This window comes from Vitis vinifera, chromosome 15, assembly GCF_030704535.1.
Source record: "Vitis vinifera cultivar Pinot Noir 40024 chromosome 15, ASM3070453v1".
Classification (NCBI taxonomy): domain Eukaryota; kingdom Viridiplantae; phylum Streptophyta; class Magnoliopsida; order Vitales; family Vitaceae; genus Vitis; species Vitis vinifera.
The window spans coordinates 22511134-22646916 of record NC_081819.1 but is presented as its reverse complement, the minus strand read 5'-3'; the positions used below and the strand labels follow the sequence as shown (position 1 = coordinate 22646916).

Here is a 135783-nt window from a genome sequence, read left to right as displayed (position 1 = left end):
GTTTTTAAAAATCACTTCCACCCTAAAAAATATTTTTTAAAAAAAAACCAAACAAAACAAAAGAAGTTTTACAAAGTTAAAGTCTCTTGAAAAAAACACCCCGAGCTACTCTTAAAAAAAACGCTATAAAAAAAATTTCAAATAAAAATACTGTCAAACATACTTTAACCGATCATGTTTAATTCGGATTAAGGTTTCAAAATTTTAATAAATAATTTATTCTTTTTCAAATCTATATCAACATATACTCATTAATATATTAATTTTGTAATTAATTATACTTCAAAATGAATTAAATTGACACCATAATAATTTTATACTATTTTAAGAAATTATACGATGAATATTTAAAAATAAATAAATAAATAAAAACTTCATAACTTTTTGAAAATGGGGGATTTGGGTCATATATGGATTAACTTATAACATATCGAAAGTTTTTTACTTATGTTCATATTTTAATAATTCTATTAAAAAGATAAAATATTTAAAAAGTAAAATAATGTTTTTATTTTAACTTGTATAAAAATCTATTTAATAATTAATAATTAATAAAAAATTTATAATATCGATATCATTTTTTAAATTATAATCCCACCTTAATTTGGAACCAAAGTCATAAGAGAGGGAAAAGAAAAAAAAAACGTGAGTGGAATTTTTTTTTAAAACATGCAAAATTTATTTTTAATTGTTAAAAAGATTTTCAACATGTTTGAGTACATATCACTTTAAATATCTGTAAATGCTTAAAAACTTCTAAATTTAAAGGTCAAATATGAATATTGAGAATGTTTGAATATAACTTTGGAACTTCCATTATACACTTCTCCATGCTATTTGTTTTGATTTTCGAAAAGCAATTTACATAAATCAATAAATATTTTGGACCAAAATCACAATATATATATATATTGAAAATTATAAATATAATATCAATTAATTTGAAAAAAAATATGTTTTTTTTTATAAAAACAAAGTGTTTTAATATGAGACAGGTTTTAAAAATTAATAAATGATGATTTTATCAAAACAATTTATATTTTATGTTTTTTTAATTGACGATTACTTTTAGTTTAGAATATATTTTTTTCCCTTTTAATTAAATATATTCTCCTTAAATTTTCTATTAAAAAATAAAATCCTTATTTATCTAAAATTTTTAAAATTATCCAATTTATTTTTATTTTTAAGAAAAACATTCTCAAAATACATTTTCCAACTAAGAATGATAATGAAGTGATTTTTTTAAGGTACATGTCATACCCGTCCATAATCGAACAAGTTTGAAATTTAAATAAATATGTTAAGAACGAGTTTGAATTTTTTTTTTAAATGCGAGATGGGTTCGGGTAGATTTGGGTATTATCTTATTCTGTCTAATTATATATAAAATTAAATTAATTTAAATTTAAATATATTGTTTTTAATATAATAAATTTCAACTAAATAAGTTATAAAAAATGATAGTATTTTAATTATTTACAAAATATATTTATTTAAAAATGATTAAAAAAATTTTAAAACTTTTCAAACAAAAGTTAAAAGGATATGGAAAATTTACATCCTATCTGCCTCACCTTTTTTAATAAAACAGATATAAATATTATTTTGAATAAATGAGATAGGATTAAGATAAGGGTGATCTGTCCAAAACTCACCTTATTCCCATCCTATTTTCAACCAAACCCTTAATAGTAAAGTCTTAAAATATATGCAAATAAAAAAAAATTATTCAATGATAAATTATTTTATTTTATTTTTATTTAAAATGATGATATCTCTCAATTAATATAATAGTTTATTTTATATGCTCATTATAAATAAATAAAATAATTTTTTTTGGAATTATAGTCACATTGAATATGTTATTTTTAGTTATGTTTTATTTAATTCAATGGTTTATATACATTTTCAACGGTTATATAATTTAAAATTTATATTAAAAATAAAATTAAACATTTTACACATGGCATTCACTATTATACAATTTTGAATTTTATATAAAAAAAGGGTATTTTACACGTAATATTTAAACACGTTTTAAAATAAAAGAAAAAAATTAAGTCAAAAATTAATATTTAAATTTATCAAAGAAAAAAAGGGTTAAAAAAGGGCAAATATTCACTCCATGAAGATATAAAAAAGGACAAATATTCATTCCATTAATAAAGGGGTTGGACCCAGACCGAAATTACGGAAATGCCATCGGAACATGATTATTTTTCTAGAATCAAGCACAAAACCCAGTAGATTCTTCAGACACAACAGGGGAAATGGGGTTGACCAGTAGGTATGTCCACTCCTCAATTCTCCATTTTCCTCGTTCAATCTACTCCTCCACCTTCCACCTTCCACCTTTATATATATATATCAATGGTTATTTATATGCCTTTCATTCTCATCTCATTTTCTTCTTTTTTCTTTTTTTTTTTTCTTTTTTTTTCTTTTTTGTCATCTGTTTCATCCAAATTTATATTCAAAAGTAGCCAGCAATCAGACCTACTTTCCCAATTCCACCAAATCCCCCCTTGTTGGATGCTGAACTTGTTCACCTTTTAATCAAATTGTTTAATCCAGAAGTTGTTTTCTTTCCTATTTTAATTCTTTGAATTTTGGTTTGTTGCTTTCTTTGGGTTCCTAATGAGCACATGTGATCATGGATGTCTGTAGACTTTTACCTTACGAGCTCTGGTATCCTGGTTTGTAGAAAGTTTAGGAGTATAAACCCCAGTTCTGTTGCTCTTTCCGAATTCCAAAACCTGGGTGTTGTTCAATTGGAAAACCTGTTGGGTTTGATCCAAATTAATTGAACCTTGGCCAAAACTCCAAAAATAGAATGAAAAAAAAAGGTTCTTACTTAAGATTTGAGAACTGGGTGTCCTTCAATAGAAGCTGTTTTATTATTTGTTTAATCAGTGTAGATTGAATTGATTGGAAGTAGTTTGTTTCACCTCTATGTGGGTGTATGAATACTTGTTGGTATTTGTTCAACCCCTTATTCCCACCTTATATTCTATTTTCCTGTAATATCAGCCTCCAGGATTTCACTTCATCTGATTTTGAAGTCTTCATTGTTATCAAATTCAGTTTATTTAGCCTCACTTTTCTAGAGTTATTGAGCTATATATTTCTATGTTTCGTATGCTTATTTGTTGTTGTTCAGTTGATAATTTAAGATATAGTTTGTATTAATTCCATATCTTCTCAATTCGAGCAGTAGATACTTCTCTTCTATTCAGCATTCAGCTTTTGTTCAAATGTCGGATTGATAATTCCTTATTCAATCTTTGTTCTTGCGTGTGTCATGTTTCTCAATATCTGTTAGCATGCTTATTTGATAGGAGTCAATGTCAATTGTATGCGGTGTTCCCCTTCTTGAATGTGTGTACTGTCTGGCATGTGCTCGTTGGGTGTGGAAGAAGTGCCTGTACACTGCAGGCCATGAAAGTGAGAACTGGGGTCTTGCAACTGCTGAAGAATTTCAACCCATCCCCCACCTATGTCGATTAATCCTAGCTGTCTATGAGGAAGACCTTCGAAACCCACTTTGGGCTCCCCCTGGAGGGTATGGTATTAATCCTGATTGGGTTATCTTACGCAAGAACTATGAAGAAACCCAAGGGAGGGTTCCTCCTTACATGATCTACCTTGATCATGATAATGCTGATATAGTCCTAGCAGTCAGGGGACTTAATTTGGCAAAGGAAAGTGATTATGCAGTCTTGCTCGATAACAAACTTGGGCAGACAAAATTTGATGGTGGTTATGTTCACAATGGTTTGTTGAAGGCAGCTGAATTGCTTTTGGATGCAGAGTGTGAGGTTCTGAGGGAACTGATTGAGAGGAATCCCAATTATACCTTAACCTTTGCGGGGCATTCCCTAGGGGCAGGGGTAGTAACATTGTTGGCTATGGTGGCAGTTCAGAACAAAGATAAGTTGCACAACATTGAGAGGAAGAGGATCAGATGCTATGCAACTGCTCCTGCTAGGTGTATATCCCTGAATTTGGCTGTGAGATATGCAGATATCATCAATTCTGTTGTCCTTCAGGTAAGATAATCTCTTTGACTCTGCACCCGTGTGTTCTTTTCCTTACCATATCACTGTAGACTATAAGTTTTCTTTGGTACTGAACGATGAAATATTTAGTTAAGATGATATATGGTGAAGAGATAACTATATTTTAGCACCTAAACAATGCTCTGGTGTATTTGTCCATTGAAGACAACTTCTAAAAAAATCATGATGGTGCTGAATCTGCTGATGATGTTAGCATCTGTAATGGCAATGTGGTGGCAATGATGGGGATGGTGATTAAAAGCTGGTAACAATTACTAAACAATTATCCAAATGCCAGTTTAGGGCAATCAGACTTTCCTCGATGATTTGTAGAAATAAGGAGCTTATTGGTTGAAATTGTATAATGTGATATCTTGTCTTGTCCTTGGTTTTAGAAGTAATCTGTTGCTGTTTAAAGTTATGATGAGGAGAACAGAACATCTTGTTGGGTCTTTGAGGCCTGGCTCAAGTGGTAAAGGGCGGGGAAGGGTTTGTGGGAGGTTCTAGGTTCAAGCTCTGTTGGGGACAAATATTTACCTATCAAAAAAAAAAAAAAAGAAATCTTTGATGGATAGCTATAACCAGTGTAATTCCAAGGATGAAAAAAGGGTTGTTCTGCACAAAGAAGGTGGTGTGCATAGTTTAAAAATGATTAAGTATCCAGTATCCTAGATCCCAGATCCCAGATATTAGCCTATTATCTTGCTTGAGTGTTGTGCTATATTGTGTTTACATATGAATATTTGTATGTGCTTCTCTTCTGATATAATTTCTTATCATGAACCAGGACGATTTCTTACCTCGGACAACCACTGCTCTGGAAGATGTTTTCAAGTCACTTTTCTGGTAAAAAGATAGTATGTCTTACTCATCTTTTCATTACCAATGTACTTTGCATCTCATCACACCTAATACATACCATGTCTAGTCATAATTAAAACAGAATTCCTTCGATTACAAAGTGACTAAATGCTATGTTGTGTTGGTATTGTCAACCCTGTTATTTTGTGTAAATGAGTTACTAATATGGACTACCATGCCGTGCAAAGGATGTAGAAGAAACTTATGGATGGAATGACTTATGTTGCTATTGGAATGATAAGTGGCATACTTTAGAATACCTTCAAAGACTTATCAAAAATAAAAAAATAAAATTTAGAATACCTTCAAAGGGAAAAATTTAATGGTGAAAATCAAGTGCTTGGGTATGTTATAATTTAGCAGAATATCTTATCATATCTTTTCTGCTTGTCCAACCAACAAGCATGGTGTGATAGTTAATTTGGAGAATGCATGTTTTATATTTTAATACAATAAAGTTGCATCATGAGCATTTGGTTAGATACTAAGCTGATTTTTGTCATTTTGGACAGTTTGCCATGTTTACTATGCCTAATGTGCTTGAAGGATACATGTACATTGGAGGAGAAGATGCTTAAAGATCCTAGGCGACTATATGCGCCCGGTCGTCTCTATCACATTGTTGAGCGGAAGCCATTCAGGTATGCAAGAGGGAAACCGAGAGGGAGAGAATGGTGAGGCCTGACTTTTGGGGTTCAAGGGGAGTAGATCTCATCCCTTTAGTTGATGCCCCAGGGGGCATATATGTAGTTCTTTTTTGTATAGAATAATATTGGTCATTTTGGCACATATAGATCTTGCATCGAGCGGTTTGACCTTCCTAGCGGAAGACAAGTATGGAGAAATTGGGGGTTGCAGCTGCTGTGCCTTATGATGACAGGTGCCATCCTTGGAGACAACAAAGAACTCCCCACCATTCTGGTTTAACCCACTAGGTGCACTAGGCTTTGCTAAGGAGGGCTTGTGTGGCTCTGATATTTGGGGCATGCAACTGCCTCAACAAGTCTCTAATCATATAACTAAAACCCTTTGATACATTCCATCACATGATGATAGCTCCTGTGGGATACAGCAGTGCTAAGTGCTGAACTAAAAATGCCCGAGGACCTACTCTTGATGTGCACATGCGATGTGTATCTAGGGTTGTAGCACACTTAATCAGTGTGATGCGAGACATTAGTGTTCAGCCTTGTGCTGGTGAGATACCCTGTGCTGATGGAGCAGCATGCAATGCTCTCCTAGTTTGTGTCAAATTTATGCAAAACCACAGTCCAAGCTGATGGGCTCTATCTACCTTGTTTCTAAGGAAAAACTATTAGTTCTATCTGAAAAGACCTGCTTCATTAGTGCAATGCTGAAATATAAACAAGGGAAAAAAAACAAATGGGGATATCAGAACTGGAAAAATCAAGATAAATTTTGAAATAATTTAGATTTGGTTGGCAGATCCTTTTCATAGTCAAGAAATTGTATGGGGAAGGCAGATATTTGTTACTGCAAGTACCCTCTTTGCAATTATGTGCTATGTTTGTAACTACACTTCTTGAGACCTCTTTTCCCATTTTAATATTTAAATTCTTAATGTAAATTTATCAGTCAGCTGGAATACTATGTCATGGTAGGAGGGATTAATATAACCATTGGATGGGTGCTTCATGTAGTTTATTTTTCCTATTGCAGGTTTGGAAGATTTCCCCCAGTTGTGAGGACAGCAGTACCTGTGGATGGGAGGTTTGAGCACATAGTACTTTCTTGCAATGTGACTTCGGACCATGCCATCATTTGGATAGAGAAAGAATCCCAAAAGGCTTTTGATGTAAGTTTTCAACTTTTCTTGATTGAGTTTTGAGTTTCAGGTAGTAATTAGTGAAAACAATGTTCAAATGATTGTTCTTATACCTCTGCATGTATATTTTGAATCTTGTCGTTCATTGCAGTAGAAGTCGATGATCCATTTTGACCCTAGGTTTTAGTAATACTCTTTGTGCCACTTGCACTCACTTCCAAGCTTCAAGGAACCGCTAAGTGAAATAAATGATCTTTAGGGCAATTCAAAATTTATAAATCTTTCTTCTTCTGGTGTTAATCCTGATTGTTGTTTTAAGAGTAGCTTTTTTTAAATACTACTTTCCTATGAAACCATTTTTGTCAACTTTGTTATGAAAACATATTATTTTTTAAAACAAATTTAAGATGTTTAGGTTGTTTTTTGTCGACCATTCTGACCCAAAATTGAAAATATGAAGAATATTTTGAAAACTTTTGTATTATACATAAATGCATAATACTTTCATGGACAGTAAGCCAAGAAAACTACCTTTTATATTTAAGTTTCCAAACAGAATTTTATTCTTGAAGACAATTGAGAACTAATTTTAAAAACCATTCTCAAATATTGTTTTCTAAGAACTGTTTTTTGAAAACATTTCCGCACATATTCCTATGTTCTATTCAGAAAACCAGAGAACCATTCAGTTCCCAAATAGTCCTAGAAGATTGAGAGCACAATTGTTATCCTTGTAGTGAAACTGAAACCCTAATCCCTCGTTTCATTCAGTTAATGCTGGAGAAAGATCAGATCATGGAGATCCCAGCAAAGCAGAGGATGGAGCGGCTGGAGTCTGTGGCCAGAGAACACACGGAGGAGTACAAGGCGGCACTCAAGAGGGCTGCCGCCCTCGACGTTCCTCAAGCTTACTCACCTTCTGCTTATGGAACATTCAGTGAAATGGGTGAAGGGGAGGGCGGAGGGGAGAATTCCGGCAGATTGAGTGAAGAACAAGTTCCCATTCTTTCCTCAAGGAGGAGGAGGGAAAGCTGGAATGAACTGGTTGGGAGGCTCTTCCACAGAGATGATTCTGGCCAAATGGTGCTCAGGCCCTAGAGGATGGAGAAATTGGTGGTAGTGTAGCTTTAGCCAAAGAAGAAAGAAGAATTCATTCATTTATTCATTCATACCATTCCCAATTTACAATGGGGGAAGATTATGATTGCATTAGGATTGATAACCAAACAGTACAGGAGGAGAAGAAGGTTGGTTTCATCATTTGTATTCAAATGTAAGTACACTTGAATGGTCAAGGGTTATCAATATGTTTTTGAGAAGGAAGGTTGCATCATTTGTATCCAAATGTAAACATACTTGAATTGGTCAAGGGTCATCTATACGTTTTGGATTTTTGAGAAAATTACAAGAATTTTGATAAATACACCACTTTTAAAACTATTTTCAAATCTACGGTATTTTTTTTATAACATTTTCAATTTAAATTCGATAATAATGTACTTTAAAAAAATAAGTTTCAATGTGGATTCCTTGAAAGTGTTATGGATTTCACAATAGTTTTAAAAATATCATATTTTGATAAATGTTTTTTAAATTACCACCCTTTCTTTTAAAACCTCATGTTTTTGAAAGGAAGGTTGGGAAAGTTGGTTGCATCATTTGTATCCAAATGTAAGTATACTTAATGGTCAAGGGTTATCAAGATGCCTTTGAGAAGAAGGTTGGTTGCATCCATTGCATCCAAATGCAAATACACTTGAATGAACAAGGGTTATTGAATTGGCAACATTCTCAAAAAATAATTTTTTAAAGTAGAGTTTTTAAAAACAATATCCATTGCTTTTATGAACAAAATTACAGTTAAAATATCTCCATATGTTTTCAAAAACAAAATCGTTTGAAAACTCAAACATGAAAAACCAATTAAACTTTTTGAAATTACCTGTGAAGATTTAATCAAATATCTGAAATGTAAATATCAAGATTTACAAATGTAACCTCATTCAAAGACACTGTTATTCTACCATATTATTATCTCATGCTTCAAAGCAAGTGAATGATCAAAACTCAAAATCATATTTCAAGCTTCAAAGCTTTTCCCTTCATTTATATTCTCATTGATGAACCATTCTATGAATTGTGCAAAAGCGCGGTCAGAGATTCGACCATACAACAATCAACCTAACTTACCAGGCAGGCCGGCTAAAAGCCCGGGACTCAGGGGACTCACTGCCTTCCTTGTGATTTCATTTACAGGCATGTGTCTGAGATTTTAAAGTTTAAACTATATCTGGAAAAAAAAGGAAGCACCCACCAGCCTTTTACTGGGGAGCATAAATAATACACAAGCTGGGGATCCTTCTTCCTTCCCGCTATAACTGGAGATCGAGAACTGCTTCCCCTGCAATGGAATAGAAATAAAATCAATCATAATTTCCTTCCAACTAATCACTATCTTCAAAATGTCATAAAAATGGCTAGAACAATGTGAATCAGTTCCAGTTAAACTTATTCATAAGAAAAGGTTGGCTTCGGTTCTATTTATATAAATCTACAGACCGTAATGTGAGAATTTTCTCATCGTTTTTTTGACATAGCTGCTGAAACAAATCAATTTTGTCTTATGTTAGTCGTTTGTTATTTGTCCTTTTAGTTTGGATGTATGATCCAGAACCACTGTTAGGGGATGTTTGGCTCTTGAAAAGCATAAGGAAAAAAAATTGTTAAGCAAAATTATTTTTTTATGCTTGGATGTATGGAAAAAGATAAAGAAAAAAAAAATTATCTTCCTTATATAAAGGCAAGGAAAATTTAGGGAAAGTGCATTTCTCAATAATTAAATTTTTTTCCTTCAACTTTTCCATGGACCACCACAAAAGAAAATTTTATAAGGTTTCTTTACTTCTAGCTTTTCTTATAATTTTCCTCTTTATTTTTTTTTCTTTCCAAGAACCAAACATAACCTTAAGATTTCATAAAATTTATGCAGACTTCTCTATTTAGGATTGGAGAATATAGACCTTGAGTCTTATAGGTCGTTAAGGAGGGTGTGTTCCTACAAGGCCACATGGTGTCCCTTTTCAATGGTCTTGCGATGGAGCCAATATGCAAATTTAAGAGTTTATGATATCTAATGTCAGGGAGACAAACAGGGCAGTCTACTAATCATAGGCAAGGATTTTGCCTCCTAGGATTAGGAAAATCAATTGACTGAGTAATTAGTTCCCTTCTTACTAAACAGGCACACAAACAACATCTAAGAAAATCCATAGACATGTAATGATTAGTAAAAAATTTAAATGGGAATAAAATGAACAATGTATTGAGTGTTTTACCATGCATTCTCTTGACGAATCGTTCAAATTCAAGAAAATTGTGTCTTTCCATGAGAAGTGGGCTGAGTCTAAGGTAGGTGAACGATGAAAAATGCCTCCCATCTGGATCGTTTAGAGGCTTGGCATTCTCTAATATCTTGTTATAGCTTTCTCTATCATGGGTAAGAAGAGCATTCTCACTGACAACTGGTATGCAGACATCCCATGCAGCATTCAATACCTGCAAATGACCGATGTATTTTTCTTAACAAAAGTCTTCTAATAATGAAAATGTATCTGGATCTAAAGAGTTATTTTGCATAATGACTCCAGATTTGCTAAGGGACTAATAAACAAATTCTGTTTAGGACATGTATTTCTCAACGAAAGTTTTGTTATTTGCTTAATGCTTACTTGCCAGGCTAACCCCTCAGGATCTGCCATTGCCTCTGGGAAGTCCTCATGCCGGTTTAACATGTGTAATTCAGCGCATGTGAAGTTTAATGCAGCACCGTGCTTCTTCAACATTGCCATTACTGCAGCATAGCCATCACGATTGCATGGATTGTAAAACCCTGCCATCAATTCCGCTGCATGACTAGTTGTCTTGTACCACCAGTGAACACCTGCTAGCTGCTCAGCAATTAAAATATAGCAAAGAGGCTGAATCAAGTTGTCACTAGAAAAATAGCGCAAGGTCAATGTTTCCATAGCTATCCAGAAATCAGGATTAAATTGATTTATTGCAGCAAAAAGATTTTTTTTTTTCTTTTTATAATTTGAAAATAGTGAAGATGCATGTGCATTGCAAGGCACATATACATGCAAACAAGAAAACATTAGGTTCATATTCTTCTGTAATCCTAGTAAATTGCTACTGTCATTTTCTCTGTTGAAAAATAAAAGAAGATTTATATTTAGTTGTGATCAGGTGAAACCTGAGGATGATAATTACGCCAGAGAGCTGAAATGCACAATTTCACCACAAATTTTATATTGTAATGTACCATAAGACTGGCCTTTAACAAATGATTCTGCATTTGATGTACAACTTTATTTGCATTAGGTTAGATAAAGCATGTAAGAAAATTGGTTTCCAATTTCTTTCCCAGAGAGGTAACTCCTTTTTCTCTAGCTTAGCTAAGGGTGTAAGGATGTGAATTGAGGACCTGCCTAGGGCTGCTTGGTTGAACAGCTTAGTCACACATTTTAAACTCAGCTAATGCTAGATTTCAAGCCTAAAGTTGAGTTTAGCTTAGCCTAATGCATGTTCAGTATTATATTACATCATATAAGACGCATTACACATTATAAATATACCAGCTTAATTGGAGAAAAACATTTGTTCCAACTTTAAGACCCTAGATTTGAGTACCCTATCATTATACTGAGCATAAATTTAATTGGCTAATGAATTTGGACTAGCCTGACCTCTTCTACGTAAAAGAAGTTACTTGAAAAGAAAAAGTTGATTCTACCTTTTCTGGTCTGAATAACATCACATGTTTTTCCATGTCTAAGCAACAAAGATTCTCATGTGTAAACTGAATATGAAGACACTGCAAAGCATGTCATACTATATTATCATATTTGAAAGAGTACTTTATAGCAATAAATAAAACTAACCATAGTCTAGGTGAATGAAACTATGAAAAAAGGATAGGAAGGACAATGTAGGGAGTGGAAATGGACAAACATTGCAACCGTATGTTCTCTTTTAACAAGTATAGATCGAGACAAGCAGATATGCTTCAGGATCAATTTTAGAATTCAAACACCATTTGCACATGAAATGATAAAACACCTTCTGCTTCATATACTCAATAGCACAGGCAGATGCACTGTCGAAAATGTTCACATAATCCACATACTCTGGTAACTAGTAAAACAGAGGAAGAGACATTCTTTGTTCACAACCTTAATATCAAGATTAGAAGATTCATCTTTGAAAAACCTGACTCACCTTTGCAGCAATTGAAGTGCCTTCAAAAGCTAGCTTGGCTAGAGAAAGTACCCGATCGCCATGATCAACTAAAACTTGAGAGTACCAATTAAGGAAGAATCTAGCGTAATAGCCATCATAATCACCCCCATCACAAAAAAATCCAGTTTCATGGGGCTGGGAATTATAGGAACCTACATTATCTGGGCCTCTAGCCCAAAAAGCATGCCCCCTTGCTTCGGCTGCCTTCCTCAAATTCTTCAACAAATACTGATCATAACACTGCAAAAAAAAAAAAGGAAATCAAGTACTGGAAAGTCATTAATGCTTTCTTTTACATTGAAAATTGAAAGAACATACGACACACTTAACTACTATGTTTTATTTGACAAATCTCATTAGCCAGACTTAGAGAGTATTGTTACACAAGCAACAGAGGCACTAGTAATGATTCTCAAAAATGTAACAACAGAGACACTTTCAGACAAAAGTGACAATTGTGCGGATACAAGCAAAGAAGATCATGAAGGACCAACAAAGGGTCTTGAGCAACCCCACCATAATTTCCGTAGTGACTCTAAGCTCCCTGGTTAAGTAATTTTTGGGCATCAATATCAACAATAGGAGTTCAAAAAACCCCCCTTACACGAGCAACAGAGGCACTAGTAACGATTCTCAAAAAAGTAACAAGAGAAACACTTTCAGACAAAAATGACAATTGTGCTGATACAAGCAAAGAAGATCCTGAAGGACTAACACAGGTTCTAGAGCAACCCCACCATAATTTCCATAGTGACTCTAAGTTCCCTGGTTTAATTTTTGGGCATCAATTTCACAATAGGAGTTCAAAAAATCACCCCCTTTCATCCACAGCCCAGTAGAATCCCAATATTTTTGGGCATCAGAGTACATATCCATTTTCTTTTGAAGCAAATCCCAATATTTAGCTGGAACTTCTTCCTGGAATCAAGTTAGATAAAGGAAAACAGAAAAAATTGAATTAGGAAAAGGGAACGCTGGCATACAATTTTGGAAAATATGATTCCTTACGTATTTGCAACTTTGCAAGCAATTATGTGCTCACACTTACCATACCAAAATATTTAATGCCTCGCTAGTCCATAACATGTATATCTGCAAGAATTAATTGGTTAAAAGGGATAAAATAATCCCTAAATTTGTGAATCTAACCCTCCCCATGTTTTTACTTGAAAAGTAACCCTTTTTTTTTTTACATAAATGCCCTTTACAGCTTTACCATTTCAAATATTTACATGTAGCCATGTATGTAGGTTTCAAAAGAAAGGATTATTTTTACAAGAACAGAGCAAGGACATTTTTATCAAAATGAGACCAAAAAATGATGGAGGGTTAAATTTCAAATTTTGGGTTTTCAATGACCCTTTTAATCAAATAACCCCATCTGCAATGCTTTATCTCCTACTTAATTGGTTTTTGTGTTACTTTAAACTTAACAGGGATTACGTACTCAAACCTAAAAGGTACTACTGCATACTCAAACCCCAAAAAAGCCACTTCTCACAGTCAAAATGTCCCCACCAATTATGAGGCACAACAGAGCATTACATTATTTGGAATAAAAGAAAACAATGTCCAGCAAGTTACCTGGAATTCACCAATGCCAGGATATCTCCAACCATGCTTTACAGGATAAGATGGGTACCGTAGCTCCCCGCATGGACCAAGTCCAACTTCAATCATTGAGATGATACCATCCTCAAAGAAGTCATCAAATTCGACACGGAAGCTTCTCATGAAGTCAAAGTAAACCTACATCAGTTAACAGAAAATATCAACTCAACCTAAGCTCCAACTGCTTGGAGTGGGCTAGTTTATCACAGAATGAAACACTTATTTAAACATAATCACTCTTTTCATGGCATAATGAGAAAGAAAAAATAATAACAATGAATAGATTGACATTACCCAGTCAATTAGAACCAATTTTGTTTGAATTACCCTTAGGAAAAGAATCAAGATCACGAGTTACAGCAGTTTGGTTCTAGACAATAATGTATATATCTGTTCAAAACATGGTTCAATAAAATTTCAGTATTACTGGCAGCTATAAAGCTCATCACTAAGTCCCAAAGTAATTCTGTGACATGTTGCATGTGTGGGTGCAGAATAGGAAAGGGTGAAACATATATTTTGAACCATCTAAATTTAGGAAAATTAGAACAAACCAAAATAAATATTGTCCAACTAAATATTTGTGGAAGTTGGATGTATATTATTTATTATTTTTTAATTTAAGACACGATGAAGAGGATATAAAATATGACAAGGTTATAAGATGTACCATCACAGAATTCCAATCCCAATCATACACAGATGTAGACTTTATGCACTTGATAATTATATCAAAATGTTATACCTCAACGGCAGTCCGGCCCCTTAAGTTCCGTTCTTTATCAATTCCCCAAGAAAGACATTCAGGGTTGCGTCTTCCCTCTCTATCGGTGAAAAAGATGTCAGGATTGCTTCGACCGATTTCTGCCACCCAATGGGGCAGTGGAATGCAAACATCATCACCAACATTGCCACCACATTCATGAAATGACAATACAACCTGGGCCAAGATCAGAGATTGTCTACCATCAAAAACAGAATCAGCCTTGAAAATTAACAAAAGCAACAACATTCCAACAAAATAAACACATTCCTGCTTTGCATCTTTCATTACCAAGCTGTGGATAACTTTACCAAATAATGGTAAGCATCAGGCCTCCCTACCCTTCATTTCTCAAAATTTTCCAGGTTATGTAGCCTTTTGTTGTAAGTCCATAACTCAACAATGACTAAAACTGTTTATGAAAATTAGGCTGTAAAGTCTTATTGTGTATTCCTAGTTTAAGCTTGCCAACTATGAACATTTTTGTAGTAACTGTCATTTCCTGGGTTCTCTACACGGTTGTAAGTTTGAAACCTGAGACAATTGTGCTATCCCCTCTCAAGTACGAGATACCTTGCCACCCTAGCACACTCTTATATCTTTTTCTTTTCTTCTTTTTGTTTAAATAGATAGGGAGAATCATTCACTCTTTATCTTGCTCAGCACAGATTTCAGGTTTCAATAAATCCAATTATCTATTTTCCCAGTGCAAACAAATATATCATTCCCAAATTAAATTTTCAATTTCTTTTGCAGCAAGTCACTTGCTCAAGACTTCTCCAAATCAACATCCAGATTTAGCGAAGTGATGTTGAGGTCCAAATCAGCTTACAAAACTGTCAGTGGTGCACAAAAGTACATGCACTAGAAACAAGAAACAACTGAGAGATATAATACTATTGTGGGTCTCAGCAAGGGTGGCAAGTTAGTTCGTTTCCACACTGTAAGATTCATGGTCTCACAACTTCATCAGAGCATCATAACCCAGCAAATAATTTGACAAAGAATAGAGGGACAATGGGGCCTTAACTAATTAATTATTAGGATTAAACACACCTCTAGAGAGAAGAAAACTAAATATTACCACAAGCATAAGGACATAGAACACTTAAGTAGAACTTACTTGTAGCTTAAGTTTAAGCTCACGCACAATCTGAAACAGCCTCTTGTAACCATTCCAGTTATACTCTTGTGGAGCATGTGCCTCTACTATTCCCCACCAGCAATCAACCATAACACCATCAACATTGACTGATTTCAATATCCTTAGCTGCTTCAATAAACCGTCTGGATCAACCAGCTCACACTTCATACTGATGACACCCAGCTGTCACCAATGAAGTGAGACGTGATAATAAACTTACAGAAGGAAAATGATGTCACATTTAGCGGTTAGGTTAGCCCAAAAAACATAGGTAGTTTTTTTTTCTATACACAAAACAACTAATCAACCAAAGTATAAACTCCTTTTTCATAGGCCATGGCCAAAGTAGGAAAACAAGAAAAGGAAGAAGGATGCATGTCTGCTAAGTTAGTCCACATTGAAAAAATGTAGGCTGTGCACAAATAAGACATTTCTCCTTTCTAAAACATAGATAAAGAATGCAAGTAAAATAGAGACAGAGTAGGAATAAATTAGAATACTCACAGGTAGCATCACATAAACAGGAATGTAAGGGGTGCCCGCAAAATCACGCTCTTGTAACTTCGGCGGCATGTCAACCACCTACAAAAAGACCCAACAAAACACATAAAATTAGGGAACCACCTCTGAAGCTACCAAAACGTTAGAAACAAATATTTTTCACTTATTGAAAAAGTTACGTAATAATGAAATCATACTCCTTTTAAGATACTAGTGTGGCCCAAGCTATCATTATAAGTAGAGATCGAACACAAAATGACCCCAAAAGTTGTTGTAGGCTCATGGTGGAAAGAAGCATAACCAAGAAACTTAATGGTGGAGACGGAAATCCATGTCCATGAATAAGTATAATCTATAGAGACTAAGTCCATTTTTGTGCTATCATCAGCTGGCCCCAATCATATTTGATACATGATATGCAATCCATATGAAAGAAATTACAAAACGTGATCAATCATAAAAGAACTTTTCTCCTTAAAGAGCCAATAGGGATAGCTTAGACTTTCAACTCCAAGAAGAAAATGAAACTAATTGTTCCCAAGAAAAAACAGAAATTAGCAAAAAACCAAGAGATGGAAAACAAAATCATTATAATCACCAAACTAGTCAGCTTTACCTGCTTATCATCAACAGCATCCATGGAGCCACCAATAAGAGGATGATTCTCTGCTTGCCCTCCTCTATCTCCCATCACAACTGCAGAGTGAGACCTAGAGCTTGGGGATACATCATAAGGAGATGAAGCAGGCACAAAAACACCTTTCATGCGAGATGCATTGTATTCCACTGAGCTCCGATAACCAGAAGAGACTCCTCTAAGGGAAGTAGGTGGAGTCTGTTGCTGCACCAAGTGTGAAGATGATGAAGTCACCACTGCAGTAGAGGTGCCACCAGCAGGCCTAGGGACCTGAAAAGGTTACAGGTAGTAAAGAAAATGGCTCCATTTAGGCTTTGAGTACGATATTAACTTTTATTCAAATAGGACCTTGGGGTTGTTGAACTAAAATGAAGAGAAGGTTTTATTTTATTTGCAAAGTTGTTAAAGATGTTCATGTCAATGATCTTCAATGAATTGTTTTGTTATTATAAAAATAAAACCTAAAACTTAGTGAACTAATATTTAATGCTGATATTGATGGAGAAATCAATCAATTTGACTTCCAGAAAATTACAGTGTTTTCATATGGGAATAGCATTTGGCTTATGCATAGTGAATCATAAAACTTATGGTTTATATTATTTAATTGAGAAACATAGTGAATCATAAACCTTAAGTTTTGGATCCCAATTTGGGTCCAATTTACTGCCCATATACCTCCCAACCACATAGTAAAGGCACCACCAGCACTAACTGGACAGTCTGGACCATCAACTACCTGCCTTAAGACCTAAGCAGGGTTGTTTGCAAGCAATGGTCAAAGGCACTCCAGCAACAAATCAATAGATGCATACATTCACCCAGGTATGTGTAGATCTATAAAATAATGTGTAGATCTACAAAATACAGTTTGGTTGGACATGAACAAATTAGATAGCCATATTCCAACTCTCTACCTCATAAACCTCTTACATTGAACCAATTGACTTCAGTTTTGAACCAGTATTTCAACCAAATATCCAAGATAAAAAGTTTATGTCAACATGAATAAGAACAGCCTAAGGAAAAATTAATGCACTAGAAGCACAATTAGAAGCTGAACCAGAAATTGCAAACCTTATCCTGATTATCCTGATTATTTGGGATTCGCTTCTAAACTAATTTTTTTTTTTTTTTTTTTTTAGTTAAGTGCTTCTAAACTAATAATTTATGTCACATCTTTTCTCCCACCAGAAAGTAGAGTGGTAGTCTTCTGCCTTGTTGGCAAAACAAGGACAAGTTAGTATCTGCATTTCAGTAAAATGAGTATTATGATTCATGAATCATGTGTTCACAGATCTTTTTCCCCCTTCTCTCAATGCATTCTATTTCATGTTTACTTTTAGTGTATAATGAAAATTTGGTGATACATGCAAAAAATCCACACTTTTCTTTGATAGGAAAAGGTATGTCAAAAAAAGATATGAAATGGGGGCAGAACAGAGGTACAGAAGTTTATCCTGTGTACTTTGGGGTGCTTTTTTGGAGTGTCTTGTTTTAATATATTGTTTTTTTTATCAAAATCAGAGGTATACAAGTTTACATACCCAAAAGAAAATAGAGAAATGAACATGAGAAAAAAAAGGAAAATACAAACAAGAACCAAAAAAAGCCCAAAACCAAAAATACAATCCTACAGACTGGCCACTTTATCAATAAAACCAGGAAGGAGCACCTTGTGGTACAAGATGAAAAAATCTCTATTGTCCCGATATACAAATATCTCAGATATTTGAAGAATCTTCTATCATGCTCTCTCTAAATAGTGCAATTGACACGAGGGAAGCCAGCCATCATGCCTTTTATTTTGTTTATATATAAGTCTACTTGTATTGGTAATCAGCATGGATGTATTAAATCTCCATTGATGCAAATATAAACTTATATTTTTCAATTTGCAACCCCAAGAATCACCAACACAAAATCCTGGAATATGGAGGACCAATCACCAAACAAAAGTCACACAAGATTGGCTCTCTTCTATTTTAATTGACAATTCTCAAACTCATTATCAAAAACTGAAGCCATCTGCACATGTTAGGAAATACTGTTTGTATATTACCAATTAGATGATATGAATTAACCCACACACCAATATATGGGATGTAAATAAAGGTGATAATCAACTTAAAAAAGAAACATTTATCTTGGGAGACAAGTACCTGAGTTCTTGAAGGAAAGGTGGTTCCATCAGGAAGAACAACCCAGCCAGCTTCCCTCGCCAAAGCTGAAATCACATCATTAATATCAGCTCTAACCCTTAGGTTATAGTTTCCATGCCTTCGAAGGCCTGCCAAGATCCTTGCAGTGATAGCTCTCCGGTGCCGCTCTCTCAGCTTTGTTCTCTCCTTTTCTTCTACTGGTCTACACCTTCGCCCTCCACTTTGGTTGCCTCCTTGTTCTTGAATTTGCTGGTGATGTTGAAAACGGTTATTGCCACTGCTTGATACAAATGCTCCATCAACAGATACCATCCCTGTCACAGGTATGTGCTTCTCTTCATCTTCGTCATCATCATCATCCTCTTCTTTCACATCCATCTCCATTTCTTCTTCTTCATCTTCACTTGTCCCAATCAATTTCTGCATATCTGTCGCCATAAGGCCTGTTCTCTGTTTCCTCCTCTATCCTAATCTCCTACTCTAGATGTATGACCTATACAATCTTTCTTCTAGTGCAAATATCATCATTAAAGCACAATTATGCACATAATGGATGAAAATGACAACATACTTGAGACTTCTCTACACCAACTCGGCACTTGGGTTATCTGTCAGCAATTTGAACTTCAAATGAACCACACTTCTCCTTAACCACACTCTCTAAAAAATAGGTAAAGGTGGCTCTGTTTGCAAGGATGGAAAGTCGTTCCCTGTAAGGAAAGCCAGAAAATCATATTTAAAGCTTGCTCCGAGAAAATGTAGGAAAATAAAAGAATGAAAACTTCTAGCGTATCTTTTTGTTTGAAAAATACAAAAATAAAAACAAAAACAAAAAGGAAATTTCATTAAATTGAGTCTAATAGAATTCACTCTATGAAATTAAAAACAACAAAAAACGGGCCTCTTTTCCTCTCCTCTCAGGAACCAAACAATATGCCAAAGTCATCTCCATGTATAATTTTACACTGAAGCTCGGGAAAATTCTCATGTATCTACAGCTAGCTTGGAAAGAAATAGCTATCTTTACACCTGAATTTTCTTCTGTTTTCATGAAAAATGCTTTCGGCAGAAAATTTTTCCTCCAATAAACGAAGCCATAGTAAAATTTTAACTATCTAAATACCTTGTTGTGTCAGCTTGCACTCCCAACGTCAATTTGCCGCGTAATTCTTACAAGAAACCTTGGCTTTTTCAATTATGAGCCTGCAAAAACCAATGATTCGCCATTTTCTCTACAAATTTCAACTCTCTTCTTCAGTCAGAGCTCAAAAGGAGACATCTCTAACATCAAATCTTCATGGAAGCTTCGGAGAACGGATCTATGTTTTCTCCTAAAACGTCTAACGGTAACACCGAAACTGGCCGGAAAAGGATATTTTCCGGTGACCGGAGAGGAGGCCCTGCATAGATTCGAGAAGATGAAGAAGGTTCAGGAGAATTGACGGGCGAGCAGCGTGCCGGAGCTCCGGCGGGAGTTGGGTTCCGGCCGATGAGGGTTGGGGTTTGTGTGAGCATGTGAGGTTAGGGTTTCACGCGTGTGAGAGGCGAGCGTGCTTGAGTTTATGGGTTGGCACGATCGGCATGAGACTGGATCTACGGACGTGCGAGTGACACGTGTTACACGTGCTGAGGCCCGTTGATGGCGGGCACGGCACGAGATTGGGGTGCGTCCGCTTGGCCACAATCACGTGACCCCAATTGACGCCCAACAGTTATTTCTCCAAATAAGAGTTGGTTTGGTAATCAACAATTTCAAACTCCACCAACAGACAAAAACTCCCCGCAAAGTATGCATTCTTTATTTTTCACTTTTGTTACATGTCATTTTAGAATTAAAAACCTTGTTCACTAATACGAAAAAATCCATAGGAAATTTCCAAATTATTCTTAAAAAGATTTTTTTTATTTTTTCAAAACAAATTTCTTTTAATTTTAAAAACGATTTGACAATCATTTTTAGGGAAATAGCTTTTTAAAACCAAATTATTTTTTATAGCAAAAATACTTTTAAGAATTTCTCTATTATACCCAAATTTATAATTTATTTATTTATTTTAACACAATTTCACTCTCATTATTTTATTTTTTCAAATTGAAATACAATCATTGTTAACTTCTTCTAAAGATAAAATGAAATATATTATTACATTGTTTGTGATGTGCAAATATTTGAAAAGCATGAAAATCAGAGACGGAGTTGTTAGGGAAAACATCTCATATGCATGTCATGCCAGTCAACATGTTAATGTACTGTTAACTTTTCACGAGAATTAACTGCAACGATTTGACTTTTAGGGAGACTTTTAAAGATGAAAATAGTTAAATTTAATACTCTCTCCTTCTATTTTATTTTATTTTTCTTTTAAAAATATTATTCCACATGTTTACACATTTTTCAAACTTCATTACTTGTAATATCATTTTTTATATATATATATGATTTTGATCTTAGATTACTTATATTCTTCGCATAACCTATTTATCAGAAAGAATCATTGGAAATATTCATCCCAGACTTTTGATTTAAAATTTATTAAAACACGAAAGAAAAATGGCTTAAGTAGGAAAACTCGATTTTAGAAATAGAAGCCCATCCCAAGAACAAGTCGTTTTGATATTATTGTTGATTCTCCCGACAAGGGCCTGTTTGGTACCTAGGAAATTCTTTCTCCACTAACAGACGAAAATCCCCCAAAATAGGCCCTTTTTAGTCTTTTCTGTTTTTTTTAAAATGTCATTTCATATTAAAAGCCCGTGTCCACTGATATAAAAAGTTCGTCAAATCACTCACCAAATCCTTGTTTTCATTTTACATACCTACATTAGGATATAACTCCTTTTTTTTTTCAACTTTTTTCTAAATTTTGTGGTGTTGTAGTATGTGGCTCATACATTTAGGTTTGTACTTTTTTTTATTGCGGATGAATGATAGATTAAGGGGTGCAGGACGCCCTTGGGCAATATAATTTAAGGGTATTTTTAGGAATTTCATTACCTAAGACTTATTATAAATATTATTTTATATAATCATAATTTGATACATAGTAAATATCTTCTTCTTTGTTCCCGTGGACATAGTCAATTAGTCGAATTACATTAAATCTACGTGTTTTTTTTCTCATTTTTTAATTTTTATCATTAATCGTTGCACGGATTCCAACAAGTGCAATCCATTTACACATTGATTTGACCATGAGAATAAAAAATTATTTCAATTTTCATTTACTATCACGCTAAATTATTTATTATGAATAAAATAAAATTTGCATTTATGAAAATAAAAACTCAAATTTTTATTAGAATTTTGATTTTCTTATATGATGGCATGATTTGATTATATTTCCATTTCTTCAGCCGGGAACGGCACATTTCATATCAGTTTTAGGAACGCCATACAGAGGAGTTTTGTAATATGATATAGTGTGTGATCATCAATTCGACTTTCTATTCCGAAAATGACCACTAGACTTGCCTGAAATGCAACTGCAAGTATGCGAGCCGTAATAGACTTCGTTAGACGTGTCTTCCATGCTTATATCAGCAGCTTCTTTTTTTTTTTTAAGTAGTGGGCTGTGTCACACATGCCAGATCAGGAACCGCTTCCCCTGCAAATGAAAAGGAGAATAGTGTCAGTCCTGATTATCAATATATCACCATATTAAAACTCAGGAAAAATACATGGTATCATTCCATTACATTAGCAGACACATGGCATGGATATAGTAAAAGTTGGACAATTGAATAGGGTTACAAGCACTAAAAAAAATACTATGCCTAACAGAGTGTTTGGTAAATGAAACCTTCATATGAGTTAATAACCTAAATTATTTCATTAAATACCACATCATATCAAATAAAAAAAAATACTATGCCTAACAGGGGATTTGGTAAATGAAAAACTTAAAAATTAAAAATAATTTTAAACATTAAATTAAAATAATTAATTTATTTTTAATCTTCCATCATTCTACCTACAATATATTGATTATGGATATTTAACAAATAAATTTATTATTTAAAATTAATGAAAATAAATATTAATTAAAATTAATGAAGGTAAATATGAAAATTTAATGATGATGAATAAATTTTAAGTTATCTTTACTTAACAACCTTAATATTTACAATAAAAGTTAAGTAATAAGTTTTAAGTTAACAATTTAGAAATATTTTAACTTAAAATCAACTTAAATAAATAATTAAGTAATAAATATTAAATTTAACCAAACATCCTAGTAATAAAAAAACATGAATTATAACCAATATAACTATTAGTTGATGGTATTTTGTAATTTGTGACTATCTTTTGATATGGTAATGAAAAATGATAATCTTTGATAACCAAAAAAAAAAAAATCATGATTTTTGATAGTGTTTTTTATATTGGATTATATATATATATATATAAAAGGTTTTTGAAAGAATCATTGCAAACGTTTAAAAGTGATTTTCAAAATTTATCAAACACATGAAAAAGTGCTTCCAATTCATTAGGAAGTACTTCAAAATTTCTCAAAATCACTGACTCTTAAAATAACCCACAAAAGCAACCAATTTCAAGATTAGTGGATGTCCCTCTTACTCGCAAAAGGTATTACTAAAAGAGAAGGGTTGTGTTTTTACCGTGCATCCTCTTAACAAATCGTTCAAACTCCGTGAAGTTGTGCGTCTCCATGAGAACCGGGCTGAGTCTGAGGTAGGTAAACGCAGATAAATGCCTCCCATCAGGATCATTGAAGGGCTTGGCATTTTCTAGTATCTTGTTATAGCCTTCTCTATCATGGCAAGTTAGAGCATTTTCACTAGCAACTGGAATGCTGACATCCCATGCAGCATTCAGCACCTGAATAAAAGCAAATCTTCAATAAACAAAACAAAAGTTTATAATGACCCGCTTTCATATAGATATTGTCTTTTCAAAGCCCATAGGGCATCATGACTTTGAAACACATCATGTCAAATATAGTCTCCTTTGAGCTTAGTTAAACACATTTACATGATTAAAGAAGTCTACTATATATATAGTGTATACAGCCATAACGTCCCATGGGATTATGGGACCACTCAAACAAAATGTATCTATATGGTTAAGAGAAGTCCACTATATATACATGTAGACACAATGTCTCAAGGGATTGAGCCAAATAGACAGTTTCATACAGGGATTGGGGTTAGGTCTAATACCATTTGTAATGGTCCGTTGCCTCCTATGTGAATATTGTCCACTCATGGCTTTAAAATACATTTATATAGTTAACAAAAGTCTACGACATATATCGTATTAAGAACTTATTCCCCTATGCGATATGACATATCACATTCACTCCAATTGGATGGAGAAAGAAGTTCCTAACACTACATATGTGGTGGATTATGTATTTTAACGTTGTTGGGGTCCATTAGGCCCAAAGCTTACAATATCTTGATAGGAGGAAACAGACTATTACATAGAGAGTTAGGAGGAGTCTGATATATATGTAGTGTTAGGAGCTCTTTTCTCATCCTACATGATATTGCAGAAGAAAAATGCATTGAAAAAATATGGTAAAATAAAAAATTTTCACCTGCCAAACTAGACCCTCTGGGTCTGCCAGTGCCTCTGGGAAGCCCTCTTCCTGGTCCAGTGTGCGTAATTCAACACAGGTGAAGTTCAGAGCAGCCCCATGCTTCTGTAACATTTCTGAAATTGGAGCATAGCCATCACGATTACATGGGTTATAGAACCCAGCAGTCAATTCAGAAGCATGGCTGGCTGTCTTGTACCACCAATGAATACCTGATAGCTGCTCATCAATCAAAATATAGAAAAGACTGTTTATAGCAGAGACAAGAAAATGTAATGTCCAGTTTGCAATTAGAATATTCATCTATCTTATAAAGAACAAAACTCCTGCCAGGTTGACTCACCTTTACAGCAATGCAAGTGCCTTCAAAAGCTAAATTGGCTAGAGCAAGTACACGATCACCATGATCAACCAAAACCCGTGAGTACCAATTGAGGAAGAATCTACCATAGTAGCTATCATACTTGCCTCCATCACAAAAGAAGACCGTCTCATGTGGACGGGAATTATAGTGACCTGCATTATCTGGTCCTTTAGCCCAAAATAGATGACCCCTTGCCTCTGCTGCCTTTGTCAGACTCTTTGATAAGTACTGGTCATAACACTACAAAAGGAACTAGTCGCATCAATGCATAGAAGAATTGCAAGGCTATAATGAAAAATGACAAGCGAAAAGATGATAATGGATGAAAGTCATGATTTCTAAGTATATTGGAGGACTATCATATAATAGGTATGCTGCTTAAGCAATACAACGGTTGTTTGATAATGACGATATATGCTCTCAGCCATCTATGATATTTTTATTCAATGCTAGATCAAAATATCACCTGGAATTCACCAATACCAGGATATTTCCAACCATGGTTTGCAGGATAAGACGGATATCGTAACTCCCCACATGGACCAAGTCCAATTTCAATCTCAGATATGATTCCATTTGCAAAGAACTCATCAAATTCAACCCGGAAGCTTCTCATGTAGTCAAAGTAAACCTACATAGGATGTATAACAAATAAAACACTGGAAGGTTAATTACAATGAAAAACAGTAGAATATTTGAAATTATAAAGAGCAATATCAAATAGAACAAGCTTTTAACTCGGTTGTTCAGCCACATGTGATGTCATCTTTCATGAGGGAAAAAAGAAAAAGGAAAGAAGAAGAAAAAGGTGAGAGTGTCTAAAATAGGACAATTTTAGTAAAGGTACAATCACAGACATTTCCAAATTTATTGCCTACATAGAAAAGGACAAATACAACTGAACAATCATATAAGAATGTAATACCTCAACTGCAGTTCGGCCTTTTAAAACCCGCTCCTTGTCAATTCCCCAAGAGAGGCATTCAGGGTTACGCCTTCCTTCCTTATCAGTGAAAAAAATATCTGGATTGCTTCGACCAATTTCTCTAACCCATTCTGGGAGTGGAATATGTACATCATCACCGACATTGCCTCCACATTCATGAAATGACATAACAACCTATGCCAATTCCAGGTGTTAAAAAAAAAAACTGGCAATTGTATTTCAAATAATTAACGAAGCAACATATCCAAATAATGAACAGTTTAATTATTCACGTTGATGTTAAGCTATTACTGTTCTTACATAACAGTGCTCTCTATAATCCATCTCCAAATCCACTCAATTCAAGAACACTAATTCAGCTAGCCAATGACAAGTTCTAGACCTTCACAGTTACTAAAGGAGATTAAATTGCTGATGACATGACTGTAAAAAATTATTTAATTATATTTCTAATCTTATAAACTCCTAAGATTTCAAAAGTTGACATCCAGGCCATTGACCTGCTGGGTGGTAAACAGAAGGCTGGGGATGTGTTTTGATCTCAAGCTTCCCTTTCTTCTCTAATAAAAACACTCTTGTTCCAAACTTTTTGCTGATCCTACAGTCCAATTCAACCCTTTGGGACTTCTGCAAGCATAAAAATCCCATACTCTTGAGCTCTTTGAGAGAGCACTCATCAATATACAAACTGATGTATTCTATTCTCACCATATCCATTGCCAAGAAATCTCCTGCTGCTGCTTCTGCTCCTTTGGGTTTTAACCTCCTTTTTCTGGTTTTGGCCAAGCAACAAACAACAAAGATGACCAAAAGCCCCTACAGTCATGTCTCAGAAGGCTTTCTAATATCAGAACGCTACACAGGCAACAAAGAAAGGCATTGTTCCAGACCCTCAGAGTGGATTGCCAAACGGGTGCACAGTTGGTAGCTTCTCTATGTAAACACTTTAATCTGCAATTCCATTCCCAGTGAGATTTCAAAAGGGAACCACAGCAGTCCACTGACAGGTTTTTCCAAATGGTTAATGACTAGTAGCAATCTGTTTCTACTAAGATTTTTTGATACCTGGACCTCTAAGTGATCTTAAATCACATCACAAGGACCAAAAAGATATGCCTGTATCATTGTGCAGATACCCAGATTGGAAATGAATCTATTTACCCATTGTCCATTTTCATCTCTTAGAAGACTGTCTGCATCAGAATAAAATGGATTCCTTTGGAGCTATCATTTGTACTTGAGTTTTACCAACCTAGGAGCGGGTATTGGAGCCAAATATAACATTTGGAGAAATGTTCTTGGTTTGCTAAAATGCTTAACATAAATCAATTCCCTAATGCACGTTTTACATTGTGTTATCAATACAGGTTGAAAGCAGGGAAACATCAATAGGCAGAGATATTGAATGCTGAAACAAGAATCACAGCATTGGTGAAATTCTACTCACCTGTAACTTAAGCTGAATGTCATGCACAATCTGAAAGAGCCTCTTGTAGCCACTCCAATTGTAAACCTGTGGAGTGTGTGCTTCTACTATTCCCCACCAGCAGTCAACCATAACACCATCAACATTAATGGACTTCAAGATCCTTAGCTGATGTACCAGACCATCTGGATCAACCAACTCACAGTTGATATTGATAACGCTCAGCTGCTCCCCACAAACAACAGAAATGAGAATATATTTAAAAAACATACATCTTCATGGTGGAATAAATTATGTACTAACAGAAAAATGCCACAAATGAAAATTTAAACAACTCAGCCCATGATCCCAGATTACAAAAAGGAAGTTCTGAAGAGTGATTTACACACTGAGTTAGAAAACAGGCAAAAATTAGAAATTATTGAAATAAATACAGCCTATTTAAGATGAAAAAGAAAAAAGTCTAAATGTGAATAGTGACAAAACATGAGTAGAATTAGAGTAACGCACGGGTAGCATCACATATACAGGAACATATGGGGTACCAGCAAAATCACGCTCCTGCAACTTTAAGGGCCCATCTGCAATCTGTAAAAACAGAGAGAAAGTGTTTTTTTTTTTTATAAAAAAACGGCCACATGAGAATCATCTTAAGAAACTTTTCAAAACAATGATGCAATTAAGAAATAAACATCGGCTATAGATCCGTGGAGCTATGGATCCTTGTAAAAATTACTGCAATTATAATCAGACTGATATTTCAATTATGTCATTAGTTTTTATAATCATGTTGAATAAATCAGTCAACATCATCTCTAATAAACATTCAACTTCAATTGGAATAGCACCAAGCCAAGCCCTATCACTTCCATTTTCTTCAAAAATTTCTCGAACTTCAAACACCTTAATCTACAAGAATACCAAAAATCACTAATTTTGCACACTTCATTGCATTTTTCTAATAACATGATTTCTATGTAATAATTTCTAAAAATAACTACTCTTTCTTTTGTTGATATCATCATCCTTTGCTCAAACTCTCACACCCTAGCTCTTCTACCAATTAACATCATTCGCATCAATTTCTTTCCATTTAACCTTGTCCTAACAAGTTTACATACCTCTCTCTAACCACCAATTTTACCTGAATTATAAATAAAAGTTATGATACACTTTAGTTTACTGTTACTATAGTTTTACTTTCATTTCTAGGACATTTCTACTCTTTTTTGAATTATTCTTTTTCTTTGCAAGGCGTTGTATCAAGACCTCTTTGGCATTACATGTGAGTATTATGGTTTTAAAACCAACGAGGCATACAGATTGAGGACACCTCAACCGAAGGCCCAAGGAAATCACCTCGAGCTTGGGGCACAGACTTGAGGCTTAAGTTACCAAATGCTCCTACACCTAGGTCTGAGGCTCTCATTAGACATTCTCCACAGATCTCAAAGACTCTGCTCAAACTCTGAAATAGAGGTTGAATAAAAGCTTCTTTGTAGATTTTTTACTCTGAAAATCTTTAAAATTCACATATTCACAGTTTTACCTCGCCTCATCGTAGGACAAATACCTTCAGGCTCTTTCAGAACTATGAAATATTACTATATAATCACCATAGATACCTTCTGCCACCTCAAATTGAAAAGACCGGGAGTTCAAATTGCAATTGCTCAAAAAAGATTATTTAAAAAAAAAAAAAAAAGAATCTCAAAGAAATTAATATTTAAATGTTAAAAACAAATCTAGAAAATGAAAGAGAGAAAAGTATAACTTCACCTTATTATCATCAACAGTATCCATAGGATGATCCTCAGTTTTCTCTCCTCCGTTTGTCACCTTAGTTGAAATCGGAGAACGAACAGTAGATGATACGAAATCTCCGTTTAAGCGACGCGAATTGTACTGTGCAGAGATCAAGAATGGAGAAGAGAGTCTCCGAGAAGCTGATAGGGTATGTGATACCACGGGTGGCGATAACCAAGCCCTCGCAACATTAGAATGAGCATTTAGAGTCCACACACTCTGGAAAAAATGAGCGGGAGAAAACGCCATAAAAAAGAGGACCAGTCCTCCGTTTGGCTAGTAGGAAAATGAAATAAATTGAGAGTTTCAATCACTCGAGCTCCAAGAAAACTTAAACCTCCAAAAGCTGGAGCTAAATGTAACTAATTTCCCCAGTTGACTCTCATTTTCTTTCGTTTTCTCACGCTTTCTCGCCAGCCAAGCAGGAGAGAAAGTGGCGGGGAAAGGTACTCGTCACAGGGGTTACGGGATCCAAGATAGTTATTTCTGGTGAGTATAATAGGCCTACGAAAAATCCTAAAATACCCTCTCTTTTCACTAAAATTACAGATATGACACTCACTTTCCAACTATGGGCTAGGCTCTTGTTGACACAGGTCAGCACTGTTTTGTAAATTGTGGGCCCAAACCTGTCCAGCCCATTAAATTTGGATCAGGATCAGGCCATGGGTGAACACACCATGAATTTTTGGATACCTAAAAATTGAAATTATAACCCACATAAGTTGTTTTGTTCAAAACATCAAAACAAATAGAAAAAAAAAATATCAAAATGGTTCAAGATCGCAAAATAGGCAAAAATTTATCTTTTTTGGAAAATAGGTCTAGTAAACTTTCCATAAAAATAGCTATTTGAGAATTTATTCTAAAAGCACATTATTTTTCAAAATTAATTTTAGGTACTTTTATTTATTTTGTAAGATATTTTGAGCAAAAATTCAAAATATGAAGAATACTTTGCAATTTTTTGTATTATAAATAAGAAAATAATATATATATATATATATATATATATATATATATATATATATATACTCATTTGGATATGATGATTTAATTAATTTTATTATTGGGACAATATTTTTAATGCAATCCCATTAAGAAAGTAAATAAATAAATTTGTCTCTTAGTTGTACTAAAAAAAGGTAATTAAAAAAATATATTTTTTAAACTTTGAAAGAAACTTAAAAAAAAAAAATATTAATAGTAGATTTTTTTTTTTTTAAGCTACAAGAAGAAAATATAAGACTTATTTTAATAGATTTTTTTTTTAATTTTATGTTTAAACTTCATATATGGTGCACAAAATCATCCATTCATTTTTCAAAAAATGCTTACCCTCTTGCCACAAGCGGATATTATGATTTAATTAATTCTACTATTGGAAAAATATTTTCAATTCAATCTCTCATGATATTTATACCTGTTTAACATTTTTCTAATCAAGCAAGTAAATAAACAAATTTGCACTCATTTGGGTATTATGATTTAATTAATTCTATTATTGGAACAATATTTTCAATAATTTCATTCATGTACTAAAAAAGGTAATTTCAAATAATTTTTTTTAAATGTTGAAAAACACTTTGAAAAAAAAAAAAACATTTGTGATGGTTTTTTTTTTTTTTTAACTAGTAGAAGATGTTATGAAAACTATTTTGATGAAAATATTTTAAATTTATATTAGATATAAGGAGCAAAAAATTATCCATTCATATTATCTTCAATAAATGATTGCCAACATGGGTACAATATTGTTTTCTATAAGGAGCACAATATTTTAAATGATTTTTTTTATAGATAAAATCAAATTATTATATTCTCTCTCTCTCTCTCTCTATATATATATATATATATATATATATATATATATATACTACATGCAAGAGTAAACACTTGACAAAGATGGCTCTCAAAAAGATGATGAGTTGTTATGGTATGTTAGTTCTTTTTATTGTTATTAATGGAGTTTGGAGCATTTCAAGAGAAGAAGATCTGGAGCTTGAAAGACAACTCAAGATTTTAAATAAGCCTGGTGTTAAGACCATTAAAGTAAGTATAAATTTTTTTTTCTTAGGTTGTGTTTGTTTTTTGGCTTAATAGAAAAAATCAAATATTTTAGCTTTTTCTATTCAGCTAAAAGTAACTCATTGACATCGACCAACATTATTAAACTAAACTTATTGATAATAAATTCACTTTAATTATATTGGTTAGTATCAATAAGATACTTTTAGCTGAATAGAAAAGTTAAAATATTTGACTTTTTCTATTCAGCCAAAAAACAAACACCACCTTATTGTTACTTTTAATCACTTTGTTTAGAGTTGGTGTTAGCGATTCTCAAATGGGTAATTTTTCTATTTGTAGACGGACAATGGTGAAATTTTTAATTGCGTGGACATTCACAAACAGCCATCGTTGGATCATCCTTTGCTTAAAAATCATAAAGTTCAGGTAGTTATTACGTTGATATTCAAGTGAATCATACCTTACGAATACTTTTCCATCAAAGTTTTAAGCACTAACTATTGTGTTTAATTTTCAAACAGATGAAATTTAATCATCCTCCGAAATCTGTGAAAGAAAAGGAGTCACCATCGGTACTGGGCAAAGGGATAGGGTGCCCAATTGGAACAGTTCCAATTCGAAGAACACAGAAGGAAGATCTTATACGAGCCCAAGCTTTTTCGAAACTCCGTACCAGAAGATACGCTCAAAATAGTCATCCACTTGCCGAAGAATCAAACATTTTTCGAGTAATCTGGGGTTTAAATTTTTGCCACTGAGTTAGATTATAAGCCCTTAACTTTGAATCAATTACTAACGTGGTATTTTGCTGCATCAGTCTGCAAAGCTATATACAAATGCATTGTCCCTTTCAAAGTACTATGGAATCCAAAGCGACTTTAATGTATACAATCCTACACTTTCGTCACCGGAACAATCTACTACTGCTTTAATTTATGTGGCTGGTGGACTTGATGAAGCCAAGTGCGACATATCTGTGGGATGGACAGTGAGTATCTTGAATCTTAACCTCTTAATCTCAACTACTTTATTTTATATATATATCTAAAAACACTCTTTTGAAATTGCAGGTGTATGAGCCAAGATATGGTGACAACAAGACTCACTTATTTACATATTGGACCGTAAGCTTTTAAAACTTGTGAGGTTACATTTGGTTTTTAGAAAATATCAATGAGGGAAAAGAAAATATTAAAACTCCGTTTAATATTGCTTCTAAGAAGTTATTCTATTACTTCTAATATTTAAATTTTTTTTAATTTTCGAGTGTTAGAAGGAGTAAAAATATTTCCTAAAATCACTGTCAAATAGGTTTTAAAATTTATCTGATAGTAATTTTAGAAAACACTTTTAATATTTATAAGATTTGAAAAGTATGTGTATTAAGAGGTTTTCATTTTCATTTATTGATAGATTAAGGTTGTGTTTGTTTTTTGGCTGAATAGAAAAAGTTAAAATATTTTCTTTTTTCTATTAAGCTAAAAGTGACTTGTTGACATCATCCAACATAATTAAAGTGAACTTATTATCAATAAGTTCACTTTACTTATGTTGGATGATGTTAACAAGTCACTTTTAGCTGAATAAAAAAAATCAAATATTTTAGTTTTTTTTATTCAACCAAAAAATAAACACCACCTAAAAGTTTGTTTGACAATTGTTTTCAAAAATTGTTTTTTTTTTTTTGAAACAAAAAAATATGTTTGACAATAAGAAAATATATTTGACAACTAAAAATTATTTTTTGTCCTTAAAGAATAGAAAATATGGTATTATAGAAAACATATTTTTTTATCATTTTGACTTGTTTTTTGAAGACTATTTTAGAAAATAATTATATAAGCATATAAAATAATTAAAAAAATAAAGCATTGAATATAAAAATTATTTTTAAAATATATTTAAAAATATTAAAAACATGTTAAAAATATTTCAGATTCTCAAACAAACCTTTATTTTATAAAACAATTCAAAATTTATTTTTTAAAACTGTTTTCGAAAACAATTACCAAACATAACCTAAATTTTCTTTTGTTGGAAGCAAGTGTAGTTTAAATTAGGACTTTGGTTTAAAATTAAAATAATCTTTATTAACCAGATTTGGTTTTGATATTATTATTGCAGGCAGATAATGGTGCGACAACCGGTTGCTATGATCTTCTTTGCCCAGGGTTTATCATAACCCACCCTCACCGTACACTGGGCCTTACACTTCCCACTTCTACCTACCATGGCGCCCAGGCTGGGATTCAACTGTCTATATCCAAGGTTGGTATATCCTCATGATTTGTTAATCTCTCTTGAAGTAATGTTTACTTATCGGAAAATTAATAAGAAAAAAAAAACGTTACAGGAATATCATTTTTTGTTTTAATTTTTGATGCCATGAAAAAGTTAAGAAAAAAATTATCCTAAGGAAAATGGGAGAGAAATTGCCAAAACAATTTTTTTTAAGAGGGTGATTAGTAAATTAATTTAATGACTTAATAACTTAATAATTTAATTTTAATTATTATATAAATTAATCATATTTGATAAAAAAAAATCCTAATATTATAATTTAAAATTAAAATTGATTTTAAGTATTAAATCAAAATAATTAATTTATTCTTATTTAAATCTAAAATTATGCTTATAAAAAAATTAAGATTGATATATATTAATAATTTTTGTTTTTTGACTTAATAGAAAAAATCAAAATATTTTATTTTTTCAATTAAACTATAAGTAACATATTAATTTCAATCAGCATAATTAAATTGAACTTAGATAATTTAATTAAATAGAAAAATTCAAATATTTTGACTTTTTATATTTAATAAAATATCAGACACCAAGTGAAGTTAATTTACCAAATCTTTTAAGACTTTTAACTTATTTTCATTTTTAGGAAAAATAATATATTTGGAAACTCAAATATGAAAAATAGTTTTAATTTTAATTTTAATTTTAATTTTAATTTTTTTGTTTTTTGTTTTTGTTTTGAGGAATATGCATTTATAAGTAAATTCTTTATTTCTTACCATACTATAAAAAAACATCTCAAATTTATCCCAAAAAAATTACTTAATTTCATGACATTCTAAAAACCTATCTTCAGTTAAAAGTTTGCCAGACATTTTCTTGACTTAAACAATGTTTTTCTCTTCTATACAGCAAAAACTACTTTCAGCAACAGTTCCCAAACATGTTGACATAACTTTTTTTTTTTCTTTTTTTCTTTTTTTTTTCTGTGTGTTTCTTAGGATCAATTCACAGATCATTGGTGGTTACTTGTAGATGGTCAGGAGTTGGGGTACTGGCCTAAACAACTGTTTGGTATCTTTCGGGTTGCCAGGGAGCTATATTGGGGAGGAGAAGTATTCAGTCCAAGCCAACCTTTACCCCCCATGGGCAGTGGCCATTTTCCAGAGGAAGGAGAGGGTGCCGCATGCTATATGAGGAAGCTTAAGTATCAATACGAGGATGGAGGGATATTTGTGGATGTTGAAAGACACGGCATTTCGAGACTTGCGGACAATCCTAAGTGTTATGAAGCTGGTCCTCTCACTGATAGTGGTTTGGGTCAGACATTTTTTTTTGGAGGGCCTGGTGGACAATGTTAGAATGAATTTGGCTCCTCTATATCTTTATCTTCAACTTCCAATTCAATTAAAATAATGAAGCTATTTTTTTTAATATATTTTAATCCTATTGTTTATTATACTCTTTTATTTTATGTACTATAAAACTTCAATAAATGAATATTAAATAATTTAATAACCTAACTTAAATAATAAAATCTTTTGGTTCCCTCGAGGGTGATGTAATAAGTTAATAAATAAAATAATAATATTTTCATGAATCATTTGTAAGGTTATAAAATAAATTTATAACACATACAACGGAAAATTGATCTATTTTGCATTCAAAAATATACTGCAGCTATCAAAAACTTTAAAATAATAACCTGGATATCAGTTCTTCAAGCATAAAATTTTTCTCCAATTGTATGAAGAATCTACGTGTATCCACACCGAAATTAATCTTTGCTATCAACCCTTTGATACGCGGAACTTAATAAAATAGAACAACACTTTGTATTTCTTTGGCGTAATAACAAGGAGGATAAAGATAGATCGATCCTTATTCAGATTGTGTATGTATGCTATATAGCATATCCGATACAAATTCTGTTTTAAGTGATAAGATAACTCAACTAATTTGATTTTTGATTTTATCACTTAATCTATCTCTATCGTGTCCTCCTTCTTTTTTGGGCTACTAAGAGATTCTATTGGTCCATTTGTTTTTCTTTTGCTATTTTCAATAGCATTTGAAAAACACTTTGACCAAGTCTTGTAAGTTAAAAACAAAACCCACATCCCTCCTGTAAGTTGCTGCATGTACCCATATGTTTGCAAATGTTTAGCAAACATTCTCGTGGACTAACTTCCACGTCCAAAGAAAAATATTTTATTTTATTTTATTTTATTTTTATATTAATTATATTCTTGGTGCTAGCAAAGAATATAATAATATTCCACATAGAACATATTTATTTATTTGATTAAAATTAAATTCTCTAATTTAATTATCAAATAATAATAAATAGCTCTTTGCAAAGATTAAAACACTCGTTTGTGTGTGACCCCGTAGGTTCATTACTAAGCTGGTAGTAAATTAATCAAATCAATTTACTAATTAAGGTAGGCGTCTAGCAACACTCCTTAACGTCCAGATAGTATGAAGTAATATCTTTTACTTTCAAGAACCGGTAGAAGAATAATGTAATATTTCCTTCCATCATTTACAGCTCTGGACTAACTCTAGAGTATGGTATTACTGTCAAACTCTAATAAGTCAACACATTATTTATTTAGTGAATGACTTAAGAAACTCATTTCTTCATTCATTCAATTGCCCTTGGCCAAGGTCTTATTTTTATCATAGAGCTCAAACTCATTACCACGAGTTGATGGATTCCTTCTTGATTAATCATTAATTCTACAAGTATTTAATTATATCCAATATCCATTCAACTAGTGCCCTAAGGCATTAGGTGTCCGGGATTAAAATATAATAAATAACTTGTTAATTACTTTGATAATCTCAGGTCAAAGAAAATTATTATATTTCTTCTTGAGAAATTCCTATTGACAATTTAAGGTAAAGATAACCATTAGAAATTCTCAGTTGAGTCAGTTCAATGATCACATCTACATGTGCATCATCTATATATGTAATTTAACAAATGAGATATATCAATCTTTATCCAATAAAGACCATCACATATATATTGATCTATCTGAATTATTGATATCCTGTTGACAATAATCCTATGATCAAGAACAGTTTAGATTAAAATTATTAAAAGAATTGCTTCTCATTATCATAATCTCTATCATGATAACAATTTTCAAATTTTAATCAAGGACCTTATCATATAAACTATTTTAAACATATATGATAATGAAATAAAGAATTAATACCTTATTAAAACTAAAGTTGATTACATGATAGATTGGATCTTGGGCATACGTTTATCCCCAACATCATTAAAAGGCCTTTGTATGAAATGTATTAAAAAAAAGTTCATTTTCTTAATTCATTCTCGTAAAAACGTCTTTTACAAATAAAGAATTTTTCTTATTTTTTTTTAAAATAAACTAAAATAAGTGGCGATTTCAACTTTTTCAAAAATTATTTTTTCACAAATAAAAATGAGTTTCACCTTCAAGTATGAACGCATCTAAAAAATTCAGATCCAGAACCACACCTCTTATTTTTAGAAGTCTTTTTATCATTTATAATTAATAATAATAATTTTTTTTAAATAGTCTCTAAGGCTTCTATGTAAAGTAGAAACATATTATTCTTTATAAATGAATAAATATTCATTTATCATTAAATTAATAAATTTTTCATTTATTGATAAATCAATAACCTCCTTAATATAATAATTTCTCTTAATTCCGAGAGTATTATTTTATAAGGGTTTTACTATATTATATGAGAAACATATTGGAATAAAGAAAAAAAAATTATAAAGTTTTTGTTTTTTATTTACCAAAATTCTCTTCGGTTTTAGGAGTCAATTTTTATCATGTTTTTAATGATTTATATATACTGTTTTTAATGGTACTTTCATTAGAAATGTATTTAAGAAGGCCATCATTCCCTTTTCATATTTGGATAAATTAAAAAAAAAAATCGATTCTTTTAGGAAATTTTGGATTTCTTTTAGAATGCGTTTTGAGAGTGAAATGAACTCCATTTTCAAGGGTCTCGTTTTTTGGAATAAATCATATTGAATTTTTCTATAAAAGGTTTTTTGGAATAAAAAAGATCTAGTTTTTATAATCATGTTGAATAAATCAGTCAACGTCATCTCTAATAAACATTCAACTTCAATTGGAATAGCACCAAGTCAAGCCCTATCACTTCCATTTTCTTCAAAAATTTCTCGAACTCCAAACACCTTAATCTACAAGAATACCAAAAATCACTAATTTTGCACACTTCATTGCATTTTTCTAATAACATGATTTCTATGTAATAATTTCTAAAAATAACCACTCTTTCTTTTGTTGATATCATCATCCTTTGCTCAAACTCTTCTACCAATTAACATCATTCACATCAATTTCTTTCTGTCCTAACAAGTTTACACACCTCTCTCTAACTACCAATTTTACTGTAGTTTTACTTTCATTTCTAGGACATTTCTACTCTTTTTTGAATTATTCTTTTTCTTTGCAAGGATTTGTATCGAGACCTCGTTGGCATTACATGTGAGTATTATGGTTTTAAAACCAATGAGGCATATAGATTGAGGGTCACGACCTAAATTCTGAGCGACTCAAAATTTGGCCTAAGACCCAAAATCAAAGATTTAACTCAAAAGGTTCCTCCTATTCCACGCTGGCAGTCAACCAAAACATTTTTGAATTTTTTTTTTTTACATATACATCACAATAGAGTTCTCACCAACTAACAATATCCCAAACACTACTAAAAAACAACAAAATATATTAATTATCATTACAGTCTAAAAATAAAAGTTTATAGTTAAACAACTTAATCAAATTAGGTTCATACTTCACAGTTTACTAAAACAAGTCCTAATACCACAAACACAATAAATACCATATGTTCCACTAGGCTACTCCAGGAGCATCCTGAGGATCCACAACACCTCAACGAAAGGCCTAAGGAAATCACCTCGAGCTTGGGGCACAGACTTGAGGCTTAAGTTACCAAATGCTCCTACACCTAGGTCTGAGGCTCTCATCAGACATTCTCCATAGATCTCAAAGACTCTGCTCAAACTCTAAAATAGAGGTTGAATAAAAGTTTTTTTGTAGATTTTTTACTCTGAAAATCTTTAAAATTCACATATTCACAATTTTACCTCGCCTCATCATAGGACAAATACCTTCAGGCTCTTTCAGAACTATGAAATATTACTATATAATCACCATAGATACCTTCTGCCATCTCAAATTGAAAAGACCGGGAGTTCAAATTGCAATTGCTCAAAAAAGATTAGCACATATCAATTAAATCATTATTTAAAAAAAAAAGAATCTCAAAGAAATTAATATTTAAATGTTAAAAACAAATCTAGAAAATGAAAGAGAGAAAAGTATAACTTCACCTTATTATCATCAACAGTATCCATAGGATGATCCTTAGTTTTCTTTCCTTCGTTTGTCACCTTAGTTGAAATCGGAGAACGAACAGAAGATGATACGAAATCTCCGTTTAAGCGACGCGAATTGTACTGTGCTGAGATCAAGAATGGAGAAGAGAGTCTCCGAGAAGCTGATAGGGTATGTGATACCACGGGTGGCAATAACCAAGCCCTCGCAACATTAGAATGAGCATTTAGAGGCCACACACTCTGGAAAAAATGAGCGGAAGAAAACGCCATAAAAAAAAGGATCAGTCCTCCGTTTGGCTACTAGGAAAATGAAAGAAATCGAGAGTTTCAATCACTCGAACTCCAAGAAAACTTAAACCTCCAAAAGCTGGAGCTAAATGCAACTAATTTTGGATACCTAAAAATTAGGATCATGTTGAAGCTTCGCGTCACCGGGCCACCGTAGTTGCCAGATGGATGCGCCTTTTCAATTGAAGATGATACCCGCTTCAATCAACCTGCAAAAGACGTCCGGACGGGGGGTCCGGACACACCCTCTGATGGTTTTGTTAGCCTCCTTTATGATACTCAATTTCTCATTTTTTACTAAGCAAGAAAGCTTATCTTCTCTCCTCGCATGAGGGCCCTTTTATAGTGTTAGAAGCTCTATCCCCTTTAATGGTGGGAAGACTTTTTGGCTTGTCATGATGACGCTGAGGTAGTGGCAGAGCCATCATTGTTCTGCAAGCGGCTGTCAGAAATCGTGGGGATGATGACTTACCGTCATTCCTGTCTTTTCGCTCTGCAGGCGGCGGAATGTAGGCTGTGACATGTTATCTGAAGTGACTCAGTATGGTCCCATCAAAAGTGCTTCTGGCAGTGTAGACTAGGATGGCTCGCGTTTCGCGGCCAAAGCTTTTGGCTAAGTTGCTAGCGTTGGGTTCGGACAATATGTTCGGACAAGAGAGAGGGTGGTCCGGATGGCGGGTTTGAGAGTGCCGTATGCCCCCCTGAGGGAATCCGGATAGAGAGTTGATGTGCCACGTATCCCATGGAGGGGTGCTATGCGGAGTTGCCACATGGGCGTTTGGGGGTAGTCCCTACAGATTAGGCCATGGGTGAACACACCATGAATTTTTAGATACCTAAAAATTGAAATTATAACCCACACAAGTTGTTTTATTCAAAACATCAAAACAAATAGAAAAAATATCAAAATGGTTCAAGATCGCAAAATAGGCAAAAACTTATCTTGTTTGGAAAATAGGTCTAGTAAACTTTCCATAAAAATAGTTATTTGAGAATTTATTCTAAAAACACATTATTTTTCAAAATTAATTTTAGGTACTTTTATTTATTTAGTAAGATATTTTAAGCAAAATTTCAAATATGAAGAATACTTTGCAAGTTTTTTGTATTATAAATAAGAAAATAATATATATACTTATTTGGATATTATGATTTAATTAATTTTATTATTGGGACAATATTTTCAATGCAATCCCATTAAGAAAGTAAATAAATAAATTTGTCTCTCATTAGTTGTACTAAAAAAAAAAGGTAATTAAAAAATATAATTTTTAAATTTTGAAAGAAACTTAAAAAAAAATTAATAGTAGATTGATTTATTTATTTTTAGTTACAAGAAGAAAATATAAGATTTATTTTAATAAAAAATATTTTTATTTTATGTTTAAATTCCATATATGGTGCACAAAATCATCCATTCATTTTTCAAAAAATGCTTACCCACTTGCCACAAGCTCTCTCATGATTGGAAAAATATTTTCAATTCAATTTTATACTTGTTTAACATTTTTCTAATCAAGTAAATAAACAAAATTTCACTCTTTTGGGTATTATGATTTAATAATTCTATTATTGGAGCAATATTTTTAGTAAAACAATCCCTCATTATTTATGTACTAATCAAGCTAGTAAATCAACAAATTTGTCGTACTAAAAAAGGTAATTTCAAAAAAATATTTTTTAAATGTTGAAAAACACTTCAAAAAAAAAAAACATTTGTGATGGTTTTTTTTTTCTTTTTTTAACTTGTAGAAGATGTTATGGAAACCTATTTTGATGAAAATATTTTAAATTTATATTCTATATAAGGAGCACAAAATTATCCATTCATATTATCTTCAAATGATTGCCAAAAGAGTAAATCAAATTATTATATTATCACTCTATATATATACTACATGCAAACATGGGTAAACACTTGACAAAGATGGCTCTCAAAAAGATGATGAGTTGTTATGGTGTGTTAGTTCTTTTGATTGTTGTTGATATTAATGGAGTTTGGAGCATTTCAAGAGAAGAAGATCTGGAGCTTGAAAGACAACTCAAGATTTTAAATAAGCCTGGTGTTAAGACCATTAAAGTAAGTATAAATTTTTTTTCTTAGTGTTCCTTTTAATTACTTTGTCTAGAGTTGGTGTTAGCGATTCTTAAATGGGTAATTTTTCTATTTGTAGACAGACAATGGTGAAATTTTTAATTGCGTGGACATTCACAAACAGCCATCATTGGATCATCCTTTGCTTAAAAATCATGAAGTTCAGGTAGTTATTACGTTGATATTCAAGTGAATCATACCTTACGAATACTTTTCCATCAGATTTTAAGCACTGACTATTGTGTTTAATTTTCAAACAGATAACATTTGATCCGAGATCTGTGAAAGAAAAGGAGTCACCATCGGTACTGGGCAAAGGGATAGGGTGCCCAATTGGAACAGTTCCAATTCGAAGAACACAGAAGGAAGATCTTATACGAGCCCAAGCTTTTTCGAAACTGCGTACCAGAAGATATGCTGACAATAGTCATCCACTTGCCCCAGAATCAAACGTTTTTCGAGTAATCTGGGATTTAAATTTTTACCATTGGTGGTGTTTATTTTTTGGCTGAATAGAAAAAACCAAATATTTTAGCTTTTTCTATTTAGCTAAAAGTAACTTATTGACATCAACCAACATCATTAAACTAAACTTATTGATAATAAGCTCACTTTAGCTATGTTGGATAGTATCAATAAGTTATTTTTAGCTGAATAGAAAAAGCCAAAATATTTAACTTTTTCTATTAAGTCAAAAAACAAACACCTCCTAAGTTAGATTATAAGTTCTTAACCTCGAATCAATTACTAACGTGGTATTTTGCTGCATCAGTCTGCAAAGATACATACAAATAAGGACTTGTTAGTTCCAGAGTACTATGGAATCGAAAGCTACTTGAATATATACAATCCTACACTTTCGTCACCGGACCAAGCTAGTACTACTTTAATTTATCTCGCTGGTGGAGTTGATGTCTCTGACATATCTGTGGGGTGGACAGTAAGTATCTTGAATCTTAGCCTCTTAATCTCAACTGCTTTATTTTATATATCTAAAACACTCTTTTGAAATTGCAGGTGTATGAGCCAAGATATGGTGACAACAAGACTCACTTGTTTACATATTGGACCGTAAGCTTTTGAAATTTGTGAGCTTACATTTAGTTTTTAGAAAATATTAAAGTTTGTTTGATGGTAATTTTAGAAAACGCTTTCAATATTTATAAGATTTAAAAAAATTTAATTTTCATTTTTTTATAGACTAAAAGTCATAACTGTTTTCAAGAACAGTTTTTTATTTAAAAAAATATATTTGATAAAAAAAACATATTTAACAACTAGAAAATATGATATTATAGAAAACATATTTTTTTATTATTTTAACTTATTTTTTGAAGACTATTTAAAAAAATAATTATATAAGTATATAAAATAGTTAAAAATAAAGCATTGAATATAAAAATTATTTTTAAAAATATTAAAAACATGTTAAAAATATTTCAGACTCTCAAATAAATTTTTATTTTATAAAACAAGTCAAAATTTATTTTTCAAAACTGTTTTCGAAAACAGTTATCAAACATAACCTAAATTTTCTTTTCTTCATGGGAAGCAAGTGTAGTTTAAATTAGGACTTTGGTTTAAAATTAAAATCATCTTTATTAACCAGATTTGGTTTTGATATTATTATTGCAGGCAGATAATGGTGCGACAACCGGTTGCTATGATCTTCTTTGTCCAGGGTTTATCCTAACTAACCCTGACTTTCCACTGGGCCTTACACTTCCCTCTTCTACCTACCGTGGCGCCCAGTATGATCTTAAAATGAGGGTATCCAAGGTTGGTAAATCCTCATGATTTGTTAATCTCTCTTGAAGTAATGTTTTTACTTTTCGGAAAACTAATAAATAAATAAAAAATAAAAACATTAAAGGAATATCATTTTTTGTTTTGAACTTTGATGCCATGAAAAAGTTAAGAAAAAAATATCCTAAGGAAAATAGGAGAGAAATTGCCAAAAGAATTTTTTTAAGGGGGTGCTTTCTAAATTAATTTAATGACTTAATAATTTAATTTTAATTATTATATAAATTAATTATATTTGATAAAATAACCTAACATTATAATTTAAAATTAGAATTGATTTTAAGTATTAAATCAAAATAATTAATTTATTCTTATTTAAATCTCAAATTAAGCTAATAAAAAAATTGAGATTGATATAAATTAGTAGTTTTTGTTTTTTGATTGAATAAAAAAAATTAAAATATTTGAAACAATATATTAATATCAATCAACATAATTAAATTGAACTTAGGTAATTTAGTTAAATAGAAAAAACCAAATATTTCAACCTTTTATATTCAATAAAAAAACAAACGCCAAGTCATTAACTTATTAAGTCGTTTTAAGTCATGAAAGTTAATTTATCAAACACCCTTTAAGACTCTTAACTTATTTTCATTTTTTAGGAAAAATAATCTATTTGGAAACTCAAATATGAAAAACAATTTTAATTTTAATTTTTTTTTTTTGGTTTTGTTTTGTATTTTGTATTTTGTTTTTTTTAGGAATATGCATTTATAAGTAAATTCTTTATTTCTTACCATGCTATAAAAAAAAACACCTCAAATTTATCCCAAAAAAATTACTTAATTTCATGACATTCTAAAAACCTATTTTCAGTTAAAAGTTTGCCAGACATTTTCTTGACTTAAAAAATGTTTTTCTCTTCTAAACAACAAAAACTACTTTCAGCAACAGTTCCCAAACATGTTGACAAACTTTTTTTTCTTTCTTTTTTCTGTGTGTGTTTCTTAGGATCCAAAAACAGGTCATTGGTGGTTATTTGTAGCTGACATAGAGTTCGGATACTGGCCTAAACAACTGTTTAGTTTCTTTGGGGCTGCCAGAGAGCTATATTGGGGAGGAGAAGTATTCAGCCCAAGCCAGCCTTTCCCCCCCATGGGCAGTGGCCATTTTCCAGAGGAAGGAGCGGGTGCCGCGTGCTTTATGAGGGCGCTTAAGTATCAATACGAGGATGGAGGGGCTTTTGAAGATATTCTAGATAAGGGCATGTCTGTTCTTGCGGACAGTCCTGGGTGTTATAAAGTTGGTCCTCTCATTAATCGTGGTGGTTTTTGGGGTATTACATTTTTGTTTGGAGGGCCTGGTGGACAGTGTTAGAATGAATTTGGCTCCTCTATATCTTTATTTTCAGCTTCCAAAATAATTAAAATAATGAAGCTATTCTGTGGACCTGTGTTTTTCACATGCGTTCGTACTCGACAACGTAACTCATTTTTTATTTATTTGTGAAAAATTATGATTTTTAGAAAAAGACTTGAAGCTGTCACTTATTTTTGTTTTATTTTTTAAGGAAAAAACAAAATAAGAAATAAAAATTCTAAATGTGACTTCCGAAGGAAAAAAAACAGGTCTGCGAAAAACCGAGTCTGGTCTGGGGGTCAGGTTACCTATTAGGAAGGTACGGTGGTGAGTCGTAGCACCCCTCTAAGTCCCTAAAAACGGGTTTATACTAAATAAGGTGAAGCAAGTGTGACAATTGATAAAGAAATCAATGGATACCAACGAAATGATCAAATAATAGAACGAATCATGCATAAAAATAATCAAAGTGGGAATGAAATCGTACCTTAACAGTAAGTAATAGTGCGCTATCATGGAAACAAGGTTAGTTCAAATATAAAATAATCATATGCATATCAAAGAGCAAGACAAAGATCGAGCAATATTAATTAAATATAACAGTTGGCAATTAGAAGAGAAAACTCATATATAGGGCCCCCACCAAAGCCCAATTGATTTTGCATGAATTAATCTCATAAATTCCATTGTTTCTAGAGTTACGAAAATTCATTCATGCTTATTAAAAATCAAGGAAAATGAAAAAAATATTTGAAAATCAAAGAAAATTTGTACAAGTGCATGCCAAAATAAGAATGACAACAAATTTATTAAAATCGGGATTTTTGGTAACCTAAAACCCAAATAAATGATGAAAAATTGTAGAATTAAAAAATATTTGAAAAACTGAAGTGGAATTAAAACTATTCGAAAGAAGACTAGAGTTTTGAAAATTAATTGAAAATTGGAGTTTTGAATATTAAATTTAAGAATTGGAATTTTGGAAATTAATATTTAAAAGAAATTGGAATTTTGAAATTTAAATTTGAAATAAACTGGACTTTCGAAATTTTTTTGAGAATTGGAGTTTTGAAAATTAAATTTAGGAATTGAGATTTTGGAAATTAATATTTGAAAGAAATTTGAATTTTGAAAATTAAATTTAAGAAATGGAGTTTTTGAAATTAAATTTAAGAATTGGAATTTTGGAAATTAAATTTGAAAGAAATTGAAATTTTGAAAATTATTTGAAAATTGGAGTTTTGAGAATTAAGTCAAATTGAAGTTTTGAAAATTAAATTTAAAAATCAAAGTTTTTGAAAATTATTTGAAAATTTGAGTTTTAAAAATTATTTGAAAACAGACTTTTTTTTAAAAAAAAAAAATTGGAATTATGACACCAAAAGATGAATAATTAAGATATCAACATGTGGTCGTTGGATTGTGCACTAGAAGGGTGGTCATGCATGGCCATGCAGAAGTGGGGGCTCGGGGTGCAAAATGGCTACTTGGGGACCGTGTGGGCTGTGACAGGCTAGGGAGGCTTCTTAGTAATTGTGTGGGCTACGACAGGCTAGGAAGGCTGCTTGGTGGTTGTGTGGGTTGTGTTAGGCTAGAAAGGACGATAAGTGATGGGTGACTATGTGGGCTGTGACAGGTGCATGAGGGTAAGCTAGTGAAGGATAGGGGTATGATGGGTTTGGTGACGTAGGGTTGATGGTGGTAAGCTGGTCCCAAGGTATGACTTATTCAACTAAGCAGGTAATACCAGTTTCTTCCACTATAAAAGCTTCTTAATAAGATGAATGGACTGAGCAGGCAATATGATTCTTCCGGTTGCTTTCATTTTCATCAAGAATTGGCTACCGATTCAACAAATACTCCTTTAACTGTAAAATCCTTATGGGGTTGAAGGTCTTGCAGCCACCTGAGGACCAAACTACATAACCCATCACAATCGCCTAAAAACTCTGGAGCATCAGGTTTCCATCTGATTACTACTCAAAAACCACACATTTTAGATACTAACTTTCATGAGTTTCACACCTTTTGAGTAGTAATTATGCCTAATATGCCCAAGTAATACATTGCTACCCTTGCAAGAGATACTAATGGTTCTTTGTTGAGTTTTGGAGGTATTTTAAGGTGATTTTTGAAGCATGGAGAGACAAATGGAAAATGGAATGGAGGAAGGTACATAATGTGGATGAAGAAGAAGAGGAAATGCACTTGGACCAAGCTTTGGAGCTTAATTGAAGGTGGTGGAGATGGATTAAAAATGAAGAAATGGGAAAAATTGCAAGGAGGAGTCGGAAAAGCATGTTTTTCGATTTCGCATGACCATGCGAAATTTTCGCATAGTCATGCGAAATGAAATATAATGAGTGTTGGCTGCAGCATACTAAGGGAAAAGTGAAAAGCAATTTCGCACAGTCATGTGAAACGCTCCAGAAAGATGAAAATGAAGCTGATGGACTTTCCACTTCGCACCATCATGCGAGATTGCTAGGGACTCGTGCGAAAATGCATTTTCTCTAGATTCCTTGATGAAGAAGCCTCTGGAAGACCTCTTAGATGATGCCAAGTGTCCACTTGACCTTGGCCTATAAATAGAAACATGATCGACTCATTTAAAGACTTTTGATACATTTTCTAATTGTAGAACTTTTCATACTTCTTCTCTCTATATAATTCTTCACTTTCCTTCAATTTCTCTTACTTTCTCGATAGCCAAACATGTCTTGTGAGATCAAATCTCCAAGCATGAGTGGCTAAATCTCGTTTTTCTTAGAGGAGGGAGGATCTAGAGGCAAGATCTATGGTGAATTAGAGAATTGAGCTTGAATTGCAAAGGTAATTTGATCCAATTGATTGATTAATTGAAATTTGGGGATTTTTCTCTTCAAATTGTCTTGGATGATTACTACAATGCAAGCTAGGTGGATTCATCAAATTCTTAATGCTAGATTTGATGAGATTGAATAGTTGCATTGTGTGAATTATCGGAAGATAATTTAAGATGAATTGAATATATAATTCAAATTGATCTCTTGGATTAGTTATTTAATTTGAAGAGAAATTAGATCTAGACCTAAAGCTAAATCAAAAATCAGTTTAGATGAAAATTTAGGTTTTCAATCTAACTTGATGAAAATTAGATCTCAACACCTATTCACCATGGAAATTGCTCTCTAGAAAATCCTAACCTCGAGAATCTCACATCTTATTAATTTTCTTCTCTTTTACACTTCATTTTCCTCTCAATTTGAATACATTGTTATTTTGGAATTTTATCATGCATTTTCAAATCAATTTCATTTGATCACAATCATTTCTTATCATCTCATTCAAGCCTTAATTACCAAGAATAATCCATCCTTGTGGACGATACCTAAAAACCACTATACTATAGTAGTTTGCACTAAAACCACTTTTTGATCGGGTACAAATTGCTATAAAAGAGTGAATTAGGTTATAAATTTTGTTTTGATCCAATAAACGACAAAAATCCGAGCGATCACCATCCATCCTTATGCATTGACCCAGAAAGCCTAGGAATCTGCTGGTTTCACTCACCCAACTCAAAAGAGAGCTTCACACCGACATTCAACAATTTCATATACTCCATCTCAAACCCCATACGACCCAATAGGAGACTCACAGGAAGGTAAATGAAGGAATAGAGCAAAGACGAGCAGAGTAAAAGAAAAAGAAAAAAAAATAGAAAAAAACCAAATAGAAAATCAAACAAAAATTAAATGCATGAAGCCTCATTTCATATGTCTTTCATGAGCTCGAAGCAAGTGGGGAAAACCTAGAGAAGATTCAAAACATGAATAAAAATATTTCCAGATTGCTACACAATGTATATAGAACAGAGCCACAACAACCCGAAATTAACCCACGAGAATAGCAGATGAATCAACAACAACGAAGTATATAAAAAGAAATATCCGAAAATCAATAAAGTTCAGCATGTATTCCATATTATCCATACTTAAATCAACAAAGCGATACCAGGCAAACAAGAGGAATGAGAGAAGAAAAGTATTTAATTCAAAATAGGTTTCATGAAAAACTTACCTGGAGTTGCTTCCTATCTATGTTATGCTCATTCCCCTCTCGCTGCTCATTTATTTTCTTTTCTCCTCAGCTCGCTCTCCCCGAGGGAGGCCATACTGGTGTGGATGAGAGTGGTGGTTGTGATAATCGATCGTAGGGATGTGTCTTGCTTTTAAACGAATACCTAGAAAAGAAGAAGTTGTTGTGGTGGCCAGGAAACCTGTAAAAAATAATTCAAAGACTGGAAAAGAAAATGATGGATTTGATCGGAACCCCAGCTGCAGTCTCCATGCTGTTTTAAAATGGCTGTGGGTATCAGTGATGGGTCGTGTATGGGTGTGGTGGTGAGACTGTTATAGGTGGGATGGTGAGGCTGTTATGGGCAAGGTGGTGAGGCTGTGAGTACTAGAGAGTCAATCCATGGAAATGAAGTTGAGGGTTGTGGGTGCATACGTGTTGGGTGTTAAGATGGAGTCGCCTGCTAGTGTGGGTTGGGTTTTGGCGTTGTGTTTGGGAGCTTGGTGGTTCTCCAGGTCGAAAGCAAAAAAAAAAAAATGGTGATATGAGTGAGGTGGTGAGGCTGTTAGTGCATGGAGATGATGGCTACCCTCGTCTTCTTAGGTTTCTTGGGTGAGAAAAAAAAAGGCGATCCCCCTACTTAAAGCCCCTGAACCAAATCCTATTTCAAAAGCAATAATATAATAGTAAAACCAAAAAAACCATTCTCCAAAAAATAGGGGTCTACAAATATGTCTCTCTTCGATAGAGTTCACGAGTATAAGGAATATGAACACTAGAGTGAAAAGAAAGCGTGAATAGTGAGTGGAATGAAGTGAACTCTATTGAAGAAAAAAAAACCCCCCAAAAGCATACAAGTAGAACACAAACTCACTCAAACCAAACAAATAAACAAAAAGACTCTACATGTGCTCTATATGAGGACACAAGGGGTAGGACATCTAACAATACAATTAAGACCCATGCTATAAGCTCAAAGATCTATATCACACACAATGGAGGAGAACAAATCCTAGAAAATCACAACTTTGAACTCCTGAAATGTGGCTCTGAACGCCAAAACTAAGATGAACAATTTTGAATAACTAAACTATGATTATGAATGCTTAAAACTTTGGCTTTGAACGCCAATGGGAGAAATGGTTCTAAAGGCCTACGATTCTAAACACCTATAAAAGAAAATGGTGGTTGTGATGCGGGTGACGTCTAAAGGGTAGAAGTGAGTGGCTCTGAACGCCTAAAACTGGAAGAGATGGCTCTGAACGTCTATACTGAAGACATGAGTCTAAACGCCTAACTAAAAACATGGCTCTAAACACCAAACTATGAACGATGACTTTGAATGCCAAAATAAAGATATGATGACTCTGAAGGCCAACTTGATCAATGGCTTTAAATACCAAACTGAGGGAATATGATGATGGCTTTGAACGCCTAAAACTGATGAAAGAAATGACTTTAAACGCCTAAAATTGGAAAAGATGGCTCTAAATGCCTATGAAGGAAAACGGTGGCTCTGAACGCCCAAATTGTAAGAAAATGTTGGCTCTGAATGCTAAACTGAGAAAGAAGACTTTGAACGCCGTAACTGGGAGGAAGTGGTGGCTCTAAACGCCAGACTGAGAACTGACATCCCTAAATGTCAAACTGAGGAGGACGGTTTTGAATGTCATAACTGAGAAGATATGATAGCTCTGAACGTCAAGCTGTAAAGAGATGGCGGCTTTGAACACCATAACTAAGAAGGGATGGTGGCTCTGAATGCTAAACTGAAAAGAAATGGTGGCTTTAAACGCCCAAGTTGAGAAGAGATAATGGCTTTGAACACCAAACTGTGAAGGACAACTCTGAACATCGTAACTGAGAAGATATGGCGGCTCTGAACACCAAACTGAAAAGGAATGATGTCTCTAAACGCCAAACTGAAAAGAGGTGGTGGCTTTGAACACCTAAACTGAGAAGAGATGGTGGCTCTGAATGTCGAAACTAAGAAGAGATTGTGGCTCTGAATGCCAAAACTGAGAAGAGATAGTGGCTCTAAACGCCAAACTGTAATGAGAATGGTGGCTTTGAATGCCAAACTGAAAACGAGATGGTGGCTCTAAACGCCAAACTGACACAACAACTATGAACGCTAAGATGAAACAACGACACTGAACACCAAACTAAGAAAATACGATGGCTTTGAACGCCAAACTAAGGAAATGAAGTGGCTCTAAATGCTAAACTAAAAACAAACTACAACTCTGAATGCCAAACTGCAGATACAACTCTGAACGTCGTAACTGAGAATAGACGGTGGCTCTGAACGCTGAGCTACAAGGAAATGGTGGCTATGAATGTCGGACTGTAAGAAGATGGTGGCTTTGAACGCCATAGCTACAAGGAAATTATGAGGGGGAAATATGTCCCAGTGTAGCGTGCCGCCATAACTCTCAATCCACTGGAATAGTCTGAAAGAGACTCCCTAAGTCTCAAAAGATGCTCCGCTAGCGAGTCGAAATGATCAAATCAACTATAAGTACGACCTTACAGCCCATCTGACTAAATCGCGAGGCCTGACAAAGTGTCATAATAAGTCAAAAGTCTCTAACTCAAAATGTTCTACTGGAGGAATCCATCGTCATCTTAAATGAATGATCCAATGGGGATTCTTAAGAGAATAGTCCGCCAGGGTAACTACTGCGACCTTAACACAACAATATACAAAAAAAGTCATGGATAGTAGGACATCGAAAACCCGAAGGTTGTGCTCCTTTGGAGGCTCATCTTAGCTAAAATCACCGAAACTGTGATCAATAATGCAAAGAAATATCCCTCGTTCGAGTAATGAAGTCTGTAACAAGTCTGTGAGAAAACAATCATCTCCACAACTAAAAGAATGAGATATGTCCCAGTATAGCAACTAGTGCATCTGGTTTGTCCTGATAACTTGAGAATAACTCCATGGGGATGTATAAGAGATCTGACATGTACTCCACTGAAATGATGATATAGGAGTCTAGGCACTTGAGATGACTCCATCCAAGAATCATGACAATATCAGAAAGTATGAGGTTGACTAAATGACTCAAGAAAGGCTCCATTGGAGAATCAGAACAAAATGAAAGCAAATCATCAATCTAGCGTGTATCTCGTAATTAAGGATGATCATGCAAAATCAATGAAGATCTATAAATCTCAACCGAAGAGAAAATATGCCCCAGTATGGAATCAAATGTGGAATAGGTCGAAAAATCGGATGACCTCAAATCATCCATCATCAAATGGGTAATCCTAGTCATCCATGTCCATAACTGAATCAGACCTAATAGATTAAGGAGACATATTCTAAAAGGAGAAGCATGATGACATCCAGATGCCGAAAAGTGTGGGTCTGATTGAATGGCTCAAGAGAGGCTCTACTGGGATATCATGATAAGATAACAAATAGGTCATTGTCTCGGCGCGTATCTTGTAAGTGGGGATAAGCATGCAACTCCATGAAGACCTGTAAATCTCAATCGGAACGGAAATATGCCCCAGTATGACATCGGACGTATGGTAGATCAAAAAATCGGACAACATCGGATCATCCATCATCAAATGTGCAATCTCAGTCATCCATATCTACAACTGAATCGGGTCCAAACATCAAAGAGGTGTCTCCCAGAAGAAGAAGCAAGATGATATCTAAATATCAACCAAATTTCAAATACCTGTCCAAGTAGGGGCTATCGAAGACGACATCTGATCCCATGGCCTCAGGGTGATCTTAAGACACGAAACGTAACGTAGACTAGGGTGATAAGGTAATAGAAATGAAGGGAAACTATGTCCAAATACCCAATGATAAAAATCTCATACCCTCATGTATAAAATGCAATATATATAGAAAAGCTCGTGAACCATGGATCTAAGGGTGCCCAATGTGAACATAATATCAATAATGAGACAATGAGGCAAATCAAACTGATAATGAGATATGCAAGAATGATGCAAGGGAAATATCAAACCTGGAATATGAAATATCAGCTTCCAATTTAATTAAAATAATGAAGCTATTCTTTTATATATGTATATATATTTTAATCGTATTGTTTATTATACTCTTTTATTTTATGTACTATAAAACTTCAATAAATGAATGTTAAATAATTTAACAACCTAGTTTAAATAATAAAATCTTTTGATTCCAACTCCAAGGTGGTGTACTAAATTAATAACCTGGTTAAATAAATAAATTAGTAATATTTTCATGAATCCTTAAAGGTCTTTATATAATATATATTTAGAAAGTTCATTTTCTTAATTCACTCTTATAAAAAGGTTTTTTTTTTTATACAAATAAAGAGTCTTTCTTATTTTGTTTTCTCTTTTTAAAAATAAACTAAAAATGTATTTAAGAAGGTCATGTATTGTGCGCAAGAATGGACATTTCATTCCCTTTTCATTCCTTGCATATTTGGATAAATTCAAAAAAGAAAATATCGATTCTTTTAGGAAATTTTCATTTCACGGATTTCATTTGATATTAATAAGGTAATCATTCCATTCTATTTTACTTTCAAACGACCTCTAAGTTATTATTTAAAATTCTACATTTTTCTTAAAATTTTAATTATATTAATTTGGAAATTAATTTATACTTTTTCTAACAACCTATCTTCCACATATTCTCACCTTCCTTTATTTTTCCTCCTTTAATACCATTTTTCATTGGATGAACTCTCGGCATGAGAACTTTTTAAAGGTATACAAAGATAGTCACTTATCAATTTTGGATATTATGATTTGATTAATTTTATTATTGGAATAATATTTTCACTGCAATTTCTATAATCTATCTATAGTACCTTCTAGTTAAGCAAATAAAGAAAAAAGAATTGTCCAAAAAAAAACAAATTTTAACTATACAAATATATTTTGAAGATAATTAAATTATTGTAGCTTTTAAGGAAAAATTAAAAATTTATTTTAATGAGAATAATCGAAATCTAAGTTTAGATTCTATATAAGTTGCACAAAATTCATCAATTCCAATCAATTTCCATATATGATAGTCCGTTTGACAATAATATTAAAAAACGCTTTTAATTTAAAAAAATATTTTTTAAAAAAATTGAATGTTTGGTAAATTTTAGAAATCATTTTTAAAAATTAATTTTAGTGTTAACAAATAATTAAATTAAATTATTATACAGACCTTATATAATATATATGCAACATGATAAGTAAATATTTGCAAAACATGGATATCAAAGCGATCACCAGTGTGTTATTTCTTTTGATTATTGTTGATGTTGATGGAGCTTGGAGCATTTCCAAAGAAGAAGACATGGAATTGGAAAAACAATTGAAGATCCTGAATAAGCCTGCTATTAAAACCATTAGAGTAATCCAACCACTCTTACACCTTTTTACAATCTAGTTTTCTTTAAATTACTTTGCCTATTATCATACTAAAATGACTGAAGGATGAACTTTCCAGACAGATTCTGGTCAAATCTTCGATTGTGTGGACATTCACAAACAACCGTCTTTGGATCATCCTTTGCTTAAAAATCATAAAGTTCAGGTAACATCATATGTAATTTACCAATTAATTCTTCGTCATATTTTAAAAATTCTTTTTAAGTTCTAATGGTTGCATCTAATTTCCAAACAGATACTTTTGATGGTTTTCCGGAATCTATGAAAGATAGACCCTTGAAAGGAAAAGGGCTATCAGGGTTTGGTGTAGGGTGCCCGATTGGAACAGTTCCGATTCGAAGAGTAGAAAAGGAAGATCTTATCCGGGCGAAAGCTTTTTCAAAGTTACATACGAAAGCATACGCAGAAAATTGTCACCCACTTGCGGACGGTCCTATACATCTTGTAACCTTTGCCTTCAAATGTTTAACTTAAAGTTAGATTATATTTTCTTAATTTTGAATCACTTACACAATATTTGGCTACATTAGTCTGCAAAGCTTGCTGCAAATGACAAGCAAATATATGGAGTGGCGAGCATATTGAATGTATATAAACCTACACTTCTATCTCCAGACCAAGTTAGTGGCTCTATGATTTATCTCTCCACTGGCTTTGGTGATGACTCCAAGAGTGTTGTAAGTGTAGGATGGGCGGTAAGTATATTATAAACATTCGATCTTTAGTCTTTTACTCTGACAAAGTCTTTTTATGACTAATATATTTATAAAATTTTGAAATTTCAGGTGATGCCTCCGGTCTATCGCGACAATTTCACTCATTTATTTGCATATTGGACTGTGAGTTTCAAAGCCTATAAGAATTTTGTTTGATTATTGGAAATTCCGGAGAAAAAGAAAGAAATGACGAAAATTTATTTTCTTATATTTTTATACAGTAAAAATAAGAATAATGAAACAAATAGTAAGAAAAAAATGAGAATTTTGTTTGATTATTGGAAATTCCGGAGAAAAAGAAAGAAATGACGGAAATTTATTTTCTTATATTTTTATACAGTAAAATAAGAATGATGAAACAAAAAGTAAGAAAAAAATGAAAAAATTTGTTAAAAGATTTTTCTTAGATAAAAGGTGGGAAACCATCTGAAAAATGTATAAATTTTTACCAAATAAGAAAAAAAGTTATAAATTTTTCTCTTAAAGGAGTATTATATTTTTAAAAAAACCTAAAAAATAAAATATAATCATAAAATTATTGTAGTTTTTTAATTTTGAGTGGAATTCTTCTTTTGAAAAGAAGAGTTAAATGTAAAGGTTGATTTTTATTTTTAAAAGATGAGTGTAGTATAAAAGGTTTTAGAACAAAAAAGAACTCGTTTTTTGAAAAGATGAATTTAATATAAAAAGTGAATTCATATTTTAAAAAAACGAGTTTAGTGCAAAAAAAAAATGAATTTAATATAAAAAGTGAACCCATTTTTTAAAAGACAAATTCAGGATAAAAAGTGAATTGATTATTTGAAAAAAAAAAACGAGTTTAGTACAAAAATAAAAATAAAAATGATAACAAGTGTCTTATTTTTGTATAGTTTTTAAACAACTATATTTAATAATATATATATTTTTTTTAAAAATCCTATTCCCTCCCCATTTTCTTTCCTTAATTTTTTTAAGAACCAACCTAACCTTAAGTTAGGACTTTGGTAAAAGGTATATCCTTTGTTATTAACTAGATTTGATTTTGATATTATTATTACAGGCAGATAATAGTAAGACCACGGGTTGTTATGATATTCTTTGCCCAGGATTTGTACAACAAAGCCATGAATTTGCCTTGGGTCGAACATTTCCCGGCTCTAACTACAATGGCTCACAAATAGACATTAAAGTTCTTGTATCCAAGGTTGGTAAATCCATATTTGTTATTAATATTGTTTTTAGGCTATGTTTTGGTATCTAAAAATAGAATGTTAAAAAGCTAAGTCCAGTTGGTTGACCAATTGTTTTTAAAATAGTTTCCTATTTTCTAAAACAACAAAAATAAAAAAAATGTTTAATAATCAAAAAATAAAAAATAATAATTTTTTTCTTAAAAACAAAAATAAAGTGTTTACAAAATATCTTTCAACTAAGATTGTTTTAAAAATTAATTATAAAAATATAAAAAATGATTAAAAATAAAATATTAGAGATAAAAATTATTTTTTAAAATATATAAAATAAGTTAACAACATTTTAAATTCTTAAACATATTTTTATTTCACTTCACATCAAATAACAATAGAAAAAAAAAACATTATCAAACACTATTTTTCATAATTATTTTAAAAAACACTTCCAAAATAGAATCCTAAGACAAGGGTATTATTTTTGTTTTTTGGTTTTTATCTCTAGGATTCCAAATCAGGTGATTGGTATCTAAGGGTAAATGGCGCAAGTGTTGGGTACTGGCCTAAAGAGCTCTTCAGAGGAGCATTTGAGGTTGCCAAAGAGGTAAACTGGGGGGGAGAAATATTCAGCCCAAGGCAGCCTTGTCCGCCCATGGGGAGTGGCCATTTTGAGTCGGAAGGTATCGGTGGGGCATGCTACATAAGTGGTATGCGGTATCAAACTGCCGCTGGAGGGTATTTTGAAGACATTGACCCTGAACTTCAGGCTCTTGTGGACAGTCCTCACTGCTATAACGTTTCCATGCCCAGTTATCTTAGTGAAATCACTGGTTATACATTTTTATTTGGGGGTCCTGGTGGCCAATGTTGAATCAACTTAGCTCATGATCTTTCTTTATTCAGTTTCTAACTCAATTCCAATAATAAAGCAATGCTTTTTCACTATTTCGGTTTAGTCTATCGCAAGTTACCATACTTCATAGCTAGGTGTTATTTCAATGGTTATCATAACGTCTCTTGAGGTCAGGGATGCAACTCAGTTGGTGAGTTTGAGTTTACACCTAACCCAGGTCTAACTCGAATTAACAAATATCTAATTTGAACCTTAATCTCTAACAGACCCCTTGAGTTGAGTTTGGGTCATGCTCGGTTTGAACGGGTGATTGTATTAGTCAAAGTTGAGTTTGACCAACATATTATTGATATTAGGAATGTTTTCCTTATATCATTCAGTGTTGAAATATTAGGAATGTTTAGATATTAGGAAAATTGAGATATTAGGAAAATTAATATATTAGGATATTACTTGTTCTTTTCTTATATCATTTTTTTTCCATTCTTAGAATGGTGATTACCAAGTTAAATAATAAATATTACGTCATTTTTAAATAATAACAAAAAGTTATTTATCTTTTTAGATAATAACAAAAAAAAATCTATTTATCTTTAGGAACAAATAAAATAATACCTAATATAATTAAATTATATATATTTTTTAAATTATTTGAAATGATATTAATTGAATATTAGTATATAAAATAATACAAATTATAAATATTATAAAATATTAAATTGGTTAGAGGTGATAAAATTTGATACAATTTTACAACATGACACGAACTCAATATACTTTTTACAGGTTTAAGTCGAGTATCATAGGGTTTGGATCAAATTAGTGTCAACCTACCTAACCCATTTAATAAAGATGTAATTTTTGGGTGTATGATATGAATTTAATCCAAATTAACTCATTTAATAATCTTGTTGATTAAATTGATTAAAACTTTAAATTATTTAACTCATATTTAATTCATTTTAAATTTATTTTTAAATAAATATATTAATTGAGAAATAAACATTTATGATTGAGAAATAATATAAATTTGTATAAAACCTGATTCAATTTGATTATTAAACAAGAAGACCTGATTGAGTTAATATTTTTTAAATAATTATTATTTATATTTGATTTGAGTTGACCTATGTGGTAGAATATTTAAGCTTTAACGACATGAATACCATGCACCAATATAAATTGACACCCATAAAATTGGCTACAAGTTAAATTAAATTTGTCCAACCCTTTGATTAACCCTAACTTGAATTGAGTTCAAGTTGAGTAAGTCTAATCCAAGTATAAAAAATGCTTGCACAAACAATCATAGAATTGGATAAAATTAACAGGCTAAGTTGCATTATTAGTCGAGCTGACATGTACTAATTGAAAAAAAAAGTTATTTCATTAAAATAATATTTGAAAACCTAATTTTTAAAATTTAATTTCTCACTTTTTTTTAATCCCATTTGGATAAAAATGCCCTTATTATTTTTTTGTAAAAATAAATCTTTTTTTTAAAAAACCTATATGTAAATACTTGAAATGATAAAATGTATTTATATTAAAATGAGTTATTTTTTAAGAAAAAAACATAAAAATAGTTAGATTTATAATTTAAAAATTATTTTATTTCTTTTAATAAAATATTTCAAAAAAAAAAAAAAAAACACAATAAGGAAAAAAATATTTCAAAAAGAAAACACAAGGAGGCATTAATGGGGATAACCCAAACAATACCTTCGAAACCATCCACCAAATTGGCAAATTCAGCCAAATATGGTATGCATATATTCTCTTTCAGAGCCTTCCTCTTGGGGAGCAGACCAAAGTGTATATATCAAAATCTGTGTGGAGATTTTATAGATAGAGGAGGAGATGAATAGATCCCTTGGGAGCAGCAAAGGCATGGGAGGAGGCGGTGGCAACAGCACGTCGAAGACGGCCGGCAGCAACACTGATAAGGAGGCAATGGATGCAATTTCAAGTCCTACTGGTGGTTCGATACTTAAAGTTTCTTCAATTTCAGAGTCAGATTGGCGAGAGCCGTCACTACAATCATGTAATCCAATGGTGTTGCAGACTTATGGATCTAACAGAGCTTATGATGCTTTCCATTTGTTGCAGACCGACACGGCTATTCAGGTTCTCTATGGTTATACTATTACACATTCTTAACCAAGATTTTATCTCAAATGGGTGGAAGTTTGAAATGTTGTGAGATCGAAACAACATTTTCCTACTTTCTTTAACATTTACAATTCAAGAATTTAATAAACTGATGCATTTTTCTCCTGATACTTGAATTATTTTTAGCTAATTTTATGACATTCTTGATTTTAAAGTTGAAATTGATGCATAAACTTAAACTTGTTTTTTCGATCCTTTCAACTTCTTCAGCTGAACAATAAATATGGGGCACCAAAGGAAGGAATAAAATCGAAATTGTATTTAGAATACTCTAGAACCGTGTTTATAGGATACTTCAGAACTGCATAGAGGCACCAAAAGTAGGAATAAAATGAAAATTGTATTTAGAATAGAATATGCAGAACCACATGGTATATCTATTGGAAAATTTAATATGAGGCACCAAAGTGGGAAATAGGAAGAAATCAAAATTGTATTCAGAATTTTCCTCCTAGTTAAATGGTTTTTGAGCCTGAAATCGTACTTGGTGCACTTAGGCCTCTTGTATGCACATGGGTCTCCCACTATTGTCCACAAGCCTATGAGACAGATTATGGGATTCAACATCCCTTCTAAACATCTATTCCTTTCCAATATGGGACAAGGAAAAAGCTTTAACTCATGCAGTCTTTCAACAATATAGTGTAGATTGTATAGCTCCTTTGTGCAATTACATTCTTTCAAGCTTCCAAAGGAGATGCCTAATTTCGTGACATTGATCATCTATTCTATCTAATGTTATTTTATGCATCCATGAGGATTGAACTAGTTAATTGCATTTTGCATAGAATTTGAACCCACTAGTTGGTAGTGTAATATGAAGACCTCATCTTATAAGTATATATCAAAATAAAGTGGTGATAAGGTTCTTCACTCCTTTTCCTGGGAAGAGTTAAAGTATGGTGGTTTTTCTTTTTGACATTTAAATCTAATTCGCATTGGTCTAATTTGTTTTATTTCATTTATTCATTTATTTTGTAGAGGATGGTTATGGCCATATCTTCTGATAATACTGTTTGGGATGCTGTCTTGAACAATGAAGTAGTAAAGGAGCTTAGAGAGTCATTCTATGCAGGTGAGTATGGAGGTTGATATTTATTAGTTAATAAAGCTTATGTGATTAGTATATTTTGGAACTCACAACAAAAAGTTATATCTGCCAAGACATAATCATATCTCATATATCAAAAGATGTTAATATGATTGCCTAGCAGAATGAATTTTCATAACTTCGAATTTGCTTTCTTGCTATGGAAATCCTGTTTTGGTTGAGAATTAACTTTTAGAAGGTTTAATTTGCTTTCATGGCACAAATTATTGTTGTTGTTGTTGTTGGTTTTTTATTTTACTTTATTGTAGTTTGGAAGGTATTTGATAAAATGGCTGAACAGCAATCCTTCTGCTATGATTGCGAAGCACTTCTAACCAAATTCTGTTTAACCTGATCCGCTCATCCTTTTTCGTTTGTCGTTGCTTCCTGAAAATTCATGGTTGACTAGGTGTTGGGACATCCCAATTCTACTTTCCTCTATCTCTCTCTCTCTCTCTCCCCTAAAGAAAGCACACTCATCTGTTTTCTTTGAAAGTTATGCCTGTCCAAGATTTTCAAATTCTCCACGTATACAGGCAATCACCTGGTTTAATTCTCCTTTTATTTTCTTTTCCTTCCATTTATCCTTCAATTCCATATCACTGTTGGAAAATTTTAATGTGGCAATGTTCCGACAAATGCAGATTCAGAATGGGCTTGTCTTTCTTTTTACATATAGAGCAAATGTTATTGAGCTTCTTGTATTGGGATCAGACTGTTTGATCTTCAATGGCACATCAAAATACCTTATATTCTTTACCATTCTTTGCTACTTGTTTCTTCCTCTCCTCCACTCTGCAAGAATGAACCTCAACCAAACATCATTGCTTATAATTTCTGTTTACTCTATTTTGATGGTCCTGCTCCGTGTCATAGAAGACATCTACTTTGACCAAGCATCATTATATCATCTTATAATTGTGTAGTGAATGTGCAAAATTTTTATGATTTGCAGCTGAAAATAATGCTCTTCCAAGCTCAGCTGAAAGTTCTGCCGACGACAGTGTTTCAAGCTCAAACGGAATTTCTGAACACTCCAACGCAGCGACAAACTTACTGAAGTGGATTTTTGATGGCACCAAGACAAAAGTCAAGGAACTTGTGGAGAAAATCATAGCCAAAGATATAAAGAAAAAAGTTTTCAAATCATATTTTTTATGAATTTATTTTATTGTGTTTACTATATTCTATTTCTATTTACCATCATTCAAAAGTCCCAGTTTGTTGGGCTCTAATCCTATTGGGTACGATATCAAATGTGGTACTTTTTTTCTATTTATTATTATTATATTTTTTGAGGTGAAAGGTGATGTTACTTAGAAAAAAAAATATGATAAAGGTTATGTTTGGTTAGAAAAATTCAAAGGAAAAAAAAATTGTAAAAGAAAATAATTTTTTTATGTTTAATTTTATTATAAATTTTTTAAAAAAAGATTAAATATAATTAAAATTAGTTATAAATTTATATATTTTAAAATTATTTAATCAAAATGAAGTGAAATAAGTTTTAAAAAACATATAAAAATAAATTATTAATTTTAAATTTATTTTATTTTATTTTTTTCACTTTTCCTCTCTATTTTTTTTTTCTCACATTTTTTCTCGAATTTTTTGGGAACCAAATATGATTAAAGGTTTTTTCTTTAAAAAATCAATAAATTTTTTCTCTCCCTTAGTTAGGTGGATAAAAAGAAATGAAAAAAATAAAATAAAATAGTACTTTAAATGAACTTATGCGAGTTATTTAATTAAAATTTTATTTCATTTCCTATTTATTATCATATTTAAATGATTTATTAAAAATAAAAAATATTAATAAAAATTATTTTTAGATTCTTATTTGGAGACTCGGAATTTCTCCAAAAATAGCCTAGTTAAGCCAAGAAAAGAAAAAGGAAAATCGACAAAAATATTCCGACCTACTCATTAATTGTCACGCATGCATGGCCCACATGCACGTGCAGAAAGTGACGCAGTATTGACGTACGAAACGACGTCGTTAAATCTGCACCATTCATTGAGAGGATGGCGAAGTCTGGTTTGTCTCATGCTCATTAAATTCATTTAATAAAAGCATTAAAATATTACCTCGAGAATTGAATTTTCTTGTTTTATGGAAAATGACATTATCATATTCACGTTATTCTCCTGCAAATTTCATCCTCACTGCAAATAATATCTCAGCTGCCAATTCACTCCATATATATAAAAATATTTCTTATCTATATATATTCGAAAAAGATTCCATCAAAATACTCCACGTATTTTGAATAATTCTATAGATTTTTAAAAATAATTTCCAAATCCATATTTAATGATAATATTTATGAGTATCTATAGTAAATCACTAGAAATACTTAAAATAAAAATAAGCGAATTTAAAATGAGTTTAAAAAATTTTTTAAAACTCGAAACATGGGTTAAGTTTGAGTATAACTGCTGCACTTCATCTCATCTCATTTAATTTTTTTTTATAGAAATAAAAATAAATATAAATAAATGAAACACGGTTGAATGAATATAACTTACGTTTCTAAATAGCTTTGTTACCTTTTTAAAAAAAAATTAATTAAAACTTTGAAAAAAAATGAAAATAAAAATCATAAGTACTTTTACATTCCGACTTTAAAATTTAATAAAAAAAAATGGTATAAAAAATGTTGAACCACTTTGAAACAAATTTCATTTTTAAACAGGATTGATATCTTAGATATTATAATTGGAAATTATTGAAACATCATGCTAAAAATTATTAGTGATTCTCTAAAACATTTTATCATACAATTGTTAATCATATTTTTATTCCAAGAAACAAATTTAAAACTACCAATTACCTAACATATGTATTGCTTATTTTAAAAATTATTTATATATTTTTTTAGAAATAGTAAAAACAAAAATATAATCAAAAATTATTTTTTAAAAACTCTAATACCTAAAATTTTGTGTACAAATTAAAGATCATATTGGTACAAAATAAATACAAAGTAGATGATTACTCACCTAAAAAATTAAGTTGGGAAAAAGAAAACACCCAAATAAAGTAAAACTAAAATTAAAATTAAACAAAAATCAGTCATTTTTATCTATGATAGTCTAAATAAATTGATTTTAGCATATGGGTAAATTCCAAATATACCATGGGTGAGAAATAGAGTTACTATTATTAAATTAAATGCATGTGAATAATTTCTGAAAGACAAAAGTCCATTGTACCAATCAGTCACATGTCTATGACAGAGTTGGTAACAATTTTCTTTTTGTTTGTTTGTTTGGCTGGAAAGAAAAGGAAAAAACAACAAATGAAACAGGACAACAGCCAAAAAGAATGGTACAGCAGCAAAGACATGGAAGTGGGACTGTGTCTGAGTGAGAAAAAATAAAAATGTACCCCATAAATGGTGAAGGAATGGTAATTTCAATTGAAAAACCAACCTATTTATTATGCAAATAGGTAGAGTTCATAGCAATTTTTTTTTTTCCCTTTAAAATCCTCATAAAAATTCATTACTTATATAGATGGTTGTTTATTTATTTTAATTTTAAATATTTATTTTTTGTTATAAAAGTTTGAAGAAAACATATTTTAAATAATTCATCACTTGTTTTATAATATTTTTATTACTTCCTTCAAGATGTAAATGAAATGTAAATGCAATTTAAATAATAATGAAATGTAATGAAAGAAACTATTTACAAGATCCAAACACAATCCCTTCTCTATGTCAAGGAATTTGAAATTTGTGAGAAGAAAACAAATATAAAAAAGACAAAGAAAAAGTGATGAAGAGAGTAAATACCTCAAAGACAAAAACAATGATGGCAATCATGTCCTCACTTGGCCCCTCCACAAGCAATAATGTACTCCAACTCCTAGCCATTTGAACACTAGTTTTCAAGCTCTTTTCCCCATCACCATAACCCACTTGTGCCTTTCTCTTTGATTCAATCATGTGGGTTTGAGATTTCTTTAATTTTTTCCCCTTTGGCAAATAGGATTTTGAGCTTGTGGTATGATTCTTCATGCCCCACCTCTCATAGTCGCCTACAGATCTAAAAAAATGAGGAAGGAATCTAGGAGAGACTTGAGCCTTTGTCAGTGCTTTTATTTTTCATGTCATGTCAAGTGGAGTTTAAATTTTAGGAAAATTAAATATAACAAAAAAATGGTGTGGTACTCTTTTGGTATCATATGAGGTCTATGCTTTCCAAATTTACGATCAAATTTTAACCTAAGTATGAAAAATATGACCCATTAATGCGAGTACTATGATCCATGGTACAATATAATATAATGTACAAAATTGGATAAGTGATGTTTTGTGATTGGTGACAATTTTTTGGTATGATATCGAAAATTAGTTCCATTCATAATAAAATTATATTTAGCAATAGAGAAGAAGAGGGTAAAAGTATGGTTAGAAGGGTAAAGTGGATTTAGTCTTAAAATTATTTTACAAATATATATATATATATATATATATATATATATATATATATATATAATTTTTTTATTCTTTATATTGAAGAGAAAAACAATAAACAAAATTGGAGAAACAATTTGGAAAAAACTCTAATAAGTTTGAACCTATTTTATTTTTCAACCAACACATGCGAAACATGCTATCAATTGGGAAGTCAATTATAATAATTATAATAATGATGTTTTTTTTTTTTTTAATAGGGACAAAGAGGTGGTGTTACAACTTACAAGTCAAAAAAACCAAAAAGCAAAAAATGTAAAAAAAAAAAAAAAATACAAAAGGGAAAAAAAAAAAAAAAAAGGGACGGGGGAGGGGGAGGGGGAGGGGGCGCGGGGGGAAGAAAAAGACTCTAAAGGCCTTTAATGAAAAAGATTTTGCCATAAAGAGGTTTCAAACAAGAAAAGTGATCGTAGAACTGATAATGGTACTGTAGCTATGCACCTGTATGATTCTATCTCACCCACCCATCAAAAAGAGAGCCCACAGCTTTTTCTTGTTTTTAAGAAGAGGATCTCATCTGGGATTCCTTGCTCTTTGTTGAGGAATAAGTAAAGACCCTCCCGAGGGAGAGGCGGAGGCAGAGGGCAGCAGGCAGATTCTTTTGTAATTTTGGCAGAAGAAATCTAGTCCATTGAATTCTTTCCCAAAAGGTCAAATTTCAGTCACAGGGGTTATGTCCTTTTAACCTCCAAACCCCATGGTTGTCTTCAAGAAAACCAGCATAAAATTTTTTCTCCTTAGTGTGAATGTGGGTTTCTAGCTCAGAAACCACTTTCCTACCACACCAGCCTACCCAAGGCCAGCATAAGTAGGCTTCAGATATGTCTTATTGGGTTGGGACCATGAATTGTTTAAGAAAAACTACTCATGAGCGACCTGCCCATGTGGGTGAGACTGAGAAGATGAATTCATACTAGAAATCTGAAGTTTTTTCCTCCAAGGATGGCTGGTCAATCCTGCTGTGTAGTTGGTTGATGGGTCTTTTCTGTTTATCTCTGTGAGTTGAATTTAGGATTCTGTGTTGGGCAAATGGCTAATGGGGTCCAAAACCAGGAAGGGGTTCCAGAAAACCTAAGCAAACAGCTTGCTGTGGCTGTGAGGAGTATCCAGTGGAGCTATGCTATTTTCTGGTCATTGTCAACCAGGCAACAAGGGTATGCAACTCCTTTTTCCTACCTCATTTTCTCTTTCAGAACCATTTATCAGCTTTTCTCACTACATGGGTTTGCATATATTTTATGGAATCCGATATAAATGAGCACCATGTATGTTCTATTTATGTAGCTCTTTCATTGTTCCATTTCCCTTTCTTTCACAAACATTTATCAGCTTTGATTTTCCCTTTCTGGGTTTGTATATATTTTATGGAATCTGATATAAATTAGGACCATGTATGTTCTATTTATGTAACTCTTTCATTGTTCCATTTCCGTTTCTTTTACAAACGTTTATCCGCTTTGATTTTCCCTTTCTGGGTTTGTATATATTTTATGGAATCTGAAATAAATGAGCACCATCTGTATTCTGTACTTACTCCCAGGAAAAAAAGGGGGTATTATACCTGAAATGGGGACTCTCCATAAAGGCAAAAAAATCACAAATGGTATGCTGCAACTGCCCAGTGGGAATTGATGATGCTTGCATCTGGGTAGAGTTGACTATTTACATTATCGACTGGTAGTTCAACTTGGCTTCACCTTCTGATACTGTTTTAGAGCTTAGGTTCTTAAATGTTGAGTAATATTAGTGTAGTTTCTCGGGAAAATTGGAGAAAATAGTATCTGGTTTGTATGGATTTTAGTCTGCAAGATGGGGAGCTGATCTTTCTTAACATGTCCTTGCTCTTAACTTTCTTGGAAAGGCATGTTTCCCTTTTCTGAAGGTGAGCTTTTGGAAGGGTTATGGAAAATGGAAAACAGAAAGCAGAAGTGAATCAAATCCCTCTTTAGAGTAAAAATGCCCCACTAGGAGTTCCAAAAATTTTCAAAAATTTTGAACCAAGAAGGATTTTTATGGCTTTTCTTTCCCAATAGTTTTCTTCAGTTTCCCAATAGTAATAGTATCCCTGTTGTATGTTCATCACAAGAGTTTTAACTTGAAATTAATCTTTGAAGTTTGCATTCGGGTCACAACCTGAACACACATTTCCATTTGCTTACTCTGTGAAAATGTGGTTTGGTTCTTATTCTTCAGGGTACTGGAATGGAGTGGGGGGTACTATAATGGGGACATTAAGACAAGGAAGACAGTCCAGGAAATGGAACTTAAAGCCGACAAAATGGGCTTACAGAGGAGTGAGCAATTGAGAGAGTTGTACGAGTCTCTCTTAGAAGGTGAAACCGACCAACAGTCCAAGAGGCCTTCTGCTGCATTGTCTCCAGAAGATCTCTCAGATGCAGAGTGGTATTACTTGGTTTGCATGTCCTTTGTATTCAATCCTGGCGAAGGGTACTTACATCTATTCTACCAATCTCAACTTTTCCTTTCTGTAGCTTATATTTGACATGATCTTCCAAATATAATGGTCAAGATTATTGTGATTATAGAAGGTAACCAAGAGTTAATGCAAAGGGTGAAATTTCAGTTTCATAATTGAACTATAGATTTTGTGTCACATCCATATATCTTGTATGAGTTCTTTTCTTTTTCTTCCATTTCTGTATAATTTTCTTCATCAATTTCATTGGGGTATATGTTTCATTAGATGGTTTTATGACAATTCTTCTCATTGTTGCATAGTTTGCCAGGAAGAGCACTAGCAAATGGTCAATCCATCTGGCTTTGTGATGCTCAATATGCGGATAGCAAAGTTTTCTCTCGGTCTTTGCTAGCGAAGGTTGGTTTCTTTGGCTGACATGTATCCCAAATTTTGAGGCCATTCTCAGTTTTATGGCCAAGTTATTTTACAAGCAACTAGAAAGCTAACTTTCTGAATTTCTCTGTTGTTTTTAAATGACCGGACATCAACCATTGCCCTCAGAGCGCGTCTATTCAGGTACATTTATCTCTCTGATGGTCAAGAACCATATGATCGTAGTTATACATGCCAATGGGTTTGGCCGGCCTAAGCCTTGGCAACCAACACAATGCTATAGTGGTTTGCTCAAATCTTAAAGCCTAAACTTCAGTTTAGGCTGGGTTTAGAGATGTAATATTCATCCTACAACCCAGTCTATGCCCCATGCTACATCAAATTTTACACTAACAATTTGCTAATGAGTGGCAAAAACAGAATTTATTCAAATATTAGAATGCACGAAACCTAAAAGAAAACATATCCAGAGAAAATAATGTTCTATACCTTGCAAGTATAATGGGCCTATTTCCAACGTCTACTCTGATTTCTGTTTGCAAAGCGGTACTCATAGAAATGTATCTAAGCAAGTTGGGTAAGTAGAAATGAAAACTGACTACAGAAAACAAACATACATCTAATGACTTATTAGGAAAATTGCATATCATATTACTATAGCTTCGCTCTTTTACTTGTTTGGCATTTGTGAAATCTCCAACTCCTTGTGCCTGCATTGAATTCTGATGCCTGCACCTATACTTCTATTATGAAAACACAAAATGCTATTCATAATGTCTCTCTCTTTTTTTCCCTTTTCTCCAGACAGTGGTATGTTTTCCTCATATGGGGGGTGTGATTGAGCTAGGCGTTACAGAGCTGGTAACCTCTTTTCAAGTGCTTGATTACCAATCTCTTCTGTTTGCTATATGAGATTCTGCTGCTAAACAACTCTTCTCTGTGTTTTTGTCTTGGGGATTGTCAACTCAAGGTCCCAGAGGATCCTAGTCTCATTCAACATATCAAAGCTTGTTTACTCGAGCTTTCAAAGCCTATCTGCTCTGAGAAATCTTCCTTTGTTCCTTGTAACACTGATGATGATAAAGACCGCATGTGTGCCAAGGTTGATCATGATATAGTTGAGACCATGGCTTTGGAGAAATTGTACCCCGCCACTGAAGAAATCAAGTTCGAACAGGAGGGGATGAGTGAATTGCACGGAAACATCCATGAAGAACATAACATTGGTTCTCCTGATGACTGTTCAAATGGTTGTGAGGATGATCACCAGACAGAGGACTCCTTCATGCTTGAAGGTATTAATGGAGGTGCTTCCCAAGTTCAGAGTTGGCATTTCGTGGACGATGATTTCAGCAATGGTGTTCAAGGTTCCATGGATTCTAGTGACTGTATATCACAAGCTTTTGTGAACCAAGAAAGGATTCACTCTTCCCCCAAGGGTGAAAATGTAAACAATGTTCGACTGAAAGACCTTCAAGAATGCAATGACACAAAATTTAGCTCCTTGGATCTTGGAGCTGATGATGATTTGCACTACAGAAGAACTATTTCTACTGTTCTCAGGAAGTCACACCCGTTGATTGGAAATTCATGTTTTCGCTGTTATGATATCAAATCTAGCTTTATAACCTGGAAGAAAGGAGGAATGCTTGATGCCCAAAAGCCACAAACACAACAAAGAATATTAAAGAAGATCTTGTTTACGGTCCCCTTGATGCATGGTGGTTGCGGTTTCAAGTCCCAAAAAGAAAATGCTGGAAGAGATGGGCTTTGGAAATCTGGAAGTGATGGCATCTGCAAGCAACATGCTTTATCAGATAAAAAAAGAGAGAAAGAGAAGTTTCTGGTTCTCAGGTCAATGGTTCCTTCTATCAACAAGGTAATTCAATTACCATTCATTGGAAATTATGTTTAGCATTCATGTCATGTGAAGTCATGTTTCTTTTAGGCTTAGTGTTGGGTATTGTAAAATCCCAAATTCAATATTAACTCCTAAGTTTCACATTTATGCAGATCGATGAAGTATCAATTCTCGGTGACACAATAGAGTACCTGAAAAAGCTTGAGGCAAGAGTAGAAGAGTTGGAAACTAGTATGGACTTGCAGACAGAGCTGGAAGCAAGAGCTAGACAGAAATACCTGGATATGGTAGAACAGACATCAGACAATTATGATGACAAAATGATTGATGATGGAAAGAAGCTGTGGATAAACAAGAGGAAGGCTTGTGACATTGATGAAACTGACCTGGAAATCAATGAAATCATTCCTAAAGACAGCCTGCCATCATCAGACATGAAAGTCCGCATAAATGAGCAGGAGGTACTCATTGAGATGAGATGCCCTTGGAGAGAATACTTATTGCTTGATATCATGGATGCCATAAACAACCTCCACTTGGATTGTCACTCAGTTCAATCATCAAACCATGACGGTTTTCTCACTTTAACACTTAAATCCAAGGTCTGTACAGGCAGATTTCTATGACTTTTTCCCTTCATTTGTTCGTAACTTAGTTTTATCAGTATGCTATCTGATCTAACCTCAATAAAGAATAACTTCCATACTCTTTCTTGAAGTTTCATCCTCAATGTTCATGTGATGTTTGTCTCTTTATCATTTGGTTCCAGTTTCGAGGACGAGCAGTGGCATCAGCAGGGATGATCAAACAGGCACTATGGAGGATAACAAGCAAATGCTGATCACAAGATGGAGTCCTATTATCCACTTCCATTGTAGAATTTCTCTGGGTATGTTGTTAACTTTAGCTTCTTGAATATGTTGTGTAAATTTATCTACTGTCCTCTCATGTCTGAATCCCATTTCAATAAACCTTCTTAGTCTTCATTTTCGGTTAGTTTGTACTGATTGTTAGATGAATTAGCAACTAGTAGTGGATTATTTGACCAATATTGTGATTAAGATTCCTAAGGAAACCTTTGTGGCTTAATCATGATCACATAATCGAATTATACATGGCAAATTAATGATTAAGTTAGGAATGGTTTTTTTTTTTATGAAAAATGCTTCCTAGACCACTACCAATTTGCCAACTTCATCCATTATTAAACATTGTTCCCATTTGTTTTTCAAGCAACAAAAGATGTTGACGAAAGCAGCATCACCTTTAATCTCTTAGACCCTACTCTTTTGATTCTCTACTTAATGCACATGAACACTTCTTATTATTGGTGGGGTTTACTTTCTTTCTCTAGAATTTTCATTATTGTATGATCCAAGAGATATTCTTTGAAGCACTCATATGAAGTTTCAGGCTTGTAGAGTTGGCTGTGAACTTTCTACAAGAGTTCATTCTAATGATTTAGTGGACAAGTTGGAGGTTGAGCTCCCACCATACAACTATTTTTTTGTGCCATTAACTTCCAACAGGTCAAACCTCTCCAAACCCAACTAACCCAACATCGCTTCTTTTTTTTTTTTTCTCTTGCTGGTTGGTGGTAAATTTGATGGAAAATGAGAAGGAAAGAAAATAGTGAAAAAGAAAAAGTAAAATAAAAAATAAAAACTAAATTTTAAATAATTAATTTTTATATACCTTTTAAAACCTATTTCAGTTTATATAAAGATTAAATAATTTAAAAATAAATAAATTTCTAACTAGTTTTAAGGTTAAGTTTGGTTATCAAGGTTTTTGAAAAATTTAAGGGGAAAGTAAAAGGAAGGGAAAATTTGGTAAATGTTTTTTCATGTTTAGTATAAAAAATGTCGAGGGAAAGAAATTTATCACTGAAAAATACACTTTTTTGGATAATAATTTTTTCCTCACTTTTTCTCATTGCATATCCAAATATGAGAAAATCATTTATCTTTATTTTTTTAGCTTTTCTTAATGCTTAGAAACCAAATGTGGTTTAAGTATATTTGATTTCTTTTCCTTCTTTTTTAAATAATTAGTTAAAAAGACCATATTTGTAAATCTAACATTTCTCCGAATTTGAATTTGAAAAGTAACTTATTTTTTATATAACTGTTGTTTTGATTATTTACATGTAAGTTTTAAAAGAAAAAACTATTTTTACAAGAAAAAAGTGAAAACGTTTTGTCAAAAAAAGTATGTTTTAGGCTAAAAAAATGAAGGTTAAATTTACAAATTAGGGATTATGTGATCCTTTTAATTGAAACCTTTTCTAACATGATAAATCAAACATGAGAATCATGTTCTTTACCTTTTTTTTTTTTTTCTTTTTTTTTTTAAGTATTTTCCCCTAACCAAGTATGGTGTCAAATTTTCAACTGAAAATACAACATTCATCTTATTTTTTTCAATATCACAAGAACAAGAACCCTACAAGAAGCATCAATCTTACTTCCAATAGCTTATTTCATAACCACAAATGAAGGGATACTGCAGAAAAGTTATCAACTGGGAACAGCTTCTTCAACTTAGGTTTTCTGGTGGGTGTGTTCTGGTGATATTGATGCCTGCAAAATCTTTAACAGTGAAGCCAACTTTCTCAAACTTCCCTTTCTCACTACTCTCTCTGAATTTCACATAATCCAAGCAAACAAATGGCTTGTACATTCTTGTGTTTCCTTCTCCTATAACTTCATCAGGAGCCAAGATCACCTTCTCATCTTCAAAACACCAGAAGAAAGCCAGAGAAAACCGGTTCACTGGTTTCTTCAAAACAACTCGATGTTCTGATGACCTTAGTTTTCCATTGCTCCAAGCCTGCAACATGTCTCCTATGTTCACCACCAGGGTACCCTCACATGGGCTTATGTCCATCCACTTCCCCTCCCTTGATCTCACCTGCAGGCCCCCTATCTCATCTGGGTAGACTACTGTCACACAGCTCATATCAGTATGCATACCAAGCCCCTCAACCTCTTCTTTGAAATCATCTGGGGGTGAGTAGTTTATTATCCTCAAGTATCCATGACATCCATTGAATTCTGCTTCATAGTATTTCTTCACAAAACCTTCACCCAAGCTCATCAGCACAATCTCCATGATCCTCTTTGACAACTCTGTCATCTTCTTCCCGTACTCTTGCAGTACCTCACTGTCAAAAGAGCAAACCAGTGAAGGAAAATCCCAACCAAATGTGAAGAGAAATTAACCAGCATAATAAAAACACAAAGGGACAGTACCTGAATTCAGAATTCTGTTTGTCAAAGAGAACATCTGCAGAACTCTGAGCAGAAACAAAGAAATCTGGTCCAGAAACCCTGAGGCTCTCAAAGAAAGGAGAAGCTATAAAATGAGGAGTGTAAGTTTTCAGAGAAGAGAAAGGACCCAGCTTCAGTTTGGTGTCAGAAGGGAGGCTGAAGAGGCTCTTGGAAAGTAAACACAGTCTGCCGTAAAGATCTTTGGTGATTCCATGACTGGTTATGTGGAAAAAACCCCATTCTTTACAAGCTTCAGCAAGAGACAGTAGAGAAGCAGGTTGTAAGGGCTGAGAGATATCAAGAACAGGCAGTTCTACAGAATTTTGATCAGATTCAGACATGATTACTTGGAAGAAAATTAGCTACAGAAGAGATGTAGGGTTTGTCCCACAAAGGTAGGTCTGTTAAATAGGTGGGTAGGTCTGTTACAAGGAGAAGAAAAAGAAGACTACTCTACTGATTATGTACAGCCATTGAGGAAGGGTGCATCTGCATCATAAAGATGATTTTTGGTTGTTTATGTTGAGAAAGCAAACAAGAAGACACTTGTATTTGTTAATTTGACGTTGAATGGAGCAGGACCAAGCTGGTTGCAAGGAGGCATCTTAGCATTTGAGTTTGTTATACAAGTCTGGCTACACTACAAACTGTACTTTTTGATAGGTATCAAAAAGAAATTTTCAACCTGGAGATACTAACTATACATTTTAATTTTCATTTACCATAATATCATTTATTTGTATATTTGTATATTTGTACATTGGTTTCATTCATTTGTATATTCGGTGACCTAAATTTCACTATACACATTCAATGGTTTGAATATTTTGTTTTTTAGGTACCACTACAATAACTTACTATTTTCTTTGTTATATACTTCTAATCACAAAATTTTTTAGTTTAGATTCTTTAAAATAAGGTTTCGTTTGGGATAATTTTCTTTTTTTGGCTTTAATTTCAAAGTTAAAATTTTAAAAGGCAAGATTAATATTATAAAGGTTCTATTAAATATGAAAAAAAAATGTCTTGCTTAAGTTTGAAATAGAATTTTTTAGATGTAATGTTTGTTTGACTTGCATATTAAGGTTTTTTTTTTTTTTTTCTTTTTTTCTTTTTTTTTAAGTCATAAGCTTTTTGAGTAAAATTAGCCAAATAAATATAGAAGCTTTTATTTCTCGGAAATCTAACTAAATAGGGCCTAAGAGTAGGACCAACACTAGTGCTTGGTTATTGAGTATGTAGGATCTCGAAAACTTTTTGATTTAAATACCTTTTCCAACTTTGTCCCTCATAAATATTATATATCCTAAGCCCAATAATAGACTCTTCTCTTAATATTATCGACTTAAATATAATTTATCTTGAACCCAATAAATTCTTCTCTAATACTTGGTTATTGAGTATATAGGATCTCGAAAACTTTTTGGTTTAAATACCTTTCCCAACTCTGTTCCTCGTAAATATTGTCTTTCCTAAGTCTAATAATAAATTTTTCTCTTAATATTGCCCACTAAATATTATTTATTCTAAATCCAATAGATTCTTCTCTTAATATTGTCTACTATAAGTTGTACAGATTCTCAAACTTTAAAAAACATGTTTACGGAGTTAAAGAAAAATTCATTGTAAAGTAGCTTATAACATATATATATATATATATATATATATTGTCAAAAAAAAAATCCCCTTTTATTGATGTGAGATCTTAAAATTACCCTTTATACAAACATGTTGTTTAGCTCACACTCAAACTCTCACATCAAGCTTAGAGTCCATTATCATTTGTGACAGTCTATTCTAGATATCATCCATCATGAATCTAATAATTCACTATAATTTTAAAATATAATATCAATTAGCCTGACCCCAGGTTGGATCTTATGAAAAAATCCAAGTGCATATTCGCCCTTTTATCAACTAGAAAGCTGACACCACATATGGGTCTTCATAGAGTGGGGTTCACAGTAAGTCCATTCATTGATCCATATCATTTGGAGTCATTTCCTTTCCATGGATTCATTGTGGATTTAAAAACTAAGATAAAATCAAAAGCAGACAACTGAATTATTGAACCATTTCATCAGTCAATTTCATTACAATTGCCTTTAAAGTAGTAGACCAAGCTGATGTGAACGTTATTTTGTCTAACATATTAGTGCTCTAGTGCTACTACTATATACTACCACTACAACCACTATTAGTGGTGTTTGATGCCTTAATTCCAAGTCTTTAGCCATCTCCACCTCTAGATGTCACAACAATTGCTTTCTTTCTTTACGCACCCTTTTTAATTTTTTCTTTTTTCTACATCGCAATATCTAATCCTGATTTGGAGCCAATAACTCGAAAATGACATGAAATTAGCAAATTTAGGTTAAGGTTGATTGTGTTGGCATCATAATTCATGTGAACCCTTTTGATGCTTTGATGCCTTAATTGCAAGTTTTTACCCCTAACCACCTCTAGATGTCACAACAATTGATTTCTTTCTTTATGCACCATTTTTTTTTTCTATGTACAGATAATCTTGCTTTAGAGCCAATAACTCAAAAATGACACGAAATTATTTAATTTAGGTTGAAATTGATTGTGTTGGCATCATAATTCATGTAGACTCGTTTAATCTGTTTATTAAATGAGTCACTACTTTTGAAATGGACTTTTGACCATGACTTGTTTTTGACATAATTGACTTAATTATGGATTTATGATTTAACTCAAATATAACCCCTTATGAAATTGTAGATTTTAAGCTTTTTTTTTTTCAAATAAGATTCTATTAATAAATCATAATGATTTTATTATGTTTTTTATAAATCATTTTGATAAATAAGCTATCTTATGATTAATGTAAATTTAAAGTTTTGAATAAATTAAACAAGTAATAATCATATTAGGTGAATTATTACTATTTGTTTCGTGTAATTTTATATTAATTTAATATATTTTCAACTCGGTCCAATTCAATTTATTTATTAAGTGGGTTGTATGGATTTTGTTGTAGTGTCTATATAATAAACCGATCATATTCATTTTAAAGAAATCAGATACAATTACTAAATACATCAAACATTAAATAAATAAGATACAATTACTAAATACATCATGTTTGAAAACCCAATTGTCATCTCTATTCTCAACATTCTTATTACCTAAACTAGGTAAAAAAATAAAAATATCATTAGAGCTTGTTTCACCATGTGATTTATGAAAAAAAAAAAAAAAAGGATTTTTGAAAATTTGAAAATAGTTTTTAGATTTACAATTTATATATTTATTTATTTATAGTGCTAGTTATTATTTAGAAATATTTTTTAAAAATAGAATTAAATAGAGAATAGTTTTAAATAATAAGCTTTGGCTATTTACTAGACATTGTTAATTAAAACCATGCTGTTTTATATAAGCTACAGTTGGGCAAGTAATTGAACTGGGCTTTGGGCATGCTGTTTTACTTTTACCTGCGAATTTAACTCTCGGCCCAACTTATAATATGTCAAATTTTCCATTTTTTTTTTTTGGGTTTTGATGGGACAACTATTGGACTCTACATGGGCCCATCCATAATTGGGCTTGGATTGAAAAAATCAACCCAGTTTTGCCCTAGAATGATCCAGCTGGGATTGGATCCAACCAGCTTAGACCCAAAATTTTTAAGCAGGCTTGAACTAGGGCTGGGATCAATGGGCCGGTCAAAACGGAGTTGTTGGTTCAAACGGCGTCGTTTCAGTTTTCCTTTTTCTCTTTTTTGAAATTACCCTTTTAGTTGATCTTTCCGTCCTCCCAAGCTGACTCGCTCTTAATCTTTTACCTTCACAGCATTTCAACCACACGCGCCACCCTCAAGCCACGACGTTCGAATCTTTTTTCTTCTCAAGTCTTTGAAAAAAACAAAAAAAAAAAATCAAATCTTCACATCTGAAGCCATCACAAGATCTATAATGCGCTCCCCTTTTCGAAATGCATACAAGGTGTTCGAAGAAATTACCCAAAGAAATGTTTTTATCCGAAACTCAGCGTATAGTTTATATTACAGGAGTATGTTCAATACTTATGCATACTACGAAGAGCCGGTTGAATTCCATGGTGAAAAAGATAATGTAATATCTTGGACATCGAAAATTTCCAGTTTGGTGAAGCAAAATCAATCTGAATTGGCAGTGGGGTTGTTCAAAATGATGCTCATGACCGAGCAGAGGCCCAACCATGTGACAGTACTGAGTGTAATACGGGCTATTAGTGGGTTGGGTTTGGAAGATATGATGAGGGTGATATGTGGGTCAGTGATCAAACTGGGGTTTGAGTCAGAAGTCTCAGTTGCAACAGCCCTTATTGGATTTTACTCTGATTATGATATGGGGATTGTTTGGAAAATTTTCAACCAAACACCCATTAAGGACCTGGTGTTGTGGAGTGCAATGGTTTCAGCATGTGTGAAGAGTGGGCAATATGGGGAAGCCTTCGAGATTTTCCGAGCAATGCAATATGATGGTGTCGAACCAAACCATGTAAGCATTGTAAGTATCCTGCCAGCTTGTGCCAATGTTGGTGCTTTGTTGTTTGGGAAAGAGATACATGGGTTTTCGATAAAGAAGATGTTTCATCCTCTAACAAATGTGCACAACTCACTGGTGGACATGTATGCAAAATGTAGGAATTTCAAGGCATCAATGCTAGTTTTTGATCAGATATTGGAGAAGGATTTGATATCGTGGACAACTATAATTCGTGGGTGTATTGAAAATGATTGTCCAAGAGAAGCATTTAAAGCTTTCTCCAGGATGCAATTTTCTTGCTTTGGGGCAGATGAAACAATTGTGCAGGATTTGATTGTGGCAATAATACAAGCAGATGAGCATAAATTTGGAATAGCTTTTCATGGCTTCCTACTGAAAAATGGGCTTTTGGCTTTTGTTTCCATTGGAACAGCACTTCTCCAAATGTATGCTAAATTTGGTGAGTTGGAGTCAGCTATAATTGTATTTGATCAGCTCAATAAAAAGGATTACATTTCCTGGAGTGCAATGATCTCAGTGCATGCTCATAGTAGGCATCCTTATAATGCTTTGGAAACATTCAAACAGATGCAATCAACTGATGAGCGGCCTAATGAGATTACTTTTGTTAGTTTACTACAAGCATGTTCTTTAATAGGAGCTCAAGAGCTTGGGGAAAGCATTCAGGCTCACGCAACTAAAGCAGGGTACTTGTCCAACGCATTTTTATCATCAGCATTGATTGATTTATACTGCAAATTTGGGAGAATAAATCAAGGAAGAGCTATTTTCAATGAAATTCCGACCAAAGACCTCGTTTGTTGGAGTTCAATGATTAATGGCTATGGATTAAATGGTTGCGGAGATGAGGCTCTTGAGACTTTCTCGAACATGTTAGCTTGTGGGGTAAAGCCTAATGAGGTTGTTTTCATTTCTGTTCTATCGGCTTGTAGTCACTGTGGACTAGAACATGAAGGTTGGAGCTGTTTTTCTTCCATGGAACAAAAGTATGGTATTATTCCAAAATTGCCCCACTATGCCTGCATGGTGGATTTGATTAGCCGTAGGGGAAATATTGAAGGGGCTCTTCAATTTGTGAATAAAATGCCAATGGAACCTGATAAAAGAATTTGGGGGGCTCTCCTTGCAGGTTGTAGATCAACTCATGGGTCTATTGAGATCGCTGAGCTTGTGGCTGAACGGCTTATTGGCTTGGACCCACAAAATACTAGCTATTATGTGATCTTGTCAAACTTATATGCAGAACAGGGTAGATGGGGAGATGTGGAGAGGCTGAGAAAATTGGTAGATGAGAAGGGATTAAAGAAGGAAATGGGCTATAGTATGATTGAAGCACAGTAATATTTTTTATGTTATTTGAAGTGATTAATGGTAGGAGGTTGATTTCTCATTAAATTTCATTTTTTCCCCTTATACAATTAATGTTGTAAAAATTTGGAAATTTTTGAATTTCTTATTCAATTTAGAGTCAGTTCCAACTGCTTTAAAATTGTTTGGTTTTCATTTTATGATCTGATAAGTACTTTTTAATTGGGGCTTTGCAGGTTAGACTTCTGTTTAGAAAGACGTATATGTTGATATTATGTTCAATTAACCAGAGCTTTATCGTTATAAAGCAAATGGTGTCAGGTATATAGATGCCTTTCTTCTGTTAGATCCATTTTATAGAGATTCAATTGAAGTCTTTATGTTGATTCTCGAGTTGATCCTTTTCAATACTTAAAAGGGAACTTCATGAGAGCTTAGAAAGCTTAGACTCCTTTTGTTTGAAGAATAAATTAAGATCACCTTTTTTCCATATCTCGTAGTTAGGCACACTTGAAGAAGTTGGATTGTTTGAAGCCCATGAAACTAGTTGCCTCATTGGGTTTGGCTTCTCTCTTTGCTCCACCATTTGGATCTTCTGCTACTCTTTACTGCAATCATGCACCACAAAAGAATGGTGGAAGCTGTTTGAAATGCAGAGTGGTGAGTCCACACTTCATCACTTCTTTTTGATAATATTATGTTTGAATATGTGGTTAAACAACAATAAAGCGTGTAACTCTTGAATTTATTGTACATGATGTTCTGCTTTATGGTGATCAAATTAGGGGATTCATTACTCCTTTGAAACGTCTCTATTTGCTTCTATGAAGTGTTCCTTATTATGAAACCTCAAACCTTCATAAAGGGAAATAAATGTCACATTAAACTATGTTTTGAGGCTCCCTTTTTATTAACTTTGCCATCCCGATTAAGCATATAGAACCCCTCCATAGACCAACAGCAGCCCTTCTCATGACGGGAGGAATCCTTGAAGTGCTTCTTGTTAGTGCCGAAGACATCAAGCATAGAAATTTCTTCGGTGCTCCTTCCTCTCATCTCTACTAATAATAGTAAACACTATATTTATAGGATTGTATCATTCATTTGGAGAGTAAAGAACAATCACATTTTCTTTTCATTTTTATAGTATTGGATGCATCATTAACAATTTGAACTTGATCATATGTTTGTTAGGAAAACCGAAATATTATGTCATAATACAATGTGGAACTCAGATCCATAGAAGCAAAATATCATCAGGTCTGGTTCTTGTTCTTCTTTTCCAATATATTGATGTCGCAACTCCCAATTCTAATATGTTCAGATTTTCCTAGTAATGTAATTTGGTGATGTAGGGAAAGATGAGAAAACTTACTGGAACGGGAAATTTATGTTTGAATTCCCACATTCTGAGTGGAAAAACTCGACCCATCTCAAACTCAGAATCATGGACAAGGAGCTCTTCAGAGGTGGTGGATTGATCGGTGAGACAATGTAATGACCTCTAGACTTACATGATGATTAGATTGCATCTTTTCTTTGCTACATTAAATCTTTTCTTTTGTTTGGGAATTTTTGTATATCCAGTTCACTGTGATCGGATCTTAGTGCTGACTTCATAGCATTCTCAAGTCCATTGAGATTGCAAAGAGAATCTTGTTATCTCTTACTAAAGGGTTATTATTCTCCTCATCTAAGATATTTTTCCTAACCTTGAATTATGTCCCCTCCCCAAACACCATGACTAGGTTCAGTACAGGAATAGCAAAAATAAATTGAAGTTTATTAGGGTTTGTTTGGAAACTACTTTTTAATTTTTTTTTCTTTTTTACTGAACAATTTTTTTAAAATTTGTTCTAAAATTAAGTCATTTTTAAAAACAGATTTGAGGTGTTTTTAGGTGTTTTTTTGTAGAGTTTCCTAAGAAATAATCGAAAATGTGACAAATAGTTAGAAAACTTTTACCATTATACATAAGTCCATAGTAATTTCAAGGCAAGTAAGTCGAGAAAACTATTTTCCATGTTTAAGTTCCAAGCATAATTTATTCCTGAACACAATTAAGAACTAGTTTTAAAAACTATTTTTTGAGAACAATTTCCAAAACGTTGTCAAACAAGCCCTTTGCCATCATCCCCCCTCCATTTTTGCAATGGTAGAAATTGTCTAGTCACTGAAGTTATAAACTAGAGTACTTTTCTTTATTTGTGATACTTCTTTCCTTCCCTTCCTTTTCATTGTGCTATAAAACATAGTATCATATTGTCACAGAGAATGTCCACAAGGAAAATTACTTGCATCCATTGAGCATGTAAAAAGCTGTCTTTAGCATGGTTACATCGATCATGGTGGATCAATCAGGCTTTTGATCATGAGCTCTCAGCCAAGGACTATGGTTGTAAACCTCGATTTTTTTAATCATGATGCATGCATACAATGAGTTTCTTTTAGGTCTGTATGGCATTGTGAATTATTTCTAAATTATTTTCAACAATTTTCATACTTCGTAAGAATCATTTCCTTCGCTATGCAGCATTCATCTAGGTGGAATAATAACGGAGGGATACACAAAAGGATTCATGGAACTGACACCAGCTCCATATAATGTAGTTCTTGAAGATGATACCTACAAAGGAATGATAAAGGTCGGACTCAAATTCATTGCAAAAGTAAGTATGCTTTTACATAATCCCATTGATTGATTTTACATTAGCGGTTCAGTGTGAAACAGAATATAATCATGGTGATTTGCAGAAAGAAGAGAGGAGGGAGACAGGGGAATATGAAGTGAAAGAAGAGCTTATACAGGCTAGAGATTATGAAGTGAAAGAAGAGCTTATACAGACTAGAGAATATGAACTGAAGGAAGTGAAGGAAGAGTACAGGGAGACTAGAGAATTTGAAGCAGAGAAGGAGCAGAGACGCTCAATCTATAAAACCATTACAAGTGTTTGGAAATTTTCTTGGTGGAGGTTGTTTTTTAATAAGAGGACAAGTTATAGAAATGAGAAGAAACAAATTTAGGAGGATTTGATGAGAAAATGATTTTTTTTTTTCTTTTTTTTCTTTTTGTGTGTTTGTTTGGTGTCTGAGAAAAGTGCATCATGGAAATGGTATTAGAAAAAGAAAAAAAAAATTATTATCATGAGTATGGGTACTTTCTAATCACAATTCTATCTTCTCTGATACCATGACAACAGTTTCAATTAAATTGTTTTTAGGAATAAAATTTTGTTTGAAAATTTAAATAATTCTTAATCTTTTTATTCTTTGTATTTTTAATTATTTTTTTCAAAGCACTCTAAAAAATTATGAAAAATATCTTAAATTTGTTTTAAATATAACACATTTTCCAAAAAAACTCAAATTTATACTAAAAAACCAACATATTTTCAAAAAACTTACTTTGATATTTTTAAAGTTAAAAAATCCGTTTTTAAAAGCAGTTTCCAAATAAACTCCTTTTAGTTTTATTTTTGTTTATCTTCTAACATTCCTCTCCATTTTCTTTTTCTCGCTTTCATCCAACATTTTAAAATTAAACACAAGACACGACACTTATATATTACTAAAAGTCTTAATATAAGTTATTGCATCTCATATATAATCTATTGACCATAATTATATTTTTCATATCTTTCCAATTTTATTAAATTTTAATTTCATGACATTTTGTATAATACCAAAAAAAATTATTTACCATTATAAAATTAAAAATTTTAGTTTGAAATTCATTAATAATAAATTTATACTATAAAAAAAAAAAACTCGAAACTCCCACCATCAACCTAATAAATCAAAAGTAAATTTAAATTCAAAGTTCCAAGATTTACAAATCAAAAAGGGCATTCAATATTTTACCATAAATCAACAAATTTGACTTACCACAAAAATTTTAATTCGTTGACCTATGTTTGGAAAGTAATGGTATCAAACCCTAAAAATCAGGTTCATGCATTTATTTGTATATAAAGAATCATTTGACTTTTCAATTTAAATTCCAAAGGGCCCTTAATTTGTAGGTCACCACCCCTACAACACTTCCATAAGCCACGTTAAAAAATAAATAAAATAATAAATAAATAAAAGATAATAATAATATTGCACATAAATGGAGTTCACGTCTATCTCTTGACCTTTTTGAAAAGATTATATTCCATGAAAATAACATTACCATAAACCCATTTTTTTATTCAAATTATTTTATTTTAAGGCAACAAAAGGGTTGAATTCAAAGTCTCTAGTGTATCCCACATGCCCCTTGAGCTAACCTCCCACCTGAGTACCTTATTAATTTCCGAAAACATGGAATTTGGACATCCACGTTGTGTTTGTGTGGGTGTATTTTTTTTTAATATATATATATACTTACTTAAATATTAATTTTGCACAACACTGAGATATTAAAGGTTTATTTGGTAAATATTTTCAAAAACAGTTTTAAAATATAGTTTTTGAAAATTATTTTTTGATATTTTATAAAATAGAAGTTTATTTAAAAACTTAAAATGTTTTTAATATATTTTTAATATTTTAAAATATGTTTTAAAAATAATTTTTATATTTAGTATTTTATTTTTAATTATTTTATGTGTTTATATAATTATTTTTTTAAATAATATAAAAAAAACAAGTGAAAACAAAAAAAATAATAACAGAAAATATAAAATAATTTTTTTTGTTATTAAACATATTTTCTTGTTAATAGAAATGTGTTCTAAAAAGCAGTAAACAAATAGACCCTAAATAAAAAATTTTGTTAAGAATTTTCATTTTAAAAAAAAATTAAAGGAAAACCCATGTGACAAATATATAATTAAATTGGACACAAAAAAAATTCATGCAAATATACATGTCAAACGATTTTTATTTATTTATTTGATATAATTTAAACGCGCATTGTTTCACAAAAATAAATAAATAAATAAATAAAGATAAAAATGAAAATATAAGGATGTTTTTGTAGTCTACATTTGTTTCCAAAAAAGAGCGAGAGCTTGGAAATACATAGAGAGAATACAAATATGGCAGTCTATGACCTCAACGGTAAGTTTATATATGAAGCATGGCTTGAGCATACTTTTTTAGAAATAACATAATTTCAAAACATATTTTTGGAAAAACACCATGCTCTCCTCCATTGTTTTTCTTTACGCGGAGAAGGAAAAAAAAAAATTTTCAACTAAATAGACCCATTCACACGCCTAAAATGCCAGTAATCACTGAATATTCTTCTTATAAATTTGTCATATGATATCAAATTTTACGTTACACTGTTATATAGTAATCAATCTAGTGAGAATAATTGTACGAGGGTCGACATTTTTTTCCTTATAAAATTGACTATCATCTATGACAACTAAGAATATCGTATATTTTTCATTTTCCTTTTCTTCTTCCTCCTACATCCTTCAAACAAAGCTGAATTCCAGCCAATTCTGCATCTGGGTTTCTCTGATTTGACCGGAAAATCAGCCGGAGTGTCGCCGGTTTTCATTTTTTATGCAGTCTTGGCCACATGGGTCTGGTAAAAAAATGGCCTTCTTTTGAGCAGAAAAGGGCGTCGAAGAGAAAGAGAGGACTAGGAGGGAACTGTTTCAACAAGGCTTTCTCTACATTCTTTACTTAAAATTCAAATTCTCTCAAATAAAGGTAAGATTAAGATTGTAGATTGGCTGTTTTTTTCTTGGCTTTAAGCTTTCAAATTTCAGTTTGTTTACCTCCAGAAAATGTTCCTTCCATTGCTTTAGACCGCAACTTTGCTGCAGATTCAGGCATTTTCTGCTTTCATGTATCAATAGTGACCTGTGAGAGGCCTCTTTTGCTTTCTTTTCAGAAAAGAAAACCATCCCTTTTGAATACAGATTCTGCATTTTAATCCATTTCCCGGCCAAAAACTTCAAGTCTGGTTGATTACATGCAGGTTTTTCTGAGCACAGAATTCGTTAATTCAATAGTTTTGAAGCACAAATGAGGAGATCATCGAGCCGAGATGAGAATCATGATCTGGGTTATCGTTTGCCTTATACTGTTGATCATTTTGATCGATCAACTGCACATTCTTCAACACCGAGCGCTCGATCAACTGCGCATTCTTCAACACCGAGCGCTGATTCCATTTCATACATGAGGACCTACTCTCAGTCATCAAACTTTTCGGATCGTACAGAAGACAACAGCAGCTACTCCTACGAGGCTTCTGCGTCAGCCTGGCCCGTGGCGAGGATAGAGACACAGACAGAGACGCCCCATAAACAGGCTGTTCTTACCGGACTGGAAATGAAGCAGCACAAGCATGATCTAGACCCTAAATACGATGATGATGCTCTAGATTCAGGTGGGTCCAAACCTCATTTCCGGGGAAGCTAAGGTCTGGATTCTAATCTGCTTAACTAACTTGTATTTGATTTTCTGGGCAGAGCTTGAACTGATGAAGGAAAGATTTTCCAAGCTTTTGCTGGGTGAAGACATGTCAGGAAGCGGCAAAGGCGTCTGCACTGCGGTCACAATCTCAAATGCCATAACCAATCTCTACGGTATTTTCTCCTAATAGACTGCCAGAAATGATTATCCATTTGGCTGCTGAGAAAACTGAGGAAAACACTTTCCTCCACCTTTTCTCGGCCTCCAAACAGAAAAAAGTGTTTGTTCTGCTCTCCATGTCAATGCTTATGTATTTTCCTCTGTGTGCAGCTACTATATTTGGCCAAAACCAGAAATTAGAACCACTGAGCCCTGAGAAAAAATCAATGTGGAAGAGGGAAATGAATTGTTTGCTCGCAGTATGTGATTACATGGTGGAATTCTTCCCCTCATTGCAGACTTTACCAAATGGGACCAGCGTTGAGGTGAAAATTTTCGTAGTCTCACATCCAAATTCACTTCTGGGTATTGTCTTCTTCGCTTGCTTTTGACACAATTTATCGGTTTTGTTCAGGTGATGGCAAGTAGACCCAGATCAGATATCCATATCAACCTTCCAGCTCTGCAAAAGCTCGACACAATGCTCCAGGTAAGACAAGCTCCATCTGCTGAACTTCCTGGTCTTTTTGGAAGGCCTGATTCATAAGAACTTGAATTTTGCTTCACAGGAAATATTAGACAGCTTCAAGGAAACAGAGTTCTGGTATGCAGAACAGGGGAAGCTGGTGAGTGCCACCCGGGCTGGCTCCTTTCGGTTGATTACTCAGCGGCCAGATGAGAAATGGTGGTTGCCAGTTCCATGCATTCCCCGAGGCGGCCTGTCAGAGAAGGCGAGGAAGGACCTGAAACACACTCGTGACTGCGCTAATCAAATTCACAAAGCGGCCATGTCCATCAACAGTAGTCTTCTTGCTGAGATGAAAATCCCAGACTCATACATCGCTGCACTCCCAAAGGTTTAGTCCTTGTAGATCGAATAATAACATTCATTTCTCGGTTTGATCACAGATTCTTCCCATTGCAGAAGTTGATTCTTACGGGAAATTTCTTGTTTTCAGAGTGGACGAGCGGGCCTGGGAGATGCAATTTATCGGTTCATGAACACTTCTGATAAATTCTCCCCTGATCAACTCATGGACTATCTCCATATTTCATCCGAACACGAGGCCCTTGAGCTTGCAGACAGGGTTGAAGCTTCAATGTATACATGGAGGCGAAAAGCATGCGTAGCGCACTCCAAATCATCATGGGACATGGTAAAGCAACTAATTTCAGAAACCGAACGGACTGACAAAAACTATGTGTTAGCAGAGAGAGCCGAGAGTTTGCTATTTTGCTTGAAACAGAGGTACCCTGAGCTTTCACAGACTAGCTTGGACGCATGCAAGATCCAATACAACAAGGTGAGCAACTGCATCCAAATTACTAAAAGCTAAAATTCCAGGAAAATCATGAGTAGAAAATGACTGAAAGGAAAATATTTGTTGCAGGATGTCGGGCAGGCGATCCTGGAGAGCTACTCTAGAGTGTTGGAAAGTCTAGCATTCAGCATTGTTGCTTGGATTGAAGATGTATTACATGAAGACAGAAACATGAGATGCAAAGAGAGATCAGTAGTAGAAGACATGCAAAATCGAATGTCAAAGCTTGATATTTGATCGATCTAATGATATTCTAGGTCATTACCATGTTGATGAACCTCAATATATATTTGATTCTTTCATGTTTTTGGGCTAATTCTGTAAGCTAAATGGGAAGCATCGAGTCTCCCATTTGTAGATTTCAGGCATGAGTTATACATAGCATGCTCTGATCATAAGCATCTAACTTTTGCAATTTCATGTATATAAACAGGGATGAGGGGTCCATAGATTTGATCGCTGTGGAAAGTTTTTTTTTTTTTTTATGAAGAAAATGAATTGCAGGTGGGAAAAGGTTTTTACATGGAGCCAAAATTATCCAAGGCCATTGTTCGAGGGCTAATGCGATTTTGATTGAAAACGTTTTCAAAAACTGTTCTGAAAAAACAGTTTTTGAAAACATTTCTTACAAAGGTTCTCAGTTGTTTTCAAGAACAAAATTCTCTAACAATTGATTTTCTCGGCTACCAAACAAACAGCTTTTGTCACACCTAAAACCACAAATTACAACCCGTGCAAATTTCCGGCCCCTGTTTGTTTTGAAGGGAAGAGGATTGCTTTCCACAAGCCTCACAGATATTTTCAGGAAACTACTCTAAACAAAAAAAACCAGGCAGAAACAATCTTCTGATAACCAAATTCATCTTTCCCAATGACAAATTTCTCAAAGAATCATTTTCTTTGGAGCCAAACAGACAAAAGGAAAAAATTCCTCTTCAATTCAACATCACTACCGTATGAACAAGATGGGCTACCCCAAATCCTCCAAATCGTCATACATCAGTCAAATAACCACGACCGAGGCTAATTGGCGTGCATGGCTTCTTAGTAGAAGAAGAGGAATAAGCTGAATCCTTGAATGCTTCAACCAGAGCCTTGCATTTTGAACTATTGTCTTTGTTTTCTTCCAAACATCTCTTCAGAGCATCAGCATCATTCTGAGAAATTGTTTTCTCTGAACCACCACTTTGTACTTTCTCATCATCCATGCTCAAAACCCACAAAGCTGAACAGCAATTACAAGCTCAAATCTTTCAATTGGCCTGTAAAATCACACACAATTCCACTTAAGCATCGAATCAAAGCGAGAACAGTAAAACCCACCATTAGGTTCCCATAAAACTTAGCAGAAGAAAATAATTCCTCCATTTTCTTACACTTTCTCAGCTCCCAAACGAGAAAAAAAAAAACATTTTTTTTTCCGAGGAAAATTCTATTCAACAAAGAGAATCGAAGAACATGGGAAAATCCAAGCATAAAAAGGAAAGAAATCTTTCAACTTACAGTAAAAAGATTGAGAGAGCATTGAAGTGGAATAGATTTGAAGAGTCCAAGAACCCTAAATCTCAAAATCTATACATTTTTTTTTTAATAATAAAAATGAAAATCAGAGATTACTGACTTTTCTTCGCAGTCAAAGGAAACTGAAGAACCAACTAAATCTAGATAAAGTTAAAAATGACTTTTGTTGAATATAGCGATAACAAATAAATATCACATAAAATTTCAAAAATAATTAAAGAAAATGATTTTTTTTTCTCTAAAATATCAAAATACTTTATATCCTATTTGTGTTTGGTGGTACTGATGTCATCTTGTACTGCTTTATTTTCAATATTATTATATTATATTTATGTTTATTTTTTGAAATATTGAATTTAATATTTACATTATCCATGTTTTATCATTTGCATATAAAATTATTATAAAAATAATAATTTTTTAATACCTTATCTTTTTAAATAATTTTTAAAAATTATTACAAGCCTCTAATTTTATTTTTTTTTGGAATTTATATAAAAATTAATTTTATATAAATGGCCATCTAGTTGAATCCAAAAGAATGAAAGAAATACAAAAATGTCGGCATCATTGATAATAAATATAAATATGTAAATATTAGAATAATACTTATTTATATAAAATAAAAATAAAAATTTGATGATTTTAATATTTTATATTATATAACATATTTAATTTCTATATATTTATAATTAAATTATTTAAATATATGAAATATATCTTTTCAAAGTTATCTAAAATATTAAATATTGTATAAAATATTTGAAATTATATCATAATATTGGCTTATTAAATGTAATAATTATCACGACCACAAAAAAAAAGCTTTGATAACATGTTGAAAGCTCTTTATGTATAATTTTTCATCATTCACTCTTTATATATAGGTTTTGATATCGTTCGGTCACAACCCCAATCTCCATCTGATATTGTCCAGTTCAGGGTTGCCCTAAAGTTTATACTTTTAAAAAAAATTCGATAATGTGTTGTGAAAACCCTCTATAGATGACTCTTTCTCGTTCAATCCCTAAACAATAGGACATTAGGATAGTTATTTTTATTGAAGGAAAGTATGATAAATATAAACATCCCAATTATAATAATTTTCATTTTCATTCCCCTTCTTAACAGTTTAGTAAATATTTCAATTAAATTTTTTATTTTGATTCTGATTCCATCAATTTCTTTTCCTTTTCATTTAGAACCTCTTTCCTCCCATTCCCTTTCCTACAAAGTTTTTACATCATGTCATAAAAATTGTATCCATTGCTACTTCCAATATTTTTCATCTTCAATGAATGATCTTATTTGCTTACACTTCAATTAGTATAAGAAAATAAGATCCAATTTCACTTTTTTACTATAGACAAGAAAATTTGTATATATGTGTCAGTTTCTCATGATCTAACTAACACAATAAGAAACACAATCTTTTATGAAATAGATGTTAACAAGAAAATGGGTGAATTCCTCATGATCTAACTCTTTATGAAGTCAATTAAAATGGGTTACTTTCTCTTGATTTAACTTCTTTGTTGAAGTAAATTTTATGGATTTTTTTATAAACAAGATAAATCAAAGTTGTAGGATTTTTTTTTCTTTCAGAGATCAGAATATATTCTTGTTAATTTAAAAAAAAAAAAAAGGCAAAAAAAAAACTAATTTGGAATTTAAGCTATTTTGGTTCATGGAAATTAGGGTTTGAGTGAATGAAAATTCAAAGAAGAGCGATTTAGTACTTCAAAACTCATTTAGATACACATTTTATTTTTATTTTTATTTTTAAAAATAAAATAATTAACCAAAAAAAAAAAACCTAAGGCCATTTTCATTAATTGTATTGGGGTTTTAAAATCGCAATAGGAAGAAAATACGAAGACACAAGAAGATAGCAATTTAGTGTTCGTTTAAATATATTTCTTATTTTTTTGTTTTTAAAAATTGAAAATAATAGGTCTTGAGGACATTGTATATATATGAGATCTGTTTGTTTGTGATGTCTCATATTGGATAAGGAATAAAGTTCTGTATACTATATAAGTATGAACTCTTTTTAATCTTGTAGATATATTTTAAAGTCATAAGTGTCCATTTAGTTCAGAACAAACAATACATATATGGTTGAATGCGAATCATTATAAACAATAAGTTATATATAAAAATAGAGAACTCTTATATAAAATGTAGGAATTTATCTTATATTCTTGAAAATCATTTTTGAAATGTCAAATAGTAAAAATTTATCATGATTTTTGAAAATTTTTCATTAGAGTTATTATTAATTTTATTTTTTACAAATAAAAAACATTAAGTTTATCCAAATGAGCCCTTAGTTATTAATATACATGTTTTTAGTTTAAATCATTTTATATTAAGAAATATTAAACACACCCACAAAATCTCTCTTATGACCCTTAATCCTTCCCATACTCCTTGCTCCTTTTTCTTCCCATTCACCTTCACTTTGAACTATCTTCCTTTTTCTTTATTTTCATTTCTATAAATTTCATAGGTTTTATATTAAAATTTGTATGGTGTGCGAAGATGAAGAAAAGAAAGAAAAAAAAAAGATGAGAAACACAGAAATGAAAAAATTGATGTGTCCAAAGTTCCAAGAACCAATGCCATTAAAGATTTCCAAAAATATAAACATATATCTACCAAAATGATCTTTAAGTAAATTGATATTTCCTATTTACCAATAAATTGATTGAGATGATGATCATGCTAATGTGTAATAAATCTTGCTTAATGCCCAAACGTTTGGCCTCAGTCATGCTCCTATTCATTGCTTGATTGACTAATTGCACAATTATAATTTTGGAAAAGTAATTAAATTTTATATACAATTATGTAATACTTTCTTTATTTTAAATACAATATTTACATATAGAGAATATTCGTCAGAAATCAATGGATACCAAATCCGAATTTTAAATCTAAGAGATAATCAAAACCTCCATCCTCTATATATGTATAAAACAAAGAAAAAAATATGTAAGTACATGCAAACCCAAACAAAATTTTCAGAGTGTCCATGGAGGCGAAGATCACATACTGTTACAGTCTTCTTTTTCTTCTGTTGGCCATTGTTAATGGCCATGGAGCTTGGGGTATCTCCATAGAAGAAGAAATTGAGTTGGAAAGTGAACTCAGGATTCAGGGTATCCCTGGTCTGAAAAGCATCACAGTAAACCCTAGTTTCTCTTCTCTTCTCTTCTCTGATTTTTTTCTACTATATACTACTGTGTTATTGACTATGAATTAATTTTAATTTACAGACCGATTATGGAGATGTCTTTGATTGTGTGGATATCTACAGACAACCTTCTCTGAATGATCCTTTCCTTGAGAATCATAGAATTCAGGCAATGAACTCAATTCTTAGTCATTTTTCTTAAAAAGCTTGTTTCCATCATAACTTCGCTGCTAAATTATCACCTGCAGATGAGACCTTCATCATTTCCTGAACCTTCCACAGATGATTTCCCCATGATGTCCGAATATGAGGAAGTGGGATTCAGAGAAGGATGCCCACTTGGAACAGTTCCGATTCGAAGAATACCGAAGGAAGATAAGCGAAGAGCCAAAGCTTTCTTGAAGACATATTCAGAACAACTTGCTAAAGATAGTATGCAGCCTTTGGAAGAACCAGGGGCTTACTTTGTAATTCTTTTCACTAACCAGTTTATATTATATTAGATTTGTATGGTTTTGGATCAATACTAACAGATTTTACTCAACCAATCAGAAAGCTGAGGTGCACACCCAAAGAAAAAGGACCTCAAAATACTATGGAGCACAGGCATTTCTCAATGTATATAACCCTAAATTGACTACAGACCAGCAGTTCAGTAGAATTATGATGAAGCTCCGGTATGGCCCTGAGGATAGTTCTACTTCTTTAGAAGTAGGGTGGGCAGTAAGTATATGTATATTTAATCTCAATTTGATTCTCAATTCTTCCAAGTTTTAATTGGGATATGCTCAAAACTCTATTGAATTAACTAATCTCAGGTGTTTCCTGCCTTATACAATGACACCTTCACCAGACTTCATACATTTTGGAGTGTAAGTTTCACAAGCTTTTGCATTTTTCATAGAAATATTTGTACCAAAATAATCCTTGTTTTTGAAGTTGTAAATGTAATCTTATTTGAAGGTAAATTTTGTCCAAAAAAATAAGTCAATGTTGTTTTTTCCCATGAGAGATTATTTTATCATTTCTCATCAAATAACCCTTTTTTACATAGTGTTGTGTTATAAACTTCTTATTATGACAGGTGGACTATCATCGTAGGAGTTGCATGGATGCTCTGTGCATGGGTTTTGTACAAGTGAGTTCGAAGATTCCTCTTGGTATGAAGATTTCTCACATCTCTACCTACCTTGGCAAGCAATATGATCTGAAGCTTACCGTTTTCAAGGTTGGTGTAAAACAATTATCTTGTTTTATAGTGATTTTAGTAATCATTTTTTATTTTTTTAATACTTAAAAATAACTCTTTTTATAAAATATTTTTAGTACTAAAAACCTTTTTTTTGAATCATTACCAAACCAATTCTTATTCAATTTGATTTATCATAGCTTATTTCACTAAATGTATACAGCAGTGTTATAATTCTTATTTTTTCTAAAATGATAGGATCCAAAATCTGGCCATTGGTGGCTACTTTACGGTCGGAACAGCGAGCCGGTGGGGTATTGGCCGGAGGATTTGTTGGGGGATTTCACAAGCCATATAACAGAGGGAAAATGGGGAGGAGATGTTTATGGTCTATTTGCACCTCTTCCACCCATGGGAAGTGGCCATAAGTTTGAAGAATCCAGGAGAGGAGGTTACAGGTCTGCATGCTACATCAGAGGGATTAAGGTCCAAGAACAATTGGGAGGCAAGTTCTTGGATGTTGATGAAGTAGAGATAGAAGAAAGGGAGGACATCCCCATGTGCTACACTGTGGAGGATCAAGGGATGTCTAGTAGCTGGGGTTATACAATTTATGTTGGGGGATCTGGTGGACTATGTTATTGGTAATCATTCTATGTTTTTTTTTTTTTCTTTAATGGAATACCCCAATCCTATAATAATGATAACAACAACAATAATAATGCCGGTTTTTCTAAATGACGCCAAATGATATACTTGTGTCTTTAGTAGGAGCAAATTCATGTTATCTTCTCTTTTCCCAAGTCTTTTTCCCAAAAACTTAGGGGAAAATACCAAGAAAATAAAATAAAAAGAAAAAGTGAAAAGAAATTATTTTTATGTGTTATTTCAAATTTATTTAATTTAACTAAAAAGATTAAATAATTTGAAAATATAAGTTTTAAATTAATTTTAATTATATTTGATTTTTTTTATTTTTTATAGTATAACCAAATATATATTAGGATTTTGATTAAGTTTTTCTACTTGTATAATGCACTCTCAATGTTCTATTTCTCAAATAAAAGAGATTATAAAAATAAAATAAAATATAGCATCTTTCCACCAAATCAGGAGGTACAAGTATTTTATGCATATTTCTAAACCTAATAATTGCCCACTAATTAATTTATTGGTAATTTTAACTAGAATCTATAGGGTTGATTTTATTTTACAAAAATTTGTTTATTATATAAGAATAAAAAATATGTCTGCTAGTGATATTAGAAAGTATTTATAGTTTTAATAACACTTTAAAAAAATTATCTTTCAAGTATTAAAAATATTATGAATACTTTTTAAAATTGTTGTCAAACTTACTGTAAAGCTCAAAAATTTTCTAGTGAATTTTTAAGGAAATTAAAAATTTTATCTTTCAAATATTAAAAATATTAGAAATACTTTTTAAAATCATTGTCAAACTTACTATAAAGCTCAAAAATTTCCTAGTGAATCTTTAAGGAAGTTAAGACGTCAAACATCTATACTCTTTTGAATGTTAGCTGCAACATATTTTTTTATAAATAATATTGTAATGTATGATTAAATTGTTGCAATAATAAATATTTACGTAATATATAGTAAAATGCATTTAATAAAGTGAGAGAGAAATTAATAAATACTAAGGTTTTATAGAAACTAATTTCAAATATTGCACAATAAGTCAATTATATTTGTTTTATTATTGTAATGCTAACTCATAAAAAAGTGGGGGAAATGAAATAAAAGGAAAAATGAAATGAAGAAAAATAAAAATAAAATAGATTTAAAATTTATATATTATTTTAAACTTATTTCACTTACTTTAAAAAATTTATAATTTTTTAACTAATTTTAATTATATATGATTTTCTTTTGTATTTTTTATATGAAAATGTAAAAATGCATTTTTCATGTTGAAACCAAACGGGGAAAAATCATATTCCGCATCTTTTTATTTCTTTAACATTTTCCATGAACCAAATATAATTTAAGAGATAGTGGGAAAAAAAAGACATAGAAAGGAAAAGTGAAATGAAATAAGAAACAAATAAAAATAGAAAATAAATTCAAAGTCAAAAAATTGTTTTATATATTTTTTTAAATTCATTTCACTTATTTTCCTCTACTATATAAAAATTAAATAATTTAAAAATATATAATTGATTTTCTTTAATATTTTCCACGGTGAAACCAAACATAAAAAAAAAAAAAATCATTTTTCTTATCAATTTTTTCTTTCCTTATCACTTTCCAAAACTGAGATAGTCTAATAGTATCCAATTGTATATTTCAAAAATAGAATCGAAAAAGTAATTGAATGATAAAAAACTATTTTCAATTTTGGCATTTGGTTACCATATATCTTATTCATCTTATATCTTAATGTCTATATCTGATAATGAAAAATGAAAAGAAAAAGGAAAAAAGAAAAAAAAAGGCAAATGGTAATTAACAAAATTTTCATTTAGTGGAGGAGTAATTAATACTCACTACTTTTAATTAATTGCAATTATAGTATGTTTTGATTTTACCTAATTACAAAGAAACTCAAATTTAAGGCATTGTATCCTCAAAAAGAAAAAAAAATCTGATGGATTTGCACAATAATTTCTATCTATAACAAAAAGAAAAGAAAGTCAAAGATTTAATTTGTAGTGCCTATAAATAAATGCAAACCCAAGTAAAATTTCACAAGCATATGAATGTGGTAGCCATGGAAGCTAAGAAGGTTATATACTGTTACAGTGTGCTTCTTCTTCTGGCCATTGTTAATGGCCATGGAGCTTGGGCTATACCAGGAGGAGAAGACATTGGGTTGGAAAGCCAACTCAGTATTGTGAGTAATCCTACTTTCTCTTCTCTTGTCTTCTTTTTGGTTAATCATGCTCCAAAACTATTGAAGAAAGAAAAAAAAAATATTAAAAAAAGTAGTTATCTTATATTTGATTTTATTATAAAAAAAATTCAAAAGGAAGTAAAGGGTTTGTTCACTAACTATTTTAAAATATAGTTTTTGAAAATTATTTGAAAACTGAAATGTATTTAACATGTTTTTAATTTTTTTTTAAATATTTTATAAATAATTTTTATATTTAGTATTTTAGTTTTTAATTATTTTATATGTTTGTATAATTATTTTTTAAAATAGCACTTAAAAAATAAATAAAAATAATTAAAAGATGTTTTTTGAAAACACCTTTTTTTTATTTTAAAAATAAAAATAAAAAAACAGTTTTTAATTGTTCAATGTGTTTTTGTTATTTTTTTATTATAAAGAACATAAAACCATTTTCGAAAACGATTGTGGAACAAACCCTAAATATCTTTAAATTTATTTTTATTTTTTTTCTTTTACTTTTCTCCTCAATTTCCTAAATACATCTAGCTTTCCGTAATCAAACATAATGACTGAATCTTACAGGAGCATGATGGCGATATCTATGACTGTGTGGATATCAACAAGCAACCGACTCTGGGCCACTCTCTTTTTAAGAACCATAAAGTTCAGGTAATGGATTAGTTAATTCTTAGCTATTTTTCTCATAATTAAAAGGATTTTTTATAATCAATTTCCTAATCATCATGCATGCATGCAGATGAAACCAACTGGGTCATTTCCAAAATCCACCATAGATGATTCATCAATTACATCTGATGATCAGACTGTGGAAATAGGACTGGGAGAAGGGTGCCCACTTGGAACAGTTCCGATTCAAAGAACACCAAAGGAAGATCTCAAGGGAGCCAAAGAAGCTTTCTTCAAATCATATTCTGAACAACCAGATGCCAAAATTGGATTCGGTTATTTTGTAATTCTCTTCTTCATTAACCATTTTTATGTCATGCATCAACATTAAAACTATATTTAATTGGTTCTCGAAAAATATTAAGAAAAATCATTTTCTTGATACCAAACATAACCTAAGCAATAAGTTTGTGAGTGATGAACAGAGGGCTGAGGAGCAGACCACACTGAAACCAAGCTCAAAATACTATGGAGCACAGGCATATCTGAATGTATATAATCCTGCAATGATTGGACCTGATCCACAAAGCAATGTGATCATCAAGCTCTTCTTTGGCCCCGAAGATTACTGTTGTACTACTTTAGCAGCAGGATGGGCAGTAAGTATTATCATTATTCTCAATTCTTCTAAGTTTTAACATTTATATATCTTCTCAAAACTGGTTGAAAATTCTCAGATATTTCCGGGTATATACAAGGACAACAGCACCAGACTTCATACATTTTGGAGTGTAAGTTTCAAAACGCTTTGCATTTTTTATAGAAATATTTGTGCCTAAATCATAAATAATTCCCAATTTGAAAAAAAAAAAAAATCTCATTTGATGGAAATGATTAAATAATACCCATATTTTAAAAAATGAAAATTATACGTATAGCCCTCATTTTTATATTTTTTTAAGATTATTTTTATCTAAAATATATTATATTTCATATTTTTTAAAAGCATATAATTCTGACCATGTTTTTCTTTTTATATTAGACTGCATTTGAGCAAAGGTTATGTTATAACATCCGGTGCCCTGGTTTTGTACAAACGAGCCGGAAGATTGCTCTAGGTATGAAGATTCGCAACGTCTCCAAGTATCATGGAAAGCAATATGATATCAAGCTTACCATTTATAAGGTTTGTAAAAATAATCTTCTCAAATTTTCATAGAGATTACATAACATTTTAGTAATTCAAGACAATTAAGCCTATTTAATTATTTCATCCTTAAGCATCATTTATGTTAACCCAATCACAATCAAGCAAAAGTTAAGAAATAATTTGCATCACTTCTACTTCTACTACGACAAAAGATTTTCTTTTATGTAATAAAAACCTAGTATCAATAATTTTGATTTCATATGTCTACAATTCTTTAATATTTTGTTCATTCGTAAGTGTGATGAAAACATTCATAAACTTCTCTACCATAATTCTTAGCAGATAACCCTAATTTGGGTTTAATAGTACATCCTAATATGAAACTATTATATTTGTTCAATTTATCTCTGTCAACTTAGATGTGAGACAGCTTGGAAGGAGATCGATTCTTTTAAATTAAAATTAGTAACTAAAGTTACATAAATTAGAGTCGAAAAAAGAGATAGGTTAAATTTGAAAAAGATTTTATTAGGGTAACTATGTTAAATTTATTTTGTTTTTGCATCATACAAAAAACAAATACTCAAGTGTATGGAACAAACCAATAGAAACGTAGATGAAAGGTTAGATAGTGAAGGCTTTGTTACTTTTCTTGATTGCTCCCACACATAATTTTTGTCCTTAAAATGAAACATAAATCATAAGTGGGCCAAAATATAAGAGAAGTAAACTTGTCATTCAATGTATAAGTTGAATGGCAAACAACTTGATCCCATGAACTCAACAGGAAGTTCCATACCCGACATTTCTCAGGTAATGTAACAAGATTGATTAGGTTTGTCGATCCAACGATTTGTTATTCTAATTCTTTTTTTCTAACAAGTAAAGATAAATTCATTTATAAAAAACGTCAGAAAAACGACTCAAAGTATATAAACCTATACACCCACCACAGAAAGGTTATTCTAATTCTTGTACTTGTGTGATGATAGGATTCTAAAAAGGGCCATTGGTGGCTACTTTATGGAAGAAACGATGAGCCGATAGGGTACTGGCCTAAGGGTTTGTTGAGAAATTTCACGAGCCATGCAACCACAGCAGTATGGGGAGGAACGGCTGTTGGAGAAGATCCTTTTCCGCCAATGGGAAGCGGCCATAAGTTCACAAAATCGCCGCAAGGAGGCTACGGGTCAGCATGCTATATTAGAGGGATGAAGGTTGTAGAAAAATTGGGAGGGAATTTCACTGATGTTAATGATCGCATGCTTTCAAAATTTGAGAACCGTCCCATCTGCTACAATGTGGGGGGTCAGGGGTTCTCTAAAGAGTGGGGTTATGGAATTTTTGTTGGTGGGGCTGGTGGACTTTGTGGATACAGCGGATTATAATTATTTTGTGTGTTCATTTCGATACCGTAGAATTCTCCATATATCATTTTATGATATGAATAATAATAATGTTTGTGTACATGATGTTTTTATAATTTTGCTATCTTCCTCTTTAATCACTTCTGTTTCTGTACTCAATAATCAAATTCCTAAAACTAAACCACCCATCCATCTACTTAGATTGTCTAATTTTTTTTTTTTAAATAATAGTAATTTTTGGAAGAGGTTGGACTGGTTTGATTAATTATGTTTATGTTGTGACATAAACAAATAATAAAGGGTGTTCACAAATTGATAAACATAAAAATTATGTGCATTAAAAATGTAGTGATTTTTTTTTTAGGATAATAGAATGATAAAGTATATGTGAATAAAGTTTATTTTAAAAAAAAAAGATTTTTTGTCATTTTTTTAGATGTTCTTAATAGTTGAATTTTGTATTTGTTTTATTAAATGAAATTTGAAATGCTAAATGTACATTTATATTGAATCAATATCATGATTATATTTCTATAAATGTTAATATTAAAGATAAAAAAAAAAAAAGGAATATATATTCAATTTATATTTCTATAAATGTAACTCCATTATAAGTGGATAAATATTTTTATAATCAATTTATCCTGTGGTAGAATTAAGCTAATTGTTAATATGTGCATTTCCCTCTCTAACAATTGTATGAATTACTCAAACAATCCCATTATTCCCTGTTTTGATGATGGAAAAATAGGAATTTGTTTGGTTGTATGATTTAAAAATAGTTTTTTATTTTTAAAAAATAGAAAACTATTTTTTAAAATTTTTAATATTGTTTGGTTGTTGTTCTTAAAAATAAAATAAAATAAAATATAAAACAATTTTTAAAGAATTAGAAATTATTTTCATCAATTTTTAAAAATAAAAGGAAAATATAAACCTATTTACCCATGTTTTTTAAAAAACGAGTTTCAAAAAACATGACTATTTGGGACTTAGATTGGTACTATTTAGGGATTTTGAAGAAAAAAAATGCAACAATTTTAAAACAAAAAAAAAAAAAGGGTGTGAAGTCATGGATATCCCTTTTGTGGACTCCTAAAATGAAAATATTCTTAAGTGTGCAGCCTTTTTAAAGGTCCTATCAACCAATATTCAAGTGGCCCTTGTGGCTCTTTTTTCCTTCTATTTACTTTAAATCATTCTACAATTATTTTTAAAAACAATAAATAAAAAATGATTGAAGAAAACTTAAAATAATTAAAATATATTCTTAGACAACACCTTGCTTTTTAAATGAATTTTAAAAAATTATTTTTGTTAAATAAATCTAAAAACATTTTTTTATTTTAAAAAAAAAACAAAAAACTATTTTTAAGTATAATTCACAATCAGGTTTGTAATGTTTTCTAGAATAAAAGTATATTTGGAGAAGATTCTTAGAAAAAATTATTGGGAAAAGCTCTTAATATTTTTTAAAATAAAGCATGTTTGGCTATGTGATTTAAAAATGGTTTTTTATTTTTATTAATAAAAAATTGTTTTTAAAAATTTTTAATATTATTTGACTATTATTATTTAGAAACAATTTTAAAAATAAAGTGAAATAGAGAATAATTTTTAAAAAATAAGTAGAAGTTGTTTTAACAAGTTTTTAAAAACAAAAGGAAAACGTGAATTCATGTGATCATATTTTCTGAAACTTGTTTTTAAAAAATAGTTTTTAAGTTAAAAAATAAAAAATAGTTTTTAAAAACAAGTATTAAAAAATATGGTCGAACGGATCAAATTTATTTAAAAACTTAGACCATATTTAAAATGTTCACAAATAGACTTTTGTTATAAACAACATCAAAGAACGGTTTTTAAAAATTATTTTCAAAAATTATTTTTAAAACCAATTAATAAACAGAATTTTAGAATATTTTCAACCATTTTTATGTTTTCAAATATTTATAAGTATTTTATTTTAAAGCATTCCCCATATTTATACAATTATATTTTAAAATCATTTAAAAATATATTCTTTAAAAATACTCTATTCTTGTGAAAATTTTCAAAAACCCAAACCATCAACAACCATATTTTATGTTTCCTTTTTCTTCTCAAAAACGAAAAATTTTCCTTCACATCCCAATCCAAACATATAATAGATTTTTTATTTTTCTTTTGTCAGTTATTCCATCCCAAATATTCAAAATTATTGGGAGAAGTTAACAAATTGAAATTTCATAATCATCCTTATTTTGAATAAAAATACATTCAAATTCCTAAAACTATGGTTTCAAAATCAAAATAAAGAAATAAAGGAGATTTGAAGTAAAATTTCATCAATATTTTAATGGAGATTTATTCAAAGTAATATTTTTGGATAAGAAGAAATCAAAATTTTAAAAAAATTCATAATTATCCTTATTTTGAATTTCAATACTTTCAATATAAAATTCAAGCTTATATTCTCCCTACCATTCATTTTAATCCTGGGTTTTGTGTTCCTTCTTTCTTTCTTTTTCCATATATCAGAAATGGTCTTGTTCCTTAGCCAGCCTGACCTCTGCGAGGGTGTTTTTCAGGGAATGTTGCAGGGGATATTAGAAGAAAGAAAGGCAAAGAGACCATACAAACCGCATGGATCTGAATGGAAACGCATCAAAATTTTGGCATGTAGGAATTGTAGAACCCCCTTCTCCTCTACTTTGACTCACCTCATAGAGGAGGTAATGTCTCTACATACTTTTCCTTTCTTGGTATTTATTTTTTCTGCCATTTATGATTTATTTTATTATATTTTTAGGTGAATCGCCTCGATGGGAAACCCTACCCAAATTTTTATCATGTTAAAGAAGGGTAAGTTGTTTTTTTTTTTTTTCCTTCATTTTTAATTTAGGCTTTGTTTAATTTTCATAAAAAATAAATTAAAATATAGTTAAAATTAATAAATTATTTTTGTACACTTGTTAAAACCAAAAAAATGAGGTTTTTTTTTTAAAAAAAAATCTTTATTTTAATACCTTACATAAAACACCAAACATAAAAAAAGATTTTTTTGAAAAAAAAATATACATTTTAAAATTATTTTATGTTTATGAAATAAAAGAAAATTAAAAGAAAATAAGTGAAATTAGTTTGAAAAAGAATATAAAAATAACTTGTTGATTTTAGATTTTTTTTTAACCTTATTTTATTTTTCTCTATTTTTTTCTTCTATTTTCCTTCAATTTTTTCAAAAACCAAACGTAATTTAATCCATGTTATATTTTCTTTTGGGGAGAATTGAGATAACATTTTTCTCACAATTTTATTTAATTTGTTATATATATATATAGGGCAAATTTGGAGATCCAAAGGCCTAGAAGTTTTCATACTGCCCATCTCTCCAATGGAAAATCAATACTGTTATTGAGAGTGCTCTGCAGTTCATGTCGTGTGTTAGCTGGCTTCCAAGTGGTATATATGTTTCTTGTTTGTTATATTTCAGCGTTTGGTTCTCGAAAGTTTAAAAGAAAATATTAGGAAATGAAAATTGGGAGAAAAAGTAAAAAATTAAAAATCAAAAATCAAAAATAAATTTAATAAATTATTTTTATATATTATTTAAATTTTTTTATAGATTTAATTCTTCTATATATAAATTAAATAATTTAAAAATATATAATTTTTTTAATAAATTTAATTATACTTAATTTTCTTTTACATTTTATATAATAAAATCAAACACAAGAAAATTGTTTTTCTTTCTTAATATTTTTTATTTTTTTGATATTTTTCGAGAACCAAACATAATCTTTATTTTTAGTAATATTTTAAATTTCAAGCAAATAATTTCTTGTATTATTTTTAAAATTCCTTTTAGCTCTATCTGGACGAGAATAATGGTCGAGGTCGAGGTCGAGGCTTAAACCTCGATGTTGGACACTACATTGTGGATGCTATGTAAGTTATTTAGAATGAGTTTGATAATTATTTTTTTGATATAGTTTTAATAAAAACAGCTTTTTGAAAAATACTTTTAAAAGATTCACTTTAAATATTTTTTATGAAATATTATAATTGATTTTTTAATTTTTTTAGAAGGGAATCCTAAATTTTGTCTAACTTCTAATTTCTTTTTCAAAAACTGTTTTTAGACTTAAAAAGTATTTTTTTAAAATATTTTCAAAAACTCTTATATATATGCTATTCTCATTTTACTTTGCATTGTTTGAAAGTGTATTTATTTGAATGTTTGTTTTTTTAATATATAACTTTTGTGAAATTTTATCATACTTTATTTTTTGTGAAATTTTTTATTTAAATAATATTATTTTTAAAAATAGCTTTTTAAATATATTTACAAAAATAAAACCCTTTAAATATTAAAATCCTCTCTTCAAAATAGGATATTTTTTTCAAAAAAACGATTTTATCATTTTAAAAAAAAACTTTCTCTGAGCCCTTTTACATCTTACAATATATTTGTATTATATCTTACAATATATTTGTATTATATTTGATGACGATGGTGTTCTTGATTTCAGATTGTTCAATTCCATTCCGTGAGTACGTGAAGCAATTAGGGAAGTAGTGGAATTCCTTCAATAAATTTTATTTTGCAATTAGCGAAGAAGTAGTGGATTTCCTTCAATAGATTTTATTTTGTTTCTTGATGTGGGAATGGGATTGACTGAAGCATAAATAAATAATCAAATGTGAGGTCCAATGAATGGATTTTATCGCCTCTTCCATTCATTCCAATTTTGCATTTCTCATCTTTTATTTTTATTTTATTTTATTCTTAAATTTTGCATGTAACAAATGAGTAATCCAAGAAGTGATGCTATATATGTAACATTGGGCATGAATATGTTTTTAGAATTATTATTCTTTTATCAAAAAATATCCTTATTTAGAGTTGTTTAATAATGATTTTAGAAAATATTTTTAACATTTCTAAAATCACTATCACTTTTAGAATACATTTTATAGTGGTTTTAAAAAGTGTTTTTAATATTTTTATATCGAATTAAACAAAAAAAAATCATTTTTATATTCCTCGTTTATGTAAGATTAAATAAATTAAAAATATATAAATTTTTAATTAATTTTATTTTTATTTTTTTATTTTTTTTATTTTCTATAATAAAACCAAATATGGAAAAACCATTTTTCTTGACATCCTTAGTGCTTCCTATGAACTAAACCTCAACGTTTTTATTGGAACACTACTTATCAAATATAACCTCTAATAACGTTGTTGCTCACAAAAAGTCTCCGTCAAGAAAACTAGTAATTAAGAGTGTGTTCCACAGTATCTTCATTCAAATTGCTTTTAGTGAAACCGTTTTCCCAACAAATGTTTCCAGGCAAAGTACTTTCTCAAAAGCGTTTCTTATACTAGAAGTGCTTTTTCTAAAAGCACTGCTAAAGAGACCCTAATTTGCCTCAACCCATACGCTAGTATGGCAGAGGGAGGCTCAGTGTTAGGAGATTAAGTAGAAGGCCTCATCTTCAAGTCTACATGTAATAAAAATTATAAAATGATCCTGCGCAATATCAAAAAAAAAAAACTACAGAGGAAGAGATGACAAGATTGATGAGCATAAGAGAGCTACAGATCATTCTTGAGATATTTTACTAATCTCAATTGGTAAAATGAAACAATTATCCCTCTATATACAACAAGCCTCCGAACCGTACCTGGAAGCGCAGAGCCCAGAAAGTGGGAGGTGATCAAAAGGGCGGTCAGTAGTCGAGCAGGCCAGGCCAGGTCGAAAGCGGACTGCTGGAGAACATCTTCACATTTCTCTCCTCCTATAGAGCCCCCTCCTTCGCCGAGAGAGAATGTCCCTCACAGCTCCCTTCACCATCGTAAGGCAAGAAGGGCAAGCACAAGATTATAACCACCTGATGACGGATTTGCTCATTGTGGACCAAATCAAGAATGGAAGTTAACCATAAGATCAGCTGTCATCATCCACAGCACCAATGTATGTGAGGTCCGTTCGCCGCACTCTCACAGTCCCTCTAAGCCAGCTAGATGCCCTAAGATTAGCGTGATCACCACTGCCAATCACAGCAGTGTTACCTGAAGATGGTCCGGCCCCTGCCCCGTCTTCCAATAGCGTCCATGGATCAATTTCTATATCATGGTCCTGCTGCAACGGCATATTCTTTAGTTTCCCAGGTCGCACCAAAGAACTGGAATTCCTTTGAGACTGGTTTGTATTTCCAGGGTGGAATGCAGGAAATGAGAGGCTCGGTTGAAGTGAAGCAACGGCGGCAGAGGAGACAGATGGTGGCTGGCAAGAGATGGAACACCGGCCAGAAGGGACAAGAATTGGCATTGCAGCTTGGATACGCCAGCGGATCGTGTCAGGCAATTGCATGCAATCCAAGTCATTCTGCACGATAAATAAGATACGTAGAGAGACCATTCAGCATTCTTCCTTTTTTTGCCTCAAGATTTGAAGGTTGAACTAAAAAGTTCGTGCACACAAAGTGTACGAAAAGGAAGGGAGAAAAACAAAACTATACAGGAAATCAGGCAATTCCCTATGATTGCATCGAGAGAATTTAAGGGTATGCTCATTAACAATGAAATAATCTCAACAAAGAATCGAACCTGTAAATTTTCTGCTGCCTCGCGATCAAATCCAGAAAATTCCTTGATAGATTCAGTGGTTGACTTTGAGGCAGACTTTGACTTCAGCCAACTCGGCTGACAACTGCTCAACAAACCATGGAGAACCAACAACAGCCGATCAAAAAGACTTTCACCAGATAAATCAAGAGAAGCAGCAGTAGAAGCCTCCATCAGTGACTCTGCCTCCCTCTTTGAGGGAGGACTCTGCGTGGAATAAAGGGAGAGGTCTGCATCCTCATGCACAACTCGACTTCCAAGGAGACGAAGTATTACTGAGGCAAGACTTTGCCTCATGTTCCGTGATTGCTCCCTGACCAAGTACAATAAATTGTTTAAATGCTTGTCCTTTGTAATCTTACGCTGAAGGTACTTCACAATTTGAAGAAATGGCCAAACAGAACCACACATGCATAAACCAGTTACTTCAAAAAAAAAAAAATCCATTTGTTAGCCAATAACTTGTAGGTAACCTAAAAGAAAAATCAGCAGATTTGCATAGGTTTGTAACATACGAGTAGGTTATTAGTGGATCAAAAAGGCCAAAGCAATCTTATACACCAAGAATGAGTTATCTGTGACCAACATCCATGGGAACAATTTCCAGTAAAACGAAACAAGCCATGAGACATAAAGTGCTTCCGATAAAACACACACAATGTTCAATGAAATGCACTGAGAGAAGCTTTAACGGGTTAGCATATAATTACCCTTCTGCACAAATGATAGGAAGCAATCTCAGGAGGAACTGCAACCGCAGTGCCATGGAAGCTCGCAATGCTGCAGGGGAGGGTGGTGCAGAATCAGCTACTCCAGTTGGTCGCCTAGCTAAACCAGGACTACCACCTCTCATACCTTTCCTGTTATTGCCTTTGTTTGCAGGACCTTCAACTCCAGAAAGAACAGTTCCTGCCTGCTTAGTTGTCCCACGAGTAACTGTATTTATTTGTTGTTCAATAATATGCATCTGCTTGATCAAATCACTTGCAAAGGCATTGCGTGAATCATCAGAGCTTTGATCTATGCAAGGAAGAACCAATTCAACAAGAGCTCTCTCAGTTGCATGCTGCTGGCTGACATTGAAACCATCAAAATCAGACATTTGGGTAGACCCTTTTGCATATCTTTTGGAGTCTGTACCTTCTTCTACAACCTCCCCTTCTTCAAGGGAAGTGACTTCGAATTTCTTCTTATCTCCCTTGGTGGCAACTGGATCCAAACTAGAATAAGACCAGCCCCATGGCTTCCAAAACTGGACCTTAGTGGAGAGACCTTTACTCTCAGCAATATTAATAAGCCGTTGTCTAATAGATTTCCTTCCAAATAGAACATCTTGACCTACCAAAAACCATTTAGCTTGCAACAACGTTGAATCTTCCAGGGACCTCCCAAACAAGTGCACCACCTCTGAGAAAAGGGCTGCGGCATAAGGCCGTGCAAGTAACCTTGTCAGAATGATCAGAATGAAGTTGTTCTCATTCTCAGAAGCCACAGCTTTTTCAGGGTTGGGTGACATAGAGTGAATAGCCTCTGCTAAGGACACATCATGGTTGTCGACTTTTTCAACAAGGGCTTGTTCATTTAGCAGAAGCCTGAGCTCAACCCATTGCCAATGAAATTTTGCAGGTTGCAGGGTATCCAAAATATGCACTAGCTTATCCAGAAGCTTGGTCTCATTTTCTGCATATGGAACTTTCGACTCAGCATGTCCAGAAACCCAACTTACATCATCCTGTGTCAATGAAGTGTTTGGCATTTTGCAATCAATGATGGCATTCAGGAAAAGCCTTGCACGTAGAGGAACAAAGGCCATAGCTCTCAAATGCAGATCTGGACCATTCAACTCTAACATGGCAGCAAACTCAGAATCACTGGCATCTGCAGCTACAAGATCATAGAAACCGTGAGTGTCTCTCATACACACATCCCGAAAAGGCAGATGCTTTATGGCATCGCTTATGGCCAATGTTAAAGATTGATACAATTGGTGGATGTCCTCACGGTTTGTGATGTTAGCATTAAGAATAAATGGCCTCCATACAACAAATGAAAATATTGAATATGCAGGCGGAAAGACTAAATTAAGAGGGAGTGTTCGTTGCATCCTTGATAGAGCTACTATAGATGGTTCGCCCATGAGATCCACAACTAATCCATCACAAACAGTTTTGCAGTTCCCAATCAGCAGCCTAAACCAATGCACACAAACTTCAACTGAATTATCCACCTTAAAAGCCCCAAGTGACCTGGGATTCCCATTCGAATTGGATCGTGTACTCCGTATAAATTGAATAACATCCAAGCCCTCCTTTAACCTGAAGACAGTTACCATCCTCTCCAAGCTAATGACTCCATGAATAACTGCCCCAATAACAAGTGCTGACACAGCAGCTAAAATTTTGGTAGCTCTCCCGAGTTTGGCAGAGTTATTCAGAATTTCATTTGACATGGATGCATTGGAATCATGAGCTTCAGGAGACAACTGAAACTGACTACGAGGAGCCTTTACAGGAGCAAAAGCTGTAGCAAGAGCAGACGAAGCTTCTGCTGCAAGTGCTATCTCAAATACACGGCTTTGTCTCTCTCCAAGAGCTTCCTTAAGTAAGCATAGGCAAGTAATATGAATGCGTAAAATGCGCCGAGCAAAATTCAATGAACTTGTTGTGGAAGGAAAATTCAAATAATTATTACCCGCTGAGAAATCAGGTAATTTTGCCATGGATGGCCCCACATTACAGACAATTGCAGAAACAGCAGAAGACACCAAAGAGGGGTCCCCTTCTTGAGCAGCACCACCAGTTTGCCTAATGCACTCCATTAGTTGAATAACTATTTGTTGAGCAATTTGATATCCATCATCCCATTTTTCGATAGCAGGAGCTTTGGGTGTAGCAGGTGCAAAAAGTTTTCTCTCTTTGCCAAAGAGATAGTGAAGAGCATCATCAACATTTCTTTGCACTATATCTTTCATGCTCAAACCCACTCTGGATACCCGAGTGTGACTTATTTTTTGATGGAAAAATTCATCAAGATCCTCAACGCCGGCTGGAACTCCAAGTGGAAACCCAAACTCCCCTTCCAGCGACCGGCCAGATTCAAGTTCAGAAATAAGTCTCTTATCACCTGTTGACTTGAAATGCCTCTCCCATTCAATGACGCTAGACACATTACCATATTTCTTCAACAGGTATCGAGCATAAACCAACGCTAATGAACCTGAAACCCTTCCATTTGAGGCCATAACTGCAGCAGCACGGAGCACTGTTGCAGATAAGGTTTCAGGAATGAGATCTGTTGCAACAAGTATATTCTCATACCTGCCATAGACAATGTTAAGCATACAGAAAGAACAGAATTAAAAATTATTCTGCAAGAAGCAGGCCAATCTATGGACTAAGATGATAAAGAGAAGAATACGCACACAATCAACATATTTCATCATAAAAAATATAAAGATAACTAAAACTGTCTACTCTGAATAATGGATGACTTTAGTGTAAAACGGCATGATAAACTAAAGTAAAGAAAAGTAAACAAAAGAATTTGGTGGAAGATAGTTTTAAGGGCAGACAAAAGAAAAGAAAGAATAGGGATTTTCAAAGCTTGAAATTCCTGGCGCTAGTTTCTCAAAACAGTTAGGAACTTGCAAGAACTGATTTCATTTGTTTACCTGGCAGAAATTAAATATCTAAATGCTTCTCAAACAATTTTACCTCTTAATATTGCCTTCTCCTCAAGTTGTAAACTCGGGCAGTGGGCAAAATCATGAGGAATACAAGTACCAGATCTTCATCTTATGAGGGAAGAAAGGCTATTTAGATACGGAGGTGTACAAATATATCAGACAGAGGATACCAGAAACATTGGGGCAAAATTGTTGCTTATCAACATTGCAGACTGAGGACAAAAAACCCATGAAGGATAGTGAAAGATAATAAATAAAAATGTCTATCAGTGGCAACAGCTAAACTAAAAGAAAAGAGGCGGGAAGAAAAAAGCCCTCTAATGAGCAAAAAGATCATAAATAAAAATATCCTATGAATTGCTATTGATTATAAATAGAAAAGATTATATAAATATAAATGTCTTGTGAGTTGCTACAACTGAATTAAAAGCAAAGAGAAGGACAAAAAAAACCCTCATGAGTAAAAAGGCAGCAGATATGAGTCAAAAGTAGAAGAGCAAGCAGAAGATGAAGCCAACTAACAGAGAATAAAAATAGAAATGATCAAAATATGTATTCTAATTTATTAATTGGGACCAATAAAAAATTAAAAAAACAGGTATAAAATGAGTGCACCTTCGGATAGAAGACAGCAGATATGCCTCCCCAACTTCACATGCATGGCTTTCCACATTCCTAGGCAGCATCATAATGCTCCTCCCTCCATGAATTGTAGAACTGGGGTTACTAAGAACCTTGGGCAACAACCAAAGAAGAAATTTGGCTGCTGAAACTAAATCATTACAAACATCCATCAAATAGAGTGTAGAAGACAATTCTTCTTCACCAAATTTCCATCGCAGAGAGCTCCTGTCATCAACAGAGAAAGGCCGACTAAATTGGCCACCCTTGGCAACAGTCTTTTCATTCTCTTCAACAAACTGCCTAACTACAGTTGCCAACCACATTGTGATGGTCCGTTTCTCCATAAAACGCAACTGCTTTAAAGCTTTTCCAATTGAAACAATATCACTGCAATGAGTTGCTTTCACCTCATCTATTGACTTAGGAGCTTCTCCTTCCATACCAGTTCTGTGGTGAGGGCAGCTTATCCTGTTATCACATACGTGGCTTGTAGATGCTCCCTGGCTACCCTCAATCCTAGCAGCTGCTAATTGAGCAAGGCTCTGAGTTTTCCGGACAATCTTTTGTCTGCCCCTTGAGGTCTGCTTGGCTGCTTTAAGAGGTGGATCAATTTTGAAGGACTCTGAGGATTTAGGCCCCTTCCTCACCCACCATGTATCCTCGTCGTCTGATGGATTTGGCGAATGTCCTTGATATGAACTCCGATCTTCACTTAATTTTTGTCTCTTTGCCCTTCTACATTCTTCACATCCAGGTGTTCCTTCTACTAGATCCATTTTGTTACAATTTGACCCAACAGACTTCTTAACACTCCCTTGAGATTCATCAAGTCCAGTATCTGCAGATGTTGTAGAAGAATTTGGAAGCTGCAACAATCCCGAAATAGCAGCCTTCAATTCTTCAATGTCAGCATTGCTTTTGGCAGTTTTACCAGATAACATATTAGATGCAGACTGAAGAGTCCTCCATTGATCAACAGAAGCAGGGGAAGCACCATCTCTAGCAGAGACTGGCAGGTGCTTTGGTCTACGAGATGAAATACTTGCAATGTTCTTACTTTTATATTGATCCCAAAGAAGCCCCTGAAGCACAAGGCGACGTTCATTTGAGTAAATAAGAATGGCGTCAGAAAGTAATCCCACTTCAGTAACTTGTGCTCCCTCCAGAGCATCACGCATATAAGACCCAGGCAGCTGCTTCAAGATTCGATAGTGTCTCTTCCGCCTGTCCAGATCAACAATAGGTCCATACCTATCCATAATTCCACTAACTATAAGCTGCCTTACATACACCTGAGGGTAAAAAATGCCAGACCGTGCAAGTTCCATAATGAGCAGTTGAAGGCGTTTAAAACCTTCTCCTTTATGTGCTTCATGTTGATCAATCCAACAAACTATAATATCATGTAAAGGACCAGGGCTTTGGAAAATATCCAATGAATCTATGCTTGCCCTATCCATATTTTTCAAGTTATTTTTGTTTTCATATGCATTTACCACCGAAATTCTGCCAGAATTATTATTTGGCTGACTGGAACCTTTTGCAAGGGTATTGATTCCAGCTGTGCTGTTATTCTTACAACAACCTGGATTTTGTACATCTCTCAACTTTAGCTTCAAAAGCCGAATTGCAATATAAACTTGAGAGAAATCTTTCCTCCCAGTGAACTTCATATCATGGGGTGGAGCAGTCCTAAAATCCCTGAAATCACATGTTGCCCACTCACAGAGGAAAAATACAGAGCAAACAAGTGATGAGCTCACAGTTCCAATCCACTTCAATGAAGATCTTAGGCATGGGCTGACTTCTGCAATCCAGCCTTCATTAACAGCACCATCACAATGATCATCAAAGAGAAATTTATACGCGCCTCTCACATCTCCATCTACAAGAGCCTTATCCAAGGCCTGGACAGCTTTTGCCTCACTATGACATGGATACCCTGGACTTGCAGCTTTAGCAAGATTATCAGCACGTTTTTGAATGGATGAAACAATGTGATCAAAAGACAAGGATGGGTACTGACCATCAAGAACTTTATCTCTAAGCACAGTAGGAACCTCTGCAGGACGATTTTTTATCTTTATTGTATCCTCAGATACCTTCGTTAAGAAACTCCCATCATTTGCAACATGAGATACGACACAGGGGGGCAAAGGAAAGCAATCCAAAGCGACAAATGTATCAGGCACAGCCAGTATCAAAAATCGAAGCATCTCAACCAGAGCAGAGGAAGTGTATGCCCTCCTCGAATTATCAACCAGATCAGAACCACCTGGAGAAGGTTCCTTGATAAAACGAACAGCTACTCCCACAAGAGTGCGTACATACGTCTGAGATAGAACAACAGTTTCTATAACACCATATATGATAGGCAATAGCAGCTGCAAGATCTCAAGCAATTCTTTGTCCTGAAAGAGCATAGATATTAAAGTTAGAACAAGGTCTGCTATCTCAACGTGATAAAATAATCAATATTCATTGTTGTTCCTACTTGGAGCACATAATATACATCTTACTCAACGTGGGTCATAAACATGACATGAAGTAATCAATACCTGTAGTTGACGAAGAGCCCAATCAATGATGAGCGAAGGAAGAATCAGGCCTTCAGCATGGTGCCATTGCAAGATCCGCACCACATACCACCACTTAAAATGTAGGGAAGGCTCCTCACTATCAAGACCTGATACAGGGTCACTCTTGTGCTGTATTGACCCAGCATAAAGGATTTGTTGTGATTTATCCCTGCTGTGTTGAGTGGAATGAGAATTATTTCTTGAGAAAAATTCCTCCAGGAGGCCCTGCAAGTAATCAATAACATCTTTTGTCCAGAGCTCAGTGCGAGACAACTGAATCTTGTCAGGTGAGCCAGAAGAAATACTGGCAGAGGCAGGGCGAACCTGTAAAAAGAAAACAGCCATAATCTGTTACCTTCAATATTAACAATAGCTAAGCTCAGTCCAAAGAAGCAACATGAGTGTTTGAAGCATCTACCTGGTTAAGATAAGTTACTTTAATAAACCAAGTTGCTCTCAGTAATGGAACATTATTCCTGATAAGAACTTCAAAAAGGTTTTTCTTCCTGAAACCATGAGGAACATGATCGGCCAAAGAACGCAATCGTTTGTGATGTTGGGATAAACCCTGGAAAAAAAGGGGGGGGGGGGGAAAAGGAAGCTGAGGACTTCAAATCATCCAATTTCAAACAACATTTTGAATTTAAATGCAATGAAGTAATGCCCAAACTAGAAAAATAAAGTTCAGGTTTTTGGTACATCATTCAGTTAAAACTGGATATCAAATTGGGTATGTTTCAGGTATTTTGGTTTTCCCTCACTTTTTTTAGCTTGCACAAACAGAACCCAAGAGATAGAGACCAAACAAGTGAATAGTTTAGTTTAACATCCAAATCATGTCTCCTTCAGGTCATGTTACAGTGGGTAACTTGCACAACAGAAATGCATGAGTAATACTGAGGCCAACAATTGAGAGAAGGTGTGCCACCTTGCAAAAAGGATCCCTGATAATAGCCCCATGAGGAAATCCACAGAGCAAAGAAATGGAAGGAAACATATTAACAGAACTATCAGGAGGAAAAAATGAAATCTTTCTTTCTTTTGTTCTTTTTTTAGAAATAAATTCGCATTCAAAAATAACTCCATGCATGTGTAAAATGAGGGAGGGGATTACGTACCCCACAGGAATCAAATTGGCAAAGAAAAAAGACCAACTAAAAAGTGAATCCAACGATAAAAGGAGGTTTTCCATCTTTCATAATCCATATAAAATAGTATTATCATGAAATACCACCATTGCAATGATATTGAAAAATAGGAACATGACACAGAGGCTTCCAAAGTCGTCCCTTTTTTTATCAGAAACAAAAGCATGTTCATTAATAGAGTAAACAAGAGAAGGATGAGAAATCCTTCCCTAAATACAAAACCTGATCAAAACAAAGGAAAAGAAAAATAAACCAGATAACATCAAAATGTCTCGACATTAATATTTTGACCCTTTTGAACTACATATAAAAATCCAATCAAGTCAAATAAAGTTGTGAGGAATGCCCTTAAAAGCTATGATAGTAGATGCCCAAAAAGATGAATAGAAATAGACTAGGTCCCATAACGTTTTGGATGTCCTCCACTTGTCCTCAAAGATCTTTGAATTTTTTTACCCCACAAACTATCCAAATATATGTAAGACATGCAATGTGCCATACTTTGCCCCTATTCGTGCTCCCCAACGTCATAAAAGAAATGTTCAACATGTCACAGACACTTCTAGGATGAACCCAAACCAAGTTGGGCAATCTAAATAGCTTGTATAATAACTCCAAAGTCATTGGACAGCATAAAAAAGATAATTTATCGATTCTCCACTGCCCATACATAGAATGCAACAATCTGGACTAAGGGTTTTAAAAGGTCTTCTCAATTGAAGTAGGTCAATGGCTTTAACCTTCTTGTTGGCCACAAATCAAGTAGATGCCTTGACTTTTGACAAGGCTTTTGATTTCCAAATGAAATTAGCAGGAGAGTGGAGAACTGAAGTTGATAGCTGCATTGCTAATGATGTTTTTGCTAATGATGTTTGTCATGTTTATGTATGAGAAGTGGCTTGCAAAGTTGTAGGTAGCCATATTACTAATATGGTGTTTTTGCATTGGTATGTAGCTCATTTCAAAGGTTTCCTCCTAAATGTCCTTTAAGTTGGACCTCAGTTTTTTGCTGATTTTCATTTTTTGCCTAATCCAACACTCGAACTGCCATTTGCATACTTTCCTAAGATTGGTTGACTGGACATTGCTTATTAAGCTAGTCTTTTTCTCAATGTTCCAGGTTAGTGCCTCGGACCATTTTTCTATAAGACTTCTTTTTTAATAGGTAAAATCAAGATAATGTTGAATAAGAAGAAGGGGTGCCCAAAAAGCGTCTTGAAGCATACAGGAAGCATACAGTTGTCGCCTAATAGTAGAACCTACAAAAAAAAGGGGGTTACAAAAAACACTACCCACCCTCATCTAGAGCCTAACAAATAAAAAAATTTGACTAAAGGAAGAGGCCCTTCATCCATACACGACTTAATCCAAGACTAAAAAGTACAAAACAAAGGAGTTTTTCAGCCTTTGTACCGAAAGTTGCTCCTTGTTATCAAAGGCAAGTATGTTCCTTTCCTTCCAAACTATCCAAAAAAACCATAAATGGGCTACCTTCCAAACCTTTTTGCACTTCTTACCCACAAAAAAGTCATGTCAACCAAGAAGAATCTCTCTAACAAAGGTAAGACCCAAGACACTCCAAAGAGAGCAAAAAGTAGTTGCCACAACACCCTAACCTTAATGCAGTTAAGTAGAATTTGGTCAATGGTCTCTTCTTTTTCTGTAAGACTTCACTTATATCTTCTTTTTAAATAGAAAAAAAAAACCAATAAAGGTGCCAAAGAGGGGTAACCTATATACAAGCAAAGCATAGAAAATACACCAAAAGCAACAAAAGGAAACAAAAATAATAAGGAAAAAATGTTCTCTACTAGCAAAATGCATCAAACAAACCCAATAAAGGAACCAAACCTAATAAAGGAGCTATTACACAACGGTGTAAAAACATAATCGGAGAAAAACATGACAAAACTCTAAAAACGCTCAGAAAGTGTTGCTAAAAGAATTGAAACTTCTAGAGATAAATTAAACAACATACCAGTGGATGTCACTCTTCAACTAGATTACCAAGTATTCCATAAATCTAAAAAAAAATAATACTTCACAAAACATAAGGGTATGTTTAGAAGCTATTTTCAAAAACAGTTTTCGTTTTTAAGAAGAAAAAAACTGGAAAACATGTTTGGCAACCAGAAAGTAGAAAACATTTATTTGTTTTCACTTCTTAAAAACATTTTTTAAAAATTATTTTAAAACATAGAAAAATAATAATAATGTTTCAAGTTTCCAAACGAACTTTTGTTCTACAAAACATTAAAGAACAATTCTCAAACTATTTTTCAAAACTGTTTTAAAAAACACTTCTCAAAAAAAGCTAAGATTCCCTTTCTCAAGATGCTAAAATAGACTTGTCATTTTACTCACATGTTGTCCCACATAAGATAGATTCCAGAACGGGGGTAAAAGGAGATGTCCAAGTAAGATCCCACTTGGAAGTGATTTTTGTAAGAACATGTTTAGTCTATACAATCTGCACCTCTTTTGTTAGTAACACTTCTATCAAAAACACTTTTACAGAAAATCACTGACTATTTGGTTATAAATCATAAAGAAGTATTTTATAGTGTTTTGGTTATAACAATAAAAAAGTGACTTTCGGAAGAAGCAATTACCAAATACCAATAAAAAAATCACTTCTATTGATTTTTTAGATTTTTTAATTTTTGTTGAACACCCAATTTTTATAAGGAAAACAGTCCCAAGCATTAAGAAGCACTTCCAACCCTCTCAAAACCACTCCCAAAGGGCTAAGTCAAATTAAGAAGCAATTCCATCCTCTGGCCCCACCACAAAAAAAAATTAGATTGTGGGTTTCCCACCACCCCTTCCTAATCCCCTCCAAGGCAACCAACGCAAATCTATCACCTTGCAAAACACCTTCCCTTCCCCTCTTCATACTTCCCCACCACTACTTGCCTCCACAACTCTTTTTCACAAGCAAGCCTCTGCAGCCCTTTTCTTAAATAGTCTTGTTGTAGAAGGCCAATATCATGATTCAAAATACCCTACACTAACTGGAGAACACACTTGCTCTGTTCCGCTTAATGATACTTGACCATGTCCTACACACCTTACCCCATTCCAGCAACTGACACTTTTTTTCATCCTACAGTCCTCCCCAAGAGAAGTCCTTCAAACATTTCTGGACCACTTCTCCACTGATATTAAAATGGACCATATCAACATAGAATACATACAAGTTGTTTGTAGTTGATTATCCTCTTAACTTTAGTTAGTTTCTTTTATTGGTTGGGCACTTGTTGAGGTTGTTTTTGCCCCTTCTTTTTTGTTGCTCTTTATCCTATTAGAGCCATTTTGGCAGTGGGTGTATAGGTACTGTATACCTTGAGTTGCTCTTTTGGCACCTCTTTTTAATATATTCTCTTCCTTATCCATCAAAAGAAAAAAAGAATACATACCAGATGTGGAGACATCACTTGAGATAAAGAGTGAACTCCCACCTGCCTACAAATTCTTCTTTTAAAATTGCCAACCTCCTCTCAAAACATTTAACTGAAGCCCAAAATAGTTTTGGTTTCAAGGAAGAGTTCAACTATGAACCAAGATAAGCAGTTGGAATGGAACTCGAGCTCCACAAACCAATGCCACAGTAAGCCTAAAATCCCACCACATCATTTACCCTACTTACTGTAATTAGCTCATTCTTATCCATGTAAAATGGCAACAGCTCAACCCTGAAAAATCGTTAAAACAAAAGCAATGCAAGCCTAAAATATTCCAAACAGTACACCTCCACACCACCGAAGCCAATAGCAACATCAGCATAAAATATTTGTGAAATTACATACTGACACATGGAAACCTGGAGCATCTCTCCCACGTCTTCTATGGCCCTCAACTTCCTGAACGCCTCTACAACAAATGGAAAGCCCAGAAGTAGACATCCAAGTTCCAATCCAGTTTCTCAATCTTTACCCAAATTCCAATGCATGCAAACAAACACAACAAGACATTCAATGCACATGATCATGCACAACTTCTCTGGAGAACCATAACCACAAAGCTAATCTCTCCCTTAAGACAACAAATTCATTGTGGGTTAATGCATTCTAGTCATAAGCTAAAATTTTCTCTCAACCACTAAATTAAATCTCACACCTGATACCTAGAGTAGAGGAGGATCTGTATCCATTAATGTGAATTTGGAGTTCAATCAGTATGCAACTAAAACTTTTATAAGAAAGATAAAAAGATAAAAACTGAGTAAATATAAAAAGAGGAAAACTCAAATCTCAATAGAAATTCTAGATTCATAATATGTTATGGCATGTTGTTCTAACTTGTACTAAACAGAAGAACACAGAAAATGCAGTAGTGACATATGTCATTGGGAAGTCTCAAAAGTAATATGAACCAACCCTTGAAAAATTAGTACGCATTATTGAAACTCTCAATATTAATATAACCAAACTGAGGAGAAGGTATAAAAGGCGACAAAGAATCATCATATCCGTGTTATGACAGGACCTTTTTAGACATTTTAGGCCTCTAGTGGAACATGGTAACCAAGTTTATTATTTTTTCCAGAGCTTCAGGCAAATAGAAATTTGTTGTTCATATTGTTCCCATCCTTGGAATAGTAAAGGAATAGTAAAACCCCAAAAACGTTCAATTACCCAGGAAGGATCGTTCAAAGATTTTTTGGAATAACTTGAGAGCCACTTTAGGAAACCTATGAAACTAAATGGTAGCATTATCCACCATTGGCCTACATTGGCAGAGCATCCAATGCAACACCAATGCATCAAGGTTGATGCCTAGCAACAATTAGATCACCAATAATTTGGCAGTTCTACCGACATGCCTCTTCAGGCGATTGCCAATGTACCACTTCTATATTCTTGTTTTCATTAATGAATTACAATTTATCTAAAGATATAAATTCATTCTGATGCATCCATGAAGTTCTTACTGAAAAGTGAAAGACAAACCTCAATCCATTTCTTTCGGAAGTCTTCACCACAAGGCCTTTGCTCAGGAAAAACACAAGGCTTAGTCAAGAGTGAGCCTGAAAGAGGCACTCCATAAACTTGACCTGCCTGCTATAGAAAAAAAATCTCTAGCTTCAAAATCCACAATGAGATGTCAAAACTTAAATATCATACAAAAGGGAAAATAATAGAGCACTATTAAATATACATGAATTCAACATAACATTATACAGGGAAAGATGAGCAGTAGAAGTTTTAAATATGTTATTTGTAGAATTAAAAAATTATTTCCACAAGTACTCATCACTAATTTCAAAAGGATAAATGCATCACCTTGCGCTTTTGAGCCCGAGATTCATTGATGGCCCTAAGCCGCTTTCTGATTGCCTGAAAAAAAGTAAAGACATTACATATCTTTCATGGAAGACAATCAGACTTGGTGAATAGAGTAGAATTTGTAGCACACTGCCGAACAAGAATAGCAATCAGAGATTCAGCAATGAAGAAAATCACCTCTTTGCATTTTAGAACTGTAGGCTTACTGAAAGCTTGAATCTGAGTGAGTGCGATCTCTCTGGCATCCTGACATACTCAGCCAGTAAAACCAGTAAGAAAATCACAAGTGGCAGAGGCAACAGAAGGTGGGAATAAATGTCAAATGTTCCTACTAAATATAGGCATGTGATTATTGAAATGTGTGTGAATGCTAAATCTTCAACAATGTTAAAGGACAAGTTTGCAGGTACAAATCTCACTCTATCGATTTTGAACACTTGAAATACTCGGGTTAACACAAGGAAATCATGACATCATGGCAGTAGATTTGTCAAATTTAGGGTTCAATGACCTAGAAGTTAAAACTACACTAAGTTTTTATGTTTTGCAACAGATATGAGATGCAAAAGAGTCTGAAACAACCAACCACTCAAACATTGCTTCTCACAAGAGTTCTACAACACATAACATCTGAAATGATCATACTACAACATCTGCTGGCCAAAGAATGGAGAAAATGGGCTGATGACAAAGTTTCTTCACTATTTTAGAAGGAACTCTGAAGCATACATGAATGAATACCTTAGGACATCAAATCATGGTTACAATGCCCAATGTCAACCAATTGAGCAGTAGCCTCAAGCAAAGACATGTTTACAAAATAAAAGCAGGATTATTGGATAAAGTGATGAAAAAAACTGGAAAATGAATGAGACAAAAGATGTTAACCAACTTGTCAGCAAAAATGCAATGTGATGTTGACTTGTATACGGGTCACTACCTAAAAAATAGAACAGAAATGGTTGATTCCAAAAGTTTACCTCAAGTCCCACAACAGTCTCCCTGTATCCATGCTGAACATATTCCTGGGTGAGAGTCTCCTCTGGGCAAGTTGAAGTTTGGGGGTGAAAATCAGGTGGCCCAAGTCTGAGAGGGAAAAAAAAATAGATGAGCTATGATGTTGAATAAGAATAGCAAGTAGCAACATAAAATGCTTCAAAATAAGCATCAAAGCAGGACAACTAGAAGATTCCACACTTTCTCATCCAACAATGTACTGAAATGTAAAAATAGCATGAAGACAAAATGTGAGAAATATGAAATCCAACTCCAATCCATTGCATTTCTAAATACAAACATTTTTGCATGAAAGGAACACAATTACTTTATTGCAAAACTTACCTGGAATTCAGAGATTCTTTATCACACTTCAACTTGTATGGTGTTAGCTGAGATTGTCGCCTACATGATCAAAATTTGCTAAATTTAAAGTACATTCAGATAAATAAGCTCTAAGAGATAAGAAGGAATAACAATCTAACTTGACCAACATTTCAAACTTTTGTTTTTCTTTTTCTGATGTGGATAAGTGACATTTGAATCTTGAAATAAGAAAAAATACACACAATGATCAAGAATGACAAGGCATTGTGCATGTGAGAACATCTTTTTGCCTAAGTGTCCAACAACAGGCATGCAGTTAATGCACTGCAGCTGGAAAAGGACCATAAGGTTCCATACTCACATCTCAAAAAACTTCCAAAATCAAGAGAGCTGGAGAGCTAGCCTATGATTCAAACTGCTTCCTTCATTTATGAAGTTAATAAACCATGATAACATGCCTTACAAAGAATGGAAATGTAAAGAAATATCCACCATTGCCATCTTACTTCCAAATTATGAAAATGCAAAGTAACACAAATTAGCATATTTCTCTAAATAGATACCTTATTTGTTGGTATGCAAAATATAAACAACCCTAATTTCTTAGCATGGTCAGCACGCAGTTGCATGAAAATACATCATAAAATAAAATCACCAAAAATATGGACAAGCAATGAACACTTGTACTCAGCCATCAGCAAGTACAAGTAAAACAATTAATTTTTGTTATGATTAGAAGTGCACGCCATGGTACATTGATACAATCATGAACCAAATTAAATTTTGAAACGATATACTTAATAGCTATTTCTGTACAAGCATGTTTTTGGGTTGAGAGAAGATGGAGAGACAATAAGCCTTCCATAAAAGCCCTTAAGAAACATATTCACCTTGAATTCAGGGAGAAGTTAGCTGACAATGAAGACGAATCAGCTCGAGCACTATCCCTAGCTGATGGCCCACCAATTGCATTGCTATTGACTGCACTATTGCAGTTGGGTGCATGATACCTTTGCATTTCTCCCAACTATCACCGGCATACTGCCTCCAGCATCAAACCACTACAGGAAGCTATAGAAGCTAAACTGCATAAAAGATTGCTAACTAGGATATATCTAACCATCAATAACTGAAGCCGACTCACCACAATGTAAATTGTAAACTCAACCAAACCTAATAAATCAAACTCATTAGCCAGATACAATACAACAGGATTCAATGGGATGGCATCAGGCATAGGATCTGTAAGTCAAATATGGTCTCCCAACTACTATATAGAATGAGTGGGTAACTTTATTTGCCTTCAGCACCGTGTTCTTAGCTCATTCAAATGAGATACAAATCCCAGGAACCTTAAATATGTTATCTATTATGCATACTGCAACCTGTCAGAAAGGGAACTAAAAGTATAAGAGAAGAACTAAACATAGAGAAACAGCAGAGTATCAAACCAAGATAAACAGAATATCCCAATAGGATGATTTAAAATAAACCGCTTTTTGTTGCTAGCTTATTATTTCATTGCATTGTGAAATTTTTTGAACCCCAATATGATGCATAATCCGATAGTTTGGAATTTCTAATGTTTAAATTTTAAGCATTAATACAGCTGTGATTTGATAAAACTTTGAACACTAATATATTTACAATTAAACGTTCTATGCATATACACACACTTAACAGAGTATGACCCAGTAATTTGGAATTCTTTAATGGTCTACTTGAATTCTTTATGTGAGCATTACCGATAATTTTGAGATCCCATACTTGCTTAATCAAAATTCTGTACCAGAAAAAATAAAGGACAACTCAATAGTCTGGAGTTGCAAACAGTTAAAATTTAAAATATAGATACTAAAGTTTAATGCACTCAAAAGAAACCTATCCCATCATTTTGGAGTCGCTAATATTTAAGATTCTAAATTCTGATCAAAGAAAATATTTAAGATTTTAGAAGCGTATTTTGAAATCCTAACAGGGTTGCCAAAATTTAAAACTTTGAATATATAAACATTGAAGAAAAAATTTCAAACCCAAAAGAAAAACATTCCGACCTTCTGCAGTTACTGAATTTGACTTTTCAAACATACAAAATGAGCTTATAACTAGCAACTCAATCCAGTGGCATTTATGCAACAAATCGATATGATCTATTAGCCTTAAAATCAAAACCCATTGACAAATACTCAATTTTCCAACTTTTTACCCACCCAACCAGCTCAAATCACTTCAACACCCGAGAAGAAAGAACCCAAACAACCAGAAAAAAAACCCCAAACCCAAAACCGAAGATCAACCCAACACATAAGCTGAATCGAACCGAATTCCAAATTCCACTGAATCAAACCCAGATTCCACACCCACTAAAAACCCACACCCGCGCATCAAATCGCCCGAATCTAACAAGAAAAGCACCGTAAATTAAAGCACGAATCGAAACTAGGGTTTTGAAGGGGCGCTGATTTTCCGATTCCAAACCCAAAGTCTCCTGGAGCACGAACTGAAACTAGGGTTTTTATGGCAATTTTGAAATAAAGGCATGAACCTCGTGACAAAACAGGAAACAATCTCAGATTAGCGGAGAAATGTTCATACCTGATTGATAATAGATTTGAGATTGAAGCAAAACCCATACACGTACACAAACCCTAGATAGATAAAGATGGGTTTTTTCAAGAGAGAGAAATGGGTCTGAGGCTTTTGGGGCTTTGACTCTATGGTTTTTGCTGATGATGACGATGATGCCTCTGTGTTGCTTTGCTTCTGGTGCTAGAATAAAGGGGGGAGAGAGGAAAAAAAAAAAGAAAGAGATCTAGTGATATAAATATAAGTATATTTTTATTCCTCTTTTCCCATTTTAGACATCCTATATTTCCTTGTATTTTCAACTTACCCTTGTTACATAATTTGTTATAGGGTCATATTTGGAATTTTACCTCATGGACCACATAGATTAATTAAACCCTAATTATCTTATACTTATTGTTCAACCTTAAGCTGTGCACCATTCTCTTGGGTTGAATTCAATGTTTTGCTTAGGATTGGGTGGGTGTTTGGTCCAATGGATGCACCAAATGTATATTGTTATTATGCTATTACGGTTTTTGTTAACAATGATCGATTGTCTTAATCTTATGATTAGTGAAACATTTAGAGTACATTTGGTATTGATTCTATAAACTGTTTGTAACATTTCTTGCACTTTATTTTTATTTTTATTTTTTAAATATTAGAAAGATTATAACGTTTTTTAAAATATGTCAAATGAACTCTTCGTTGTGATCATTTTTTATGAGATTATGATTTTTGTAAACAACAATTGATCGTTTTGATATTGCGATGAGTGAAATATTTCATATTTTAAAATCCTCTAAATATATCTTTCATAAAACATTCAAGTGTTAATCTTCTTTTAACCAAATGATTAGTTTTAACTTTGTGTTCATACATTATATAAATACTTAACTATAGTATATTTGTAATGGTAGTGTTACTTTTAATCTCAACTTTAAAATTATGACAAAAAAAAAAAACCCCCAAGGTTTGATTAAAAGTCTTTCAACCATACATTGTAATACTAATTTTAATCTTATTTTTAGTAAATTATTTGAAAATTTAATTTTCTTACCATACTTAAAACATTTAAGTGTGATATTTTGTAACTTACATTTGTGAAATATTTTAAATTTTAGATTAGCGAACAGTTAAAGATGACTTCTTTTTAACCATCATGTTAATCCCGTGTTTAATGAAGTAATTAAGATTTTAACTCCCCGACTAGGAAAGGTGATGGGGTAGTTAGAAATTCTTTGACAGTTTCTTGTATCAACTTTTAACTATATTTTTTTTAACGGATATGTTAGTTTTAATATTTTGCATTTTATTTTTTTACTTAGTGCATATTTTGATTTTTTTTTATTTTTAAAATAAAAAATAGTAATAATATCTTTAAAATAAAAAAATAGTAATATTATATATATATAAAAATCTAGGATTTAAAGTAATAAAAAATTTAAGATTTAAATAGTAATAAAAAAAATTTTAATTTGTATATTATGGAACTTGATGAAATTTAAAATAAATAAACAAATAAAGTTGATGAACGATTGGAAAAATTATAATGAAACATATTTTTGTTTATGTTCTTCTTGGCTTTTTCATTAATATATATATATATATATATATATATATATATATATATATATATATATATATATATATATATATATTAATATAAATTAGACTTTAATCATCAAAGCCATCGCATTAAATTGATATTGCATTCAATAAAATGTATGCAAACAACATAACAAGATTGGATTGGTTAATAAAAGCAAGAGAATGTATTTGATAGATAATTTCTCTTAAATTTAATTAAAACTACGAGATTAAAGTAATAATAAAGATATATTTATTCATTGCTAAAATTTTAAATTTGAACACATAAATTCTAAATTACAATCAAATGAAATTGAGATTACAAATGTGATTAGTAGATTATTAGCTTATCAATTATATTTGGTTTCCAAAAAAACCGAGGGAATTAAATAGTAAGAAAACATAAAAAGTAGGAAGAAAAATAATATATATATATATATATATAATTAATAAATTATTTTTAAAAATTATTTTCATTTATTTTTATTTTTTATATAATTATTTAATAATTTAAAATATATAAATTTCTAACAAATTTTGAATTTTATTTTATTTTTCATTCATATTTTTCACAATAAATCACACATGATTTTTTTTAATGTTTTTTCCTTAATATCTGTTGGATATCAAACATATAATAAAAGTTTAAATAAAATCAAGAGACGTTTTTTATAAACCTAAAAAATAATAAATTTATTATTATCTAAAATTCTAAGGACTAATTTGGGATATATTTTAATTAATGCTTTTAACATAACCAAAGTAGGAGTTGAAGTTGTCACTATTGTCATGGGATTGATTTTACGTTTAAATATTAGATTTTAAAAAATGTATTTATTAAAAAAAATGACTTATTTTAATATTTTTAGGAGTTTTATATAAATAAAAATCTAATTTTAGGGAGATAGATGTGTTTTATAAATTTGATGTTTTTCATGATTTTATGGTCATGTTTAGTAATTATTTTCGAAAATAATTATTAAAAATAGTTTTAAAAATCTGTTCATAATATTTTGTAGAACAAAAGTATACTAGAAATCTTAAATATTTTTAATATATTTTTAACGGTTTTAAATATGTTTTAAAAATAATTCTTATATTTAATACTTTATTTTTCATTATATAATTATTATTTTAAAATAATATTACAAAAACAAATTAAAAGAACTAAAAAATATTTTTTGAAAACATTTTATTTTTTATTTTATAAAATAAAAAATAGAAAACAAATTTTTGGTTGTTAAACTTGTATATATATATATATATTAACAAAAAATTATTTAAAAAAAAATTGCTAAACAAAACTTAAATTATTTTTTATAATGATTATAGAAAATGTTTTTAGTCTATGTAACATTTAAATGATAAAAAATTTTAAATATTAAAAAATTTAACAACACTTTCTAAAATTACTTTCAAATGGACTTATAGAACCCATTTGATAGTGATTCTAGAAAATGTTTCTAATATTTTTAATATATAAATTTTTTTATTATTTAAGTATTAAAAAAGTTAAAAATATTTCTCTACCAAACACACTCTTAGAGTGTGTTTAACAGGAATTTTAAAAAATGATTATAGTATTTATAATATTTAAAATTTTTTATCTTTAAAGTATTAAAGATTTTGAAAACGCTTCATAAAATCATTGTCAAACATACTCTTATCATTTTACTTTTTAAAATCATATTTTCATATTTAAGATTTTTATCTAAATACTTTTAAAAGTATTGTGTGAGTTATACTAAATATTTCTAATTGAAAAAAAAAAAAAAAAATCTATGCCCACATTGGATTTGCGTTAGTTGATGTCATAATGATAAAACAAGACCCAAAATGAAAACGCATTAGATTTAGTCCACGGTCCACTCACTTTCACAATATGTTCCACTTATGCCCCTACTATTTATTACAAATTTACAACCAACCCGCATCCACTCATCTGCCCTATATTCGTTTTCAACGGTCCACCCTCCTCATTTGTTATCGGGAGGAATGTTACATACATTAGTAAAAATATTTTATTATTTTAAAATTTAAATTTAAATATAAAACTTTTAAATAGCATTTAAATAAGAATTAAACAAAGATATTATATTGCTTTTTAATCTACGTACACCCAAAAAAACGAATAAAAAAAAGGAGGGTAAATTAGGGTTTTTTTTCATTCAATTATATTAAAAATAAATATATTTTATAAATAAATAAATATTATAAATTTTTATAAGTTATTTTATTTGAGAAGTAATTTAAAAAATATTATATGGGTTAAAAAAGAAAAAAAAATTAAATGACTTTTCTGGGGATTAATAGTATGAATATTTTTATTTTTATTTTTATTTTGGGCCACTTCACGTTTCAAAAATAAAACTATTTTTGTTAATTTTTTTCCTTTTAAATATATTTTTGGTTTTGGATTTTTTTTTCTTTATTATGAAAATATGGAAAAAAAAAACAAAATGCGAAAAATATGTTCTGAAAAAGTGTGATGAAAACAATTTTCACAAAGATTTTCCCTTTTCAAATGAAAAATTGTCTTTTTCTACTTCTCATCCCCTTTTCTATCCTTTTTTTTTGTGTGGTTATGAGAGCTCTTATCTTCTTTTCTTTTTTCTTATTATTCATGGATGCTATGATGAAAGTATGGTTTAGTAATTATTTTTCATTTGAGATAAACAAATTTAAGAGATAAAAAAATATTTTTCATTCTTCAATTCTCAAATAAAATTTTATTTTAAAAACAACAAATAATTAATGCTCAAAAAACCATTTAACCATTGCTTCTAAAAACAAATTATTTTAAAAATAAATTATTAAAAAACATTTTTTTGTCGGTTTACTAAACATATTCGAAAATTATTTTTTAGAAGTGAAAATTTGGTACATACTCTTGAGATTTGATACGAATATATCTAATAATCATTTCTCTCAAATCGATGACACTTAATAATATTCTTGATAGTATTTTTATTTAGAGTGTTTTTAGTCAAAGTGTTTCCTAATAAATGTTTTTGAAATAATTATCAATCAATTTTGTCTTTTCTAAGAAACATTGTAAGTAATTTTTCAAAATTTTAAAAGAGTTTTTCAAAATTTGCCTAACACTAGATTTTTTCTTTCAAAAAAGGTATTTTATTTTAAAAGTTTTTCTCTAAAAGTATTGTTATAACCCGTTGAACGGTGATTTAAGAATCGTTTCTAACTTTTCTAATACTTAAAAAAATCTTATTATTTAAGCGTTAAAAAAACTATAAATATTTTATAAAATTACTATCAAACACACTTTTAAACGGACTTCAAATATATTTATATTAAATCTGAGACAAATGTAAATCAAATGAAAGTTTTTTAGAATAAGGTTTAAATAAGTCTTAATTTTTAAAGTTATTTAATCAAAAGAGTCATTGAAAACCTAATTTTAGAAATTTAACAATTTTTTTTAATAAAAATATTTTTATTTTTTCTTATAAAAATAATAATTCTTTTTAAAACCTACCTACGTATAAATACTTGAAATGATAAAAAGAATATTTATATAAAAACTAAGTTACTTTTAAGTAAAAATATGTAAATTAGGGCTCTATTACCCCTTTTAACAAGATCAATTCAAAATTTTAAGGAGTTGTTTGGAAGGAAGACTCATATATTTACATAGAGGGCATGGAGCAGGGGGTAGAGAGGGTCATATAAAAACAAACATGTACCTGCAAATGAACCCCCATGGAAAGGGAAAGGAAACTCCATGGTATAATTAGTTGGATAGCTTGGAAAGGAAAGGAAAAACTGCCAAATGAATTTAAGACTCCACCACAAGGATGCCAAAGATGGCAATCATGAGGATTTATAGTGGGAGTGAATATGACTACAAGAGTTCAATATAAAACGAGACATTTAACAAACTTCCCAATTTCCATCTCTCTTTTCAAATACTTATTTATATAATTTTTTATATACAACATTTTTAGTAGGGTTTATTTGATAAAAATGGTCATCGAAAATCCAAAATTTGAAAGTTAACCATTTTCTATTTTGACTTCATTTAGACAAAACTACTCTTATTATTTTCTTGTAAAAATAACCATTTCTGTCAAACTCTATATATAAATATTTGAAATGATAAAAAATATTTTATGTTAAAAAATGAATTATTTTTCAAGTAAAAAAAAGAAGAATTAGATTTACAAATTGAGGTATCATTTTATTTTTTTTTAACTAATTAATTCTTTTAAAACAATTGAAAGTATAAAAAATAGTTTAAAAACTTTTACATAGTGTGTGTATATATGTATATATTTTTGATAAGTTTACATTGTGTATACGCCATTATAAAACTATTTTTCATATTTATGTTTCGGTTTCAAATAGGTATTTAATAAACTTTTAAACGTGACTTTTGAAAATCTAGAAATTACTTGATATAATTCTTAGATAATTATTTAATAATTATTTTTTTTAAAATAACATATTATCAAAAATATTATTTTTTGATTTCTATAAAAACATTAGGAGTGTGTTTGATAATGATTTTAGGAAGTATTTCTAATTCTTTTAACATTTGAAAATTTTTATCTTTTGAAAGTATTAGCAAGACTAAAAACACTCCCTAAAATCGCTTTCAAATACATTCTAATTTCACAAATACGTATCTAATAAAAATCTTACAAAACCAACACAATTTTGCCGTTGCCAAGAATAGCGCGGTATCACTCTCTCTCCATATCTTAGAGTGCGTTTGGTAAAATGTTTCCTTATAAAGTATTCTTAGGAGACTCAGCTCTAAGGCGTTTCTCCGAAAAACCCTACAAGTGATTTTTCAAATTTTTAAAAGTGTTTTCTAAATTTGCAAAACACCCGACTTTTTTAGAAACACTTTTTAGATCAAAAGTGTTTTTGAAAAACCCTGTTTTGACAGGCCCTTATGGTCAAAGAAGAAATTGAAAAAACTGAAGAAACCGAATCATCCTAGAAAGATTTGTTCAGATATTCTGAACTTACGTTATGCCAACCCATGATTTTCAATAATCCAAAGCACAACAAAAACAAGAAGCCCAATGCATACAACAACACTCCAGTATGAACTCTTTCATTTACTTATTTTTTGTGTTTTATCCTTCTATATTACAGCTAGTCACAGAATACTTCCAAATCTGTAAAACCACTCCAGAAAACAGAAACAAGAATGAATGGAATCAAACAGAAAGAAGAAGCAGAAAAGGAAATTCCAAACATTTAGATACAAACAAACACCCATACCCATCACAATCAACACACCAAACCCTACAGATTCTAACAAGCAACACCATTGATAAATGATGAGAAACACATCCATCTTCTCTAGGTTAGAATCCACTGACCTGGAACTGACCATGAAAACAGAAGCTTTTGTACTTTTGCATGGATCACCCGTGAATTGTTTTTCTTTTTTTATTTATTTATTCTTGCCTCGTCGTCTGATAGCTTCCATACTGGAAGAACTTGTCAGCCAGGGTTAAATTCACGAGGTAGATTCTGACAATTGTATCTACATTATTCAGGTAGATGAGGTTAGAAAAACCTATGTCATGTGTTGTCCATGGAAGCTCGGAGGGAGAGCTGGAGAAGTTCACTCCTAGCTTGGTAAGATGCTACACAGCCCATCTTCCTGGCATGCAAGATATGGCTTGTTTGCTTTCCTTTCAGCCAGAGGAGCTAACAGGATGTCGTATTTGACAGATTGACACTGCTTTCATCTTCCTCCAAGTCAGCTTGAGGCATTGTGAATACATTTTCTGAACTTTCATTTATGCAGCACAATATGGTGTCTTCCACTAATTCTTGGAGGACCACTTCACTCATTTCAATACCAATAATTTGGGCTTCAAATCGAAGATCCATCCATGTTCCAGTTTTCACCATGTCTTTTCTGACAATCTGGTCCAAGTTATGAGGTAGAGGTTGGGGAAGGAGATGCCAGTGAACTCCTTCCCATACCTCACGAATGGTGTTCTTCATGTTTGGGACTGGTCTTATATTTGCCTTTACAATTGATGCCCAAGAGAAGCAACCAAAATAGCGCTCACATACCTCCATGAGAACTTCATTAATACAATTGAACAGGAGCTTTTGGTCATGGCAAAGTTGGAAGGAAGATATCTCTTCTTCATCAAGCAATGACGGGTCAAGAATCTGATCTGAAGTAAGGGACATCAGGAAGAATTCGTCCAAGCTTGAGGCAGAGATTTGCAGGACTGCTTTTATGTACTCAAACACAGAGTCCTTACTCTCCACACCAATTTTAATATGGGTAACTAGATGTGCAGCAGAAGCATCCTGTTCTTCGAATTGGATTCGTAGTGGTTGCATTAGTTGTTCAACTGTCAAATTTTGAATGGGTTAAGATCATTAAGAAAGCAACAGTAAAGAGTAAATAATGAATGTCTGTAGGGTTCTCAACATAAAGCCTACCGGGTTTAGATTTGATGCTTGCAGGGCTGATGTCATCTTCTGTGAATAAAGGCTCAAGAACAGATATGGGACTTGGCCTCTCTATTCTATCCATGATGCTCGCTAAATCTACAACCCCTTTGTCCATCAGAGAGCTTGATGGGGATGCCAATGGAGAAGATTGCCGTTGATCCTCTTCAACAGAATCCTTAAAAAAACGACCCAAAAGATGTTGGAAAGTCAGAAATAGTAGGACTAGAAGTAATAAAAAAACACCATTCCTATTAAAAGTTCTTCAAAATATCTTAAGGATGTCAAATGTAAGAGAGAGAGTTACTATCAAATAGATTGATATTGGACGCATTCATTTCTTAAATGCTTTATAGAGGAGGATTTCTAATTGAAGACTAGAATATAGGCAGCCCCAGGTATCTCTCTAACAATTATATGTGCTGTACAAACAAAGTAAGTGATGGTGCTCACTGATTTCAAGCTTTCAATATATCCCTTTTCATCACAACTTTCAGCTGCAATGCATTCCATTTGATCATCTTTGATAACAGAGGAGCTACTTGATTCAGAGGAAATATCCAAGACTCTGTTCTCCTCTAGAAGTGTATTAATTGTTTTTACAATCTCCACATCACCTGCAGGATTTTGCGAACTGCTAAGTCAGCATTGGAAATTTCAAAAACAGAGCACGGGGAACTATTAAGCATGCTTCTCACTATAACTTGGACAAGGGAGAAAACGATACCTTCAGAACTTATCTCATCTCTAGTAGAACAGGCTTCTTTCACTTTGTTATCATGAACGAACTCAACTGAGATATTGGGACTTGAGTTAGAACCCTGTGCTTCATCATCCTGGTTCTCATCGGAAGGGTAGGTCCGATTCTTGAAGTTTTGTGCCAATGGAGTTGAATGACCGACATTGTTTTCTTGCTTGAGCCGTCCTGTGTTCTCGTCTACCCTCTGAAACTTCCCACAAGCAGAAAATCTCATCTGTGCAGTAACAAAGTTATTACCCCAGTCCCTCCCAGGGCTGCAAATGGGTGAAAGGTTGTACTCGGGAAGAGAGAGTATCCTTCCCAGTGTTCTCGGAGCCTGTCGGATCAAAATATCCTCATCTTCATCCCCATTACTCAGCATCTCAGAAAGATGTTTCTTGGCCTCGGAGTAGATGGTAGATACCCTTTGGTTGGGATAGCCCAAAGTGTCATGTTCCATACTTATTTCACAGTCTTTCAGCTTGCCAATTTTATCTCCCCTCTTGCTGCCAGCAGAAGGTTTCGGGATTCTTTCAGTATAGAAGTGGCTTCTATTTGGAGAATGCATACCAATATTCTCACCACTAACCCGTTTATTGCCATCTTCTGAACTTTGATGATTGGATGGAAATCTATGTAAAACACCATTATGAGCGGTCCCTTGCCGCTCTCTTCCCATGGCATGCTTCAACCTTCTTTTTATTTCATTAAGAGAAAAATGGGAAACGGTTCTCTCACTCGGCCCTGTATTTGTCATGTCGTTGTGAGATTGCATCAAGGACCCAAAACCGTTGTCTGTTTCAGAATTTCTTGAGTCTACAGGTCCAGGCTTCAAAATGACTATTTTATTGGAAGCTTGGTAATTCTCGTTTCCATTCAATGAGATACTGTCCTGAGACTTTGATCTTCTCCTGAAAAATTTATGCTGCTTATGATTGGTAAACTCCTTGGACTGTTTCAAATTCAAGAGCTCTCGATCTGGTAAGTTGGATCCTGGCAGTGATTTGGAATATTTATGTGAATTGGAATTTTCATGTGACATGGAATTTTCATCTTTCTCTACCTGAGAATCCAGCAAGTTCTGAATGTGTTTCATCAACAGCGAGTTTGGGTCTTGTAGGAGTTTCAGAAACAGTTCTTTGTTTGAATTTAATGTCTGAAGCGCATCTGTGAACTCTTGGGAATTCTCCGTCTTCCCGTCTTCAGCAGTCCCAGTAGCAAACTTCTGACTTATAAACACCTTAGTTGCCTCACTTAACTTTTCCTCGGAAGCAGGACACCTCTTATCCGGCTGCATGTTATGTTCACCATGATGGTCATGCCTCCCACAAGTAGAACTTTTCTGATGGATCTGGCCACAGAGCTCTTCCATTATTGCATCTAGATCAAGACTACTCATAAATTGTTGCTCTGAATTGTAATTAGACAAATTTCCCGATCCAGCATTATTGTGGATGTGCACATTGCATGTTTTCTTGCTTTTGTTTATTCTTCTTCGATTCTTTCTTATGGGGTCTCCTTTTTCTGGATCGGATTGTTTTGGTTCTACTTCATCACTGGTCATCTGCTTCTTCACTTCCTCCTCGTTTGACATCTCTTCCTCTATGAGTTTTTTCATGCTTGGTTTACAAGAATCAGCTGTCACCATCTGGCACTCATCCCCATCCTGGAACATTTAGAAGCCAGCATATCAATCAATATTCATATAATTCACCCATAGCAAATGGTTCAAAATTCACCATTTGCTAATTTTACGAGGTTCATTAACATGGTGAATGCCCTTCTCTCATGTATATACAATTAAAATTTCAAAATACACATTCAGTTGGGATATGTGTGTGTAAATTATCAAAACTTACATCAGTGCCTTGACATTTCTCATCAAAGTCGGTCAACAAGCTAAATGTACCCTTTGAATATCCTTCGCCTGCAGAAGGGAAAAAGAAGATTCTGAGATATCGACATTTAAAATTAACATGTATGACAAGACTGCCAAAAAAGCACACATCTGAATGTCGACATGGATCTAGGAACAAGTACAGATCGCTTCATGCCCAACAACAATTTTTTTTTATTCCTTTTTTTGCCCTGAGCTGAGGAATTGGATAGAATCATATACAGTTTGTTTGAATAATAAACAAGTTTCTTACCGACAGCCTGCCAGTTGTCACGCTTCCTATCTGACAGAAGCCTCCGAGTGGATCGACCATGGCGGAAGTCAAACATATTAATCAAACTCCACATGCAGCCCGACTGACCTTTTTCATATCGCACAGGGCGCCTCTGCGATCTCTTTCCCATCATTAATGGATTATTCTGCAGCTTCAGAATGTTGTGTTCATCTAATTTTCCTTATTTTAGGGCCACATTGAACCTGATGCATGGAAAAAGAAGTAAAGAAACAACAATTAGAAGATATTTTACAGAAAAGTTGCCGTCTGGCCCATTCCTTTCCCCACCTGGAAACCAAAAGAAAGGCTCCTCCATAAGCAATGTACCACAATACGAAGTCTAGAAAAATTAAAGGAATGGACATGGAGCTGGGGCATTCGATCTAACCAGAAAGTAAAAGCTACTCTGGAGATTTCATTGAAGCACAGAAACAATTAAAATTAGAATTAAAAAAAAAAGAAAAAAAAAAGAAAAGAAGAAACAATCGAGTTCATAGTCCTGGATCTTCATTGGAGCTCTCAGGAGATTTGAAAATTCATAAACCTAAGGCCTTTTCTTAACTGTTTCCTCACAGACGAACACTAAAAATGACAATTCAGGCTCTGGAGAAAAACCCAAAAAAAACAACCATAGAAGCCATTGAAAAAATAACACCCAAAGGCAAGATCAGACACAAGCCAAAGAGTGAATCACCAAGGTGTTCACATTGTCATCAACATTTCGAGGAGGCTCGGGTTATGGCAATTCTACCAAACCTCACATGTCATGAGCTAGACAAGCTAGGATGTTTCTTGGTTTGACCAATAAAACAATGTTCAACCCTACCAATAATCTTTCAACAACCCATGCTTTAGATTGTTCTCCTGCAGCTCTGAAATATTTTCTCCCCTAAGATCATATTTTCTATTATTTTCGTGCTGACTTGAATCGATACTTTGCTCCATTTTCCAAGGAAATCAGCATAGCTGAACATACCAAATTACAATATTTTCAGGCTCAGGAAAATGCAGAATTTCTAAAGCAATTACTCCTATTTCCTAGAACAATCAACTTGAAAAAAGAAAAAAAACATTTGATACAACAATGAGAACATGAGAATACCTGAAATTCAAAGCAATTAGTCTTATTTTCTAGAATGATAAAAAATGGATGAGAAAATACCTGAAATTCAATTTGATATTCCCAAAGAAGAGTGATGATGCAGCCAGATATGAGAATCAAAGAGAAACCCACAAAAATTCAAATCAAACCCTCTGGGTTTTTTTTCTCTCAACAGAGTAAAGCTCAAGATACTAAAGCTTTTCTTTGGATGGCAAGGTATCAAAGCTTCCTTTCTTCATCCATAAGCCTTAAGCAGCATCAAATATTCTTCACTAAAAAAAGGCCAAATTTTAATAATTCAATCCTCTCTTTGATGAAAAAGCCAATTGGATGACTGCACTCCTTGAAATTTCAGCCTTGAAACCTCAACTATGGTAAGTATTTAGAGATGGGCTTTGAGGAAGGATAAGACGAAAATAGAAAAAAAAAACCCAGATGCTATAGCCATCAATTCCACTTTATTTTTATTTTTATGGTTTCTGTACATTTTATTCAAACCGACAGCTCCCACAATTCAACAAAATCAGGTTTATGGCTATAAGGAGTTGAAAGTTCAACTTCAATGTCAAAGCTCCAAACCCACCAAAAGGATAGAATTAAAAGAAGAAGAAAAAACACTTCAATTCTGTATGATTACCGCCAATTCACAACGAAAGATCCAAAAAAATCAAGCTTTTTGAAAAAACCCAAATCAAGAATCTGGAAATTCTAGCATAAATATAATCAAAATTGAAGCTTTTTCTTTATGGGTGTCATGGCCATGGAATACCCACATCACGCAATTCTGCAAATTTTCTGAGAAAAAACTCAGCAAAACCAAAACTTTTCCTTGGTGGGTATCTTTTGACAGGCGAAAAAGAGATGCCCAAATGCTTATTTAGCACCGACCCATGTTTTTATAACGTGGAATTTTCAGTGGAAAGGGAGAGGACAGAGAAAGAGTGAAGAGAGAAGAAGAAGGAAGAAGAAGAATAGGAAAAGGAAAGTTGAGAAAGAGAAAGGAGAGAGCTTTACTCTGTTGGCTGATAGTAGAAGAATTGGTGACAGTTGGGGTTGGGCTGAGGGACCCATTTGAGCTTTCCATTGAAGAAAAGTTTGGGGGGTTTCCATTTTTCAGCTACAGTTCCACGTTCAACCATCATCAGTGTCACCACTCAAACCCCCCTTGTCTTTCTCTCCTTCTCTCCCCCCATCTCTCTCTCTCTCTCCCTCCGTCTCACGCCTCTCCCTCTATCTCTCTCTCTCCCTCCTCCCTCTTATTGCTTTCTAGGTAACATCAGCGGACAATGTCCGTATAAGGATTGAAAAATGAGAGTTGAGAATTGAGATGATGGGTATAATACGCATCCACGCGTTTGACAGGGAGGGAGACAGAGACAGAGAAAGAGAGAGGACAGTGGGTAGAAAGAGATAAAAAGAGTGAGTAGACGTTTGGTGAACATCAATTAAAACAGGCCAAGAAGAGAAAATTGTCCTTTTACAAAAACAAGAATTATTCAACTATTTTTTCTAACAAATTTGATTCAGGAAATTAGGTAGTCATTCGACTCATTCAAATCAAACCAAAAATTAAATTAAATTTCAAATTAGTATATATATATCATAAACAAATTCTTTGATTTACTAAATGTTTATTAATTCTAACAAAATAATTATACCTCATTTATAAATGGGTTGAATTGGATTGCGTATCATATTTGTCATGATATAAATTATCATTTTTTATGATAACATTTATTTAATATTTAAAATACAAAATTTTCATGTAATTTTATTTTATTTTATAGAGTATAATATACCCATTTGGAATTAAAGATATTCAACAAAATGGGAGGTGAATGATTGCCATTGGAAGAGATTAGAGGCCTTAAAAGTAACGAAGACAATGAAGAGTATACAAGGGGCCTCACAAAGATGACATCATAATAAATGAAATCAATAAAAGAAATAGGAGGAAAGCCCTTAATGCCATGCTCCTTTTAACTAATAACAACTAATCTTTATTTATCATTATGATGGCAATGATGGTTGGCCGGCTGAGTTCAAATTCAAATCTCCATCCCTCTTGCAAGAAAATCTTTCAAGGAGAGTATTGGGTCATGAGGGTGGCTTGTGGCTTTGGGCTTTGGGCAGTCAAATTTGATTTTTGTGTTTAAGGAAATGATTAAAGAAATTTACCTTTTCTTGGGATATGTCAAATTAAATATAATTTTTCAAAATTTGATCAAACACTTTTTTTTAAAAGAAAAAAAAACACTTTTTATATTAGAAACGTTTTTTAAAAATAGACTTAGAATATGTGGGACATTGATTCT

At 32.5% G+C, this 135783-nt stretch overlaps 15 protein-coding genes and 1 long non-coding RNA gene across 30 annotated transcripts; 10 read left to right on the top strand and 6 right to left on the bottom strand.

The window, feature by feature from the left end:
• Positions 1 to 2252: 2252 nt before the first annotated feature.
• LOC100265467 (uncharacterized) lies at positions 2253 to 8027 on the top strand. 2 transcript variants are annotated; one of them, XM_002274525.5, is made up of 5 exons: positions 2253 to 4052; positions 4849 to 4907; positions 5435 to 5563; positions 6603 to 6738; positions 7480 to 8027. In XM_002274525.5, the coding sequence occupies exons 1-5, from the start codon at positions 3348 to 3350 to the stop codon at positions 7804 to 7806; spliced, it is 1356 nt and encodes a 451-aa protein (XP_002274561.1). In that variant the 5' UTR covers positions 2253 to 3347; the 3' UTR covers positions 7807 to 8027. The 2 variants fall into 2 exon arrangements, with proteins under 2 accessions (XP_002274561.1, XP_010661789.1); XM_010663487.3 differs by lacking the exon at positions 5435 to 5563 and having other exon boundaries at positions 2264 to 4052.
• A 757-nt stretch (positions 8028 to 8784) lies between these two features.
• On the bottom strand, positions 8785 to 20533 carry LOC100246489 (beta-amylase 7). Of its 2 annotated transcripts, XM_002273807.4 has the most exons (11): positions 19948 to 20533; positions 18825 to 19534; positions 16642 to 16932; positions 16029 to 16106; positions 15504 to 15707; positions 14363 to 14557; positions 13591 to 13755; positions 11986 to 12246; positions 10437 to 10655; positions 10044 to 10263; positions 8785 to 9109 (listed from the first exon to the last, which is right to left on the bottom strand). In XM_002273807.4, the coding sequence occupies exons 2-11, from the start codon at positions 19260 to 19262 to the stop codon at positions 9081 to 9083; spliced, it is 2100 nt and encodes a 699-aa protein (XP_002273843.1). In that variant the 5' UTR covers positions 19263 to 19534; positions 19948 to 20533; the 3' UTR covers positions 8785 to 9080. The 2 variants fall into 2 exon arrangements, with proteins under 2 accessions (XP_002273843.1, XP_059598971.1); XM_059742988.1 differs by lacking the exon at positions 8785 to 9109 and having other exon boundaries at positions 9338 to 10263; positions 19948 to 20506.
• Positions 20534 to 22092: 1559 nt separating this feature from the next.
• LOC100255167 (beta-amylase 2, chloroplastic) lies at positions 22093 to 29412 on the bottom strand. 2 transcript variants are annotated; one of them, XM_002274576.5, is made up of 9 exons: positions 28904 to 29412; positions 27635 to 27712; positions 27146 to 27349; positions 25678 to 25872; positions 25219 to 25383; positions 24732 to 24992; positions 24389 to 24607; positions 23448 to 23667; positions 22093 to 22429 (listed from the first exon to the last, which is right to left on the bottom strand). In XM_002274576.5, exons 1-9 carry the CDS (start codon positions 29177 to 29179, stop codon positions 22383 to 22385), a joined length of 1665 nt encoding a protein of 554 aa, XP_002274612.2. In that variant the 5' UTR covers positions 29180 to 29412; the 3' UTR covers positions 22093 to 22382. The 2 variants fall into 2 exon arrangements, with proteins under 2 accessions (XP_002274612.2, XP_019081344.1); XM_019225799.2 differs by lacking the exon at positions 27635 to 27712.
• A 1423-nt stretch (positions 29413 to 30835) lies between these two features.
• LOC104881950 (uncharacterized) lies at positions 30836 to 44115 on the top strand. Its single transcript, XM_010663693.3, has 15 exons — positions 30836 to 30982; positions 31301 to 31387; positions 31483 to 31689; positions 31779 to 31949; positions 33086 to 33229; positions 34207 to 34525; positions 38666 to 38775; positions 39304 to 39403; positions 40862 to 40974; positions 41069 to 41155; positions 41250 to 41450; positions 41762 to 41929; positions 42007 to 42060; positions 42625 to 42768; positions 43750 to 44115. The coding sequence occupies exons 1-15, from the start codon at positions 30836 to 30838 to the stop codon at positions 44113 to 44115; spliced, it is 2418 nt and encodes an 805-aa protein (XP_010661995.3).
• Positions 44116 to 53386: 9271 nt separating this feature from the next.
• Positions 53387 to 56327, top strand: LOC104881951 (protein neprosin). Its single transcript, XM_010663694.1, has 6 exons — positions 53387 to 53530; positions 53627 to 53713; positions 54099 to 54263; positions 54354 to 54407; positions 55327 to 55470; positions 55962 to 56327. Exons 1-6 carry the CDS (start codon positions 53387 to 53389, stop codon positions 56325 to 56327), a joined length of 960 nt encoding a protein of 319 aa, XP_010661996.1.
• A 1698-nt stretch (positions 56328 to 58025) lies between these two features.
• On the top strand, positions 58026 to 60876 carry LOC100262020 (uncharacterized). The gene is made up of 3 exons (XM_002274063.4): positions 58026 to 58436; positions 59463 to 59556; positions 60527 to 60876. The coding sequence occupies exons 1-3, from the start codon at positions 58170 to 58172 to the stop codon at positions 60730 to 60732; spliced, it is 567 nt and encodes a 188-aa protein (XP_002274099.2). The 5' UTR covers positions 58026 to 58169; the 3' UTR covers positions 60733 to 60876.
• Positions 60877 to 64427: 3551 nt separating this feature from the next.
• Positions 64428 to 69817, top strand: MYCA1 (myc anthocyanin regulatory protein). 2 transcript variants are annotated; one of them, XM_010663415.3, is made up of 8 exons: positions 64428 to 65209; positions 66249 to 66503; positions 66795 to 66891; positions 67036 to 67050; positions 67672 to 67728; positions 67838 to 68746; positions 68881 to 69330; positions 69498 to 69817. In XM_010663415.3, the coding sequence occupies exons 1-8, from the start codon at positions 65085 to 65087 to the stop codon at positions 69567 to 69569; spliced, it is 1980 nt and encodes a 659-aa protein (XP_010661717.1). In that variant the 5' UTR covers positions 64428 to 65084; the 3' UTR covers positions 69570 to 69817.
• Positions 69818 to 71122: 1305 nt separating this feature from the next.
• LOC100256734 (gibberellin 20-oxidase-like protein) lies at positions 71123 to 72547 on the bottom strand. The gene is made up of 2 exons (XM_002274715.4): positions 71983 to 72547; positions 71123 to 71894 (listed from the first exon to the last, which is right to left on the bottom strand). The coding sequence occupies exons 1-2, from the start codon at positions 72339 to 72341 to the stop codon at positions 71267 to 71269; spliced, it is 987 nt and encodes a 328-aa protein (XP_002274751.1). The 5' UTR covers positions 72342 to 72547; the 3' UTR covers positions 71123 to 71266.
• A 3212-nt stretch (positions 72548 to 75759) lies between these two features.
• On the top strand, positions 75760 to 80970 carry LOC100251608 (putative pentatricopeptide repeat-containing protein At3g01580). Its single transcript, XM_010663488.3, has 6 exons — positions 75760 to 77838; positions 78766 to 78864; positions 79020 to 79085; positions 79181 to 79319; positions 80359 to 80494; positions 80580 to 80970. Exons 1-6 carry the CDS (start codon positions 75942 to 75944, stop codon positions 80847 to 80849), a joined length of 2607 nt encoding a protein of 868 aa, XP_010661790.1. The 5' UTR covers positions 75760 to 75941; the 3' UTR covers positions 80850 to 80970.
• Positions 80971 to 83608: 2638 nt separating this feature from the next.
• LOC100246463 (rop guanine nucleotide exchange factor 3) lies at positions 83609 to 86175 on the top strand. The gene is made up of 7 exons (XM_002274770.4): positions 83609 to 84162; positions 84245 to 84361; positions 84519 to 84673; positions 84763 to 84837; positions 84917 to 85204; positions 85307 to 85651; positions 85739 to 86175. Exons 1-7 carry the CDS (start codon positions 83796 to 83798, stop codon positions 85904 to 85906), a joined length of 1515 nt encoding a protein of 504 aa, XP_002274806.1. The 5' UTR covers positions 83609 to 83795; the 3' UTR covers positions 85907 to 86175.
• A 328-nt stretch (positions 86176 to 86503) lies between these two features.
• On the bottom strand, positions 86504 to 87394 carry LOC104881915 (uncharacterized). Its single transcript, XR_787802.3, has 2 exons — positions 87173 to 87394; positions 86504 to 86931 (listed from the first exon to the last, which is right to left on the bottom strand). It is a non-coding gene; the product is annotated as an uncharacterized LOC104881915 (long non-coding RNA).
• Positions 87395 to 90214: 2820 nt separating this feature from the next.
• On the top strand, positions 90215 to 92290 carry LOC104881952 (protein neprosin). The gene is made up of 7 exons (XM_059743060.1): positions 90215 to 90380; positions 90472 to 90558; positions 90596 to 90856; positions 90942 to 91112; positions 91208 to 91261; positions 91474 to 91617; positions 91837 to 92290. The coding sequence occupies exons 1-7, from the start codon at positions 90228 to 90230 to the stop codon at positions 92224 to 92226; spliced, it is 1260 nt and encodes a 419-aa protein (XP_059599043.1). The 5' UTR covers positions 90215 to 90227; the 3' UTR covers positions 92227 to 92290.
• Positions 92291 to 94312: 2022 nt separating this feature from the next.
• Positions 94313 to 97698, top strand: LOC104881953 (protein neprosin). The gene is made up of 7 exons (XM_010663697.3): positions 94313 to 94435; positions 95021 to 95107; positions 95196 to 95408; positions 95551 to 95724; positions 95803 to 95856; positions 96108 to 96251; positions 97208 to 97698. The coding sequence occupies exons 1-7, from the start codon at positions 94313 to 94315 to the stop codon at positions 97601 to 97603; spliced, it is 1191 nt and encodes a 396-aa protein (XP_010661999.1). The 3' UTR covers positions 97604 to 97698.
• Positions 97699 to 100073: 2375 nt separating this feature from the next.
• Positions 100074 to 102307, top strand: LOC109124058 (uncharacterized). Of its 2 annotated transcripts, XM_019225600.2 has the most exons (5): positions 100074 to 100296; positions 100374 to 100426; positions 100906 to 101026; positions 101433 to 101512; positions 102097 to 102307. In XM_019225600.2, exons 1-5 carry the CDS (start codon positions 100105 to 100107, stop codon positions 102116 to 102118), a joined length of 468 nt encoding a protein of 155 aa, XP_019081145.1. In that variant the 5' UTR covers positions 100074 to 100104; the 3' UTR covers positions 102119 to 102307. The 2 variants fall into 2 exon arrangements, with proteins under 2 accessions (XP_019081145.1, XP_019081146.1); XM_019225601.2 differs by lacking the exon at positions 101433 to 101512.
• Positions 102308 to 103126: 819 nt separating this feature from the next.
• On the bottom strand, positions 103127 to 121657 carry LOC100263628 (mediator of RNA polymerase II transcription subunit 12). Of its 8 annotated transcripts, none has more exons than XM_010663493.3 (13): positions 121441 to 121657; positions 119736 to 119916; positions 118864 to 118923; positions 118503 to 118608; positions 117700 to 117768; positions 117520 to 117573; positions 117187 to 117297; positions 111505 to 111654; positions 111066 to 111410; positions 108499 to 110918; positions 104909 to 107515; positions 104181 to 104511; positions 103127 to 103959 (listed from the first exon to the last, which is right to left on the bottom strand). In XM_010663493.3, the coding sequence occupies exons 2-13, from the start codon at positions 119861 to 119863 to the stop codon at positions 103519 to 103521; spliced, it is 6822 nt and encodes a 2273-aa protein (XP_010661795.1). In that variant the 5' UTR covers positions 119864 to 119916; positions 121441 to 121657; the 3' UTR covers positions 103127 to 103518. The 8 variants fall into 8 exon arrangements, with proteins under 8 accessions (XP_010661795.1, XP_010661793.1, XP_019081161.1 ...); XM_010663491.3 differs by having other exon boundaries at positions 119736 to 120230; positions 121441 to 121651; XM_019225616.2 differs by having other exon boundaries at positions 119736 to 119949; positions 121441 to 121651.
• Positions 121658 to 128059: 6402 nt separating this feature from the next.
• On the bottom strand, positions 128060 to 134858 carry LOC100258456 (uncharacterized). Of its 3 annotated transcripts, XM_059743075.1 has the most exons (8): positions 133529 to 134857; positions 133193 to 133332; positions 132346 to 132569; positions 132055 to 132122; positions 130184 to 131861; positions 129910 to 130073; positions 129448 to 129634; positions 128060 to 129356 (listed from the first exon to the last, which is right to left on the bottom strand). In XM_059743075.1, the coding sequence occupies exons 3-8, from the start codon at positions 132497 to 132499 to the stop codon at positions 128692 to 128694; spliced, it is 2916 nt and encodes a 971-aa protein (XP_059599058.1). In that variant the 5' UTR covers positions 132500 to 132569; positions 133193 to 133332; positions 133529 to 134857; the 3' UTR covers positions 128060 to 128691. The 3 variants fall into 3 exon arrangements, with proteins under 3 accessions (XP_059599058.1, XP_002274895.2, XP_019081267.1); XM_002274859.5 differs by lacking the exon at positions 133193 to 133332 and having other exon boundaries at positions 133529 to 134858; XM_019225722.2 differs by lacking the exon at positions 133193 to 133332 and having other exon boundaries at positions 134483 to 134857.
• Between the last annotated feature and the right edge of the window lie 925 nt (positions 134859 to 135783).

What these genes read in the sequence shown, in the direction of transcription:
- LOC100265467 (XM_002274525.5), top strand. Translation starts at nt 3,348, where the DNA reads ATGTCAATTGTATGCGGTGTTCCCCTTCTTGAATGTGTGTACTGTCTG. An exon ending in TCAATTCTGTTGTCCTTCAG is followed by an intron (nt 4,053 to 4,848) that starts GTAAGATAATCT and finishes ATCATGAACCAG; the next exon opens with GACGATTTCTTACCTCGGAC. An exon ending in AATCCCAAAAGGCTTTTGAT is followed by an intron (nt 6,739 to 7,479) that starts GTAAGTTTTCAA and finishes CGTTTCATTCAG; the next exon opens with TTAATGCTGGAGAAAGATCA.
- LOC100246489 (XM_059742988.1), bottom strand. Translation starts at nt 19,262, where the DNA reads ATGGCGACAGATATGCAGAAATTGATTGGGACAAGTGAAGATGAAGAA. An exon ending in ATGCTGTTGATGATAAGCAG is followed by an intron (nt 16,107 to 16,641) that starts GTAAAGCTGACT and finishes GTCTTTTTGTAG; the next exon opens with GTGGTTGACATGCCGCCGAA. An exon ending in CTGAGGGGTTAGCCTGGCAA is followed by an intron (nt 10,264 to 10,436) that starts GTAAGCATTAAG and finishes GGTCATTTGCAG; the next exon opens with GTATTGAATGCTGCATGGGA.
- LOC100255167 (XM_002274576.5), bottom strand. Translation starts at nt 29,179, where the DNA reads ATGGCGTTTTCTCCCGCTCATTTTTTCCAGAGTGTGTGGACTCTAAAT. An exon ending in CTGGTATTGGTGAATTCCAG is followed by an intron (nt 24,993 to 25,218) that starts GTGATATTTTGA and finishes TTCCTTTTGTAG; the next exon opens with TGTTATGACCAGTACTTATC. An exon ending in CAGAGGGTCTAGTTTGGCAG is followed by an intron (nt 23,668 to 24,388) that starts GTGAAAATTTTT and finishes GCTTTTATTCAG; the next exon opens with GTGCTGAATGCTGCATGGGA.
- LOC104881950 (XM_010663693.3), top strand. Translation starts at nt 30,836, where the DNA reads ATGGCTCTCAAAAAGATGATGAGTTGTTATGGTATGTTAGTTCTTTTT. An exon ending in GTCTCCGAGAAGCTGATAGG is followed by an intron (nt 38,776 to 39,303) that starts GTATGTGATACC and finishes GATGACGCTGAG; the next exon opens with GTAGTGGCAGAGCCATCATT. An exon ending in ACATATCTGTGGGGTGGACA is followed by an intron (nt 41,930 to 42,006) that starts GTAAGTATCTTG and finishes TTGAAATTGCAG; the next exon opens with GTGTATGAGCCAAGATATGG.
- LOC104881951 (XM_010663694.1), top strand. Translation starts at nt 53,387, where the DNA reads ATGGATATCAAAGCGATCACCAGTGTGTTATTTCTTTTGATTATTGTT. An exon ending in ATTTATTTGCATATTGGACT is followed by an intron (nt 54,408 to 55,326) that starts GTGAGTTTCAAA and finishes TTATTATTACAG; the next exon opens with GCAGATAATAGTAAGACCAC. An exon ending in TTAAAGTTCTTGTATCCAAG is followed by an intron (nt 55,471 to 55,961) that starts GTTGGTAAATCC and finishes TTTTATCTCTAG; the next exon opens with GATTCCAAATCAGGTGATTG.
- LOC100262020 (XM_002274063.4), top strand. Translation starts at nt 58,170, where the DNA reads ATGAATAGATCCCTTGGGAGCAGCAAAGGCATGGGAGGAGGCGGTGGC. An exon ending in AGACCGACACGGCTATTCAG is followed by an intron (nt 58,437 to 59,462) that starts GTTCTCTATGGT and finishes TTTATTTTGTAG; the next exon opens with AGGATGGTTATGGCCATATC. An exon ending in TAGAGAGTCATTCTATGCAG is followed by an intron (nt 59,557 to 60,526) that starts GTGAGTATGGAG and finishes TATGATTTGCAG; the next exon opens with CTGAAAATAATGCTCTTCCA.
- MYCA1 (XM_010663415.3), top strand. Translation starts at nt 65,085, where the DNA reads ATGGCTAATGGGGTCCAAAACCAGGAAGGGGTTCCAGAAAACCTAAGC. An exon ending in AGCTAGGCGTTACAGAGCTG is followed by an intron (nt 67,729 to 67,837) that starts GTAACCTCTTTT and finishes TGTCAACTCAAG; the next exon opens with GTCCCAGAGGATCCTAGTCT. An exon ending in CTTTAACACTTAAATCCAAG is followed by an intron (nt 69,331 to 69,497) that starts GTCTGTACAGGC and finishes ATTTGGTTCCAG; the next exon opens with TTTCGAGGACGAGCAGTGGC.
- LOC100256734 (XM_002274715.4), bottom strand. Translation starts at nt 72,341, where the DNA reads ATGTCTGAATCTGATCAAAATTCTGTAGAACTGCCTGTTCTTGATATC. An exon ending in AAACAGAATTCTGAATTCAG is followed by an intron (nt 71,895 to 71,982) that starts GTACTGTCCCTT and finishes CTCTTTTGACAG; the next exon opens with TGAGGTACTGCAAGAGTACG.
- LOC100251608 (XM_010663488.3), top strand. Translation starts at nt 75,942, where the DNA reads ATGCGCTCCCCTTTTCGAAATGCATACAAGGTGTTCGAAGAAATTACC. An exon ending in AAAGAAGGAAATGGGCTATA is followed by an intron (nt 77,839 to 78,765) that starts GTATGATTGAAG and finishes TTAAGCATATAG; the next exon opens with AACCCCTCCATAGACCAACA. An exon ending in TAGAAGCAAAATATCATCAG is followed by an intron (nt 79,086 to 79,180) that starts GTCTGGTTCTTG and finishes TTGGTGATGTAG; the next exon opens with GGAAAGATGAGAAAACTTAC.
- LOC100246463 (XM_002274770.4), top strand. Translation starts at nt 83,796, where the DNA reads ATGAGGAGATCATCGAGCCGAGATGAGAATCATGATCTGGGTTATCGT. An exon ending in TGATGATGCTCTAGATTCAG is followed by an intron (nt 84,163 to 84,244) that starts GTGGGTCCAAAC and finishes TTTTCTGGGCAG; the next exon opens with AGCTTGAACTGATGAAGGAA. An exon ending in AGCTCGACACAATGCTCCAG is followed by an intron (nt 84,838 to 84,916) that starts GTAAGACAAGCT and finishes TTTGCTTCACAG; the next exon opens with GAAATATTAGACAGCTTCAA.
- LOC104881952 (XM_059743060.1), top strand. Translation starts at nt 90,228, where the DNA reads ATGGAGGCGAAGATCACATACTGTTACAGTCTTCTTTTTCTTCTGTTG. An exon ending in AAGAACCAGGGGCTTACTTT is followed by an intron (nt 90,857 to 90,941) that starts GTAATTCTTTTC and finishes TCAACCAATCAG; the next exon opens with AAAGCTGAGGTGCACACCCA. An exon ending in CTTTAGAAGTAGGGTGGGCA is followed by an intron (nt 91,113 to 91,207) that starts GTAAGTATATGT and finishes AACTAATCTCAG; the next exon opens with GTGTTTCCTGCCTTATACAA.
- LOC104881953 (XM_010663697.3), top strand. Translation starts at nt 94,313, where the DNA reads ATGGAAGCTAAGAAGGTTATATACTGTTACAGTGTGCTTCTTCTTCTG. An exon ending in TGGAAAGCCAACTCAGTATT is followed by an intron (nt 94,436 to 95,020) that starts GTGAGTAATCCT and finishes TGAATCTTACAG; the next exon opens with GAGCATGATGGCGATATCTA. An exon ending in CTTTAGCAGCAGGATGGGCA is followed by an intron (nt 95,725 to 95,802) that starts GTAAGTATTATC and finishes GAAAATTCTCAG; the next exon opens with ATATTTCCGGGTATATACAA.
- LOC109124058 (XM_019225600.2), top strand. Translation starts at nt 100,105, where the DNA reads ATGGTCTTGTTCCTTAGCCAGCCTGACCTCTGCGAGGGTGTTTTTCAG. An exon ending in TGACTCACCTCATAGAGGAG is followed by an intron (nt 100,297 to 100,373) that starts GTAATGTCTCTA and finishes TTATATTTTTAG; the next exon opens with GTGAATCGCCTCGATGGGAA. An exon ending in TGTTAGCTGGCTTCCAAGTG is followed by an intron (nt 101,027 to 101,432) that starts GTATATATGTTT and finishes AATTCCTTTTAG; the next exon opens with CTCTATCTGGACGAGAATAA.
- LOC100263628 (XM_010663493.3), bottom strand. Translation starts at nt 119,863, where the DNA reads ATGCAAAGGTATCATGCACCCAACTGCAATAGTGCAGTCAATAGCAAT. An exon ending in AACTTCTCCCTGAATTCAAG is followed by an intron (nt 118,924 to 119,735) that starts GTGAATATGTTT and finishes TTGATCATGTAG; the next exon opens with GCGACAATCTCAGCTAACAC. An exon ending in CAGTTCTAAAATGCAAAGAG is followed by an intron (nt 117,574 to 117,699) that starts GTGATTTTCTTC and finishes ACTTTTTTTCAG; the next exon opens with GCAATCAGAAAGCGGCTTAG.
- LOC100258456 (XM_002274859.5), bottom strand. Translation starts at nt 132,499, where the DNA reads ATGATGGGAAAGAGATCGCAGAGGCGCCCTGTGCGATATGAAAAAGGT. An exon ending in TGACAACTGGCAGGCTGTCG is followed by an intron (nt 132,123 to 132,345) that starts GTAAGAAACTTG and finishes TCCCTTCTGCAG; the next exon opens with GCGAAGGATATTCAAAGGGT. An exon ending in AGAAATGTCAAGGCACTGAT is followed by an intron (nt 131,862 to 132,054) that starts GTAAGTTTTGAT and finishes TAAATGTTCCAG; the next exon opens with GATGGGGATGAGTGCCAGAT.